At 28.8% G+C, this 144179-nt stretch overlaps 5 protein-coding genes and 2 long non-coding RNA genes across 9 annotated transcripts; 4 read left to right on the top strand and 3 right to left on the bottom strand.

Annotated features, from left to right (window-relative positions):
- Positions 1-2128: 2128 nt before the first annotated feature.
- LOC129912479 (uncharacterized) lies at positions 2129-10967 on the bottom strand. 3 transcript variants are annotated; one of them, XM_055990740.1, is made up of 3 exons: positions 10836-10967; positions 9289-9468; positions 2129-2855 (listed from the first exon to the last, which is right to left on the bottom strand). In XM_055990740.1, the coding sequence occupies exons 2-3, from the start codon at positions 9352-9354 to the stop codon at positions 2352-2354; spliced, it is 570 nt and encodes a 189-aa protein (XP_055846715.1). In that variant the 5' UTR covers positions 9355-9468; positions 10836-10967; the 3' UTR covers positions 2129-2351. The 3 variants fall into 3 exon arrangements, with proteins under 3 accessions (XP_055846715.1, XP_055846716.1, XP_055846714.1); XM_055990741.1 differs by lacking the exon at positions 10836-10967 and adding an exon at positions 10070-10161; XM_055990739.1 differs by having other exon boundaries at positions 2130-2855; positions 10659-10951.
- An 11313-nt stretch (positions 10968-22280) lies between these two features.
- On the top strand, positions 22281-22939 carry LOC129912482 (uncharacterized). Its single transcript, XR_008771830.1, has 3 exons — positions 22281-22379; positions 22650-22802; positions 22870-22939. It is a non-coding gene; the product is annotated as an uncharacterized LOC129912482 (long non-coding RNA).
- A 2116-nt stretch (positions 22940-25055) lies between these two features.
- Positions 25056-25448, top strand: LOC129912483 (uncharacterized). Its single transcript, XR_008771831.1, has 3 exons — positions 25056-25125; positions 25191-25334; positions 25405-25448. It is a non-coding gene; the product is annotated as an uncharacterized LOC129912483 (long non-coding RNA).
- A 26496-nt stretch (positions 25449-51944) lies between these two features.
- LOC129908279 (U-scoloptoxin(01)-Er1a) lies at positions 51945-52877 on the top strand. The gene is made up of 2 exons (XM_055984678.1): positions 51945-52133; positions 52209-52877. Exons 1-2 carry the CDS (start codon positions 51945-51947, stop codon positions 52389-52391), a joined length of 372 nt encoding a protein of 123 aa, XP_055840653.1. The 3' UTR covers positions 52392-52877.
- Positions 52878-75033: 22156 nt separating this feature from the next.
- Positions 75034-139750, top strand: LOC129909081 (uncharacterized). The gene is made up of 9 exons (XM_055986033.1): positions 75034-75149; positions 75853-75959; positions 98039-98097; positions 100961-101109; positions 134294-134385; positions 134452-134566; positions 137110-137243; positions 137638-137916; positions 137972-139750. The coding sequence occupies exons 3-9, from the start codon at positions 98061-98063 to the stop codon at positions 139701-139703; spliced, it is 2538 nt and encodes an 845-aa protein (XP_055842008.1). The 5' UTR covers positions 75034-75149; positions 75853-75959; positions 98039-98060; the 3' UTR covers positions 139704-139750.
- Positions 110952-111727, bottom strand: LOC129909082 (pickpocket protein 28-like). Its single transcript, XM_055986034.1, has 2 exons — positions 111455-111727; positions 110952-111400 (listed from the first exon to the last, which is right to left on the bottom strand). Exons 1-2 carry the CDS (start codon positions 111703-111705, stop codon positions 111076-111078), a joined length of 576 nt encoding a protein of 191 aa, XP_055842009.1. The 5' UTR covers positions 111706-111727; the 3' UTR covers positions 110952-111075.
- Positions 128484-129277, bottom strand: LOC129909083 (pickpocket protein 28-like). The gene is made up of 3 exons (XM_055986035.1): positions 129154-129277; positions 128834-129089; positions 128484-128773 (listed from the first exon to the last, which is right to left on the bottom strand). The coding sequence occupies exons 1-3, from the start codon at positions 129158-129160 to the stop codon at positions 128485-128487; spliced, it is 552 nt and encodes a 183-aa protein (XP_055842010.1). The 5' UTR covers positions 129161-129277; the 3' UTR covers position 128484.
- Positions 139751-144179: the final 4429 nt, after the last annotated feature.

The raw sequence follows: 144179 nt of genomic DNA, 5'->3' as shown, positions 1-144179 counted from the left end.
TTTTTTTTTCTCAAAAGTGTAATATATAACACCTTTACTGCTTAGGAATTTAACTGATTATATCCCTTTGAGACACACCTCTTTTTTTGTGACATGATAGGCACACGGGTGCGAATTTGGTTTATACTTTTTCATGTCGCTAGAACTTTTTTCGGTCATAATATTTTATAGAGAATCAAGTATGAAATTGGTGTACAATATTCCGAGAAATTCGAAAATTCCGTAAAAATATTTTTTCACCCTTATAAAGAGATTTTTTTGTGACCACTTTTTTGAAAAATCGTAATTTTTTAATTTTTGTCCTGCCAAATATTTATGGCCAAAAATTTTTTTAAAATAAATTCATATTTTATTAGAAAAAGTTTGGAAAAAAGTCATTTTAAATTTTTTAATAACATTTTTTTTTTTTTTAATTCTGAGGACTAAATTTTCAAAAACTCTTAATTAAATTTATTAAATTAAGATAAGAATGAGCTTTTGGCTTTTTAAAAATGTATTTTAAAATATTGTAGGTGTTGCCGTTGTTTTCAAAATATTTTTTTTTTTGTGTTTGAAGTCAGATTATGAGAAAATTGCATTTATCGCTTAAACAAGGGAAGATTGTCCCTTACTCCCTTATATTTTTTTCTTTTAAATTACCTAGAGAATCATTTGCTTTCATTTGTTTTATGAAATTTAAGCAAAAAAAATGGTTTTGTTAAAAAAATTTAATTTTAATTTAAAAAAAACACGGCAACATCGGCAATTAAAAAAAAAAACGTCAAAATCAGAGCTGTTCGGCCGGGTTCCCTAATAATTTGCTTTAGTTAATCTACTAAAAAACATCTAAGTGCTTTGGTTAATACATAATATCATTCCTTTGAAACGAAAAGAAATTTTTGTTTGAACATTAACTAACCACAGCTGTCATAGAACCATTTAATTGATTTTTTTAAGACAACAATTTATTTACAATTTAAAAAATTGTAAATGTTTTTAAAGTATTTTTTAAAAACATTTTTTATTCACATTTTGTGCATATCAAACCTAGTTTATACTTATTAATTTCATATTGCTAGTATTTACTAAATTTTATGCATATTTTATTTTTAAATTCAGATGTTAAAAAAAACTGCTAAAATAATTTAAATTTAACACAACAAACTGCGCTCATTTACAGAAAATATAAAATTCTTTTAAATTAAAATTTCAAAATCAGCTTTTGAAAGCTTTGAAAAAAATCGTATAAAAGGAAGAGCCAGATTCAAAAGAAATATTACTCTTTTTTAATATTTCGTTGAGCCAAGATTAATTTCCTATTACACAAGAGGTTTTGAAAAACTTTTAAGGCAACTTCAGAGGTTTACCTTATTTACTTAATTAACTGCGATTCTTCCGAATCACTTCGACGCTGTTTATGGTTACAATAATTGTTTCTTTTATCTACTTTGAAAATATAACAAACCTTTCTTTTTTCAATGCAAAAACCTTTAAAACACAAGTTTTTTTTTAATACATTTTGAATTTTTTTCCTACATTTTTAATATTTTGAAAATTCAATTATAGAGTTTTGTTTGAACATAAGAGTATTGAAAAACTAAAGTTCAAACAAAAATTATGGATCTGTTTTCAAAATTTTGATTTTTAAATTGAAATTATTTAAATAAATTTAAATATGTAATTTTTTGTAGAGAAACGCGTTTTTTCTAAAAAAAAAACTATATTTTTGAATTTTACTCAACATTAACCTTCCCTAGGAACCGATAATTTTGTTCCTAAAATCATGCACCTAAAATCATGTTGAAAATGCAAAAACTAAACTAAAAAAAAATACCCAAATTCTTCAGTGTTTGCTGAAATTTTGACAAAAACGATTTAAACCTAATAGATTTTTTTAAATTAATTTTTTTTATAAATTTTAATTACAACTTAATAAGTACTACTTTAATTTTTCGATTTAAAGAAAAAAAATTAGAACCAATTAATAAAACTGTTATTTTTTATTGTCATACAAAATTGAAAACATTTTTTTTGTAAAATATAATTCTTAGTACCATTCAAAAAAAAAAAACTAAAATTTACGACTAGTTAAACAACACACAAAAAATATTTTTTTTTGTTTTAGAATACAAAAAAATAGAACACAAATGCAAAAGTTTTTTTTTTTTAACTAAGTTAACATAAATAAATACAAATTATGTGATACCTACTAATACTCTAACATTAAGGTTTTTTTGGAACTTTCTGCTGTATGTCAAATGAAATATACAAAATTTTTCTTACATTTTTTTTTCTTTAAATAAAAATAAAAAAAAGTTAAATATTTACAGTTAATATTAACAACCATAGTTTCCCCCTTAAGCTTCCCCCCTTTAAGCTTCAGTTTCTTCATCTAAATTTTCCTGTAATTCTTCAGGTGATCGCAAATCAATTGCAAACTTTTGTCTCGTCGGAGTAATATTATCTGTGTGTCCTTCACCAGTCTCCTTAACACGTCTCGAATAGTCTTGAAATGCTGCAGCAAGAGCAAATGTTAATTTCCTTGCTGTCGCTCGATTATCACAAACAAAAGCATGCACCTCAAATGGATGTGGTGAATTACTATCTTTTACAACAATCATAGCAAAAATTCTTGTGTAGACGAGATCTTGAACACCATAAGAGATTGTATCTATGGGATAGTTCCAATTATTTATGCTGGCCTTTGGTGCAATGATGTCCACATTAACACCGGATGTAGATACTTTTAAATTACAATGTGGAAGTACTTTGTTTGGGGGCAGATTCTTGGCTACTCCGACCATGATATCGACCGGTCGTCGGGTGTATTTGATGCCCCATAGACCTCGAGATACTTCACAGCCGACATATTTCACCTGGTGGGTAGAAAATAAATAATAGATTAATAATTGAAAGCTATTTTAAAAGTTAAAGATAATAATAAACTTTATTTGAAAATATTAAATTGTGTTCTATGGAAAAAAAAAAAACAGTTTATTTTCAAATTAAACTAGCAATTCTTTTGGTAAATAACTTCCGCTTATTGACCAGAGCTCTTTGTTGTTCCGGTAATGACCATGAAATTCATGTAGGTATGGGCACTGGGCACCTACCTATAATAACTTTTATCTGGCCAATACCGATATGCTTGAGTGCACAATAATTTTAACATCAAAATGTGAACATATAAAAAGACAGTCCAACTCAACATTCAACTTCTACTAAATACATTTGCATCCGCTTACAATTAATAATAAAAAAAAAAATGAGATGAACAAATAAAGAGTAAAGGCCCATACAGCCATTACAATTGCCGAGCCGCCACCGGATGTAAATAACGGCAGTCAAGTTAATAGCATCAAATATTATTCTTTCTTTTGTCACATTACAACTGAATAATACCAACAGAACAATATAGTTTTTGAAATATTATTTGACGACGCGTGACGATTCAATTCCTATGTAGGATAGAATCTTCAACCATCCACTTCTACTTGCCTTATATAAAAATGCAGATTCGATTTATGATTCTTTTGTACATTTATTTATGTTTTTTTTTTTTAATGTTTCCACTATGTACCACAAGTAGATTAAATAAACTTAATGGATTCAAAAATACTTTTGTACAAAACTTTCGAAAGAGTTTTGCGTAGGTTTGGATTTACGCAAAAAAAATTTGTCGAGGTTTTCTAACTTACTTTGAATTTTAATATGATTTTTCAATTGATGTAAATAAAAAAATAATCTTTGAAATTAACTGATGCATTATCTTCAAAAGTTTTAAACAATGACTCAACTGATTTTTTAAAATTTTTCCAACTTTAATGAAAAAAAAAAAAAAAATTTTTTCGCAAATAATTTTTTTTTAAACCTACTTTTTCAAGTGTAACGGGTCATGAAAATTTGAGTACCACTTACTTTTTCCGTAGACGGAGTGTACATAGGGAAATTAAATTGAAAAATTGTCAGGATAAGTCATATTTAAAGTAAAAAATTTGTTTCTTCGTTTACTTTGGTGACACTTTGAGTCTTAGAAATTGAGCTAATTTAAATGCTATATTAATTAATAATACCTATTATTTGAAGTAAGAATGGTTATTGAGTTATTGAATTTTACCACAAAATAAAGCTTTAATAAGCGGTCGAAATCTAAATGAAAATAATATTCCGCATAAATAAAACTGAATTTAAATAATTAAAATAAGAAAATTAGTATTATTTTATTGTACAAAGTTGTTTTCCAAAAATTAATTTTATTTCCACTTTCGCTTCGTTCAAACAAATGCAAAAAAAAATCAAACAAAATTGTTTTGAAGTGCCTCAAATTTAGGACTAAACTCAATTTTTTTTGAAGTGAAAACTTCTTTAGTATCGTAGTGATTTGAAACAAGATGAAACGAAAACGCGACACGACTTCAACTTGTTATAACTTTTTTGTTTTAATAAATAGATGAATGAGATTTGTACTGTAGATAGGTAATTAAATAAATTATAATTGTACAAAATTTGAATTAATTTCATTTTCAAAATTCGGATATAACGGTAAAAAGATATTCTTTTCCAACACACGTTATATCTTTTGATCTAGTGCACATATAAATTTGATTTAACTTTAATACGCATGCTGATAACATAACCTTTCATTTGATATATCACACATAACGTTACGTGCTCTACAAGTTACACAATCTTAAATTGAAAAAAATTTAAAAATACCTGTGTTTTTTTTTTGCTTTTTGGATGAAATTTCATCGAGTTTAAAAAATTCTAGCTCTTTTTGTAGATGTCTCATACACCTGATCGATATACATATATATTTTGAGCTAAGACAATAAGCTTTCAGATGGTGTAAAAATTTGTACAGGTTTTTGGGGGAAAAAATGGATTTAATAGTGTGAGAAGATAAAAATACGTGTTTTTTCGCTTTTTTTTTATGGAAATTGATCGAGTTCAAAAAATTTTAGCTCTTTTTGTAGATGTCTCATAGACCTGATCGATATATATATTTTGAGCTAAGACAACAAGCTTTCAGATGATATCAAATTTATCTAGGTTGTCACATAAAAAACATGGATTTGAAGGTGATAGAATAAAAATAGGTAGATTTTTTCTATTTTATTTTTTTTTTTTTTTTTGCAAGAAAAATGATTTTTTAAGGTTTCACTTCTACCACGTGTGAATTGCACACATGATTTTTTTTTAAATATTTTGTGTTTCGTAATAAAAAAGTAGCTAATATAGCTATAGAATTGATGTTTGCGCACTTCATACACTTCTAAATAATATCAAATTACAACAATTTTTATTTTGATTTTAGCATTTTTTTGGATTTTGATTTATTTTATTTAGAGCCAATTTTTCAATCTTCTAATAAACACTCAGTTAACTGTTTGACGAATAAAGTTATTAGGCTCAAAAACAATCAGATAAAAACATTGAATTTTTCAATCAAGAATATTTTATTCTACAGAATAACAAAAAAAATTGTCAAATTCAAAAATATTTAAAATTAAACGTCATTTTTATTCATGATTGTTTTTGTTTTCTTGTGTTCCACTGTATTTTTTTCAAAATTCTTTCAAAACAGCTTTGACAACTGACACAATATTTTTGTTGAGATTATTCCCTAGAATAATTTTTATTCGTCTCTGAAAGAAGTAGATAGTTTTATTCTTAGGAATAAGCTATATATCTGCTTGTTGAAAAATTGATTTTTTCTCTATCCTTAGGAATAAGTACTAACTGACTGTTTAACTGACTATTGAAAAATTGGCCCTTAGGATTTCTCATCTAATTCTTTTACTTGCTTAAAAGCTCAGTTTTTATTAAATTTATATAAATATTATTCTCTTTGGTAATTAATTTATGTTTTGAAAAATACTTCTTGCCATTTTTGGACTAATCTGTATATGCCCATATTCAGAAAAAGTCGATGCATGCAAGGGCGTATACAGGTTTACTTCTTGGGGGGGGTCACGCTGAAATTTTTTTTTACAAAAGTATAGACTTGAAAATGTGCTACTTAAATTACAAATATTTAAATTTGTTCGTTTCGCATTTTGAACCGAACAGTATCGGAGAATTACTAAACAAAGAAAGGTATGTGATTCGTTTTGCTTTAGTTTAGCCTTAGCCTTGAGCCCAATTGCTTAGACCATCCTGTTCTAAAAATTAAACTGTATAGGTAGGGTAGAAGGGGGAGGATTTGCCAGGATTTAGGAAAATTGACTTAACGCAAAGTTTTTACGTTTCTTTTAATTTTTTTATATCTGATATTATTATTGACTTTATTATCTTCACTTAAATATTTTTTTCATCTTGATATATTAATTATTTCTATTTTTAATAATTTATTCAAAAAAACTAAAAGTGATGTGGCAAAGCCTCCCCAGGTGGGAGGCTTTGCCACGGGGGTGGGGAGGGATTGCCAGTTATCTAAATATCAAAGTTAATACAAATAAAACCAATAATCATAAACAAAACTTCTTTTTAGCTGAAAATACGAAGAAGGGCCATATTTTTAAGGATTCTGCCATCCTCTTTTGAGGAAGCACGCTTCTGGCAAATGTACCCCATGGGGTGCATTTGCCAGAGCAAAACCTACCCAAAAACAAATGGCAAATGTACCCCACAAACTAATCTTTCAAAAACTTACTTATAACTTTTTTATAAGTTAAACAATAAAAAAATCACTTGTACACAGCATAGTACACATAATTTTCAAAAGATATTTGTATAAAAAAGTAATTTAACAAGACAAATATTAAAAATTTACGACGATTATGTGCCTTCATATTTTGGTTTTCAACATTAAAAAACTAACAAAAAAAACACAAGCGTCTAATTTATTTCGTGTCCAGCCAAAAGCTGTCAAACTTTGTGGAAAGTTTTCAATCATAAATGTGCAACAGAAAATGATTTTTCGGTATTTAATATTCTGTTGGTTTGGAAAAAAACCTGGACTGGCAAAGGCACCCCACTGGCAAATGCTCCCCCTTCTACCCTACTTCGATTTTCCGCTAGCCCAAAATCATTTTTAAAAATACATACTATGAAAATCTTCTTTATATTAAATAAATGTGGTAACTTTTTAGTTGAAAGTCTTCCTAAGGCAAACGAATCACAAAGTTAAAAAAATAGCATTTCCAAAAAAAAAATTTTTTAAATCTTATGCAAATTTTATTAGACTAGGGCGATAACATTTTTTATAATATATTAAAATTCAATGTAGTTTGCATAACACCCAACTACGACCGACCCATGTTTAGGATAATTTCCGATTTAAAAAAACTATCTTTGGCGTAAAACATAATGCTAGTTTAAAGGTACCTATAGAAATTTTGGTAATTTTAAACGGTAATATTATTTTGAACAAAATGCTTTATATTACCTACTTATTAAGAATTTTACAAAATATGGGTCTAATTTCGTCAGCCTTCGGGTTACAAAATAACACATATTCAGTTATATTTATTAGATTTTCTTAAATTGGTTCTTAAAGGTTAATTTTAATATTCTAAGCTTGCTGGAAATATGTATTTAATTTGGCTGTAGAGAAGGTTACTTAAATTCTTACCTTTAATCGGTTTAGCATTGATGATTGACAAGTCGATAGTTGTTTCAAAAGATAAAGTAAAAAATACTATTATATTTTATAAGCAAACAAAATTCACAAATTCTTGGCTTTTTAGATAATTAAATAAGGGAGCGATTTCTTTTTGTGACTGTATTATTTGTGTCTAAGTGACCGATGAAAAACAAAAAACTATACAAAACTTCATAGTAGGAACAAAACAACGTAACATTTGTTTGTTTTGTTCACTAATATTTCACAAAAAAACAAAAATTGGCTCTGGTTCTTCATTTCTTTACAAAATTTTATTTTGGTTTGACGTTTTGTATTTGACAAAATTGTAGTGTTTGTGTCTCGATTTAAAAGGATCGATTCTTCGGGAAAAAGTAGCGAATTTTTTTTTTCATTGGAATTCATTTAAGGAAAAAGTAGCGACTGCAAGTCGACTGCAGATCGAATTTTTGGTTATTGAGAATTCGACATATAATATTTTTTCTTTTGCACTATCAAGAACGTATTTTTTCTAGGTGCCAAAGAAGAAAAACATTAATCGCCACATGAAAAAACATCCATTTAAAAATGAACTGACTGTGACCTAATGGGAAAATTTTGCGTGACCCACCGGCACCAAAATAAAAAACGGTTCTAACGATTTTGATTTTAAATAATATAGTAATATGGCAAATAAGTTCATACTTTTGAAATGAAAGAAATACTTTTTTGATTTTAGCGGTTGTTCAATTCTTCTAATTATTATGTATCATAAGAATATGATAGTTGGAAGATTTTCATCTTAAATTAAGTGGATTTCCATAAATAAAGACGCATTTCCAAAAAAAAACTTGGATTTGTTTTATTTAAATCACAGCAGCAGCCTTTTGGAATACATCTTATAATAAGTTAGCAATTTAAGAACAGAGAACAAATAAAAAAGAAGAATTCTTGGTAGAATTTGCAACAGACTCCACGGATACTTAGGTAAGTTTTAAATGATGTCAAAAACATTAGCCCAAAAAATTTAAAGTATCTTTGTGAAAAATGATCGTATTAGAATATTTACTATATTTATTTCAGAAAGATAGATGATGAAATTAATTATGTTCATAAGCTTAATATACCCGCAACTAATCTAAAAAAATTACAGATTCATTCATCGAAAAGTTTATCTGTTCTGAGGGCTCACACTTTTGATACTTCTTCTTGTCACTATAAAATGAGCAAAATCAAATTCTTTTGAGTTTATTTAAGCATTTTATTAATAAATATCGTTAAAATTTTAGATAAACTACAGAAACATTAAAAGTTTTCAAAAAAAGTTAAATTTTGAAAAAAAAAAATGTATCATTTTTGGATACTTTTCCTCATTTTGAAAAGTTTTAACTTTTCTTTTGTTTATCTAATTTTTTTTTCGCCCAACAAAATAAATAACAATTTTTTAGAAGCTTTCATTGTTAGCGAAACGAAACTTTGTTTGAGTCTACATAGTCAACAGTAAAAGTGTTAAGGAAACGAAATTTTTCTGTTTGTGATTTCGTGGCGCCATTTTTGTATCAGATTTTTATTTCATTTATATATTATGTACCTACCTACAGAAAAGCGATATTTTTGTCTTTTAACCTGGAATAATATTTTTAAAGTTGTGGGGTGAACCGTACATGTAGACTGTAGACTTTAGTTCTTATAATAATATGCTTTGCAGTGCTGCCTACTACATAAAAAAAATTATCAATTCTCACCTTGAATTCCATTGGCAGGTCTTCGACATTAACTTGAGCATCATCAATACCAGTTGCTGTTGACATCGTTATACAATATAAAATTCTCTTTTGTTTTGTATTTTTATGTCTTTATCAGATAACTCATTTAAACAGCTGTTTTTCTGTTTTATCAATTAACGAATAATTGTAGGTAGATATCTGTAAAACCAGTAAAAAAAAATTCTTTAAAAATTTAAAAAAAAAAAATCATTTATAAGAAAAAAAAAATTTTTATTATAAAAATTTACTTAGAATTTAAAAGTGTTCAAAAAACCACATGACTTCGTTTCAATTTATTGATGATAATATTTAATGATTATTTCAATTAACTGGTTTTATTTTCGTTTCACAAAAAATTCTATCTAGTGTCACCTTTTTTTTTCTACAAAAAAAAAACCTTACAACTTCAATCAAGAAATTAAACACAAACCAAACAAAATCACATCTATCTCTTATGTCATTACTTCATTACAAATCATTAAACAAAACAATATAAAAAAAATCACTCTAACGTTAAATTTATTAAAAATATACTATTATTAGTAACTTTAACTAATTGCCACCTAGGTACCAACGTTTTTTTTTTTTTTTACACAGAAAATTATCTATCTTTCTCTATTTTTTTACTTCAGTTTGTTTCGTTAAAGAACGATAAGATAAACGTTTTTTTTTTAATTTTTATTTTTAAATTGTTGTTTATCACACTCTCATTGAAGTGCATTTGTTTGATAATAATTTTGTAACCTTCAACAAATAGCACCTTTTTTAAATTGGAAAGAAACTTTAAGGTTGATTAGTTCTACTCTAACACCAGGAAAAAAATATAAAGACCTCCACTTAGCACTCGATCAAACTTCATATGAAAGCAAGAAACAAAAATCCAAGAAACTTAGCAGCAAAAGAGAATTGAAATTCACCGTCACTTTAATGTGAATGAAAAACAGTAAAAAAAAAATAACAAAAAAAAAAAAAAAAACAATTGCAATTAGTCACGTACAAAACCGGGACGAACGGAACCAACTCCGCATCATCAAAAACGGCTATAATACATCTCTCTGACGATCTAGATTTCAATTTCAATTCAACAAAAAAAAAAAAAGAGAAATAAAACAAAAGAATTAAATTAAATTGAAATTTATCTGCACTTTCTTTCATTAATCCACAACACACAAAATCGTATAGCAGGCAGCGTAACTGACTCTGAACTGACGTCAAAAAATGATCTCGTACTCGTACAAAAAAGATACACAGAAATTAGACAATTTTTTTAATCAGTGTTTTTATCAAAAGATACTCAGATACATAATCTAGATACTTTTTTTTTGCAGTTGATTTGCATTATGACTCACCACAATCGTGTTCTTTCACTTATAACTATTTCAAAATATGACATTTTTTCCGATCAAAAAATACTTGTTGATTCAAAAAATAGAAAAAAAAATTAGCGATCACTTTTATGCAAGATCACTTTAAAAAGTATCTCATAGATACTTTTTGTCATATCCACACACTTGTTCTATAACTACCTTCCGGATGGTTGAAAAGTCACCAACTAACTGTGTCCACTTTAACCAGTCTTCTCTCTGCCGGTGTATCCAGTTCTAGTTGCGTCGTCGTCGATCGTCCGTTGTTGTTTATCGCTGCTGGTATTACAAATACAATGCATATGTAGAATGTTATAATGTTAAGATACAATTAGTTTTTTTTTAGATTTTGTTTTTTTAGATTTTTATTCTGTGGGAAACTTCAGAATGAACCACAAAAAAAAAGCAAAGTTAATGGTCTCTCTCTCTTCACAAAATACAGCACGTGAATGAAAACATTGAATTTACCCTCCGAACGGGTATGACACGATCAGTGATCTCTATCTGTCTGTGCGTATCTATTGTTTAGTTAGAGAGATAGAATGCGCATTTCATAGATAGTCCAGTGCATTTATGATGTTCATATATGGACGACCCAGCAGTTTGTACCACCCCCAAATTTTTTTTGCTCATTCGATAGAGCATTGGCTGAATATTATTACCCTGATTTTTCGCACTCGTGAAATTCACCTTTCGGCCGCCATCTTGGATTTTAGTTTTTGTTCAATATCTCGATTTCTATTTATCCTACATAAAAGTTGTGTATACAAGAAACGTAGGCAATTAAATTTCGCGTCTTTTATGTTAAGAACACTTTTTCGATATTCTGACTATTAAAAAAGTTACAAGCCAAAAAAGTAAAAAAAACCGAAAAAAATGACAATTTTAAAGTTTTGAGGACTTTTTATCAAAATTATGAAAAAACGTTCCGAGAAAAGATTATTCACCTTAAAATTCTCTACAACTCTGCTATACAACTTATTTTTCTATCTCTATAAATACAAAAGTTATTAATACTTTTTTGTTAAAAAATACCCCTTTTTTACGAAATGAAGAGACTTAAATATAAAAAAATTGCAGGTCCTGAATTTTCTCTTGTAACATAAAGCTTTAAAATACTCACTAATCATTTAAAATTCAAGATTTGGTAAAAAAAAATTTAAGAAAAAAGTAAAGATAAAAAACACAAACAAAAAAGAGCATTTTTAACAGAAAAAAATATTAATAACTTTTGTATTTATAGAGATAGAAAAAAAAGTTGTATAGCAGAGTTGTAGAGAATTTTAAGGTGAATAATCTTTTCTCGGAACGTTTTTTCATAATTTTGATAAAAAGTCCTCAAAACTTTAAAATTGTCATTTTTTTCGGTTTTTTTTACTTTTTTGGCTTGTAACTTTTTTAATAGTCAGAATATCGAAAAAGTGTTCTTAACATAAAAGACGCGAAATTTAATTGCCTACGTTTCTTGTATACACAACTTTTATGTAGGATAAATAGAAATCGAGATATTGAACAAAAACTAAAATCCAAGATGGCGGCCGAAAGGTGAATTTCACGAGTGCGAAAAATCAGGGTAATAATATTCAGCCAATGCTCTATCGAATGAGCAAAAAAAATTTGGGGGTGGTACAAACTGCTGGGTCAAATTATAAATGCACTGGACTAAGATAGTTTTGTGTGTCTCTGGAATTTGTTGACCGAATTAGGTGAGGATAAGACCGCTATTTGATGGATAGTGTTAATACCTCTTCAAATGGAAAGCCACAAGAAAAATTTAAAAAAAAATTAAATTTAATAAAAAAACCGAACGGAATATAATTAAACTTCAACTGATCGAATCGGTTAGATCGTCACCCAACTAATCGCACTTCTGAGCTTTAACCATCGACCGGTAGTAAAAGTATCTTTCTATATAATATGACAATAGACAGGCAGTCTTTACGAACTCATCATTTTTTTTTTTTTTCAAATTTCCATCAGAAAGATGAATATAAACAGCAAAAAGCAATTCCATTTTGTTGTTAATAAAAATGTATACAGCTTGTGTGTACATTCAACCGGAATTCAGACAAAAAAAAAAAAAAAAACTACAATACGTTTACCTTGTTTTTGTTGGAACAAATATATACAAAAAAAAAAAAAAAGTAGATAGATACTCACAAAAATCAAAAAAACATGCAGGCAAACAATTATTTCAAACACCGGCATATTAGTTGGGTTTTGTTAGGTGAATTTCACAGTGAGTCTAGTTTGGAATTGTTAGAAAAACTATTTATCGTTTTTATAGGTATTGTGTTTGAGGGAGGTATATCACATATAAATAAAAGGTACAAAATGGGACCTAGAATACTACCTTATGGTAATCCAACGACTTTCTGTAAAGTCTGAATAATCATTTTTGTGCCTAATGCGAAAAAAATCTGTTCTCTAGATATTCTCTAAGAATTGTATAAAACTCTTCAGACAGAACTTGTCTTAATTTGAATTTGAGACCTTCGTATCATGTTTAGTCAAAAATTTGGGACACAAATTAAAAGACCGCAAACACTTTTTTGTATCCTAAAGTTTTTTTTAATGATGTAGGTGATTCTGTGCAATTGATTAACCGTCGAATTCTTGTTTCTTTAACCGAACTGGTGTTCAGATTTCAGATATCAGGTATTTTTCTTCTATTACACGGTGTAACACTCATAATATACGCGGGCGGAGACCTATCAGGTTTTGTAGAGCTAGTCGCACTGATTACGAAACGGTATTTGAAAATCCCCTAACACCCCCAAAATCTGGAGTTACGGGCAAAAAACAGTTTTTTGGACCTTCACCCATTGAAAAAATTCTAGCTTCGTCAATTTTTTACCTATTTTCAATTTTTACAGTTTCTGATAGAAAATAAATATACCTTTTCAACAATGTATAAAACATGTAACTCGGTTAAACCACTTATCATTTGCCCAACTTCGGCATCAATTTAAGGTATATGTTTTCAAAACAACATGCTATTTAAAAAATATATTCTAAAACTATATTTATTTCCCAATCAATCGAGGTATTTTTTATGAAAATCAGTTTGAAATTGGCTTAGAAAAAAAAAATTTTCGATTTTAACCCAGATACAGAAATTTGAACTTTTAGGTATGGAGCAAAAATGTTGTTTCGGCACGTAGCAGGATAACTTGGGCGCCAGGATTTGATTTTTGTAGAGGAGCTCAATACAAACATTTTTTTATTTGGGAGGGGGGTCTATCTCCCCCCGTTTAGGTGGGAGGGGCAGTTTTCCAAAAAAAAATTATCAAAATAAAAAAAAATTATTAAAAAACAACGGCAACACTTACAGTAATAAATGATACCATTTCCGAAAGGCAAAATTGTACATTTGATTCCAATTTTTAAATCAATATATTATAGCAAATAGTTTTTGAAATAATCGATTTCAAAGTTAAAAATAATCGAAACATTTTTTTTAAAAACTCATTTTATACTATTTTTGTCCAGACTGTGAATTTTAATACAAAAATTACTCACACAGAAAACTGCCTCAATTGATTCCTTATCGAACAGTGAAAACTATATGTTTCTATGTCTTCTAGTTTTTGAGAAAATAATTACTGGCTGAAGAAAAAAGCGAAATGGTACTGAGTGATTTCTTTTTCCTCGGAAATTAAAGTTTTTGTATGATGAATAAACCAAACAATACTTTTCCAAAGGTTTTTGGTGTGCTGAGCTCGAATCCGAACTCAAAAATGTTCTATCAGCTCCCGTTTTTTCAATATTACCGTTAGAAAATGCAAAAACACCTGATTCTGAAGTTATGCTGCAATGTGAGGGAATTTTTTTTCAACACTCTTTTTGAAGGTTTGTATAAAGAATTGCTTTTCTTCTTTAAAAATCTGTTTAAATCTTTGCGATATATTTTTTACAATCCGAGATATTTTAATATGAAGTTACTATGCAGTTTGAAATAACTTTATTGATAAAATAAGCCAAAACATACGTACTTAAACTTAAGATATCTCGGATAATAAAACAGATATCGGAAAGATTTATACAAATTTTCAAAGAAGAAAAACAGTTCTTATAGAAACCGTTAAAAATTGTGTTGAAATAAGGTACCTCACATCATAGACTAACCTCAAAAACAGTCAAAACACGCTTTTTTCGCAAATTATAACGGCAATATTTCAAGAACTAAGATTGATAGAATATTTCTGACTTTATATTCGAGTTAAGCATACCAAAAACTATTGGAAAAGTATATTTCGGTTTATTCATATTAAAAATAGTCAAATTTTGTTGACCAGAGCTATCAGCCAAAAAACGTGTTTTTGCATTTTCTAAAATCAATATTTTAAAAACCAGAGCTGATAGAATATTTCTGAAACCGGATTCGAGTTCAGCACACCTTGGAAAAGTACTGTATAGTTTATTCATCCAAAACCTTGTTGTGCAGTGTTTTCTATTGGTTTGAAAAAATGTATTCTAACCCATGATGAATGATGTCCATTATAAAGGGTGTCTCATTAGCAGATAAGAAAAATTTAAATGGTGATTCTTGGGAATATTCTAAGAAAAACAATCTTTTAGAGTAAGGCTTTAACTGCAAAGTTTTAAATATTTCTGGTAGAAATCTTGTTAAGGTCTTTAATATAGCAGAAATATCCTTTATAAATGCCTTTAAATAATGTTGATATCTTTTTGATGGCTCCAAAAGCTTATTAATTTATACTTGAACGTGATAATTTTTGACTTTGAGATCAACATTTTTTAGATAACTTGCCACCAGCATAGTGTCTTATAATCAAAAAAACAACGGGGCTCTATCATGCATACAATTTAAAAGAGAATAATTTAAATAATTGTTACAAATGCAATATATTTTTGAAGCTTTAGCATACCTACACACATATTTTTTGAGTTTACAATGAACTAGACCCATCTATTGCTAAGTATATTAATGAACTTAGTCCCAATCCGACGTCCGTTTTACCCGCAAAAGTAAAGATTTCGAGTAAAGTAAACTATCAAAATATTGATTTTTATTGGTTTTTTACAAAGCCAGTAACTCTTCGGTAGAGGAAGGCGTTTTTGTACTTTTCATTTCAATCATCCATGGGGAAAACGATATCGAGAACTTCCGAACAAAAATTCCTGTCTAAGGCTTTCCGGTATCGTTTTTTCAATTCAAATGAATTCATAAATATCACAAAATGTCGATTTTCGTGAAAAATTTACACAAATGTACCTACATGTTTAGATCTTACTCGAAAACTTAACAGCTACATTGGTTCGAGCTCAAGTTTAAAGCGTATCGAGTGTGTGATGAATTTTTTTTACATAATAATATTGCTTTGTCACTTTGCTTTTGTTGACAAATTATTTGCTTGGTAATCTAGAAAACCGTTGATATTAGAATCTGATTCATTTTAAAGCAAATTTACAGTAGCGTTGAACGTTTTTCTAAGAGCTCAGAAAAGCCATATCCCAGTATTTGTGCAGCATAATAACAAATAAGATAAGGCAGTGGCTAGTATAATTATTTGCACATAGAGCTATGGGTTATAAAATAAAATAATAAAATAAGCTTCTAATAGTCAGAAAACAGAAAAAAGGGTTTAAAAAAAAAATGTTCCACATACGCCAGAGTGACCTTTTGAAGTTTAAAATTTGAAAAATGTTAAAAATGTACATATAAAAATATTTCAATTGTTATTAACAATAATTTAAACGAGACCACAAGCAAATCGTCTAAGATCATGTATGTATCTATTTTTTTTTAAGTTGCCACTATGATTTTGGTGAAATTCTTTTTCATGCCACATTCACCGATCTTCACACATGAACTATACTTGAATTTGGAAGCAATGGCTACTTTACTGCATTCTATGTTGTAGTTTTGTTTAACACTTTTTTTTCAGAAAAAGGGGGAGGTGTTAGTGCTGATAGAATTGAACAGACTGGAAGTGGAAGTAACCATGTAATTTATAAGCCTTTAAACAAAATAATATATGGGTACTTGGAGTGTAACAATTAGAATATCACGTTTTGCATTTCCTCTCTGGAAGTCAATGCGTAAATGAGCTCTGTATTTTTACTAGTACTAGCTTGATTTATACATTTTGTATTATAAAAACAAAATTAAAATAACAAAACATCAAGAAGTTGCGACAGTATGATGGAAATGTTTTTTTTGTTATTAGATCCAGCTGGTAATCGAGGCTCTATTTTAAAAATTGATTACTAATTTATTATTTTTTATCTTATCATTAAAAATACATTGTGTCTATGTACATATGTTGACCTATTTTTGGAAACATGAAAGGTATTTTTGTTCTTCTGATATGAATTTATGTTTTTTCTTTTTAAATTCTCAATTTACCAACAAAGGTGGGGTGAAAAAAAGGTTTCTTTTTAATAGCTTTGAATAAAAAAGCTTAATTTTTAGATCTAAAGTCAAAGGCCAAAATAAAGTAAAGAAAGATGTTAGTAAGAACAAATAAATTAAAAAGAATTTTTACTTAAAGTTAGAACTTAAGTTCACAATGTTAAATTGTCACATCACATTTTTATGAGCTATTTAACATAGTGTACAGGGTGATTCTAGTAAGATGAAAATAATTTTCTGAAAAAAATTAGAAAAAGAAAAATCATAATGAAAATTAAAATTTAAATAAAAAATGAAAATGCAGTTGAAAATGAAAATGCAAGTGCAAATGACATGAAAATTAAATTAAAAATGAAATTAAAAAGTAGATTGAAAATTAAATTACAAATAAAAATGAAAACGAATATGTTAATGAAAAATTAGAATAAAAATGTAAATGTAAATAAAAATGAATTTGAAAATGAGAATGAAAAATAGAACGAAAGTGAAAATGAAAATGAAAAGAAAGTGAAAATAAAAGTGAAAATGAAAGTGAAAATGAAAGCAAAAATGAAAATGGAAAAGAAAATTAAATTAAAATGAAAGTGAAAATGAATATGAAAATAAAAACGATGGGGAAAATGAAATTAAAAATGAACATAAAAATGATAGTGAAAAAAAAATATAAGTGAACGTAAATATGGAAATAAAAGTGAAAATGAAAATAAAATACAAATTAAGACAAAAAAATACAAAATAAAAATAAAATTGAAAATGAAAATGAAAGTGAGTATGAAAATGGGAATGGAAATGAAAATGAAATTAAAATTATGGGGAATATGAAAGTGAAAGTGAAAATAAATATGAATTAATACATAGTAAAAATAAAAATAAAAGTGAAAATGAAAATAAAAATGAATATGAAAATAAAAATAGGACGAGCTTGCTCTTAGAATTCAAGTTGCTTAAATTTTTAAGACTTTTTATATATAAATTTGGGAAATGTAGGTATTTATAAAAAAATAAAAAAAACAAAACATAAAATTCAAAATCAATCTGCCTCCAAAACAAGTATGCAGTTTTATTTGATAATATTATGATTCATTTTTAGAAAAAAATTCAAAATCGTTAGAGCCGTTTTTTTTAAAAAACTAGGTAATTTTTTATAAATAATTTTTTGAAAAAAAGTCTTAAAATTAAATTGGTATGGCATTTTGTAGGAATAACCTATCAATATCTTCAATCAAAACTTTATAAATGTCCTGTTTCCAAAAATTTGTTTTTTCAAAAAAAAAAAAAAATTGTAGTTTGGCAGAAAATTAGATTTGAAAAAAAATTCTATGACAGGTAGGTACCGTTAATAATAATTTTTGAAAAAAAAAACGTACCACTAAAAGATAGGCCTTGCATAAAAACTAATGCATATTTTAATTCTTTCCTGAAATTAGTATCTATATATGACAGGTACAGCTATTTTTGTCCCAAAAAAACTAATTCCAAAAACCCCTCTGGAGAGTCTCCAAAAATTGCTACATACCAAGTTTGAAGTCAATCGATCCATCCTTTTACCATCCTTTTAGGCTGTCTCTCCTTACACAGACAGACAGACAGTGTAGTTCAATTTTTTTCAGTAAAAACCATTAATATTAAAAGTTCATATAAAATTTTTTAACTCATTATATTCATCATTTAAATCTTCAAACATCAAAGTTCCCTAGTACCTACAATTTTTCATTGTTATAAAAAATCCGTTGAATCAGGCATAACAATCAAATTCTATTCATTAAAAATGTTCGAGGAGGAGGAACATCGAGCAATGCCCCCAAAATCTTTGTTTTTTTTTTTACCTGAATGTTAATCTCCAAAAATTACATCTATAAAGTGTGAATGAATTAATTATGAGCAAGTAGGTGATACAAAAAAAAAGCGAAAATGTTCGTTTAAAATAGTTAAATTTAATCTTTTGTGTTATTTTCAATTCAATTTTAAATAGAAATGTAGTTGAGTAATTCTTCTACGAGAAGTGAAATAAAAAAAATCTCACACACAAAATTAACTGACATGATATTGTTGCATAAATTGAAAGCGTCAAGCTTTGTTACGACACCAACAAAACCTTTCCATTTCTTTGCAAAAAAAAAAAAATAGTAATTAATCTATTATAGAAATTCAATTTCTATTAATAATTTCTCACACAATTTTGTGGGAATTTATAGAAAGCTATAATCTTGTACCATAAAAAGATTATCTTATAAATATGTCATGAAACAATTAAATTCTGAAGATAAAAAATATACTTTTGGTCTAAATGGGTTGACCTTTTAGGCCAAAACTTTTCCCACCACTTTTTTTGACCATATTCTCAGTAAAATCTAACAAATAATGATGCAATTCAATAACAAGGTACTAAACTGACTCATCTTCCTATTCTTATAAGTTAAAAAGCTGTCGTGTCATAATCTTTGTGTCGGATGCATTTCCTAATTGAATAGTGCAAGAGCCAGAATTCTTATACAGTGTTATTGCGCGCATCCGAAACCAAAACGAGGAAGGTCAAACGAATTCAGTCGAGACCGATTCTTACCTGATAAACTTGCAACCAGTAAAAACTATTCTATTATATTCTTCCTCGCAACCGAGAACAACGCACACGTCTGAAGACTGACATCTCCAATGGCTTAGCTTCATAAAGATGGAGGCCCTCCATCTTCTAATTGAAGAACAAACTTTAGCAATAAAGTGCAATGGTATAAGAGTGTGGTTACGAATTGCTTACACTTTGACTGTTGGAACGCTCATAAATATTCTTCACTTTGCATCCGTAGTATTTGAACATCCGTTTGCCATCATCACAACAGTGTTTTTGTTGTAACAAACGTTATAGAGTTACTTGAAAGCGTAACCATAAGATTTCGACTGATTTTGTCGAAATATAGCATTCTTTGGCAGAGTTCATGTGGAAACGTGGGAATCCTCTTCGGCATCCAACCAAAAAAAAAACAAAAAAATGCCTGCTAGCTATATGATTTTAATGTTGATGTTAATGTTCTCATCCCATGCACAATTAGCGATAAAATCAGTTCACTATTGTCTACACTGGATGGCGGTGTTGTTGAGTGAAAATAAAATAAAACACATGGACTTGTGATGGCAAAGTGATGGAATCTAGCAGCGAAATTAACCCGATACAATTGCAGGCAAATTATTTTGGCCTAATGCAAGCTAACAAGATACTATAAAAATTAGTGACTCTCAAAGTCTTGATGTTTGTTTTTTTTTTGTTAGTGAGTGCAAATTCATTCAATGAAATTAAAAGAAGAGACCTTTAAGACACCTCTGGATTCACCTACTTTCCATGAGACGAAAGTGTGCTCTTTTTTGACTTGGTTGTTGTTTTGTGAATGTTTCTGAAGAATGTTGCAATGCAAACGACTCGACGATTAACTTCAAATGTTACATGAAAGTATCTACATTTTTTGTGCATTTTGCTTTTTTCCCGAATTGATGTGACCGCATTTGTTTGATTGAGATAATTAACAGATAGATAGTTGATTTAAAATTGTTTGTTTGGTATGGAAAGGGCAACATGTTGTAAACAATATCGAAGAATTGTTTAAATGAGGTCATTCAGGTGACATCGTTTCCACAGGTTTTGATATTTTAATTGATATTTTAATTGAAGAACATATTTAACAATTTTTAACCGAAGATCATAAATTTTAAAATTAATAATGTCAATTGACCTGCCTTTAGCTATAGTAAAACACGTGTTCTTTTTTTAAATTCAATATCTTCATTATTTACTTATATAAATTATTTCAAAATTTACGGAGTGAAAAAATAAGTTTAAATAATTTATTATTTGTATACATATAAATGCAAAAATTCAAACAAAAGACTATCTAATATTTATTTTTAGGCACTTTCCTAAATTTCAAAAATAAAACCCTGTTAGTTTATCCAGAAAAACTATTTTTTCTAAATTTCGTAGTTTTTACACAAATTTGCTTATTTTCAAAAAAAAAACCAAACTTTCAACACTATGTGAAAATTAAAAAAAAAAAAAGAAAAGAAGCTTCCACTGTTGAAAACAACGATTTGAAGAGTTGCTTATGTTATATTAGAACTTTTTGCTTTTCTTCCGGAATTTTGTCATATATTGGAAATTCTGTATATTGAATTTTTGTGGTTTTTCAAATGGGTACGCGAATTGGGATAAAAGGCCATTTTATATTATTTTTTTTTACTTGTCAATTTGGCAAAGCTTAGACCAAGCTTTTAAAAAGAATTTGACTAAAATTAAAAATATAAATTGGCGTATGCTCAGTCCCCCTTTTTGGAAATTAGTTATTACTTTTAAGGTAATATTACTTTTAAGACAATATAAGAAATCCTTGAAAATTAAACGGGTTGGAGTCGTAATACTGTATGGGTCATAATACTGTATTCAAAATACTGTAAGTCAAAATACTGTACTTCAAAATTCTGTATGCACAAAATACTACATGATCAAAATACCTACTGTAATTCAAAATTCTGTGTTTCAAAATTCTGGTTGGGCAAAACTCTGCATTTTAAATTTTCTCTATTTAAAAATTCTGTTTTCTGGTAGCGTAAAAAAGTGCGGTTTCAAAAAAAAAAAAAACAGAATTTTAAAATACAGATTTTTGTAATACAGCATTTTAATATACCTACAGTATTTTACTCATACAGAATTTTCAGTTGCAGGATTCTGAATGTACAGTATTTTTTGGGATTTGATCCTAGTATATACACTTCAATTTCATAGATTAAAAATGTTTTGCATAGGAGATTAAAATATTCGAAATAAAAAACAAATCAAGAAAAGAAAACATTTATTAGATGCAGCAACAATTTTAATAGTATACTTTTTTTAATAATAGGTACCAAAAAAATAAACGCAATTACTCAAAAAACTAAAATACCTAAAGTCGTTCGTTTTCTATTTTTTTTTTATAGATGATATTTTTTGCATTTAGTCTTCGTACTTCTTAAAAAAATATATTGTTTCTTATTTAGAAAAAAAAAAAAAATACACAGTTTCAAAATTGCGAATATAAACTGTCTATTTTGTCGTAAAACCTACAAGTTGAAAAAATCACCAATGTAATTTTTTTGTTTGTTGTATTTTTATTTTTCTTCCAAAATAAAAATCAATATGTAATTATTTAATAAAATTGTAAATCCCCAAATCATCTGTTTAAATATAAAAGCAACTGATGAATATTGCAAAGCAGTCCTATTTTAAATCTTCATTTATATTGTGCAGAAGGTTTAGTTTTCAGAGAAAATGAGGTCTGTGAATTTTGCATTGATTTTTGTTCTCGGTAAGTGCGTGAATTGTTATTGAAATTTAGGTAGTTACAATAGTAAATATTGGTTTAGGTATAAGTTAACCCTAAAAAGCTAACCTTATTTTGTAGTACGTATAAGATAACCATTCGTCGAAACGACGAAATGATTTTTAACTGCGCTGTTAAGAAAAAAATATTAACTAATTTGATTTTCGTCAAACCTACGAAGGTTAGCTATCTAGGGTTAATTAGTTAGTAATTATAAAAAAAATGATGCTATAAAAAATATATGTTTATCCATAGCATGTATGGTAATTGCTTCCAATGGTCAAAATCAAAAATGTCCAAGATATTGTCCTCAAGTAATTGATCGCGTTTGTGCTTTTAATGGAGCATCTTATCAAAAAGTCGACAACCACTGCATATTATCGATTTTAAAATGTCAAAACAATAAAGGTAGTTTAGTATTTTTGTTTTTCTTTGCAAAATAAATTTATTATTATTATTATTTTCGTCATTACAGATTGGACACGAGTAAATATGGAACTTTGTAAAAATTAAGCTATTTTATCTTATTTACATAGGAATAATAAAATTAAATAAAATAATAATAAATAAAAATTTAAAATCAAAAATTTAAAATAATAAAAAAAAATTTAAAAACAAAATTTGTTTTTATTCAATGGTTTCAATATCGTTGGTTCAATTAGCGACATGACTAAAGGTGAGTGACATTATTAAAAGCTAAGATTATGGGTGATATGCATAAAAAATAGTAAATGCTTTTACTAGAGAATTTTCAAGTATATACTATTTTTCATATGCATAAAAATCAAGTAAATGCTGAAAATTAAGTATTTACTATCATACATAGTAACTACTTTTTTGGATGAACTTTTTCAGTAAATACTTTATTCCATATGCATAAAAACTAGTAAGTACTTTTTTTTCTTTAGGAATTACTAGATTTTTTCAAGGTTACAAAATACCAACTTGTAAAATTGATAGTATGTATATACTTTTTTGTTTTAAAACCGCAATTATGAAGCCATGAAACTTATGAATAGCAGTCTTGAGTCATATTTTGACGCAATCTTTTCATGGTATTTCTTAAAAAATGATGGTTGTTAATATTTGTCGAAATGGCAGAATTTTTATGTATCAATTACCAAAAAGTTTAGAATGATCGATTATCGGGCTCAGAGTTAAATTTAAAAAAACTTTATCAAAGTCATTATTGTAAATGAATAGTAATTTTTTTTCAATAAGTTTTTATTTGAAGTAATGTCAAGTTTCAAAACTGTTGAGATAATTTCAACTCTGAATCGTATTTGAATTCCCAACAGTATATTAACTTTACTAGCCATGAATAATATATTTTAACGAATTCGCAATGAAAAAAAGAATGCAAAACTGTGTCGCACGTACTTGCTGTTATGTCAAAAGTTGCTTGAAATATTAAAGCTTTTTACAAATTCATAAAAGATTATTTTTAAAAAATATAAAATAAAACTTTAAAATAATATAAAATTTGGTTTAAAGTTAAATAACGTTTTTTTTTTTAATGCATCACAAAGAATTGGAAATCTAGAGCCGCTTTTTTAAAAAGAAGAAGAAGATATATTAATTGATAAATAAAAATAAAGTTTCAATAAAATCATTGAGTCGTTTTCAAAATAGATTTTTCATACAAAATTTCGATCTTTTTTTATTTTAATATTAAGGCCACTAAAAAGTTTTTGTTCATATTTTTTTATTGAAATTGGTGGTGTCGTTTACTAGAAAACGGTTCTATGGGAAATACCGTTAATTACGGTCCATATTTTCAATATTAATTTTTTTAAAGAAAATCGTTAGAGCCATCATGTAATATCTGATTGTTATCTCAAGTTCAATTTTTGTATGCTGCTGTTAAGTTCACTTTTGACTCACAAAAAAAGCACGAACAGATGTTCACATCGCAAACTCAAATTTAAGAAACAGTAAAAATTTGTATTGGATTACACGGTAAAACTTTCAGAACAATTTATTTGTAAGCCCTGCTAAAGCTAAACGAAAATTTGTCTATGTCTCCAAAGTCAAAAAAAACTCTTTTTTAGCAAGTAAAATGACCTGGACAATTAAATGCTAGTGACAAATGATTTTAATTTTTTCCAAAATAGCTAAGAATTTCGTTGGCTAAGCTGAAAATAATTTTTCGTTCAATCTAGTTGTGCTTTTTTTTGTAAGAAAATTTTCGTATCGCTTCAGCAGCATACGTACCAGGCTTAAATTCGAAAGGAATACCAATCATCTAAAAAAACGTATTTACTATTATTTTTGGGTGAATTCTAGTATTTATTTGGATGAATTTAGTATCTACTTAAAGTATTTGCCTGCTAGAAGGTACTTTTTGTATGCATACGAAATTAAGTAAATACTATGAATTTTACCTTTTACTAGAATTTATAGTATTTACTTTCACCTTTTACTTTAAGTAAGTACTACTTTTTTATGCATATCACCCTATATGTAGGTATTTTACGTTAAATTGGCTACCTTGGTCATGATTTAAATAATTAATTTTATTTATATTAATTTAATTTCAAATAATTAAATTGATTGTTTATAATATTATATATAGTATAAATAATTAAATGTGATTGTAAATCCCCCAAAAGAAGGGTATAAAAGCAATTTACAAAATAAACTTTATTTATTCAGTCAGTAACTGTCTTGATTTGTATTTCAAAAAAAAAAAAAAAAATGAAAAATTTTTTGCCTGTTCTTTTTGCTCTTGGTAAGTGAATTTTTAGACTCAAATTCGCTTCATTGCAATTAAATAAAATAAAATTTTATTTTAAGCCTGCATGTTAGCTATTTCCAATGGTCAATGTGGTGAAAATTGTCCTCTAGTTTATGCTCCAGTTTGTGCAACAAATGGTCAATTTTATCAAAGCTTCTCCAACAATTGTTTCTTGTCAATCGAAAATTGTAAAACCAATAATGGTAACAAATTTTTTAAATTTTTTTTATATTTTTTCTTTAATATTTTTTTTTTAATTATTTTTCATTACAGCTTATCGACAAGTAGATAATCGATATTGTCAATCAATGCTGGATTAAATTTTGTGTATATAAAAAATTAATAAAATATTTAACTTTATACACAACCTTTTTTTTTTAATTATATCAACTACAAAAAAATTCAATACAGACCAAAATAAACAAAAATTTGGTACCGAAAAGTTCAAAGAACCTCAGTTACATTTGTTATTCTTTTATATCTCGACATCTGTGATCATAAACAAAACTACTGAATCATGACTTTTGCACATATAAACTTTACTTCTCGACATCGTGATCTAGTTTAAACTTCATAAAGTCTATGTCCATCTTATTTTCAAACGAATACCTGTTGCAATTTCGATTGTCACTCTAAAAATAAACTCACAAGCTCAAGTCCAAAGCATCCGTTAATCTGGAGCAATAATTCTTTAAGACTCATTCATATGCATTTTATTGAACCAAAAAGCACTATCCTCATCTTCTCGGCCACTGAATTGAACCGATGGCATTTTAATGACCCAAGCTTTCGAACGTCATCAAAAACCGGTGTCATGTCACTTTGCTCTGGTTGCAATTTTTATTTGCAACTTTGAAATTACAGATTGTTTTGATGATGATCGCGTTGATTCATTTCGCAGTGTTTCGCTTCGGTTATTTTTCATTGTGTATCTGCGTCAAGGCCTGCAGTTTATTACCAATAAATGCAAATTTAACTATTCTGCACTTATTTATCTCTCGATGACAGAGAAGCTTTAGGGGTTAATATCCTACTTTTGATTTTGTGGTCTGTTTGACAATGAGACTCAATGAAGTCATTATTTCCTTTGAAAAAAACTGATTTTTTCGCAAAAAAAAAAACACCCTTTACAGAAAATTTTTTGATGCAAGCATTTTAATCATATTTTCTACCAAATTTTTACAAGGTTCCATTTTTTTTTCCAAAGAGAAGGTAAAATTTAATATTTTTTTTTATTTTGCACAAAATCAATAATGTTGTACTAATTTAGTAGCACATTTGAAGATCGACTTGTTTTTTACCTGTAAAATTAAAAATTTATCAAAATTAATATAAAAACATTAAAAAAAAAAATCACTTTTATCTCTGGGCATCAGAGACAGTAAATAAGCAAGCTATAAAATTATAATATAATTTAAAAATTTTTAATTTAATTTCTTAAATGACTTTAAGAAATAAAAATAAAAAAAATATATATAAACTAACCAAGTGCAAACAGAATAAAAATCAATGTTCTCATTTTATTGTAAAATTAATTATGTAGAACTTCTTACTTTGCAACAGATTGAGTAAATAAGATTTTTTTCTGTAAGATGCAGTTGCTTTTATATGATCAATATTATGAACAATGGATTTCTTATTTCGGGAAAATACAATCGGGATTGAATCGAAGAATAATAAAGACACTTTTCAAGGTTATCGGGTGGGGGAAAGGCTTTGATAAAAACTTCAGTAACGAATTTATTTATTGTTTTAATTTTGATTTTTTTAAGAGTGACCATCATTATGATTAAGTATATTAATGGAAAAAAATGTTTGGATTCTTTTATGAAACTGCTTTTCAGGATTTTAATAAGGTGAGGTAATGTGAATGCTAGGAATACAACATTTGGGACCCAATTTTGAGCAATCAAGGTATCGCTCGCCATGTCACCTTGTCGCCACTTCACCTTGTCACCTTTTTGCCATGTCGCCTTGTCGCCATGTAGCCTTGTCGCCATGTCGCCTTGTCCTTTAGGCGTTATCGGTGTCACTTCTGTTCTATGTATTTTATTATTCAATGCTTATACTATCTATACAATAAAACAACCAATGCAACGGCGTATACAAGGGGGGGGTCACGGGGTCATGACCCCCCCCCCCCAAGAACTCAAAACTTAAACAAGAAATTGTTATGTTATACTCAATTCCTTTAAGAAAGACCGTTTTCAATATATTGAAGTTTTAGAACATGAACGAAAATGAAAAGTGAAAAAAATTTTTGGTATTCAAACAACCTATTTTACCATTTTTTGGGGATGCGATCATATTTTTAGCGAATGCTATGCTGGATTAGGATTATTTTCATTAGTTCGATAATATTACAAATTGACAGACACTAAGTTGAGTTCTGCTGTAGAGTTTTGTGTAGATTTAAAATCCGAACAAGAATACATATTTAGAGCTTTAAAAAAAAATTGAATTGGGTATGTAAAAAAAAAATCATCATTAGAGCAACTTTCCCTATAAAAATAAACGGATAAATCCTCAAGAACTCATCGATTTTCATACATTATTCAATCTTCAATCGCGTTTTAAGGCAAACTATAATTTTAGTCCATTGAATAGAGACATTTTACTATGAAGCAAATGGAAAAAATAGGGACAGGCTGAAATCTTGCAGAACTGAAGTTTTTTGAGGTTTGTTCAATTTTTGGCAAAAATCTCAGTTTTTACTATAACTACATAATTGAATCATCTGAGAATATTCGGAAAGCATTGATATTTCATAAATAAGTACATTTTTACAAAAAAATTTTTGGCCGCCATTTTGAAAAATGCCTTTTTGTGATTTTCTCGGCTTCCGTTTGTTGTAGAAAAGATTGTTTTGTCTTGTTTTGTAGAAAAACTCATTCTCTATTTTTTTTTAATTAAAAAACTTTTTTTTTTGTAATGTTTCCGTATAAAAAGTTTTCAACGAAAAAATGTAGGTAAAATTTTCGGAGATAGTCCTCAATATTACATTTTTTTCTCGATTAATTTTTAATTTTGTCTGTCCTGAGGTAATTTATTCAAAAACTATCTTTAAGGTGTAATAGCACCGTGTAGACACGAAACCGAGTGTCATTTTCATCAGTATATAAAACAAAGAAGAAACTTTATTTTCTTTTAAGTTTTTTCTTAGTTCGATTTGGTGTATCAAACTCCAAACTAAATTTTTTCATTCAATTTTAAAACAAAATTAAAAAACAAAATTATTTTCAAATGCGATTCGTTTGCCTGAGGTTAAGAAGACTTTTAATTCAAAAGTTACCACTGTTTATTACATAAAAAAAGATTTTATTTTTTATTGTAACTTTTAAAATTACTTTAGGCTAGCGGAAAAAATATATACATAGTTGCTTTTAGGCAAATTATTCAATCGAAGCAAACGAATCACATTCCGTTTTTGTTCGATTCAACTATCACATTTTCCACCTATCAAAATTGTTGTGCCAAAAATTTTGGCATGACCCCCCCCCCCAAGAAGTAAACCTGTATACGCCCCTGAACCAATGCACTCTTCTGTTTTGATAATGTTTAATGTAATAGTAAATAACGAATAATTCGATATGTAATTTTATTTAATTCGAAGCAAAACAATAATAATTATCACTTGAAATTAGCTACGACACAATTCAAGATCTACTTCTTTATCATCTGGAAAACAAAAAAATATAAAACAAAATTAATTTCGATTGTTAAAAAAAATATACCAGTATATCCGCTACAACCAGAAAGGCATGCATTGAAAAACTCTTGATAAGTATTTCCATTAAAAACACAAACTGGAGCATGATATTGAGGACAACCGCATGATGTTGCTTGGCCATAAGAAACACTCAATATGCAAGCTAAAATGAATATTTTATCATTTTTTATTATTTTTAAATAAATAAATAATTTAGGTTATTAATAAATACTGACCAAGTACAATTAAAACAATCACAGTTCTCATTTTGCTTAAAAAAATTAATTAAGAACCTAGTAGCTACTTTAAATCTGGCAACAGAGTGAATTGTTCTGGAATTTTAGTTGCTTTTATATGGCTTTTTACTTTACAATTATGTACAATGGATTATTTATTTTGACATATTAATTAAATCAGGTTGTATATTTTAAAAATAAAAAAAAATTTAACTGTCATCATTAATCGAGTATACATTGAAAAATAAAATGCATGAATGGGTCACACGAACTTGCTCTTGTAGTTACAATTTTAAAATGTTTTTTAAAGGGTTTTATCTTAATTGAGTGCGGTAACAAAAAATAATTAGCAAGTTGTGACAATTTTCCGCCATTTTGCTTTTCCAAGAAAATTATAATCGGTGAAAATGTTTGTTAATAAAAAAATTACCATCTTAATGCTTATTAAAAGAAGATAACACTAAATAAAACCTTTTTGTAAACGGTCACTGTGGCGTATGTGGAGCAATTTAAGTTTTTTAATAATTTTGTTTCAAAAAATTTTAAGAAAAACATCTTTTTTGGATTTTTGAAAACGAAATAATGAATTTTCTTAAAACTTTGTTTTAATGTGTCAATTAATATTTCGTTTAAAATAGCATATGAGTTTTTGAGAATCATTATTTATATTATTCATATACAGGGTGTCCCAAAAGTAATGGATCAAACGAAATATGCTGATGGGCCAACCTTAGGGCTCTCAGAATTTGGTAACTTGTTAATCCAAAATCCTAACGGTTTTCGATATAATGCAGTTTTTGTGAAATCTCGAAAAATCCCGACTTTGCAACAGTATTTTGCTTCCTCCGCTCATAATTGATTTTTGATTTTTACAACTCTTTCACTAACACATTGCCTAATAATAAGAAATAATTAATTAATCAAAATATTTTTTATTTCATACGCCATTTTGCTGCAAATTAATTAACAGTTCCATATTTTATAAAAACTCAATTTCTTATTTTTATTTCAGAGCAACACCCTGAAAAAAATTTGTATGGTGTGACACTGGTTTATTATTTTGAAAACATGCCGTGTTATTGCAGTTTTCAAAAACGTATAAAAGTTTCCAAAGTTGAAATTAGAACGAAAGATATTACAATTTGAATACAAAAAAACAGAGGTTTTCAGAGCAAAATAACAAACAAAAATCGAGGCTTTTATTCAAAAAGAAATAAACAAACAACAGTCGAAAAAATGTGTTTATTTTTCTTTGTTATTTTTCTCTAAAAAGCCCTGTTTTGTTGCTTTTAAATTGTAATATCTTTAGTTCTAACTTCAACTTTGGAAAGTTTTATACATTTTTGAAAACTGCAATAACACGGCAAGTTTTCAAAATAATAAACCAGAGTCACACTATACAAATTTTTTTCAGGGTTTTGCTTTGAAATAAAAATAAGAAATTGAGTTTTTATAAAACATGGAACTGTTAATTAATTTGCAGCAAAATGGCGTATGAAATAAAAAATATTTTGATTAATTAATTATTTCTTATTATTAGGCAATGTGTTAGTGAAAGAGTTGTAAAAATCAAAAATCAATTATGAGCGGAGGAAGCAAAATACTGTTGCAAAGTCGGGATTTTTCGAGATTTCACAAAAACTGCATTATATCGAAAACCGTTAGGATTTTGGATTAACAAGTTACCAAATTCTGAGAGCCCTAAGGTTGGCCTATCAGCATATTCTGTTTGATCCATTACTTTTGGGACACCCTGTATAAACAAAAATGTTAGAACGGCTCCAACAATTAAAAATTTCTTTTTTTCTAAAAATTCTTTAATATGCAAAAAATTAAATTGAATTCTTGGTTTGGAGATTAAAGCCCTTTGAAAAAATGTTTTGTCATTTTTAAACAATTTTCTTTGATATTTTCTTAAGTTTTTATTTAATTTCTTGTAAAATTAAATCAACAATTTTAAGCCCAAAAAATTAAAGGAACAAAAAAAATTTGTAATTTTTTTAGTGATTTTCGATAGGCTGTATCTCAGTAAAAAAATGATCATTTTTTACATTTTTAAAAGCTAGTTTTAGGATTTTAGTACTAAATATTTTATTTCCAATTGTAAAATATCTAAATCATTGGAACTGTTCAGAAACCAAACATTTTTCATTTTTTTTTATTTTTCTCTTAAGAAGGTGGGAAATTTTTTTTTTAAAAACTTCAAGATTATTTTCGTTTTAAACTTCAACGATTTTTTAGACTACAAAATCAGTCATCAAACCAAAAACCGTATTCTTGATTTTGACTATCAATAACGGATCACTTTACAGAAAATTCCAGGATACATTTTAAAACTTCATTTAATTCTCTACAAAGAAATTAAGTTTACTTTGTAGTGGAGTAACTAATACTCAAAAAATGGCAATATTAGGGAACCTGGCCCAGTTCTGATTTTTATGATCTTTTTTTTCAAACATCGGTAATTAAAAATACTTTAAAGTCTATAGATTAAAAATTGTCGCTGTTGCCATTTTGATATTTTAAATTTAATTGAAGATTTTTGTGAACAAAAATTTTTTTAAAAAATTTTGCTTAAATTGCATAAATTTACTAATGCCAAAAGATTGTCTAGGCAATTAAAGGAAAACAACTATTTAGGAGTGAATGACAATCTTCCATCGTTTAGGCAATAAATGCAATGCAATGATAGGAAAGGACAACATTTATTATGATTTTAAATTATAAAAGAAAATGTCAATAGGTATTACAGTTTATGAAAAAATTTAAAAAGTATTGCATTTTCGAAGAACTTTTTTTAATAGAAATCTTGAAAAAAATTAACTTATTTTTTTTTTAAGTTCAACATTTAAATATAAACTTATTTTTTTCTTCATTCAATAGCCCTTATTGTTGAAAAATAAATAGCAAAATTTTAAAGTTTTTTATTTGCCAAATACTTTGAGAAAATCAATTATTTCATCAACAAAAATCCAATGAAATTGAAGTAATTTTTAATTTTTTTTTTTCAAAACTGTAAGAAATATTACCTTTTCCTCTTCGGAATTCATCTGATAATATTAATGGCCAAATAAATTGATTTTTTTTTTTTTGAAAAAAAGTCATTTAAATATTTTTAATAACGTTTTTTTTTTCCAAAATTCTGAGTTGAGGACCATTCTTTCAAAAACCCTTGATTAAATTTAGTGGATTTAAATTTTACAGATAGAAATGAGATTCTGGCTTTTTAAAAACGGGTATGCAAATATTTTAGGTGTTGCCGTTGTGGTCAAAATATTTTTTCGGCAATTTTTAACCTATAGACTTAAATTAACCCTCTACTGCATGAATTATGATCGAAGTGATATAAAAATTTTTTTTACAATTTTTTAGCTTTATTAGGGGTTGAAAAAAGGTATTACATACAAATTTTTATTTTTTTACATATATATATAAATTTTTGGAAACATAAACCATATATGGGTTAGTATGCAGCAAGGTGATTTCCACCAAAAAATTAATACCCCATATATGGTTTAGTATGCATTCAAGGATTCAAGGTATGTTTTGTAAAGTATATTTTTACTACAATGCACTTTTCTTATTCATGGAATTTATTCAAACTCTTTCTTATATCATTGTAGCAGAAGAACACCTTCCATTTTCTACACATTGTGTACGTCTTCAGTCCGCAAATTTGACATATTGGCGTTTTTTTTTGCCATTCAGGGATATGGTCGATGTTTCCAGTTGGCACTGAATTCAACGACTTTTGCCCTTGGTTGTTGTGAGTGAATTGAAGTTACGGGATAAGATGGGGATGGACTTCCGTGACTTGTATAACCCCCTCCCCTTTGTTTTGTTCCATCTCTGCTTTGATCACCTGCCAAAGTTGAAGGTCGTCCTCTTTTTCGTGACATTGTAAGTTTTAAAGATTTGCATATAAGTGCTCGGAGATGGCTTGTTTGATGTTAAAAAGAGCCAGAATCTGAAGCTAGATCATCATCACTTCGAAAGCCATCACGAGTTATAGCATTTACACACTTATTTTTTCTATAGAAAGTCTTCGAATTCATTTTACAAAAAAAATAAAAATCATACAAAAATCAGTAATGTATGTCGCCAACGCATGATAACCCATATATGGTGTTTTGGAAAAAATACCAAAAAAGAGACAAAAATTATTATAAAAACAAAAAGCAAACTTCGTAAACAAATAAAAGTATAATGAATACATACGAAACTTATTTTTAATTGGATGCAACTTACTTGTTTATTATAAAAAAACACCGGAAAAGTACACACTTTTATTCACTGATTTGCACTTTACACATGCTCTTGAAACAATGAGTTTATTTCAGAATCACGACTCTCTTACTGATAATAAAAACCGATTTATTATAAAAAAATAGACGTAGTTTTACTATAGTTTTTTCTTTTTGACATTTGGTGCAATATAACGGAAATAAATCGATATGAAATCGATAAACCATATATGGGTTGGTATGCGGTAGAGGGTTAAAGACGTTTCAAAAAAAAAAAAAAATCATAAAAATCTTACCTGTTCGGCGGGGCTCCCTTACAATTTAATTACTCCACTATTGTTCAAAAAAATGTTTCCTTACATTTGAGATCAATTTAGAAAAGCTATCACAATAGGCATTTTTACGGTTAACTTATTAGGTATATTTAATGATGATTCCACTTTGCTTTAAGTGTTAATTGAAATATAAAAATCGAATTTACGTATAAATTGGTTTGCAAGTTCCACTTTTGTATGGAATTCTCCAGTTCATAGTGTTTTGAAAGTTGCCCTCATGCAGATTGTGACAAGGCTATCTATAATTTTTTTTAGAAAAAAAAAAAACTTTGCAGCTTTTCAAAATAATTTATTAACTCTTTGACGACTTCAAGTCTCAATGCATCTTTGATCGATTATAGAAATATTTGATCCTAAATCTATTTATAGGGTTTGTAAAAATCAAACATCATTTAAACCACTCATGACATTAACACTTAATTATTTCTTTCCAGTGTCTTTTGCTGAAATCAGTTTAAGCCTTGAAATAAAGTCATTTCATTTTTATGTTTTGATATGATAAATTTATCGGGACAGATAAATGGAATTTAAAATAAACTCATATTTTTCATATTTCATATCTATTGTGACACAATTTTTGTGTCTTGTGTCCGTTTGCTAAAAAAAATCATCATATTTGCCTTTCAATTTTTTCAATTAAGCAACACAAAAAATCCCCAAAAAGACTTTTACAAACTAATACACCATTAGTCTCTTGAATGACTTTTTTTTAACAAAATCCTCAATGAGCTTATATATTGCATAAAATGTGATCTTCAAATCCGAAAGGCAAAACGAAATTAAATGGTTTGACTTTACCATAAAGTTGTTACCACATTTTGGAGTTTAAGAGTGTTCCATCAAATTTTTTTTTCATCACATTTCAAATTGGCACTATGTGGCTGGTGTAATTGGAAGTTTTAATTTTTTTTTCTATTTTTTTATCTAAAAAATAATAATATATTCATTCACTTAGGAAGTTCCATCCCAACTCAATTTTGGGATTGAAAAAGGCTTTTTTGAGGAAGATTTATAAATCTGACGGTCATTTAACTACCTATATAGACATCATTGTAAATGTACATTGGGACATTTGGTCATAAAAAGTTGACAAAAAATAAAATTTGTTTTGTTTAAATTTTTTTTTTTTTTGAGATTATACTCTTTAAGAAAAAATATAATATTTCAAAAATGACTACTTTACAATGTTGTAAAAAAAAGTATTTTTTTAAACACTCAAATTTCTTCCCACAATTTCTTTAGAAAACAACAGACAAGTTTTGTATGAAAAATTCGACTTTGCGACTTTTTTTTTTGGAATCCAATTGAAACTTGAAAACAATTTAATCAAAGCCCCTTCAAAATTTTTACATTTAAAAAAATTAGTTTTTTCCTCAGATTTTTGTACCAAATACCCCAATGTACCGTTTAACAACTTCATGATGATACTCCTCTCTGCATTAATACTTTAATTTACATTTGATAACTTTACCTTTCCACCATATTAAATTGCAATTTAACACAACTTTAATGAGGTGATAAATTTTGAGACCTTTATTGTTTGAAGATGGCCATCGTTTTGTTTTGTCCATTTAAAAAAAAAAAAACTAACCAACAGTGCAGCCGGACTGACATAGCATGGTGATGGATTAAGGTCGTAGCTTCTGGCAGCTCATCAAAACCACTGATCTGGAACACGATTCTTTTGTCCATCTTCAAATGATGAGAATTTTTTGATTTTTTTGGTAAAAGCGATCTAGAAGATTGTTTTTTCTTTCTTATTTTATTAATTGAATTTTAAGCTTTATTGTAGTAAAAAAAAGAATGTAGGCCAAGGCAAAGGCTAAAACGTTGTGCCTTCAAAAAAAATTTTGGCTTTTCTTGTCGATCAAAATGACAGTCAAGGTCAATTTGTTTGTTCCATGATAACAGACAATAGAATGAGTTTATTTATTTGCTGGATAAACAAAATGTTAACTTAGATTTATTAACTTTTTTTTCTGATGTTTTTTTTTTTTAATAAACAAAAGCAAATTCCCACGCAGGTTTTTTTTTAAATTATCTCAATCAAGTGAAGATGTGTATTTGAAGATTCGAAGGCGTTGGCGTTGCATTGATGATATATTATTTTTTTGTAATTTGAAGATCACGATTTGAACTCTAAATAAAGATGGACCTTGATGGACAAAACAACGATAATACACTAGTTCACTGGTGTCAAATTTGACATTGTAATTGGGATGATTTAATTTGAGAAGGTCTTTTGTAAGAGTTTGGCGTACGTGCCCTTAGATTAAGATACTAAAGAATAAAGCCATTATGAATATTGTTTAATTGATTGACAGCAGATGGCGTGTGTGTGAGGTGTGTAACATAACGATTAATAAATCCAATTTGATTAGTGCATTATTCTATAACAAGCAACTAAATAGATGTTACCTATTAATTATAAAGCCATCAGTTCTAATTTAAATTACGAACTTGAAAAGTTTTGAGGTCAAATCTTTTGGAAGAAGAGGAACTTGAATGATCGAAACAAAATACATAATTCCAAAAATTGTTGTTTTGATTTTCATCCATAAGGCTGACAGGGATCAGGTTCATATACAAATTTATAATATGAATTGAAATTGATTCTTAAATTTCATTGTAATGAAAAGAATTTTGTAGAATCATTTGGTGAGTGTTGTGAAACGAGCTGACGATTATGTTTTTTTAACATGATCACAAGCTCAATTTGACAACGTTGTTTAACCAAGTATGGTGTAAATTTAATGCGGATACTGATGTCAAATTAACAGGATCATCGTGTAATTTATCGATGTTTTCAATAATATTGAACACGGACAATCTTGTTAAACATACCAGTTATCACTGTTGCTTTAACATTGAACAATGCTAATTTTAAAACTCATATATGTAGGGTTTGAACTAACATGCGGTTTCAGGTAGATGAACAAGGATTATAATGTTTATATATTTCAACTCAATTTTGGGATTGAAAAGGCTTTTTTTAAGGAAGAAATATAAATCTGATGGCTATTTAATTATAATTATAACGATAATAATGTTAATATACCAAGCTGAAAAAATAGTTTATTCATGTTATCTTAACAGAGTAAAATGTTAATGGAAAAACAAATAAAAATCTCGTAAAAATAATCTTTCATGTTAACACTTTAACCAATCTGTTTTAAAAATAATAACATGGTAAAATGTTTGTTTTTACATGAGTTTTTTTCTGAGTGTATCACAATATTGCAAAAATGTTAACACCCCAAAATAATTGATACAAAATAAAAGGTCAACAACTTAAACCCGACTTCTTTTAAATCAAGATCACAATCAAAATTTTATTGATACGAATTTGAACCCAAGCTTTAGAACTTGGTACATTTTTATATCTCAATACTTTTTGTGCCAGCATAATTTCAACATAGGATAACTTGGCTCTTTTTTTAACAGTAATGTTTTTGTTGTGATTTCACTACTTTTTGCAAGGTATGGCTGTAGAATTGAAAATCTCTATATTTGATGAAATTTCAGCGGTTGCCACGCCCCCTGGCTGAAATTCTCAAACTTTAATTTTGTTCCTTTGTATAAACTACCATCTCTACCATTCTACCAAATTTCAAGATTCTACGATAATCAGAAGTGCTCTATAATATTTGATGAAAATTCAGCGGAAATGGGCGGTGCCACGCCCCCTGGCTAAAATTCTCAAATTTAAAATTTTTTCCTTTGTATACACCACAAGTCCTATCACCATGTAAAATTTCAAGTTTCTACGATAGCGGGAAGGTCTCCATAATTTTGATGATCTGTCAGTGAGTCAGTTACGGTTTTCGCTATTTTTGAAGTCCTTTATCTCAGAAACTACTCATCGTAAGAAGCTGAAATTTTGTGAGGAATTTGGGTTGGGCGAGCTCAACAAATGTAGCGAGTTGAAATTTCTGGCATCTTTGGTGTGGAAGTTAGAGGGGGGTCGAAAATGGCCTGAGTTGTTTCCTGTAAATAAGGGTGTAGTGCCAAAGTTGCTAGAGAAGGGAAGAAGAAGATCAAGGGGTACGGTAGTGCCCAGTACCGTGCCCCTTGATCTGAAAATTAAGAAAAAAAACGAATTTTTAAGAAAAAAAACGAATTTTTTTTTTTATACTTTTTTTTGTATCCAAATAGTAGGTACCTACATTTTCCAAATTTCTGTATAAAAAGTCTAAAAAATTTAAGCAACTTTAACTCTAAGAGCAAGTTCGTGCGACCCAGTCGTGCATTTTATTTTTGCGAAGTTTTGTCTACTTGCTACTTCTGATTTTTTGACTTCTTAATTTTTTTAAATATCGTTCTTTTAACTAGTAATTCAAATTAAATAAGTGCACCTGAATCGAATATTTTATAATAAGTTCAAATCTGGTCCAACTAGCTACAATTGATTTACTTTTGCACATTATTTTATTTTTTCTTAAATTGAAATACAGGATCTGTAAGTGAATAACTTTTAAAACTTGAGTTGTAACAATATTTAATCATTAAAGACAGATGGACTTAATATAAGCGGAAACAAACTTCAATGATCAACTTTTTTTTTAAGCTTGATTTGAAATTTCTAAGTGAAGTTAAGCTCACAATTACTTGCTACTTGTGTCTTCAAATAATGCATTTAATTGTATTTCATGGCACGAACCTGATTTAAAAGAGCAATCATTATTTGATCCGTGATTTCACTTTTTTTGTTGTGTTTTTTGATTAATTTCTATAAACAATATAAACTTGTTACATGAATAAAATGTTGCAGTTCAGGATGTCAGTGTTTTTAGAGCGTATTTGTTTTTTTTTTTTTTGTAGGAAAGATGATATAAATCAAAGTTAATTAGGATTATACAATGGGAGTTGTCACATGCATTTGAAGTTGTGCAGATAACACTGGCCAACAATTTTCAACTTTTTAAAACTTTCCAGAAAGATTTACATATTACTATTTTATAGATTTGGGTTCAGTAAGCTCAAAAATCATATTGGTTTCTTTCTAGCAGCTCTATTTTTTGAAATATTTAAGTTTCCCACATTTCGGGGTGATTTCGTTCTAATCTTAAAGTTATGCTTATTTTAACAGTTTGTTAACATTTTCCAGAAAATAGTTCTAAAAATAGTCTAAAAATCATACTGGTTGCTTTCTAGGAGCTCTAGTTTTTTAGATATTTTAATTTTTCACATTTTGGGGGTGATTTCATACAATTTTTTTTTAGATTTTATTATTAGGTAGGTACAAGCGTTTTAAAGTTTTGCTGGAAAAATTTATTTCGAATGTATTGTATTTCAGTTCAGTAAATTAAATAAAAATACAAAAAAAAATTGTATATAAAAAAAAATTAACAAAAAAAAAATTGTTTGAATTTTTATGGCTGAATATTTTATGAATGTATGAATATTTTAAGAACTAGAGCTGCTAGAAGAAAACTTATGTTTTTTTTTCGGAATTAGCACCCTAAATTTCTGTTTTGGGCAGTGTAATTTAAGATAAATCTCGAATAAAAAAGATCAAACTATCGATAGTTGTAAAATATTCATTCATTCGATAGTTTTAAATCATTTATTCATTCATTCATTTAGTTACTATTTTCATTCGAATAGTTTTTTCATTCGATAATTTTTTATTCAAATAGTTTTTTTATTCGATAGTTTCTATTCGATAGTTTTTATTCGATAGTTTTTATTCGATAGTTTTGTTCGAAAGTTTTTATTCGAATGAATAAATGAATGAATGAATGAATGAACTATTCGATAGTTCAAATCTTTTAGTTACTAACTATCGATATTTCGAATCATTCGATAGTTCCCATCACTAATTAGAAACATTGTAAAACAACTTAAATTCGCCAAATCTTGAAATGATCTAAAACCAAAGTTGCAACCAAAATTATTTAATTCAATTTTAAATTCAATTTAAACATAACTTCTATGTAAAAAATGTATTGCAAAATAAATTTTATTCAATTTTAAGAGAAATTGTGTAAGAAATAAACAAAATTTTAAATTTTTTTTTTTTTAAACTATAGACTGAATGTTTTAAATGTTTTGGAGATTCAAGCCAAATAGCTATAAAATAAAAAGAAATAAGACAAGTAACTCTAATGTTAAAGTTTTTTATAAAAAAAAAAATTAGGGTAAAATTATAATTTGATTTTTTTTTACGAATTTACACACCATTTTTAATGATTATAGACATGAGACGAATTATGCCATTTGATTTTTTATTATTAACAGATATTTTGTATAAAAAAGAATTTAAAAACAAATCTGAAAATCGTTCTTAAAAAAATTGTTTCTTATTTATAAAAATTTTTTTTACATTCATATTTTCAAAGAAAGTTTTTTTCTTAAACATAAATTAACATCTTAAAATCTAAAAACGAAATTTATTAAAAAAAATTTAAAATTTTTCAAAATGTGTTTTTATTTTTTAATGCATATGACCTCCGTTATTCAGCTTTTATAATAAAGTTCCTGATCTTTTTATAAGGTTTTCGGATTTTGGTTGGATGGCTAGAATTTTCGATCTCCTGGAACTAGGACTCTGTTTTTTTTTTTTGTTTATTATTATTTTTTTCATATCTGTATTAGAAAATTTTTGGCACCATTTAAAGCATTCATCTCGATTATCATTCGTGATGGGAACTATTTCCGAAAAAATTCGCAATAACCCTCAATGTTACCGCATCATCGGTTCAAATCATTGAACAATTATGTAAGAACTTGAGCCTTAAATTGCCAAAAATTTAATTATTATAAAATTGAATCTCAAAATCACCCATGAACCTACTTCAATAATTCACAATATTCATTAATCTTGAAAATTTCAACAAAACAAAAAACCTATACCTACTTCAATTCCACTTGATTCTTCCATCCAATTCATCCATCAAACATCCAAAAACTTATGCAATCCTTCTTCAATACAATTATAAATTTGCATGAACAAAAAAAAAAAAACTTGTATAGGAACTCTCAATAATTCAAAACTCATTGACACTACAATTTCGATTCAAAAAGACTCTTCAACACAAATTAATTGCCATTCAATAATAATTTTTTTTTTTCAAAACTTACCATGAAATTATTACATCATAAATTAATTCAATTATTTCACTTAGAAGACAATGCACGAAATTCCTCAATTACCAAAGTTCCTTCAATCTTCCCTTTAACAAGTCGAACTCGCCTCTTCTTTCAGTACCAAAAAGTACTCAATCAACTCCAATCTGAACTGCCTAAACAACAATAAATCGTTATATGTGTGATCTGATCACTGATCACAAAAAGAACAAAGATCCTCTCTGAAGACTCTCACACACACGAGCCACGATCAATATCATACATCTATGAAAGATACAAAATGCATTTGCGAGAAGATAGATCACTTATTTTTAGGGTCACATTTGGCAAGCAGAGGTAATAGCGGTGTTAAGCGGGGGCAATCTTAGAAAATGGCTATCACTTTAGCAAGACTGTTGGCTTGATGGCCAAGATCCGTTCTTTTCAAAAGAGAAAGAGAGAGGTCTTCACTAAACCGCTTATGTGTTTGTATGAATGATCTTGTTATTGGTTAAGATACTTTATTTTTATTTTCAGATCTATCGCACTTTTAGCAAATTGCGGGGGATTGGGGTCTGAAAATGGCTTAAAGGCACCTCTCGACAAAAGCTTGCTACTTGTCTTCACTAAAAAAAAAAAACTAGGGAATTTCTCACACACAACGCGCGAGAAGATGAAGGTAATCCATGCCATGGTAGATACATTACGAATTCGCATAGCTTCTGCTTGTATCTTTTATAGTTGGAGAAGTATACACAACATATTACCAACAACATTGGGGGAGCTTCTCTCTTGAGGTCTTGAATTTTGGTATAAATAAAAATGTTGGTAGATTTGTTCGACTTTTGTATCCGAACTTGCTAGAGAATCGCACGTGCATTTACGTCTACCTCCCTCAGAAGTGCATTCAAGCTTGTACCAATTTTAAAGATAGTTTTGTATCTTTTTGTTGTTCTTTTTCTGTGAATCCCTTGTCCGATCTTTTTGTTTGACGTGTTGAAGAACGATAATTATTACCCAAAAGAACGAAGAAGAGGATCTTCTTTTTTTATTTTATTTTTTTTTTTTAATAAATTACAATCGTGATTTGTAACTAAAGTGTAATAAATTTCGTGAGACTTCAAACTCATCTCTGGGAACTCCTTTGGTGGCTGAAAATCTGGAAAAAAAAGAAGAAGAAGTTGTAAGCTTGTCGACTTTTTGGTTTTAGTGAATCGCGGTCGTTTTGTGTTGTTTTTGTTTGGGGATTGTTTTGAGTCTCTTGAAATTCGTTCGTTCGGTTGAATTAACTGTGTGAAGTTAACGTGATTCCTTTCTAAAATAGAAGTCACTATTCGACAATCGAAAAATCTTCATCATCATTGTCATCATCATCATCATCATGATGTTTAAAGTTGAATCTTTTTTGTTGGAAAGGAAGATGGCTTGTTTGGTATTAGCAATTGGATTACTTGTTGCCATGAACATGTGTGTCAGTGGAGTAAGTATTATTATTTCAAATGCACCTTCTATAGTACCTAACTTCTCTCGAAAGGTTGTTGAAGTTTTATTGTTGTTGTTGTTGGTTGTTGTTATTGTTCAGTATATTGTTGTGAATCACAAGGAAATTAATAACCCCCATCTTCTTCTCTTCTGGCGGTTTTTATTTTAAGTTGAGATTGTGTATAGTTTTGTTACACAATTTTTACTTGCGATATAGGTACTATAGGGCAAGTTTAGGATTCGTAAAAAAAATCGAACTCGAGATAACAATTTTACATGTCATTACGATGATGGAGAATGCCAAAAAAGTGGGTCCGGCAATTCTGTCTGTCTGTCTGTCTGTCTGTCTGTCTGTGTGTCTGTCTCTATCTGGAGCTGCAGCCTAAACGAGTGAAGTGATTTTCTTCAAACTTGGTAGTTAGCAGTTTTTGGTGATTCCCTAGAGGGGAAATTGAAATTTTTTTTTTATGACCAAAACTAACGGTACCTGCCATATAACGGAAATAGAAAAGGTAATTTTTTTCAAAAACGGCTCTAACGATTTTGATTAAAATTTTTGTGTGTAGTACTACACATAAGGGCCAACTTTTTAAATAAAAAAAATATTTTTTGTACCGTTATTAGCGGTACCTGTCATAGAACGGTTTTTTCGTTTCTGAATATCTCGTACAAAATTAACCCGATTTAAATGAAAATTTTTATACAAAAGTGTGTAAGTAAAGATAATATTAAAATTTTAGAAAATTTTCCAAAAACGCATTTTTGGTTTTTTAAAAAATATTTCAAAATTTTTTTTTGAAAAATCAATTTTTTGAAAACGGATCAATGAAAAATTTTGAAATTTAGTTTTTATGTGTAAATTAATTATTTCTTCAAAATGGCATACCAACTTTTTTTTTGAAAAATGTTAAAAAAATTTTATATACAGGGTGTCCCAAAAGTAATGGATCAAAAGAAATATGCTGATAGGCCAACTTAAGGGCTCTCAGAATTTGGTAACTTGTTCATCCCAAATCCTTACGGTTTTCGATTTAATGCAGTTTTTGTGAAATTTCGAAAAATGCCGACTTTGCATCATTATTTTGCTTCCTCCGCTCATAATTGATTTTTGTTTTTTACAATTCTTTCACTAAAACATTCTCTAATAACAAGAAATAATTAATCAATAAAAATATTTTTTATTTCATTCGCCATTTTGCTGCAAATTAATTAACAGTTCCAAGTTTTATAAAAACTCAATTTCTTACTTTTATTTCATAGTAACACCCTGAAAAAAATTTATATGGTATGACACTGGTTTATTATTTTGAAAACTTGTCGTGTTATTGCAGTTTTCAAAAATGTATAAAAGTTTCCAAAGTTGAAGTTAGAACCAAAGATATTACAATTTAAATGTAACAAAACAGGGTTTTTCAGAGAAAAATAACAAACAAAAGTCGAGACTTTTATTCAAAAAGAAATAAACAAACAACAGTCGAGAAAATGTGTTTATTTTTCTTTGTTATTTTTCTCTGAAAAACTCTGTTTTGTTACATTTAAATTGTAATATCTTTCGTTCTAATTTCAACTTTCGAAATTTTTATACATTTTTGAAAACTGGAATAACACGGCAAGTTTTTAAAATAATAAACCAGTATCACACCATACAATTTTTTTTCGGGATGCAGCTCTGATTTAAAAGTAAGAAATTGAGTTTTTATAAAACATGAAACTGTTAATTAATTTGCAGCAAAATGGTGTATGAAATAAAAAATATTTTTATTAATTAATTATTTCCTATTGTTAGGCAACGTTTTAGTGGAAGAATTGTAAAAAACAAAAATCAATTATGAGCGGAGGAAGCAAAATAATGATGCAAAGTCGGCATTTTTCGAAATTTCACAAAAACTGCATTAAATCGAAAACCGTAAGGATTTGGGATGAACAAGTTACCAAATTCTGAAAGCCCTTAAGTTGGCCTATCAGGATATTTCGTTTGATCCATTACTTTTGGGACACCCTGTATAAAAAATTATTTTTTTAAAAAACGGCTCCTACAATTTTCAAAATTTTTTTTCTAAAAATACCTTTTTATACGAGAAATAAAATGGCATATTTGTTTTTTTTTTTAAGATATTTTAAAACGGAGTTTTATTAATTATAAAAACAGATTTAATTTTTTTATACTACTTGTGAAATTTCTTCAAAATATCAAATTTTAAATTTCTTGAATAAAAAGCTTTAACATTATAGTTACTTTAAGCATAAGAGCAAGTACGTGCGACCCCAGTCGTGCAATTTATTTTTTTTCGGTTCCGAATGGGATACAGTTTTTTTTATAAGATGATGTTTGGAAGATTAATGAAGGATATTGTTGAGAGAATGTGATGTCTGAAATCTTGGAATCCCTTTAATGATAGAGCTTAGAGACTATAATCAAGGAAATCACGGCTTGTCAGAGCAGAAATGATATAAATCAGTTTACATAATTTTGATGAATGTTTTATTTTTCTAAATTGCTTGCAATTATTCCTTCAAACTATTCAAAAATATTTTTCAGGAAGTTGAATTTTTAAATTGCACAATTTAAGATTACGATCTCCGAAATTGTTCATCTTTGATCAGTTTTTTTTTTTAATGTTGTTTCTTTTTTTACAATTCTAATGTATATTTGCAATGCAAGGAAGTTAATGTTTGCAAAAGAATTTTTTGTAAACATTTGTTAAAATAAAACCAAAATTTATATTGGAATGGGAACACACTCCTTGTCTTTTATTTATTTAGTAAATAGAATCGAGAAATTAAATATAGTTTTTTCTTTTAAATTTCTTATATGTAAAACAATACCCAAACTTAAAAAATATTTTTTATTATAAAAAGTTAAACATACTCAGCAGCTATGACCAAATTAGCAATAGGTAACGCTCGACCAAACGAATTTCTTTTTTATTATTTTCTAAGGACTAAATATTTTTTTTAGGAAATTACCCTTCCGCTTAAACATTTCCGCCTCCCATTCATTTTGTTTACTGATTTGATCCGAGCTACACATTCTCTTATCATGTGCAATATACTTTTTAGTCTAGTTAAACCAAAAAATTTATTTGAATGCCAACCAAATGCTTTGATCCTAAAATGTCAAAAACACTTATTGTCCAGCCAAAATTTTTGAAATTTTGTGTTTACATTCTAAAGCACTAATCACCTTTTGCTTATACGATCTTATATCTACAGAATGTCAGGTGTTTTTTAGTCCTTGACTCTGTTGAATATCATGACTTTTGCTGAAAAATTAGTGTTTTTAGAGTTTTTTTTTAAGCACATGAGTACCTAATTGATATTAGAATTCCTTTTAGAAAGAATATTTTTTTTATGAAAAGAAGGAAAGACAGAGAAAGAATTTCTTTCAAATATTTAATCGTAGCATGCAAAATAAATGTTCACTATTGGTCAAGACATGCATTTGCATTGCCTTTAACGGTCAAATAGGGATATTTATTCATTTTTTAAACAATTTTCATGCAATAATGAATCAAATCCGTTGAGTCACGTTCAGACAGTGAGTGAAATGTGATAGTTCTAATTTTGGATCGTTTAAGGTAATGACCCAATTAATATCATAAGTTTTCGAACTCGAGTGTTGTATACAAAAGAAAAATCATATAATGTCGGAAAATACCTGAATTTTTCAGAATTTGTCGATTTTAGCCATTAAACACTAACTGTGTTGAAGTTAATAAAATTTCCTGTAATTTAAGCTTGCAACCAATGAATGAATGGTTTCTATATTATTGCTTTTCAAATATCATCAATTTTATCTAAATTCAATAATTTTTTCAATACTGTTCTTAACACAAGCCCGATCAGTAGAAAATTTCAGTCTTCAAAAGTCGAATTCGTATGAATTTTGTTACAAGTTACATTGTATTAGAATATTGACTCTCATGAAAAATACTATTTTTTTTACATTTTTTTAAATTTTTTTTATATGTATTGACATTTATTCTTCTTCTTCTGATTGTCTAACTGACGGTTAAAAAAATCCGGAACAAAACCATAATATTTATTTATTTAAAGCAACTGTACCAAAGATCATAAAAACAAAAACTTCTTTTCTGATTTTTTTTTATTCATAATGACATTGTGACAGTGTCACAACTCAAAAAGTGTCGATTTGAATTATATTGATTTTCAACTTCGCAAGGACAAGATTAACATTATTACAAAATGGCGTGAATCTATCTGCAATATTCGCCGCTAGAGAGAAAAAGTTTCATTTTCAAATTCATCTATGTATTTTATAGTAAATTTAGTTTTATGATTTTCTTGTTTTACTTCTCCTAAAAAATTGTGGTTTTTAGATGTGATATTATCTGACTCAACATGTGATATGGATCTACAACAAAAGTTGTATTTTTCAGACGTTAACGTCAGATTTCCTTTATCTAATTTCTTGAAAATAAAAAATTTAGAACGCTTTTATTTTTACTACAAACCTTAAAAAATAATATAGAATTTGCTTTTAAAATAAAAAAAATCAGCTCACGTGCACACAACTATTAAAAAAAACTATTTGCTAAATTTTCAAAAAACTTTCAAATCGAATTTTGGTGTGCCAATAAAAATAAAATATTAATTCTGTACATAAAAACATAGTTTCAATAAATTTCATTGATTCGGTTAAAAAAAAATGAATTTTCCAAAAAAAATGTTCAATATCAGATATCCAAAAATTTTGACCCCTTATTTTGTCGCCATTCCTTGAATAAATCTGATTTTCCCACAAAAACTTATACTAGCTGACACTGCGATTAGTAATAGAAAAAAAAAACACGTAATGTACAGTACCTACATCCGTATAGTAATTAAATCCATAACTGCTACTTTGTTGTAAATAGTTTTATACTGTTTGATTGGAATTCTTTACTTGTGTCACTTGATAAAATTGTATCAAGTGTTTTTCTAAACATTCTATAAATGAGTTATTTTTTTCATTTCCTTCCAGCCACACGTCTTCTTTATAAACACTGATTTATAGCCTTATAATCCCATCATTTCCTTCAACCAAGGTCATACATTTAAATGGTTGTCTAAATCAGTTAACCACCTAATTAAATCACTTCCAAAACTAAATAGATAATAACTTTGTATACGCGAGTATCTAGATACTTAATCCATCACATTAAATGGTCAAAAATCACAAGCCAGAGAGAAAGAGAGAGAGAATCCTCCCACCCCGCATATCTGTCATGTCAATCATTTGACGCTTGGCTCAACTCAACTTAGAATAAATTATAATCTCTCATGCGTTCAAAAAAAGATTTTGCAACAATTTCTTTTAAGACCCTAACCATACTCGCGAAGTCTGATGCCCTACTAACCAGGTTTGGTATAAATATATTCTTTTTTTTTCTTATTTTTGTTACTCACAACCTCCTTTCAAAGCTTTTGCTGAGCTGCTGATGATATTGCGCGATACATCATGACATGAAACAAAGTATCTTATAGAAATATCTATCTTTGCATATTAAGCATGCACAGGTTATATCTATCTTTAAGACGTACTTCAAAATTTTGTATAGTTTTTTTCTTGAAGCATTTTTGAGAGTAATTATAAAACCTCTTTTGCAAAACTGATCAAATATGCAAGGGCTTCCCCGTCTCTTCGACGTTTTTTTTGATGTTACTCAGGCAGTGCTGCAATCGGGGCAGCGCCAGCTGTAAAGTTGGTGGAGCAAGCTGTATAGTGCCACTTCTTGTCTTACTTTTGCTGCAACTTGCGAGAGATGAGAAATTATCTTGGCTAAGAATTATTGTGGGTTTTCTATCTTCTTGTGTACATAGATTCATTTTTATGAGTGGCAGCTGGCGCTGGCGTTTTTTTGTAATTGCGGAACACTTTTGGGAAAAATCTCTGATATGAGCCACCCGTAAGTCGTGGTGGAACAATCGGAGTAAACAAAAATGTTGCAAATATACGATTTTTTTTTCTAGCTTTTTAATTTTAAAATTGTAGCGTGTTTGGTTGTTGTGATGGTATTGCAAGGCTAATGCAAGATGATTAAGGAAGAGTAGGGTTTGATGCTATAAGACAAGGTATAAGAAAAAAATTGAGCACTGCTGACACATATTCCATCAAGGTACTGTAATTATTATTATAAACAATAATAAGCAAAGTGTAGGTCTATGGGAGTAGGGTTAACCGTATTGCACTTAAGCGTGTGAAGTATTTTATAGTTGGGTTAAGGAAGGCGGGAAAATAACTCATAAGGTTTTGGGAGATGGACAAAACTCAGTTTATCTTCATTGGGGGAGATTTTAATAATTTTTTATTTTAATAGTCAAGAGAAAAGTAAGAAATAGCTTAGTGTTAATGTTCTAGTTCTCAAACATGGTTCAAGGTTTTTATTTTGATAGAAACCAATTCCAAAGGGCTATATTTTGGATATACCTTACTGATCAAACAAAAATGCCAGAGATTTAGCGTTCGAAAAAACGTGACAGACAATAATGTAAAACTACAAAATTCGAAAACTTTGGAAACTCCATAAATTAAATTGGATGTACGGTACGTATCTTTTAACTCTTACACTCAAAGTCAACATTGATCATTTGATGGCTAACGGTAATTTGACTATCATTTGTTCTTTTATTTATATTTTTTTTCAAATTAGTAGATACCAAAGGCGGGAAAAATATGTACGTCAAAGTTAAGAAAGTTTTTTATCTACTTTTTAAATTGCTTTTTACTTTATTGCAGCATTATATTTTGCAGATGTATTGAAGTTTGAACACAGAAGTTTCATTTTCTTATTCAAATTCTGATAAATTTGTTAAGAAATTTTATACATACGAAATTAAAGCTGAATGTACTTTTAACCCTTTCTAAAAAGTTAATCAAATATATCATACTCTTAAATTATTTTATCGAAAAAGAGGAAATACACAAATTTTCTTTTGCTTAGCCCTGATTTTTCAATCGCCAATTAGACTATCAGAAAAATTAATGTCAATATAAAAAAAAAACTTTTATTCCTAGGAATATGCTCTATGTGAGGTTAATCTGACTATTGAAAAATAGGCCCTTAAAGTTTAAAATTTTTATATTTTCATAGATTTGAAAATAAAAACAGAAAGTAAATTGTTTTTTGTTTGGGTTTATTTTCGGTTGAGTTCGGGGCCCGAAAGACTTATGTCTTGACAATGATTAAGCTCAAACAAATTTTTCCTTCTCAGTGCACCAAAAAATAAAAAACACTTTACTTACTCAAAAAACGTAAGATTTCATGTAACATTGATTAATCTTACGTTTTTTGAGTAATTAAAGTGTAAATTTGAATAAATAGGCCAAAATTGTAAACAATGATAAAAATTTTTTTTCGAATTCAAGCTTTTTTCATTTTTTGAATTTTACTAGAACATGTTCTATAGTATACTAATGTAAAATTTTTTTTACACCATCAGAAAATAGACATTTTAACGAACGTCATGCTCACTGAGTTTTTGAAAAAAGCTGATATTTTGACACGTGAATTTTCGATTGAAAATTAGGGTGTTTTTTTGGTATTAAGTCAAAATAAGGTGAACAAATTAATATTTTCAATCAAATAAATTACAGTGTATTTGGGACATAATAAGGTAAGTTTTCACCAAATTTCGTAGAAAAATTTTTGTTTTTGAAAAAGATAAAAATAAAAAACCAAAAACTCGGTTTTTTGAATTTTTCACATAAATTTTGAGGTTATGTGAAAAAATTGTTGATACAAAAGTTGTAGATCTTTTTATTACCTACAACTTTGCAAAACAACTTTTTTCGATAGGATTTGTAGTTTTGCCGGAAATCGAGATATACCATTTTTTACCATTAAAAACTCAACCCACCCACTTCCCGAACTCGTCTCGCCCGTAATTTATTTTTCCTTTCATTCTTATCATATTTCCCTCCTTTTCCAATGGGTTTCATCCTACTATGATTTTTTTGTACTTTTTAATGTTTTTGAAGGCATCGGCACTGGTCTAATAGATTAATAATAACATAAAATGATCACAACACTTTAAATTAAGTACACACTAGATAATCAAAAGAAATTTCATTTAAATATATTTCAACTTATATTTGGATGCATTTCAACAATTTTGATATTTAAATAAATGAAATTTCTTTTACTTGTGAACTCAATTTAAGGCTTTATATTTTTATAAAAGAAATACCGTTTTCATAATGTGTTGAAGGTACATATTGTGTGGGCAAAAAATCAGTTTTACTAATTTTTTGTCTATTTCTCATGATTTTTTTATTTGTGAATTAATCATGTATTTGGTAAAAAAATCGGGATTTTCGGGATTTGACGGGATTTTAAAATGCGGGATTTCAGAAAACGGAATTTAAAAAAGCGGTATTTTAGAAAACGGGATTTTGAAACTTTTTTTCGGGATTTTCGAAAAACATGATTTTAAAAAGCGGGATTCCGATACGCTCCCATTTTTTCCACATGCGTAATGTGCGTAATTCAAATTTTTGACAATTTGATGGAACACCCTTTAATTTTGTCCTATATGGTGAAATTTCATATCTTAAAATTATCAAAATATAATGACATTCCAAGAACTGTCTCATATTATACCAGACCTCGATAAAGAATTTTCCATAATAAAAAGCAATGCCATCGATTTATTGTAAATTTTATTTTACATTAGGTTTATTAAATTATATTTACGTAATAAAAAACGATTAGAAAAAAAAATATGCCAATAGAAAAATTGTTAAAAATTAAATATTTCGAATAGCATATGAACAAGGAATGTATTGACTCTTGACATATTTCATTTTACACAACATACAGTTTTTATGGATAAGTAGAGCTGAGACAAATGAACTACTATTTTATTAAATTAAAAAAAATATGAATAAAATTATGAGATATGTAAATGATAAACTTCGTTTAAAATATCTCTTAAACTTCTTAACAGAAGACTATTTTTGAGATTTCTCAAACATAAGTTTCATACAACATACAACATACAACATTTTCTTATCTACATAGTGCACATCCTACAGTTTCAAGTATCAATCAGCACAAAGTTTTTTTTTTATGCTGAAATGAAAATATTTACATTCTTATTACAAAATACCAACATCAAAACGTTGTTGCTTTGAAAACTCCCAAGAAGCTTAAAACTTCATCAATCGTACCTACTCGATTACAACCTGAAAATCTCTAATATAATAATCCAAAAAAAGTGCACTACGGTGTATACGTACTTTTTTTTAAATATTTTTTTTTTTTAATTTTGTATTTTAAACATGAAATAACAACATGTTTGAAAGAGCGTGCAGCATATGAAATATATAATACATATATGAAATAGTGCGTCATAGCGGATATTAAAGTGTAGGCAACATTCCATAAAATATAAGATGAGGGTATATTTTCACTCTAAGTTTAAAGGGGTTAACTACGTTCAAAATCAAAAAATAAGAGGCTAGGAACCAGTATTTAATCAGTAAAAATGCGATAAATGCGATTGCGATGTGCCGTATTCTACTTTCAAATATGGGTTTACTACTCAATAAGTAATCACAAGTCTTTGTTCATATAACTGGAAATATTTTTATTTAAAGTCGCCAATATAAATTCTTACAATATTGTATGTTGTATGAGTCATTGTCATTTTTAATGGAGACGTAAAGAGTGAATGAACTGGGGATAAATTCTGCAAATTTATTATTTTTATGTTATTTTAAACTCCATTTAATTTTATGATCTCAAGAATAACAGAAAATTACATACCGATTCTTACGAAGTGTCTTTCTTATATATTCCAGCAAATTGATGGATATACAGCAGGTGAAGACTACCCAGCATACGAAGCAGTGCCTAAAGGTCTTTCATTTAACTGTCAAGGAAGACTTCCTGGATACTATGCTGACCCAGAGACACGTTGTCAGGTAATAAAATGAACACTTTTAAAATCTTTTCCACAAAAATTCATTTCAAATATCATTTTTGTCTACCCATCACAGGTTTGGCATTGGTGCTTACATTCCGGCCATCAATATTCCTTCCTCTGTCCCAATGGCACCGTTTTCAATCAAGCCGTTCGCGTATGCGATTGGTGGACAAATGTTAATTGTGAATCAGCTGAACAACTTTATCGCAACAATGAGGAATTGTACATTAGTGAAACAACAACCGCATCAACTTGATATAGGGCCAGCGATTATCGAAATTCATCCACAAGTATAAGTTCTGCCAAAATCACAACCAAAAATTCTCGTTCTGGCAAAAAAAGTCAACAATTCGTCACAACTCAACGCAATCGACTAAATAATAGTCAATCGCAATCTAAATTATCAAATAAATTTACAACAACAAAAACAACTACAACCCGCACATTAACCAAAAATAGTAGAAATAATAATTTAAGAGGTTCTGTTAAATACTCAATGCACAATAATAATAATAACAATAGGCAGCAACCACAAACACAAACAACAAAAAATAGTTTAAGCAATAACGGTAAATTACCAAAAAATCCTAACAATCTTGATGCTGAAAAGCTCAAAGATTACAAAAGTAGAATAAAGAACCGTTACAACATCGATTACGATCGATCGCTTGAGGATGAATATGAGATAATCGAGGCCATTGAATAAGAAAGAAAGAGACAAAGAAGAAGAAGCTGAGGAAGTGACAAATAAAATGGTGTTACTATTGTGTATGATATAAATATAGCTTTAGTTTAAAATTGTTAAGTTTTTAGTTTTTTTTTTTAATTTGTTTATAAATAAATTTTTTAGTAAATTTTAAGATAGACAAAGTGTGTAGATACAATATTTTCCTCTGTAAAGATTTTTTTAATAAAACAAATTTTTAAAAATTGCATGTTTCCCTTTAAGTATGCAACGACTTTTAAGTTTTGGTTTGAGTCTAAAATAGAGCTTTGAAAATTTACCAAACCAAACAATGTTGTCAAGATCAAAGTTTTTAATTCGTGTTGAAAAGCTTGAGTTGATATTTTTTTTCTAACAAAAAAATGAGTCAGTTGCTTACATATTGTTGATTTGCTTACACTCGTTTTGTTTGGTAAGTGATCTCTTTTTTATTAAATTCTATTGTTTATTTATTTTATTTCACTTTGAGAATAAAATACAAGTAATATATTTTATTTTTTAAGCATTGTTATGTTTTGAAACACTTTATACTTCAAGAAAATGACTTAAAATCAATTGTTAAAACTAGTTTTCTACTAGAGGTAATGGATGAGTTGATTCGTCGTGGTTGTTTAGCAAACAGTGGCACACAAAAGTTTTTTGCTTTCTTGGTGATTCTTTTTTATGAATTTAACAAGTTCGATGTTATATTAATATTTTTAAGTTATTTTTTTTTTTTAATTTTTTTTTTGAGTAAAGGAAGTAAATGAACAAAATAAAAATATTTAATTCTTGTGAAATAGAATACAGTTTTTTAGATCTCTAATAGTTAGCACTTAGGTCTTTGGAACTTACAAACTTAGTTTTAAATAACAGGTATTTATCCTAACAACATATTTAAAATCAGTTTGGTGCAATTTTTTGCTACATAAAGCAATTTTTTCTCTATTTTTTTTTTTTCTATTTCTAGATCTTAGGAATAATAGCTCATTCTGTATTTATAATAATTTTTCGAAACTACAGTAAACACCAATTTGTAATATTTGCACATCCCTTATGAATAAAATCAAACCCTTACACTTATTATTTCAATTATAAAAACTTAACCAAAAAAGGTGTAACATTTTTTTCTCTTGAAAAAAAAAAAATCATCAAGAATTTTTCTCTGCATCAAACATAGTTGACCAAAAATTTATTTTTACTCTAAGTCGGTAAATATAACTAATTTCTTTTTCATATTTAAAAAACGTAGTCTTTTGCAGTTTTTCAAATGATTTTTTGAAAATTGTATTATTTCATATCAGCATCGTAAATGAATGGATTGATTTACTAATTTGCTAATTATTATTATTAGCAAATCTCCGGATGGATTCTTGGAATTCATTAATTCATCAAAAAGCTTTTGTAATTTTGATTAAAAAGTCAAGTGCTATTTCTAAAAAGCATGTACCATTTTTTAACATCATTATAAACTTTATTTCCCATAGAACAGCCTTGTTTATTTCGAATTTGTTTCTGCATTTTTATCAAAAAAGTTTTAAAATAATTAAAATTTAACAAATAATTTAACTTTTTTCCAAAAATATTTAAAAAAAAGACTGGAAATATTTATTTTTTTAATTCGTCTTTATAGTATGGTATAATCAATTTGGAAATTTGAAAAACTTTTTAATTTTTGGTAGTGATTTGAAGATTAAATTTTATGTAGGGGAAGTGAGGGCAAGACTGTTTTTGTACTATGTTGTATGAAAAAAAAAAAAATTAAATTGTCAGGACTTGTAATATAAAATAAATGGCTTCTGGTAAGATCGATTATGTCTGTAAGTATTAGCAAGTTTGGTTGAAATCCCGAAAAGTTATAGTAAATTTTGTGATTTTTCATCAAATCGTCATGTTTTGTGTGAAAAGAAATTTGTACTTTTTTAAATGAAATATTTAAAAGTTTTAACTTTTTTGTTTTTTTTGTAATTAAAGTTGAGAACCTATGAAAATATAGCATATGTTTTTAATTATTGCAAAAAGAGTCCATATTTTAAGATAGAAACGGTTTTATTATCAACAGAAGTTAATAGATGTTTTTTTCAAAACGTATTATCTTCTATTCAGTATTTCTTTATTTTTTTTTTTTTAATGATAAGATTTCCTACAAAAATCATTAAAATTAATTAATAAGGACTTTATTTTAGTTGAAAGATATTTTTTATTGGTTTTTAAGACGGTTAAACACTAAAGGGGCGGTCTTGCCCTCACTTCCCCTACATAGAAATAGTTATAAACCATTTTTCTAGGACTAGGGGTTTAGTCAGGACATGCTTGTCTTTTTTGGTTTTTATTTTATTTTTCATGTTACTCATATGATTGTCTTAATAAAACATGCTTGGTTTAATAAACCCAAAAAAGACATACATGTCCTGACTAAACCCCTTGTCCTAGAAAAATGGTTTATACCTTTTTGAAAAGGGTGTTTAATATAAAATAGAACCTTATCAAAAACATTTAGGCTATATCTAAAAAAATGGCCTCATAAGTCAACATAATTATACATGTTTCAAATGAGAAAAACTTTAACCCTCTTGGGGCGCCATCTAGCGTCAAAATAAAAATCTGAACAAATTAGGGGATTTTTTTTTATTATTTAGAAACAGTTTTTCCACATAGGAACTTGATTCAAAAATAACCAACGCCCTTATATGTATAAACAACAAATTTAATGCATATATTGACCACCAAAACCCATTGTTCTGCTTTTATATTCCATTCTATAAATTCAGAATCTTTCATTTCTGAAATTGTATTTTAAAGCACTTTAAATCCATAATTTTTCTTTTTTGTAAGTGATTCTGGTTTTCAAAAAGCTGCGCTCTTATTTTACCAATTAAAATTATTTTTGATATTTTCACTTTAAATTTGGTACAAATTTGTAAAAAATTCTTTTGCTACACCGTAAAATTGAAAAGCTATTACAAAAACTACTGAAAAAGATATTAATTTTTTTGAACAAAGCCACTATAATTTGAGAGGCAATCAAAATTCGGAATCAAAACGAACATTTTAAGTTCAAGTTTTTGAATTTGCTTGACTTTTAGGCCAACAAGCATTTTAAGACATATTGTTAAAAAAAACAAAAACCATTTTTTAGAGTTTTGACAACGAAGCAAATAATAATAATTAAGCTATGTGCTAAATCGAGACTCTCAAAGTTATTAATGGTTGAGTAAAAACATAAAAGTATTTTTCTATTTGTTTTGCAATTTAATTTATTTTTATTAAATGGTTATGTCTCCGATTATTATTTTTAAAAAATATTGATATTTTATTATACAACTTGTTTCATACAACTCTCCTAAAGCCCCTTACACTGATTTCTGTAGCCTTTTGGGCTAAAGATTTTTTTAAGGTAAAAATCATTTATTTCGTAGCAATTCTTTTCCATTAATTTAGTAGTATAAAATATAATTTTTATTTTTCATAACTTGATATAGTTTCCATTTAATCTAATTGTAGTACACTACCAGAGCAATAACTTTCTAGACTAATTTTTTTTTTCTGTCTGTCCATTAAGACTAGTTTGCATCCACTTTCACTATCTTTGGTTCAATATCGAATAATATAGTGTGCATTGAAGCATTAGGATCTGATTTATCTGCAGATGTGGTTCATTAAATCAGTAAAATCAAAGATGTTCTCGCTGGTCATAAATTAGATAAACATCTAGTCTTTTTTTCGACCACTTTAAATTAAATGTTCACAGTCTTTTGAAAAATAAAAATATTGAACAAAAATGTTCTTGTTCAAAAAGAGGACTCAATTCCCAAATATCCAAGTTTTTTTTTGTATTCTGTTTCAGTTTGTTTTTACCGCTCCAATTTTATCTTCGGTTCCCCAAGAAAACAATCGCAACTTTCAAAAGAACCATAAATACAAGTACATACAAACCATTTCAATTACATCTAACCAAAGTGTAACTAAAACAAAACTCTTAACTAGACCACAATTTAAATTAGCTAATATCACACTTAAGAATGTGTGTAACCAGTAACGTCAAAGTAACAAAAAACAAAAAAGCTTTTCCACCCGCCCCTGGCTATAGGTAGTATATCTATCATTAGCCATATAGAGTAGGTAGGTGCAAAAACCAGTAATTCTTCCTGTTCGACTTTTAGTGGCAAAACTAAACCAAACAGCACCCAGCCCTGTGTCTTTAACACACATTCACAATTTTGAATTGTATATACAAAAAAAAAAAGAATCAAAAAAAAAATAACAATTCAAAGATATAAAGTTGAAGCTTAAATTAATGAAAAAAAAAACAAGACTTGTCGCACTGTCTTAAGTCGATTACCTTCAATATTGGCACACGTTGCTGGTTTGTGTTGCTTTGCGACTTCGCAAAATATTACCACTCGATATGATAACTGCTACTGACATGGTTGCCAATATCAAGCAAAAATGTTTCTCGGATCTGAAAAAAAAAATTTGAGCATCAAAATCTTTAAAACACATTTATGTAATAAAAAAAAAAGACCTCAACATTTTTAATTTAAAATTGTTTAATGAATTTTCTTGACACAAAGCGACACAATGCGACACAATGCGACACAATGCGACACAACGCGACACAATGCGACACAACGCGACACAATGCGACACAATGCGACACAACGCGACACAACGCGGCACAATGCGACACAACGCGACACAATGCGACACATTGCTACACAATGCGACACAATGCGACACAATGCGACACAATGCGACACAATGCGACACAATGCAACACAATGCGACACAATGCGACACAATGCGACACAATGCGACACAATGCGGCACAATGCGACACAACGCGACACAATGCGACATAACGTGACACAATGCGACACAATGCGACACAATGCGACACAACGCGACACAATGCGACACAACGCGACACAACGCGACACAATGCGACACAACGCGACACAATGCGACACAACGCGACACAATGCCACACAATGCGACACAATGCCACACAATGCGACACAATGCGACACAGTGCTACACAATGCGACACAATGCGACACAATGCGACACAGTGCGACACAACGCGACACAATGCTACACAATGCGACACAACGCGACACAATGCGACACAACGCGACACAACGCGACACAATGCGACACAACGCGACACAATGCAACACAATGCGACACAACGCTACACAATGCGACACAATGCGACACAATGCGGCACAATGCGACACAACGCGACACAATGCGACATAACGTGACACAATGCGACACAATGCGACACAACGCGACAACTCAGTCCAAAGTTATGAGGTAACAAACACGTTAACAAACTTGAATTAACTCAGGTGGCAGCCATAACCGCTATTGACGTTGGTTTTGAGTCTGGCTTAAATAAAGTGAAAGAAGTCATAAAAACCTGAAGCTTGGAATTTCGCGATTCGTTGTCTTAACTGCTCGTTGCACTGCTGGGCTGTGAGGAAAGTATACTCGATACGAGTGTCTAAAAAAAAAAACTAGGGTAGGGTAGTATAGGGGGTGAACTATTTCTTTGCGAGTGCGCGAACTGAAGACCGAAATAGGTACTTGTCATTCAACGTGTGTCAACCATCACAAACCAGTTTCTTTCCGATATATGGTGTCTCACAGTGGTATTGTTGATGGCAGAAAGATAAGCCTGTTGGTGACACCACCCACACTAATTTGACAGATGATTACCTTGTGTTCCAGGTTCTTTGACATTTAACAATGAACAACAATCGGCAAAACAAAATCCCAAGCCACACCCAAGAAAACTTTGATTATGTTGTTTTATAAATTTTTAGTTACAAGGGCTGTCAAACAAAAAAGAAGAAGAAGTGTCAAGTTAAGGCGGATTTTCAACTTGCACTGCGGTAAGCTTTATAAAAAAAAACCCAAAATAACAACATTTGCATGGTAATTACATTAATCCCCGGTGAGTAACCAATTTTTTTTTTTTTTTTTTAAATACATATTTAATGCGTGCAATGTGCAACGAATTCGAATTTATTGGCCGAAATTACATAAGACCAAAAGAGCGTACTTTAGAGCCGATATCGTTGAAACGTTGCTTAGGGAAGCAAAATTAATATTTTCAACAGAAAATAAATACAACGGCGCGCGGTGGCGTTGTATTGTAGACTCTAGCCGCTACCGTTTATTAATTGAAATTGTGCAAAAGTTTGAGTTGAAAATTGTTAATTAAGTAAATCGTTAATTTTTTTTTAATCAATCAGATGGGAGAGGGTTTTTAACTTCCGTATTTGATTTTGAATGAAAAGGCGGGCTTTGTATTTGTTTTATAGTTTTTTTTTTTTTTTTTGTACATAGGTATTTTTTTACTGATTTTTTTCTTGTCACTAAATATTTGGAAATAATAAATTACCGAATAAGTTTGATTGCATGATCGCGGTTGATCGGCTGATGAGCGGATCATCAGAGGAAGTATATTATTATAAAATAATAAATGAAGATTTTTGTGCGTGCAAACACTAAAAAGAAGCTTCAAATTGGATTTTAGTATTTTATAGAGGAAACGTGATAAAAAGGTGTCACGTAGTTTTGATGACTTTTGATTTATAGAATATCTATGAATAATTTTATTGCAATATATTTCTTAGAAAAAACCGTTTTATAGCGGTTGTGTATAGTTATGGTTTTTTTTTGAAGTTATACTTCTTATGGGAGGGTGGGTATGAAAATTTACTTTTTGACAAGAATGTCAAAGGGATTATGACGCGATCACCCTGGGTAGCAGGGCTGTCGTTTCACCTTTAGAGTACGCAGTACTTTAGTATTTAAAAATGCAGTACGCCGCAGTACGGCAAACATAAAACACACAACACGTAGCAAGTTACATGTTTCATGTGGCAAGTTGCATGTGGCAAGTTGTATGTGGCAAGTTGCATGTGGCAAGTTGCATGTGGCAAGTTGTATGTGGCAAGTTGCGTGTGGCAAGTTGCATGTGGCAAATTGCGTGTGGCAAGTTGCATGTGGCAAGTTACATGTGGCAAGTTGCCAGGGTTTGCAAAAAGCTAACATTTCAGCTCAGCTCACAGCTCAGCTCAAATTTGAGCTAGGTACCATAGCTTAGCTCATTTGAGCTGAGCTGAAAGTGAGCTGAGCTGAAAGTGAGCGCCCCAACTTCCAACGCCTATATTTCGGAATTTTGAAAAAAAATGAAAAAAATTTTTTTGATGCCAAAAGGTAGCGGGGACTCTAACCTACATTTGGGTACAACTTCCATCCCTGTAGGTACACGCGTTCTCAAACCAGGAGAACTTAAAGGTAAAAAAAAAGTTAAGCCCGATTCTGAAAAAATAGGCATGATGTGGCGGTTTAACATGGAAGGCGATTTTTTAAAAATCTGACAATGTGCAAAGCGTAGGCCCATGACACAAGCTATCATTTGGCATCACTCCCAAAAATTGCTCTCAAGCGGCTTAGCTTCCAGGAGCGTTCAAAGATTCGGGGATTTTTCGAAAAAAAAATTTACCCCAACTTTCAAACACGATTTTCTCGGAATTTTGAAAAAAATCGAAAAACCGGATTATACCACTTTCGGGTAGCTGAGAATATAAGCTCTCATATGGCACCACTCCCCTGTCTCTAGATCAAAGCCTTCCAACGCCTATATCGCGGAATTTTGAAGAAAATGAAAATAAAATTTTTGATGCCAAAAGGTAGCGGGGACTCTAACCTACGTTTGGGTATAACTCCCATCCCTGTAGGTCCACGCGTTCTCAAACCGGGAGAACTTAAAAGTAAAAAAACAATAGACACGATTCTGAAAAAAAAGGCATGATGTGGCGGTTTAACATGGAAGGCGATTTTTTAAAAATCTGATAATGTGCAAAGCGTAGGCCCATGACACAAGCTATCATTTGGCACCACTCCCAAAAATTGCTCTCAAGCGGTTTAGCTTCCAGGAGCGTTCAAAGATTCGGGGATTTTTCGAAAAAAAAAATTTACCCCAACTTTCAAACGCGATTTTCTCGGAATTTTGAAAAAAGTCGTAAAACCGGATTATACCTGATTTTTTTTTATGATTAAAAAAGAAATATTTTACTAAAAAAATAGAAATATATTTACTATTAACCCTAGAAAGATAATCTACGTCTGTAAGACTTATGGCGTGTAAAGAACTGTTTTATCTTATTCAATTCAAATTTCTGGGTTTTTGTTAAATTGATTTGATTTATTATATCATTTCTTTAAAATAATCTAAGTAATGAGTTAAATAAATATGACAAAAAGTGTTAACATAAGACCAAAAATCTTTTTTAGAATCATACGTCTCTGAGACGTATATTATGATTATCTTTCTAGGGTTAAAAAAACCAAGAGAAAGATCACGAAAAATTATCTGTTTTATTTATAAAAATATCCATGTGTTAAAATAATTCCATTAATAACTAGAACCAAACATCTTGAGCTATGGTGTTTTATAAAAGTTTAAAATATCTTCATATTTCATTATACTTTCCAAATAAAAATCAATGTATCCTCTCACCCATCACAGCTCAGCTCAGCTCACTTTACTTTAGCTCACCCAACAGCTCAGCTCAACCATCAGCTCAGCTGACTTTGATAGAAAAACTCCATAATATTGAAAATAAGTATGTTTTACGTTTTATTTTCGGTATCGTAATATAAAATAACTTAGTTATGAAAATAAACAATTTATGTTTTATGTAGCACATGAAGCCCTGAAATGGGTTATTTACAATTTTTCGGGATATTTCAAAAAGATCTAAGATTTTTGGAGTCAAAGATTTGCAATCGGTTTTTGAAAACGTCTAGATTCTTATAATATATCCCTTGAAAGTACTTTCAAGAAAAAAAATTACTTGCAATGAATCGTGGCAAGAAAGTTGAGTTTTCAATAAGATGTTTTCTGAGGAAGTTAAGGGGTAATAACACCTTGTAAACCACGAAATCGAGCGTCATTTTCATCACCGTATAAAACAAAGAAGAAATATTATTTTCTTTTGGTGTTTGTTTAATTTAATTAAGTATATTAATAGGTAACAGAATAGGATAATGTTAAATTTTTTAATGATGTGAAATTTTTTAAATGGCGGTGTAGTTCAGGATGATAGTAAAATCTTGTGCTCCCATCGGGCGACCAACTAACTGCTACAGTTTTTAACCGATTGGGCTGAAATTTTGTGTGGAGCTTGTGCTCTTCTCCGCTCTGCGAAGTTGATAAGAAATGCATTAATTTCTTTGAATTTTGTGTCTATTAAAAATCTTATAAATAAAGTGCTGTCCATTTAACCCTCATACCCATAGATATCAAAAATGCCTGACAAGCATATGAAAATATTCTTGTCTGGCAAGAGAGAAATACCAGTAGTGATTAAAACCTAAAGCAATTAATCCCTATAACGTAAATGTCGTTTGAAATAAAACAACACAAAAACGACTTTTTCTGTAAGCCAAAATTACCAATTACCAAACGTTGGTATTATGAAATTGATTGAACACATTTTCACCACCCTATTTTTCCATATTCATGCATGTTTTATTCATTTTTAATTGTTAACTGACACTGAAACTTTGTTTAATAAAATAATAAATGAAATGATATTTGACGCTACTAATGGATAGTTAATAAATAGAAATCCTGATTAAAACCTCCATTTGCTCTAAAAATCCCTCTTAAAAGGTCGAATTTGGTGTTTTAACTAAAACGCCTTTTAAATTCAAAGCTCAATTAGTAAATGATGCCAAACTACAAAAAAAAATCCTTAAAAGAGACCGAATTAAACGAATTTGATTTTTAATTTTAAAGTTCCCTTTTTTAATGGCGATTTAAGTTTAATGGAGAGACAATAAATTGGGCCTAAGTAATATGATTAAATTTTCGAAATTTTAAGTATTCGCCTTTTTTAAACATTTTTTTGAAAAATCAATTTTTTGAAAACGAGCTTAACAAAGGGTCTTATTTCAGTTTATGTTTTCTGTCCATAATCCATAAGTATAATGATCATAATCACACCAAGAATAATATCCTTAACAAAAATTTTATGAAAAAATAGTACCCAAATTATATTTTGTCAATAATTTAAGACGCGCTACTTCGAATACCCCGCTTCTATCGTCCAAACTTTAAAACCTTCAATTATTATTAAAGCAAGTATAGGTATAAGTGAATTAAAATTCTTTTTATTTTAATCTTTCCAGATCGCAATGAAAATCTACTACTGAAACTTCTGTTAAAATTCATTGAAGAAAAATGATTAAATATTACACAACACCTTTTGCGCGTTCCAACAAAATAATAATTCACGGCTGAATAAAATTGAAAAACAGGAGAATAAACAAATATTTTATTTTACATTTTGACACGAATTTATATGTATTTTCAATCAATGTTCAATTATCATCATCATCTCCATATAAAGAAATACCTTCACCAAATAATTCGTTCGTAAGCACAGAAACGCTCCGCTCATAGTTAAAGTCAATCAGGTTAACAAAAGCACAAAAACCTCAACTCAACCTCGTGATGTCAACTCCTGGCCATAAACCTGCATCAAATCCATTCGCTTCGTATGCTTATCAATATCAACATGATGATGAAGAAATCGAGGACGAAGAGGAACCAGAGTGGTCTGATGAAGAAGACGAAGAAGATCTCTATAACGACGATGAATTCGACGATGACTTCGACGATGACTACGACTCTGATACCGAAGAAGGTGACCATGAGTACCTTGAAGATGAGGAGGACGTCCACGTCAGCCATGATTATAGAAGCAACAACTATGCGGCTGGCCCTGATAGCTGCTACTTCTACCCAGAGCAACCATATATTGGACTTCCAACCGTACCCAAACCATCTTCCAAAGATTCAAGGTCCAAACTGCGTTACTACGTTTTCTCGCCAATCTGTGATATAGCCATGATTTACATAAAGTTTGCCATTCTAGCGATCCTCATTTATGCATGTGCTTTATGGTATACTGTTTACTATGGCGATATGAATTCTATTTTAACAGACATGGACGAAGACGACGACGTTGATACCTGCCCTGCCAACTTGTCAACATGATGATGAAGACTCTGATGATAACTCTGTGGCCTCCATTTATATTTAATTTTTTAAGAAAATACTTAATCCTATATGTATGTTATTTCTAGGGTGAATAAATAAAGTAGATCCAAAGCTATAAGATTCCATTTTACTACCGGAGATACACGTTTTTTGTTTTTATTTTCTTTTTGTGTTTTTTTTTTTTTTTTTTCAACAGTAACAATATTTTCACATATCTATCAATGCAAGTTTAGATCTTAACCAATTCGAATGCGTTATTAAGTCCAAGATGTAAGGTTGCTTTTTTGTTTGTAAGTGAAAATTTACTCTAAACTCTTTATATTAATTCAATATAAATAATTAGGGTCAAAATTATTTTTTTCAATATTCTGCTTTAAACAAATTCTGGTTTCTGTTTAAAAGCGCACGCTTTTCAACATTTTCCAAACCCTTTTATAATTTTTGGCAGGATTTTGTAAAACAGAATTATGAAACGCAGAATTTTGAAAGCAAAATTTTAATAAATAATTTTGACCCCGGCAGAATTTTGACCCTAACCTTAATTTTTGTTTGTTTGATAAATCAAGTAATTAAAAATATAAAGACATTTTTTTTAATGTCAAATATTTTCGAAAAATTAAATTAGAAATGTATTAATTTATCAAAAAATTGAATAAGAAAAGGAATATTTTGTATCACACAACATAGTTTCTTTTGTTTTCCACGGTTTATAGATATCAATTATAAAAAATTCAGTGAATGCATTATAAATAAAATGCACGACTCGGTCGCACGAACTTGCTCTTAGAGTTAAAGTTGCTTAAATTTTTAACACTTTTTATATAGAAATTTGGAAAAACTAAATAAAATTCGTTTAAAAAAAAAAATTAAATAAAATCTGAAATCAAATTGCCCTCCAAAACAAGTATGCAGTTTTAATTGATATACTAATACGCATTTTTAGAAAAAAAATTTTCAAAATCGTTGGAGCCGTTTTTTAAAAAAACTAATTTTTTATAAATAATTTTTTGGAAAAAAAGTTTTAAAATAAAATTGGTATGCCATTTTGTAGAAATCAGTAATCAACATCTAAAAACAAAATTTCAAAAAAATTCAATGTCCCGTTTTCGAAAATTTGATTTTTCAAAAAAAAAATTTCAAAATTTTTTAAAAATCCAAAAATTATTTTTTTGAAAATTTTATTTTTGGCTTATATTAAAATTATATAAATGCTTCTCCACAAAAAGTTTCGTTGAAATCGAATAAGCAGTTTCGGAGATAATCGGATTTGAAAAAAAACGGTTCTATGGCAGGTACCGTTAATAATGATTTTCAAAAAAAATTTTTTTCATTGAAAGATAGACCTTAGCTTAAAACTAACATTTGAATTTTTTAAACAAAATCGTTAGAGCCGTTTTCGAGATATTTCAATTTTACTAAAATCGGTATATGACAAGTACCGTTATTTTTGGTCCAAAAAAATTAATTCCAAAAACTCCTCTGGAGAGTCGCAGAATAACGCTACATACCAAGTTTGACATTAATCGGTCCATCCGTTTAGGCTGTAGCTCCTTATACAGACAGACAGACAGACAGACAGACAGACAGACTGACAGACTGACAGACTGACAGACTGACAGACTGACAGACTGACAGACTGACAGACTGACAGACTGACAGACTGACAGACTGACAGACTGACAGACTGACAGACTGACAGACTGACAGACTGACAGACTGACAGACTGACAGACTGACAGACTGACAGACTGACAGACTGACAGACTGACAGACTGACAGACTGACAGACTGACAGACTGACAGACTGACAGACTGACAGACTGACAGACTGACAGACTGACAGACTGACAGACTGACAGACTGACAGACTGACAGACTGACAGACTGACAGACTGACAGACTGACAGACTGACAGACTGACAGACTGACAGACTGACAGACTGACAGACTGACAGACTGACAGACTGACAGACTGACAGACTGACAGACTGACAGACTGACAGACTGACAGACTGACAGACTGACAGACTGACAGACTGACAGACTGACAGACAGACGGAATTCCGGGACCCACTTTTTTGGCATTGTCTACCATCGTAATGTCATGGAAAAATGTTATCTCAATTTTTTTTTTTTGTACGAATGCATAACTTGATATATAGTACCTATATCGCAAGTAAAAATATTAGCGACAATTACGAAAGTACTAAACAGTTAGGAAAATACTAAAATTGAATTACATTAATGAACTGTAATCGCATATTATATGAAAAAAAAAAAACATAATTAGCAGAATTTGTTTGATTAAAAATATGCTGGCAAAATTTTGAAAACCAGAATTTTTTAAAGACAAAAATGATAACAAGCAGCATTTTGAAAAACCGAATTTTCGATAAAAAAGCAGAATTTTGAACCCAGAATTGTGATCAGCTCCCAAATAATTACTATCGATTTCTAAATACAATAACTTAAATTAAAATACTTCTTACTTTATTCTACGGTTTTACGATGACGAAAATTCATATTGTTAACACACAAACATTGTCAAATATTCTTAAGTGTTTTAAAATCGAATTGAAACAAAAGCACAGAAACTTTGTGGCAGAATAAAAAAAAAAAATAATATAAAAAATTTACTAAAATTTTTGAACCCTCCACTAAAATAAGTCTTAAGTTAGACAACACAATTAAAAACAATAGGAGTTTGGCTGGCATCTAAAAATATTCAAGGTTTTGTTTAAAAAAAATTAGCTCAAGATTAAGATTTCGAAATAAAAATCTGCGGAGGTTCCATTTTTAAATTTTAAATTTAAATAAAATGGTAGCTACAAAATTAACTTTAGCACAGTAAATTTTGTTTTGCAAACTATGAACTTATTTTTCTAGAAAGGAGACAAAATTTAAAATTATACTTTCTTGAACATTTTGACAAATGGATTTCGAGGGTTTCATCTGAGACTAGGTTATCTTAAATTTCTGCAGAAAAAATTTAATTTAACATCTTTTTGGATTTTGAAAGATCAAATTTTAGCTTACTTTTTTAAACAAAATGAATGTTTTTAAAAGAGTTTGAACTACAAAAATTGGGGTTTGCAATAAAAATTTTGTTTTCAAAAGTTCAAATAAAAAACAAAAAATAATTAAAAATGTTGTTTTTTTTCATAATTTCTTCACTGGTATGAGCAAGCAAGCAAGAAATATAAATTTACCAATAGGAGTTATAAAAAAGATTACCATTTAATTAAATAAGTTTATAATTTCTGAAATTAATTTTTATTCCGCCACAAAGTGTCCGTTTAAGTAAAGGACGTACCAAAAACAGCATTGAACGGCAATTTCGAGTATTATTCGTGGTCGTTATGTAAAAAAAATTACAAATTTATTTTTTTCGGATTTTCGAGAAAAAATCAAGGTAAACCCCTTGCTTAAAAAAGGACGTTTTCAAAATCCATCGAGCGGGACATCAAAAGAAAAATCTCTTGAAGCTCTATTCATAGCTGAAAACCAAAAGTTTGTTGAAGTTCTGGTTGTTGAATAATTTGCAATCGAAATATTTTATTTTTCATTCGAAAGCAGAGATATTTTTGGATTAAAGTTTCGAAACAAGTTACAATTACAAAGCATATAAAAGTTTGTCTATTATAGAGAAAAAATTGCTACGCATACACCATAGGGACCCATGTTTTCACAAAAGCATTTTACTGAAAATGTTCCTTCTGTAATTAACCCGCTGTAGGCACACCTCTTTTTTGCAAATTTGGTGTATACTTTTTCATGTCGCTAGAACTTTTTTCTATCTCACTAATTTATAGAGAATCATATATGAAATTGATATAGAATTTTCCGAGGAATTCAAATATTGTATTCACAATTTCAAAAAGGGTATTTTCACCCTTATAAAGACACTTTTTTGTGAACACCTTTTATTTTTGTCCTGCCAAATTCGCAGCTGTGTGCCGACAGAGGGTTAATTATAAGGTATCAAATTTCTATTGCAATTTTGCTTTGGGTTTTTTTAAGCAGAAACTTTCCTATAAATTTTCATAAAAAAAAATACTACTTTGGTGTTATATCCTTGCCAACGATGTTTTGCAATTTTTAATTATATTCTAATGTAAGATTTCGGTTTTTTATATATTTATTTATATTTGCATCATTGTGAAAATCCTTAATTAAACGTCGTGTCGTTTTGATTCATTTAGTATCTCTACTGTTTGGACTATTCTCTTAGTGCATCAATAAGCCGCTAAAATGCAATGTATAACAGAAATATAAAAAAAAAAACATAAAAAAATATAAAACAAAATAAAAGAAACAAATAAATATGGAGTACGAGTTATAAATAAATAAAAAATAAAAATAAAAACTGCTTATTGCGTCACACTAATGTGAAAGTTGAATTTTTATCATTTTTTTTTTTTTGTTGTTTCATTTATTTGTATCTTTGAAGTTGTATATCTGTAACTCTGAAAAATCATATGAATTCAGAGCATACTGTCTGAATGGCAGCGCGGCAATGCTTGTCTGTGGTTAGTTTTTTTGTCTATTTCTATAAAATCAGTTAAGATTTGTAGTGTTGGCTATCACATGGCTATTTCCATGGTTGTTACTTTGTTTTGAATGTACCAACCACAATATACTGGAAATATTGCTATTTTTTCTATGTTTTGTTCGGTGATTTGATCCAGTAGCCCAAGAAACTAAATTTGAAGTTGAGGTCTTCTCTTCACTCTCTAACCATATCGCGCACTTTGCAACTCTATATAAGTTAGTAAAATGTAGACCAATGATGGATTTGAATTTGGATGCTGAAGATGAAAACGACGACGAAGAAATATACATAGGTAAAATTGTGTGACCCATTCATATTGTGATCTACTATATGGTACTCTGTCAAATATGGGGAAGCTTTATTTTCTTGTTTTTTTGTTTTAATTTTTTTTTTTTTTAATTGAAAAAATGTGAAACAATAATATTCAAAGAGTAATGTAACTCAAGGTATTGGAGCGGAATATGTACATTTTTTTCTTTAAAGCTGTTAAAGTTGGATTTACCTATGAATTTATGGATTTATCATGCAGAGTTAATGGAAATTTATTTTCGAATACTGGTTTATAGATCAGAAATTATGCTGTCGAAGGCTGTTATTGTATCGGAAATTGGTATACTTTGCAAGATGGAAAATGTCAATGATATGTATATAGCGATTTTAAATGGAATTGATTTAAAATTAGTATAAATTTTGAAAAAACAAAAAAATGGCCGTTAAATTGTTGTTTTGAAGCAAACATGAAATAATATTAACCCTTTGTAGCCCCATGTTCTTTTAAAGCTTATAACATAATTTGAATATGTTTTGTCATATAAAAAAAAAACTTCCAAGTTTGTTTAAAATCTCTTCAAAATTCTAAACCATCTCCGAGATAGATATGTACCTATGTTGTAGCCTTGAATTTGTAAATCCACCACAGTAAGACAAATATCGGAAATATGTTTACAACTACTCAATAGATTATAAGGTTTCGTAAAGTTCAAAAATTATATATGTAAGAGAAAAATTAGATTTTTTAAATATGTATCTTGAGGCAATTTGCGCAAACAAATTTTTCCGCGTTGAAAAAACAAACTAAATAAAACTTAACTATTTTTTGCAGCTGGTTTTTTAAACTTCTTGAAGAAAATAAGAGAAAAAACTTTTTGGGTTCTGGGACTATTATCTACATTACATCAAAATGGAATTTAACTTAAAAAAAAGTCATGTGTGCAATTCACACGTGGTAGAAGTGAAACCTTAAAAAAAAAAATTTCTTGCAAATAAAAAAGAAAAATCTACCTATTTTGTATTCTATCTCCTTTAAATACATGTTTTTTATATGACAACCTATATTAATTTTATGTCATCTGAAAGCTTATTGTTTCAGCTGAAAATATATATATCGTCCATGTGTATACAACATCTACAAAAAGAGCTTATTTTTTTCAAACCAAATCACTTTTCATCAAAAAAGCAAAAAAAAAATCAATCTTTTTTTTCTTATAACAGCATTAAATATATTTTTTTAAATGACAACCTATAGTAAATTTTATATCATCTTAAAGGTTATTTCACCTTTTATATGACGTATGAATCATAATTCTACCATGCGTAGAAAAAAATAAGAATTTTTTAAAGCCAACTATGTCGAAATTTCAAGCTGTGATTACGGTACTTCCTACACTGGTCATCGTCAACAGATTGTGTAACTTGTAGAGCTCGTACAGTTAATTGTGATATATTAAATGAAAGGTTATGTTATCATGCGTATTAAAGTTAAATCAAATTTGTATGTGCACTAGATCAAATGATATAACGTGTGTAGAAAAAGAACATCTTTTTACCGTTATCTCAGAATTTTGAATATGAAATTAATTGAAATTTTGTACATTTATAGTTTATTTAATTACCTATTTACAATACAAATTTCATTTATCTATCTATTAAAACAAAAAAGTTATAACAAGTTGAATGTTCGTGTCGCGTTTTCGTTTCATCTTGTTTCAAATCACTACGTTACTAAAGAAGTTTTCACTTCAAAATTAATCAAAAAATTAATTTTATTATGAAAAATGAGGCTATGAGAGCAAAAGTGGCGTAAGTCATAAAATTCAGTTTTGATCTACGAAAGATTTAGGAAACAGGGTTTTTTAAAACAACACTTTTTTGAATGCCATCTAGTTTTGAGTGTAGCTAGATGCATTAACCTATTTTTGTATTAAATTAGATACCCATTTTTATGAAAAACTCCTTTTTGAAAAAAGTGGGTTACGCCAGTACTGTTCTCATAGCCTCAAATACATATATAATTAATATTTTGTTTTGTGTTGTACTGTTGTTCTGAAGAATGAAAGAAATACTTCTTAATCTCGAAGCAAAAACCATTTTTTCACTCTTGTTTGAATGTGTAAAACCTAAAAACAATCATAAGGCAGACAAATTTTAAATACCTACATTTTTTTTTCTTAGTGGTTTCGTTTTTCGTGTTTTGGTCGATGTAGTTTTTGTTGAACCAAAATATATACTTTGGTGAAAATTTTAATTTAATATTATTGCATGTTTTTATAATCCATCGATTGAGACATTACAAAAGGTAGCAAAGTAGCTATTTTCAAATCAAAATATTTTGTTTTACATTCGTAAGTAGTTATCTTTATAAAAATATATGAGCTCATACTGAACAGACCTTTACATTTGATTACAAAAATTACAAATCTATTTTTTGGCTTTTCGAAAAAAAAATCCAAGCTTAACCCCTTCTCAGAAAAAATCCATTTAAAATTTTTTTTCCCAAATCCATCGACTGAGATATCAAGAGAAAGGTCTTTTTAAGTTCTATAAATGAAACTCAAAAGATCCTAAAGGCATGGTTTCGAATTTATTTGCAATTGAATCATTTTTTTTTTTTTCTTTTTTATTGGGAAGCAAATATCTTGGGATCAAGGACGCGAAACAAGTATTGGTGTAAGGAAACCTAAGGTCTTTTTTTTTTCATGCATATTGCAGGGCAATAGTTACAAGGAATAGAAAGATAATATATGTTTTTCAATCTTAACTTCAAAACACTTTTTTTGATATAAAAATAAATCAATTTAACATATGCCACGAAATCAGTATCTACAGTATTTTAAAAGAAAAAAAAGTGCAAGATTTCTATTTAATTCAATAATTTCATCTTTCCTTTCACGTTTTCTTTGCTGTCGGTTCTATATTAAAGTTGTTGCTCCCAAAGCATGAAATTACAAAAATTCAAGTAAAAATGCCAACACTAATTTTAAAGTAGTCTTTTTGAAAAGAAAATGTCCCTTCGAAAAATGCTTCACATAATTTATAGACTTTTAAAACTATTTGGAGCATTTAGATAAATATTTTATTATATTTTTATTATAAATAGCGAAAGTTTTTTTTAACTTTTTTCAACTAAAATTTGGAATTAGTTTTTGAAACATGATTAAAATAACATGGAGTAAAAGATTGCAAATAATTTTTAGCAACAGCTTTAGCATCTCTTGAATGAAATTAATAAATTCGAACATACACTAAACTGCTTTAATTGAAACTTCTCATTATATCTGTATTTGTGAAGCAAGGAAAAATAAACTTATAACAACATTTATCTGCCCTTAAAAAATTACCCAACATCACAATAACTTCTTGAACGAATTGACTTTCTGTTAAAAGGCTTAGAACTACTTTAATAGTTATTACTTTAGTTTTAAGAAGATAAGGTAGTGAGTACTTTAAAAATTTAAAGTTTCAAGTTTTCAATATTAAGCTCTTAAATGCAACTAATAACAATTTTATTTTATAAATAAAAAGCGATTATTTAAATTTAAAAGTTAATATTGAGTGCTTAAACTAATAGTTAAGAACAAAAAAAAAAAACTCAAGGTCTTTTTCTATTCGTCTCAGTCTTGCACTGATTTCTTGTTAGAAAAAAATAAAATACACTTCAAAATTAATTTAAAATAAATGATGCTTTTTATTTGGTTAATAAATGTGAATAAAAAACATCGTTGACATTTAAAAAGAATAATAGCAATAACTTCACCTAACGTCTAAAATAGCATAAACTGAATAAATCATAAAGTCGTTTTTTGATCAAATATTTTCCAAAAAATGTTTTTCAAACATATTTTCCAATTTAAATTTGAATTTATAAAAAAAACATGATTATGTTCGACTTAAACAAAAGAGTTGATGTTCGAACTCTTTTATGACAATTTCCTTTAAATATAGTTTTGTAATAATACAGTCAAATAAGGAGAAAAAAGGGGTAAATCTCGGAATGAATGTTAGTAGAAATTGTTTTTGCTCAATATCTTCCTTTTGCCATTCTATAGCAAATCTCAAAAGTCTAAAAAAATCTCATGTCCGCTTGTCGCGATTTCAAGGTCAAATCGCAAAATGGAGATTTTCAAAATTAGCAAAAATAGGCTATGATATTATATACACATATGATACATGATTTCAAGGTATTTTTTAATGCTGATTCCAAGAAATCTAAAATCAAGACAATCTGACGTCTCTGGAAAAAGTTATACCTGTTTTTCATCTGTCAACTCATATTATTATAACAGTTGCAAACTTACAGCCGAAAAACCCTTAAAAGTTATGGTAGATGAACCAAATTTTGCATGAAGGTTTTCATATCCATTATTATAAGGAATCAAAAAAATGCAATGAAAAAAACATTCATATATATGAAAAATTGGTATTTTTTGAAAAAAAGGGGAAATTTTGGGATATGCACTAAAAAACATCCTGGTACAATCATGGAATAGTGCTAATAGGCTAATTTTTTTGTTTCTAACTTTGTTTGGATATTCTATATCTTATGTCAAAAATCTAAAAACATCTCATGTCCGCAAGTGCTAATTTTCTTGATTTGAAGATAAGGTGCAGATTTTAAAAAATTGAAAAACAACACTTCAGATATTTGTGTCAGATCAACATGAATAAGGTGCATTACTTTTCAGGGATGGTCAGGTTGGCTAATTGTGAGTTTTTTTGAAATAAGTGTTAAAAAATACCCTTAAATCATGTCACTTATGTCGGTATACATATACAAATTTAAACTTTTCTTGCTAATTTTTTTAAGTCTGCACCTAACCTCCAAAATTAGAACTTTCGGACATGAGATTTTTTTAGATTTTTGAGGGTAGTTAAAGAATATCCAAACAAAGATTAAAATGAAAAAATTAACCTATTTGCACTTATTCCTAAGATGAACAAGAATCTTCTTTAGTGCATATCCTAAAATTTGCCCCTCCATCAAAAAATACCAATATTTCGTAGGTATATATATTTTTTGTAATGGATTGTTTTGATTTTTAATAATGATGGATTCTTAAATCTTTATGCAAAATTTGGTTCATCTACCATAACTTTTAAGGGTTTTTGGCAGTAAGTTTGCAACTGTTATAATAATATGAGTTGACAGATGAAAAACAGGTATAACTTTTTCCAGAGACGTCAGATTGTCTTGATTTTAGATTTTTTGGAATCAGCATTAAAAAATACCTTGAAATCATGTATCATATGTGTATATAATACCATAGCCTATTTTTGCTAATTTTGAAAATCTCCATTTCGCGATTTGACCTTGAAATCGCGACAAGCGGACATGAGATTTTTCTAGACTTTTGAGATATGTTATAGAATGGCAAAAGGAAGATATTGAGCAAAAAAAATTTCTGCTAACATTCATTCCGAGGTTAAACCCTTATTTCACTGGATTATAAGTTTATAATCCGAACTTATTAAGACAATTCTGTGAGAAAATAATATTTTGCTTCAATTACAGTTATATTTGTATACCTAACTCTAAAGTCCTGCAAAAAATGTAGGTTAGCAATTCTATAGATTTTTTCAATAGGTAATATAATTTTTTTTCTTTCCATAACAACACCATCAATGAGCTTTTTTTCGGCAAAATGCAACAATAGAAACAATAATAAAATAAAATGAAATAAAAAAAAATATATATATTTCAACCACATTATCATTTGTAACCAGTTTTTTAAGCTCAATCAGAGACAAAATATCTTACACCACATGCGAGAGTGTGGTTTACGTGCGTCTAGCAACTATATACCATTTATCACCAACAAAATATCAGGAGAGTCATCGTGGTATATTACCTGTTAGCTGTTTTTTTTCTGCTGCTACTGCTAACTTTGAAAACTCTACATGCATTCGGATCATGATCATTTCGTCGTCGTCGAGTTAAATCAAGTTGGTCTTATACTTCTCCTTATACCTTTATAACTTTACCTACATACAAAAAAAAAACATCGGCCATGCCATTTCCATGAGACGACTTATGTTTAGCATTTAACAGTAAAGCGCCAATGCCGCCACAACACCACCACCACCCCCTATATTACCATCACCATGATCCCCATCATAGCTTTTTTGTATTTTTACTTGAATTCGCGATCAAAATGTGTAGAGTATACACACACACTAACTCAATTACAAATACTAATAAACAGACAGACAACCAGACAAGCCTAAGAAAAGAAAAAAAAATAATAATATCTTTTATCCAAGACAACGGCAACAGCAGCAGCAGTTACCTGTGCCTGACTTTTATATCTCCCACTGCCCATAAGTCTGCAGCTCAACTTCAGTCTGCAAATAGGCAGCAAAGTGATCGGCGTTTGGTTTAAAAAAGCACTTCTTGGTAAATCGATCGGAATATATAGATAAAATAATTATTATATTTTTTTTTTTTTTTTTTGGCTTTTTCTTGTAAATTTATTTTCCATTTCATTGATCCATACCCTCGGGATTTATTTTTTGTAATAAAATTTGACAAAAATCGGTTCAACCTTGGATTTTCTTTTATTTTTTTGTTGGTGAAAATTGTTTTTTCTTTCGCGAAAATCTGACGAAATACAAAAAAAAAAAAAAACTACTTTTTCCTCGCGATCGTTATAATTTTTTTTTCTTCTGTTTTCCTTTTGTACTCTTTTTAAAAATTGTTCATAGTTGAGTGGCTGAGTTTTTCATTTACTTAAATTTTCTATTTCATTTTTTTTTACTATACTTCTTCTTTTTGCTGCAAATTTTCTTTTATTTTCTTCTTTGTTTTTCCTGATTTTTTTTTTCTTTTTCTGATTTTCCTCTTTATTTTCATCATCTCTCTGGCTTTTTATCATCGTCATATTGTTTAAAAAAAAATTAAAGAAAAAAAAAAGAAAAACAACCATCTTTGTCCATTCCTGCATTTTATTAAAGTGATTGTTTGTGTTAAAGTGTAGATTTTTTCCTTCCATTTTCTTCCATAATAGTGAATAAAAAATAAATAAATAAATTACTTTTAAATTTAAATTAAAACACAACAAAAATAAATTAAAAATATTTATACAAAATTTAAAATACAGTTTCGTGGCAAATTCAAATTACTGGAAACTAGCGTCATCGCCGAGTGTGGAAAAACTTCGCACAAATTTGGATAAATTTTTTCAAACTTTTCATTTTTCGTTTGAAGGTAAGATTTTCTTGAACTTTTCCATATTTTTTATTTTTTAATTAATTATGTGCTTAATTTTAAATAACATGAATACTCAATTATATTCAAGTTGAAGTTGAGAGAATGTAATGGAAATTCGCCTGAGGCATGATTTATGATTGATTGGAGTTATGTCAACGTAACGCTATAACGTACAATTTTTTCTTACTTAACCTTAACATTTTATATTTTTTAAAAAACCCAAAGACAGGTGTTGAGATCATTAAAATGTAGAAAAAAAAGAAGTAATGGTGTTTCGCCCATAAAATACGCGTTGAAAACATAACTAAAATGTATTATTTAATTCAGTAACGTTCCACTCAGTTAAAAATTATCTTTGCGGCAACACACAAAAAAAAAACAACAACAAAAAAACACAGGCAACTAAAAATGATAAGGTTTCGTAAATTTAGTTATTTGATTTATTTTAATTTTTTTTTCTTCATCCACTGGTTGGAAATACCTGTTGTTGTTTTTGTGTTAAGTTTTTAGTTGAGATTGTGATAGTGTGTGGAATGGCATGGCAAATGTTGCAAGGCTTTGAAACAGCAGGTTTTTTTTTTTACTTTCAGTTTTATGTTTTTATGTGTTTTATATTTTTTTGAATGAATTTAGCGCATATCTTATAATAAGATTGACATTTTGTTGAGATATTAATTTTATAATACACAAAATAAATGATGGAAGCTTTTATAGTTGTTGATTTTTAAGGTGTGATAATATTTGCAGACAGTTTTGAATAAGATATTTCGCAAAATTTTGTAAACAAAAATTTTTATTTGATTTTGTAATTTTAGTGCAATCGATATACTAACTGGATGTAATAATAGATGAGGCAAATGAATTGATTTGAAAATGCAAATATTTGACATATTTAAACGGGCGTGGTATTATGTGACAGAAGTTGAAAGATGATGTTTAATAGAAATTTAAACTTGTCGGGTATTTGAATGGGTGAATGTTATATGAACTTTATCGACAATTAAGCTAGTATACCAGTTTTGGTTTTCAAAAGAATTTCAATAAAAATATTTGTACTCGGTATCTTTTTTTTTAATAATCATTTTGTAATGATATAAATTCTCAAAAGTCAAATAAAATTAGAGCAAATCTTTTATGCTACTTTTAGAAAGAAATTCTTCTCTACTTTAACTAAAAAGAAGTTTAAATTATAATAGTGTTTTTAAGGTGAAAAGAGAACCGCTACGTTTTGAAAACATTCGCATTTCTTTTTCAAGATAGGAAATTAAAATTTTTAACAGTATCAAAAAACCCATACATTTTTGTTTTAATGGACTGTTCTAGTATAATTTTTCTGTATTTTTACTTATTTCATGTTTTTTGAAATGCAGATTACGAATTTAAAGTAATCAAGAAAAATCCGAAAACAAGTGTTCATTTCTGGTTTTTGGCTCATACTTGGAAAATTAAGTTCTTTTTTCAAAAGCAATTTGTGTTAAATTAAATATTTTACTTGCTGTTTAAAGCTAAAACTAAATCAAAACTCAAATCGGAAAAAAATACAAAAAAAATATTCAAATAATTTTAATTTTTAACAATCAATATATGTAATTTTTTTTAGCCATTTTGTACTTTTGCTTTTGTGTTTCAGTGTAGTTCTAGCTAAAGTCTTAATATTTTTTGTGCTACAAATTGGCTTCGGCTCAAAAATCGTTGAAAAATCCATTTAAATCAGAAGTTGTTGAAAACAAAATATACTTTTTTTCAAAGATTTTTAGGACCAAAAAGTGAATCAAATAAATTACATATTTAGGTATTTTGAAAACAAAAATTGCAATGCATAAAATATTTTTTCTTCAAAGTCTCATGGTCTCATTTTAAAGCTTTTCTTTGAATTATTGGTAAAAAGATAAAAATGCACTATCTGTCAACAAATTCCACTTCATTTTTTACTTGCTCTATAAGGCAAGTATTGGTTTCGTGTCAAAAAAAAAATTTCGAGGTTTTAATCAAAACTAACATTACGATGATGGAGAAGTCCAAAAAAGTGGGTTTCGTCATGACGTCCGTCGGTCTGTGCGTCGGTGCGTCCGTGCGTCCATCTGTACAAGTAGATACAGCCTAAACGGGTGGACGGATTTTCTTGAAATTTGGTATGGATGGTTTTTTTAATATCTCTCTTAGAACGTATACCTCCCATACAAAATTTTCGAGTTATTGCAATTTTCTCGAAAACGGCTCTAACGATTTTGATTAAATTTAACACACGTAATACTGTACATAGTTTTAACATAACTGCGTTTTTAGTTTTTCTCAAAAAATACGGATAGTGGAAATATGGTCTTTACATTTTTTTAAATCGCGGATGTCGGCTCTTCCCGTACATCATTATGGAGTTACCTATCCCAATTTTGTCAAAAATGGCTCTAATGATTTTGATAAAATTTTGCATACGTAATATTCAAAGTAAAACTGCATTTTTAGTTTTCCTCAAAAAAGTCAAATCAAATAAAAAAAAAATTATTTAACTAACATTTGGCCACCCTTTGGCGCTTCCCTTACATTAACCAAATTTCTTAAAAATTTATATAGAGGCAGCTCTTATAATCTACAAGTAAGCTAACATAAAAGTGCTTTGAACTGCAAGAGCAAGTACGTGCGGCCCCAGTCGTGCATTTTATTTTTTTTTTAATGTTGAATTTTCCAGATACTCTCTGTTTTAATTTCTTTATTTTTAACGACTTCCAAAATTTTTTTTTATATGTTTGTTACCTCATAGCTTTAGACTAAGTGAACCTATTTTGATAATTTTTTTTTGTATTGGAAAGCTGGTGCCTACAGTGTGGTCCCGTTTCAATTTCGTTAAGAGAAGAACCAAAAAACCCATGGAAGTAAGTTTTGTTGTTGATAAAAATGATTATTTTCCTAACATACTTCATATATGTGATTGGGACTTTATAAAGTGAACGTATTTTTTAAGTTCTTAGTTTTTGTTTCAAGCTTTTTAATGTTACTATTAACATTCATGTATGTCAATTACATCCTGATCAATTATCGTTTTTAGAGAACGCAAAGTTTGATTCCATTTTTTTTTTGCTTTGTATTGTTGTGTTGTGTTGTGTTTTTTTTACTGCTTAAGCAGTTTGACAACATCAGAAAAAAAGCCCTTGATTGTTCGTTGTCCGAAGAACATGACGGAAATCTTTTTTATCACCATGATTTAACGTGGAATATACACAGTTGAAAGGGTTTGTTTGTATTTAAAAACATTAACCCAAGTATGCATACTTTTTCATAAAAAATGGGAAGACAGTAACCTATCATTTTCACATAAATTTTTGGATGCTAAAATCAGCTATTAAAAGGAAATTATAATTTCATTTTGACTTTAGTAATAACTGCTTTTGAAATTTTAGTCAATTGATTAAAAATCTAAAAAACAAGGCAATTAACAACTAATTTATTCTTTTTCCTCAAAGTTTTCAAAAAAAAAAGAATTTTTAAGAATTAATAGATGAAGCCGGAAAAAAAACGGAGGAACTTTAAGAAAATTGGTTTTTCAAATCTCCCATAACTATTATGATGTGCTTGTGTAGTGTGCTGTTATAAGCGGCATTTGACTCGTCCTTTTCGTCATTACAAAATAAAAAATAATAAAATTGCTACGTGGCCTACTGTGATCATAACCCTTGTTTTGATGATACTTACTCCCTTTCCGTAAAAAAGTAGATTAGTTGTTAGAATTTTATGAGAAGCGGACTTTCATATATACCCGAACCTATAATGTTCAATAAAACTTCTTTTTCAAAACAATAAATCTGTCACTGCGAAGAAGCTTCCTTACATTTCAGAAACTAATCTTTGTCCAAAAGTGTTAATTCTTTGATCAATTCTAAAATAAGTCGATGTTTTATTCTCTTTTTAACTTTAAACAATGAAAAATCGCATTACACAATAATTAGATGAAAAGGATACAAAACACGCACACTTTTGAAACTCATTTTTCTACAACTTTGATCTTAATATTTTTTTTTTCTTTCTAAGATCAATCAAATTTTGATGGAGCCCTAAAGCTAAAGCTTATCCATTCATTAGACATAAGTTCTCCCAAATCAAAGAAAGAAAATAAAGTAACTCCAAAGAGTATTAATGACATGTATCAGTTTAAGTAACAAAATGTGTGTGTGCGGTTTGATTTTGTAATTTTATTTTTTTTTTTTTTTACTTTGCACTTGACCAGACATTCGAATCATTTATATAGCAGATATCAATGCGGAATTCAAAATTAGATAATAAAAAAAGGAGACAGAGACAACAACAACAAAAAAGTATAACGAATCCGTATATTACCACATCAATCACAATCACAAGTCACATTCAAATCAGCAATAATATACCAAATCCATCCATAATAAATGCCGACACAAAATCATTGTGTGATCTACAAAAGTATCTAATTACGTTTTGAAGTATATAGGTATTTTGTTATTGTTGTTGTTGTTATTTCCTCAACGTGCGTTGCTTGAATATATCGATCAGTGATCGGTTACACTCGAACGGATGGATGAACTTTCGTTTTCACGGGCTCTCGATTTATGAGCTTGATGGATTTGGGCTTTGCATCGAGTCACTCAGCCAAGTCGATTTAGGTTTAAAATTGCAAAACTCATCACATATTTCTTATGGTTGACTAATAAAACACTTAGCGAGCTATGATATCTCACTTCAAGAAATAAACGTGCGATGTGCACTTCAATTTTTTTGTTGTCGAATTTTTTTTTTTTTTTTTTTTCAAAAATGTTTTGTTTTGGCAAAACGCTTACCGGAAAATTTTTAACAATTTTGTGTGTGGTTTGAAATTAATTTAGAATTCGGAACAGGTGTTAGATGGAAAATAGATTTTGCCAAGTTTTTTTTTTCTAAGAAATTGAAATGAATGTTTTGTGGTGATTTTAGCTTAAAAGATGTATTTTATTTGCACTTTTCGACGAGGATTGAATTTTATTTTCTAAAAACTGTCATTTGAATTTATATGAAAAAGATTGTAATCTATTACAGATTTCACTTGAAAAAGTGATATATTATTTAAATTAGATTTTGTTAAAAAAAAAAATAAAGAAATAAAGTCTTAAATATTGGCACCTCTTTTGTTTTCAAAATTATTAACCAGAAAGTTTTTTTTGGTTATTTTAATTTTTTTTATGCATCCAATTATCAAATTTTTTTTTACAACTGTACACAAAAAAAATGGAATTTTCACAAAACATTTATTACCTATTGTCTGACCTTTTATGATTCGTTGATTTTCCTGTCTGAAAAATAAAATCTAAAAAAAAAAAAAAAATCAAGTTTTATGCAAATTTTTCCATTGTTATAAAGATGAGATACAAAAATAAACTTTCCGTGAAGAAGAGATTGTTATTTGTTTTTTATTTTTTTTTTCATCATCTTCTTCTCTTTTAATTTGAATATTGAATACCAAAATGCAACAACCGAATCTGCATTTATGTACTATTTTGAATACTAAGTGCACAAAATTGTTAATAGTACCAAAGCCACCTCCACAATAGCAGAAAATGCCAACAAAGTCATTGATTGATGGTTTAACTTTTGCAAAACACGTTCGAATAATATGTTTTTTTTTTTGTTGCTATATAAATATAGACTAGTATTTGTACCTGGTACACATCTACTCATCAGCCATCACCTTTAAAATTGAATAACTTAACATTTAATAAAGTGGCAATATTATAAATGTGAATGTTAGGGGTAGAAGTTTTAATTTAGAATATTAAAGTAATTAGAAAAATAATAATTATTTGTAATGTTACTAGCTATGTATAACCGTTTATAATTATTTAGTAAACAAATTCTGTTGAAATGAATCGATGTTAAATTTATAAAACTTTCAACATTTTTTTTACAACTTCCGTCCTAAAAAAAAATTATCTATCTATCGAGGTTTTTGCATTTTACAATCAAGCTATTTGAAGAATTTTAGTCCAGGTAAAATAGTACATAAAATCAAGAAATTAAAAAAAAATTGTTACACTCATGAAACTTGGCAAAAAATTTGCTTTTGGCTTTTTGGGACCAATTACAGATTTTACTGTCTCTTTGAAAAAAAAAACACCCTTTCACCAAATTTTTTTTATGAAAACTCTTTATTCTTGCTTTCTATCCCAAAATCAATGTTTTTACCAAATTTCATTAGGGTGACCCATAATTTTTGTTTTCACTCAAAAAAAAAAACACCCTTTTAACCATGATATTTTTATAGACACTTTAGATTATTGTTTCTTATCTTAAAAGTAACATAATTGCTAAATTTCAATAGGGTACCACTAATATTACTCTAGTAATACACATTTTTTTCAAATATACCCATATTTTCTCTACTTAAAAAAAAAAACACCCTTTCACATAAAAAAAATTTATAGACTTACATTATTCCTAATTACCATGGGAAAGAGAACATATATTTAATGAATTTCTTATACCAACCAAAACATTTAGACCAAGTTTTAAAAATTAATAAAATTTAAGTCAGCTGTTACGATACCTTCCTTAAGTTGTGTGTGAACAACTTAACCCATTAAAAAAACACTCTTTGCGTGTTACAATTTTTTTTTAATGCCTATTTTACCTGTACTATTTTGTTTTATTTTTTGTTTGATATTTTTGTTTTACACGGAAAAATAGGCCACCTAAATTGAGCGGAATTCTGTATGGTTTTTTGGATGACTTTCGTCTTAAATTAAGCCGAAATCCTCTAAATTTAAGATGAAAATTTTTTTAATATCGTAAAAAAAAGAAAATTAAATTAAGAAGATTTCCGCTTAATTTGAGACGAAAAAATGCAGATATCCGCTTAATTTTAGGTGGTTTTAGCTGCATTTTTTAATTTCAGATCTCTGGGGAATTTTCGGCTTTAAAAATTGTTTCTTAGACAATGTCATTACAAAATCAAAACATATAAGGAAGCTAACCTATACGCAAGATTATAAGTGAATCGGGCCCATTTATACCTATCACAATATACACGACGTTGACACTCTGAACTTATATTGTGTTTATTTATAACTCACGATCCAAATTATTATACCTTAAAATGTTTATTGTAAAACCAAGTTGCCTGACAAATTATTTCCATTCACCTTCTTAAAACTCATAACACAAATTCAAAGTCTTGCCAAAAGCTTTTCCATTGTTTAAGTTCATTTTAATGTGAATTTATCTACTAGGTATTTCCTGGTTGTGAAAGGTGGCCTGTAGTGTCTTCTCTACAACAAGATGTCAAATCAAATCACTATATCTAATCTAAATTGCCCTTCAATTGTTACCCGGTTTGTGGTTTCCTATGGAGCAACTAAAAATAAACAAGTTGAAAAACCATCACATTAACGGTACCAGGTTTATATAGAAAGTGAAATGACTTTTAATACAAAAAATAATTATATAAACTGTGCTAATTAATTCGAACATTTTGGATTCCAAAAATTAAAAAAAAAAATAATAATAATAAACAAACAAATATTATTCAATCGACCTTGGGTTAGTTGATGCTTCTTTTAGACTCTATAGCTTAGCAACTTGTTCGACATTTCTTTCACATATCTAGTTCTGTGTTGGAGTTTTTAATTTTATTGAAATTTTGTATGCTGATGTGATTGCCATCATAATTATTTAACCGTCATTCGGCGTGGAGTTTTGTGATTATGAATGACCTTTAAAAAAAAAAATATACAAAACCTGTATTATGATAATTAGTTTTGAAAAAATAAAATCAGGTTTTGTTTTGAATAAGTTGTTTTAATATTTTTCAGGCCCACTAATTATATTTGTAATTATAACAAAAATTATAAACTACATTATAAGTTTTTTTTTTAATGAAATTTTTAATGTTGGTAGATAAATAATAATCTGAATAAGAAATTGTACAAAAAAATAATTAAAAACAAATCTTATTTAATGTGAAGTAAATAATGTTCTTAAGCTAAAATAAGAAAAAAACACATACCAATGGTTAATTTACAATAATCACGAATTCATAACTGAGCTGCGACTGGTTTCTTCAATACAAAATTAAATTTTTAAAAACAATATCAAGGTTGAATTCATAAATGCCGTTTATACACTTTGCATAACTAATAAATGCAATGCAAAGAACTAATTGCCTTGGGAAAAATGGGAGTTCTTTTGAGTGAAGCTCTTAATAAGTGTTAATATTTGTAAATGCAATGGATTAACACAAAAAACTACAAATAATTCATACACGAAGAAAAAAGACCACCTAAAAACAAACGGATTCCATATTATTTTAAGCGGAATTCTGCATGGTTTTTTGCCAAGATGACATCCGTGTTCAATTAAGTGGAAAAATCTACTTTCTTGAATGTGCAAATTTAAAAGAAATCCACTTAATTTAAGCTGAAAATTATCTTATTTTTATGTGGAAATATTTTAATTAAAAAAATGGCATCCGTACAACTGATGGGTTACAATTACAAGTGCATTACCATCAGCTTATCAAACTGTTGGAAAAAAGTATGATAAACTGCAACTAAAGCTGAAATCTTTTGTCGTTTTTTTTTTTAAGATGAAGATTTATATTAAAATGAAAATGAAGTTCACCTTTAATTTAAGCGGATTCCACTTACTTTAAGATGAAATCGTATTGTTTTAAGGGAGGGAACCCCTCTGGACGACAGTTTTTTTAATAATTTTGTTTGGAAAACCGCAAGCATTTATTGAAATTTGGAAAAGAATATGATATTATTGACATTATGAAGTATTGATACAATTTGTTTTTAAGTAAAAAAAAAAACAAAATGGAGGCTTTTTAGCTATTTAAAGTTGACGCCTCGAGTTTGCGCCGTGCAATGCCCTGGTCCAGAAAATTATTTATAATCAAAAAAGTAATTTTTTTCCAATAAAATATATTTATACGCATAGCATGAACCTAAATTTACTAAAAACAAGTGTAAAATAAAAATTAGAGACCAAAAACACGAAAAAGCACAATGTTTCTTTATAAAAAAATTGTTAAAAAAAATATTTATTGTAAAAATTTTGTTGAACTTTTAGGTTCATGCAATGGCCAGTTAGGTAACGAGTAATTTGCACTTTATTTCAAGTCGAAAGCTTCATTAGTTTTTGAGTTACGTAGCACGGCGCGGAAAAAAACGCGTTCCCAGAAAAATGCTTTTAAAGTTTTCGTTTTCGTACTATGGTGGGCTCGGAGCGCACGGATTTTGGGACTACTTAGGAACTTATGATTCTTTATTTAAGGCTAAGACCACTGAAAATAGTTTCTTCGGTTGATAAATGAATTTATTAGGGAATAAAAAAGTAATGCAAAAATAAAAAATTCCAGAGAGATTTCCCCCCTTAAGAGGATAGAATTTAAGGAGGTCATCAGCTCATTTGAAGGTCCCCTTTTTATCTTCGTGGAAAACAGATGAAAAAACAAATCTATACACAAATTCTAAACATATTTCCACTGGAGATTACTTTCTATAATAAATTTATGACAGCGTAAAAATAATAATTTTCGAATTTTGATTCTAGTCTCGTCTTACGTCTTTGTAAATTACTCGAAAATTGTATTGTTGCGAAAAGAAGGACGATTTCAAGCATGGAATTTTGTCAAAACTTATTTCACAAACACTTACTCATTATTTTATTATGTGAATTTTCATTTGATCATTGGATTCCACTCTCATAGATAACATTTTCTACAAATTAGTTGAGAATATTTTATTTCACAGTCATCTTTGTTGTTAAAATAAGTTCTTAGTCAGAGGTATTTGAAAATGAAATCAATTAGGGTCAATGTGGGTAAATGTAAACAATTTAATGCTTTTTTTTTCTTCTGACTTCAGATTTTAATATGTTTTCACGGAACAACTTCACAGGTATCTTCAAATGCAAATATGAAATGATGGCAATTCTTCTTTATAAATATAAACAAATATTTCCCAAATTGTTGAAATTACAGTCAAATATGGCATGTTTACAAATACCCCACCATGTTTGTGTTTTTTTACAAATTCGGGGTAAATGTGAACACTGATTTAAAATTTAGAATTTCCTCTTTATCATATGGATAACGACTTGAAAAACGTTCAAGAAGGTATTTGACAAAAACTTTTTCAAATTCCAATAAAAGTTTTTGTTTTCTTCCTTTGATTCTTTATATAGGCACCCAATATGCATCCTGAGCACCTCTGAACATCATATTTTTTTTTATTTTTACGTCAAAGACCGATTTTGCAACATCATCCACTGAAAATGATGGATTTGGCAACTTTAAAATATGACTCCACGGCACTTTAGCAATAGTAATTGACTAAAAATACTTTATTTTTATTAAAACAAATAATTTCAGCAAAAATATATGTTTATATTTACCCCCAGAATACGTTGTTTACATTTACCCATTATGAAAAATATTCTGGGGTAAATTTAAACACATGCAAATCGACATAAATGTCCTGTATTTTAAAATTTGTTTGTTTCACATAGAATCTACATCAAAATTCAAAACTAAAAAGTATTTGCAAATTATACTGACTTAATTGAATCTGCAAAAATATTTAATATTTCTGAAAGACTAACGACTTGTTTGGCACTTTAAAAAATTATCTTTCACGGAAAATACGCTCGTCGAATGAATACTCACTTGACAACATTGAGTTTGACGTATAAGTTAAAAGATACATGCGTCCGCGATTTGTACTTATGTATACGTCACAGAGACTTAACTGAAGCTTGTTATGAGCCATGTTCTCATTTACCCCTGTTTACATTTACCCACATTGACCCTATTTGTGACTGCGTTACTTAAAAGCTTTGATGTACTATGACATGATTAATTCGACATTTGTCAAACTTCCAACCTTTAAAAAAAAAACTAAAGTGATATAATTGCCATTCTATTGTTTGAAAAATGTCATCTCACAAAATGCAATTTGACAGATTCGTGTGCTTTACCAAAATGCAATATGATCTCAATAAAAACTACTTTCAAATTTATTTAACTACAAACAATCCAAGTATAATGAACCTGTCAATAATTGCAAAATTCTTCATTCTCCATTGCACTCACTTATAAACCAAAATCACACTATCTACGTCATTCAATAATACAATTTATTTAACACATTAAAGAAGTGTCTTCAAGTTCGATTACAAACACAAAATGTATGTTTGTAGTTAAAAATCGTGCTTCTGCCAAAAAATTAAATTTCAAATTCCGGTATAACAACGATGAGAGTTGCAACTTGCAATTCATATATGAACCAAACGATTAAATGAATATCCGCTTGTTCGAGTGAATCATTATAACTTGCATTCAATTATAATTGAATTTCCAAACAAACATGGTAGCACACTTGTCTTGTGCTTGAAATAATGTCCGTTCGTTGTTTTTGTGTTGAACGAAAAAGTGACACACACCAAAGAGTGAAAACTTTTACTTTGCAGCCATTATGGCATAAAGTATTTAAAATCAAATTTATAAAAATGGCTAACAACTGGAAGTTATTATCATAAATAATAATAAAAAAAAATTGAAGTTGTTTTTTTTATCGAAATCGGAACATAACAATTTTTCTACTAAACGGTTCAAAATAATCAAGACAATTTGAATACCTACAGCAGTGGCGTACGTTGAGTCGCCGCCGGGGCCTTGGGGCAAGACTAAATTTTCGGGCTCCTTTGATATTTGGGGACCCCTTAGATACAAAAAAAAAGTACGTATACGCCATACATTTTTTTTGTATGGCTTATTTTTTTTTAGGTTTATTTTAAAGTTTTAATATGTTCGTAATGCACTTTGTTATACTTACTTAAAATGTCTATCATAAAAGTAGTAAATACTTGTACTAGGGGCCCCCAAAATTAAATATTTAGAGGCCCCTAAAATAAATTTTTTTTTAGCTTAGAATTGATAGTTCTGAGGGCCTCTGTTCTGAAGTAATATTCGGAATCCCACCAATAACGTAATGTTTTTATTTTGGGCCCTGATTTGTTTATGTTGGGGCCCCTGAAATGATATTTAATTTTCCATTTGATTGTTTTGAAACACTGAAGTAATAGCTTTTAAGGATCCTCAAATAATATTTGTCATGCCCTCAGAAAATTTGATAAATATTTTTGGGCTCCTGAGTAATAAATTTCGGGGCCCCCAAATTAATATTTGATTATCCCTCAACTAACGGGGTTCCTGAAAAATTATTTTTTGGGACCCTTCATATAATATTTTTGGAGCCCCGAAGTCATATTTTTACTAAGCAAATCAATTAACAAATAATGTAATTTAATTTAAGAAACAATTTTTTTTTTATTTAATTTTTTTTTTACGACCTGAACTAAAGGCTTTTGGGGCCCCTGGCCTGAAACTGTTTGCTTTTTTGGGGCCCCTAATGTATTATTTGTGGTTGCAAAGATTTTTCAAGTAATATAAAGATAAACTAAGATAAAATTATAATTTTTCTTTTAAAAAAGCAGTTTATTTTTTTGGGGCCCCTGGGGTAACCTTTTTTTTTAAATCAATATATATTGTGTGGTTACCAATGCATTATACATTACACTGAATGACATAATTTATCTACCTTGTATCCGAAGTGATTCAAATACATTTTAATTTACTTCGTAACTTAATTTATGCTCACAGTTTCCTTCTTTGCATTGTCTCCAGTGGAGGCCCTGGGGTCGGTCGGGGGCCCCGGGGCGCCGCCCCGCTTGCCCCAAGGGAGTGTACGCCCCTGATCCTACAGTATGCATCAATTAATTTAAATCGCCCTAATGTATGAAAATCAGCATTATTATGTTAAAAAAGAAGAATATTGTTCAAGATGATATCTTACCCAAAATGTTCACTGAATATGAAGTGTGAATCTCAATTAGTTGAGTTTTTTTTTTTTTTTGTCTAAAAAGGTTATGAAGCTAATCACTATACTCATCGTGCAATTTACACACGCAATTAACAGTTATTCACTTAGTTTTTTGAAGCCTAATTTCATTTTTGTTTAAGATAGTAAATCACTGTTGATATTTTCTACTTTTTTTTTCTTTTTTTTGGAGTAAAGTATCTCATTAGTGATGGTATTTTGAACAATTAAGCGCCATTGTGTTGTTTGTTTCATGATACTTATGTCAATAGATCACGATGTCTCTTCTCTGCTGTGCTCAAAATGAAAATGTAAGTGAGAGCAAAATATAGATTGCAGACACAAATGTAGGACGTTGGCTTTCACGACTTTTAGTTTGAGCATACAAACTTGTAGTGTATATTGTTTTTAATGTTGATAAAATATAAAATGCGGAACCATGGGTTTTTTAAGGTAGAGGAAAGTGGTTTTTAATGACCTACTAAGGTAAAATGGCCTCCTTGCTAGAATCAGAAGGTTTTTCTAAATACAATTTCTTAATTTGGCTGCACCCAAATATGCAAAATTTAGCAACTTCAAGCCAAGTCTCTAAACATCTCAAAAAGTATAATAATAATACCTATTTTGTGAAGAATTTTTTTTGACAAAAAACTCTATAAAAAAAATTTGGGGGTGGTACAAACTGATGATGGTTCAAATTATAAATACACTGGACTATTGTGGGATATCGTTAGCCGACACCAGCCATCAGTGAAGGAAGTAGGTACCGTAATCTCAGTTTTATTTTTATTAAAAAATTGTTCTATTGTACTATTTTTACACGGTACTTTTTTTATAGAAAAAAGAGGTTGTCTGAAAAGCCGGTTTACGGACGATGATTTTACGTGATAACGTCGTAAGAAAACAGGTTGTGTGCTTTTGTTTAAAATGAGTCAATTGCAGAGTTTATTTATTTCAAACAATCACAATTTACAAGAAAAAGCTAAAAAAATTACCTTTTTTTCTTTTTTCATTACATTAATTTTTTTATTTTCAAAGATTACAAAAAAATTATACTATTAAAAATCCAAATATTTCTTCTAAATAATAAAACCATTTTTTAACAATACGCAAAAATTATTAAAATAATTTATTAAAAACAATCATTTTTTATGAAAAAAGTGAAAAAATCATTTCCATCACCCAAAAATTCATTTTTTTGATATAACAACCTATAACAAATTTTATATCACCTGAAAGCTTATTGCTTCAGCTCAAAATATATATATATCGATCATGTCTATTAGGCATCTACAAAAAAAGCTAGAATTTTTTGAACTCGATCACGCTATTGAATCAATTTTTTTTTTTAACCTATAAAATATATATGTAAAAGCTTATAATTTCACCTTTCATATGACGTTTCAATCTTATTTCTGCGATGCCTATAAAAAAAGTTAGAATTTTTTAAAGCCAACCATGTCGAAATTCCAAACTGAGATTACGGTACTTCCCACACTGCTGGTGGCTGATCTCCACAGGTGTTTTGAGGTATTTCGCAAGTTTTTTAATTTAACATTGTGTAGCTTGTAGTGAATGTACAGTTATGTGTGATATACCAAATGAAAGGTTACATCACCAGAACGCTCAATAAAGTTCAATCAAATTCGTATTTGCTTTAGATCAAAAGATATAACCTGTTGAATAATAAAACATTATTTTACCGTTATCTGGTGACTACAAAATTGTTTGACATTTTGCACAGATATAGTACTTTCTATTATCTATCTAGAATATAAATTTTATTTATTTATCTGTTGAAGTAAAAGAGATAAAAATAAAAAACGGTTAAAAAAAGGTCAAAAAACTTGGGACAAAAAAACTTGTTTTTTTCCGTTATTCGGTCAAAAACCATTTTGAAATGCCAATTTTTTGCACATGTATGCGCAAAGTCATAGAATACATGCTCTATAAACTTGAAATTTTTTGAAAGCTACAAAAAAATTTAAAAAAATAAAAACTCACCCAAAAATACCCCAAAATAAGTCAGTGTTTTTCAAAAATTATATGTATAACATTTCATTTTAAATTATTTTCGAGATCTGGGACATATTTCTTAGGAGGGTCATTTTAGACCACCCTCCGCTAATTTTCCTTCTTTCTCAATTTTAACTTGTTTCAAAACTTTTCCCTGTTCTTCTAAAGTTTTTCACGGAATTTTAATTTAAAATGTATCTATCCGAGAATACAGTGTGTAGGTCAAAAGCAAAATATTTTTGTAAAAAAATATTAAAATTGTTCTTAAAATTTCTAAAATACACTTTTAAACTTGTAGTTTTGGCCATCAAGTATTGTCATTTTACTTCTTGTACAAAAAAGTGTGGTTACTCCTGACACTAACTTATTAGAATTTATACTTCTTTTAGCTTTAACTACATTGGCTCAAAAAAGAGAAAGAAATTCAAAAATTACCCTTAACAAACTTAATCTTATTTTTGAGTTATGAAAACTTAAAGAAATTGTACAGAGAGCTTAGAATTAAGTTGGGAAACAATTTGTACACTCTTTTTCATAAATAAAAAACTATTGTTTTTTTTTAGATTTCAATGTAGGTAGTTATACGACTTTATCAATGAAATCAATTGAAAATACAATAAAAAATTGAAAATCTGAACGAATTTTTCAAAATTATGCTAAGCTTTAATATTTCGACAGCTTGGATCCTTTTGTTCTTTTTCAAACCAATTATTTTTTGCAAAGAAATTTTTTGCATTCTTACATTTTCCAAATAATTTGTTCAATTTTTGTAAATGCTTTTGCTAATGTTTTATTAGTTTAGCATTTTTACAAACCAAATATTTTACACTAAAAAATTTCATTTAAAAAAAAAATCTTCGAATCGCAAAGCAACACTTGGATTAAAAGTTGATTAATTAACATTTGTATTTAAAGATTAAAATGTGCTTTTCTTTTTATTTTAAACAAAATTGATCAGTGTTTTTCAAAATTAATTGAAATCTTTGTTTAAAATAATAAATATAAAATTAAATTTAAAAAAAAACTTAAAAAAGAGCATGATTATCTTTCATAATCCAAAGGCCAACAAAAAATACATTTAAATGCAAACAATTAAAGTCATGATTTACAAATTAGTATCACTATCCAAATTTTGCAATCTTCCTGAAAAAAAAAAAACATTTTAAAAAAATTAGTACATTATAATACTAATTTTAGCAAAAGATTATTTTAACTCATTGACAACTATTAAAACCCACAATTTAAATCCAAACCAGTGGCATTTGAAAATATAATAATAAAAACTTTAAAAAATTAACATACTGTATGATCATACATAAACCCATACAAGATTGGCACTCACATTGAGATTTTTTTTTTGCAAAATGTTAAATGTGTGTTACCATCGTCTTCTTAGCTTCATTTAACGCGTTGGTGGATTTTTTTACGAATAGAAAAATTATAATAATTGAGAGATAAAATAAATGATGAATTCGAGATGACATAAAAAAGTATTTAACCAATTTGTTATGAGAACTTGTTTATATTTTTTTTTTAACATACCCACATAAAAACTTATCTCAGTCAATAGTTGGATAAGAGGTCTAAGAAAAAAAACAACCTTGAACTTTTAACATTTTCTGATACTTAAAGCGAATCATTGGTTTTTTTTTTTAATGTCACAGAAAAGTAATAAATTCATTCAACTTTGGAAGTTAGAAGGTATTTTTTTTTTTTTTTTAATTTTCGAAACAAATGTAAGACAAGAATAGAAGATAATAAATTATTATGAAGAGAATTAAAAAGTATCTTTCTGTCGATAAGGTAGAAGAATTCTATTTTTTATAGTTTTTTTTAAATTTTTTAAAACCATCGAATATCAAAAGATTAACCGAAATAAATTCTGCGATGCATTTTAATGGTTCTTCGTCAAAATTATTTTTCAATCCACACGTAGGTAGGTTGTCTTCAGTAAAGTACTTACATACTTTAAGTCATTGCCTGTCCAAATGTACATGACCGTTCTTGATGTATTTATTATTCCACTCTTAACTTGTTCTTATTTGAGTCAACGCAGTTATTATAAAAATGTGATGTGAATTTTAAATGAAATTCTTATTTTCAAAAAAAGAGACAAAAAAAAACCGCTAAAGCAAATAACATCATCTACAAAAAGAATTACCTACTTCACCTCGAGAAAATATTCATTCAATGTTTCAATGTTAAGTTTTTAGTTTTTGTTATTTTTTTCTAAAGCAACAAAAGAAATATCTTCTCATTCCGAAGCTATAAGAATATTGAATTCTTTATTGTCTGGGCCACTTGATCGTTCATCACAATAAGTCGAGTTCAAAATTACATACATATAACCCACGTCTTTTTGTAAGTCTTGTCTGAAGTAACCACAGAATTAATGTGGGATGAACTTTGCGTAGGAATGAAAATAGTGCTCTTCACAATTTATCATTAAAAAAATCGTAATTCTTATCCTTAACAACTTTGTTTGACCCTTATAAACTCTCGAAATCGAAAGCTAGGATAAAATTAATTAATGTTTTTTTTCTGACAGACACCTCCTTGATGCAGTTAAGTGTCAGAATAAACTCCGATAACTCTACTGAAAGATCAATGACTTCATGATCATTTTGTACTGGCTGACTAGCTTGTGGCATGGCATTCTGTGTGTCCTCACCGAATATTAATGATAACACATTACCTACAGAAAATTCACGTAGAATTTTTAAGTAAGCAAAATTTATTCTGACCATAATTTTGGCACAGGTCTTAATGAAAGACTGCCTTATAACAATAATTTGTTCAGGAATCAGGAGGAACATTATTCATTTTGTTGGGCTTATTTGTTTGTTGTAAGCTGCGGATAACACAGCTGTTTATTTTAATAAATAAAATAAACATGGCGTTGGTGTTAAAAAAATAAAGATAAAACAAACAACAAATTCAAATGTCAATGCACTTTGTTCTAAGCAGTGAAAAACATGAATTTACTGTGTTTACTTCTTTGGACACATAAAAGTTTGTCAAAAAAAAAAGTCAACTTTAAGCGAAATGATAAATTAATGTTCAGTTGTGAGGTATAAGTAGTTTTCGAAAAAAATTCATCTCCAATTTGTTCGAAATCGGAGAATTTTCAATCATTTTGGCTCCACCTGGGGAGACAAACCCGGACTTTGACTATAAAATAGAGTTTACTCCACTTACGGAATTTGTTTTTATATCATTTTTTAAATACACACATAATTTTATTTTGAATAAATTTGTCCTTAGTCATTTTGGGTTAAAATGAGTAAAATTGAAGCTATTATATAAAAACGGTACCAACCTTTTGACGTGATAACGTCTTATAAATCGATGATCCACAAAAAAGTGACGCCATTTTCTCCCGTTCCACTCTCGCACTTTCGCAGTGCGGCAAAAATTTCAATTAAAAATTAAAAATAAACTATTAGAGATACAACAATCTTCTAAAGCTTATTTGAAAGATAATAACCTAAAGTGATAGGGTAAATAGGGGTAAAACAAAATTTCAAAAAATTGGCTATTTTCTAAACGCGACAATGTAAAGAGTTGAATTTTTTAATCAGTAGATAAATTTATTGCGAGTGTCACAACGGTATTGAAAAAATTTAAAAAATTTCAAAACCAAGCTATTAATGGTTTTCTAAAACTAAAACATGAGGTAGACCTTTGACAAAGTATTTTGGGGTACTTTTGGGTGAGTTTTTATTTTTTTAAGTTTTTTGTAGCATTCAAAAAAACTCAAGCTTATAAAACATGTAGTCTATGACTGTCTATGACGCATACATGTGCAAAAAATTGGTATTTCAAAATTTTTTTTTGACCGAATAACTTGAAAAACAAGTTTTTTTGTCCCAAGTTTTTTTTTACCTTTTTTAACCCCTTTTTATTTTTATCTATTTTTCTTCAACAGATAAATAAATGAAATTTATATTGTAGATAGATAATAGACAGGATTATATCTGTGCAAAATGTAAAACAATTTTGTAGTCACAATTTTCATATAACGGTAAAACAAAGTTTTATTATTCAACAGGTTCTATCTTTTGATCTTAAGCAAATAAAAATTTTATTTAACTTTATTGAGCATCCTGATGATGTCACCTTTCATTTGGTATATCACACATAACTGTACATTCACTACAAGTTACACAATGTTAAATTAAAAAACTGGTGAAATACTTCAAAACACCTGTGGAGATCTGTAGATCTGTTGATCATGAACAGCCACCAGCAGTGTGGGAAGTACCGTAATCTCAGTTTGGAATTTCGACATGGTTGGCTTTAAAAAATTCTAACTTTATTTCTAGGCATCGCAGAAATAAGATTGAAACGTCATATGAAAGGTGAAATTATAAGCTTTTACATGATATACAATTTTTTATAGGTTGTCTAAAAAAAATTGATTCAATAGCGTGAGAACATAAAATTATATGTTTTTTTTTTTTGCTTTTTTTGATGAAAATTGATCGAGTTCAAAAAATTCTAGCTCTTTTTGTAGATGCCTAATAGACATGATCGATATATATATTTTGAGCTGAAGCGATAAGCTTTCAGGTGGTATAAAATTTATTATAGGTTGTTATATCAAAAAAATGAATTTTTGGGTGATAAGTGATTTTTTCACTTTTTTTCATAAGAAATGATTGTTTTTAATAAATTATTTTAATAATTTTTGCGCATTGTAAAAATTTAAAAATGGTTTTATTCTTTGGAAGAAATACTTGCCTTTTAAATGGCATAATTTTTTTTGTAAGATTTTAAAATAAAAAAAATAATATAATGAGAAAATAAAAAATGTAAACATTTAGCTTTTTCTTGTAAATTATGATTGTTTGAAATAAATAAACGCTGCAATTGACTCATTTTAAACAAAAGCACACAACCTGTTTTCTTACGACGTTATCACGTAAAATCATCGTCGGAAAACCGGCTTTGCAGACAACCTCTTTTTAATAAAAATAAAGAATTGTACTGTTAAACAAATAAGTTTTATTTTTATTACTTAACGTGATGTTTCTAAGCTTAAACTTTAAATTAAACATCTGAAATCAATACAAATTTTAGGTGCACTGATCTAACAACATTATCATTTTAAAAATCTTTCCTTATTATTGGATACCGCTTATTATTACCTTCAGCTAAAACAATCTTCATGTCAAAAAAAAAAATAGTAAGAAATATAACAAAATTTAAATAGATTCTGTTTATTTTAATAAGAAATCTTACTGCCTTAAAGTGAGCACCATTTTAATTTAAAATTCCTCATTTTTCTCTGTGTAAACTATTGAAAATTTTTCATTTTACACTTGAAAACTTGAGTCATTTATTTAAAAAACATCGTTTTAAAGGCTGCTTAGCAAAATTATGTTGTTTTTATTGACCAAAAAAATCACTAAAAAAAATCTATAATCTACGAACTTGCTCTGAAACTTTTTTTTCCATTCTTGTATATGTTTTCATTTGTTATCAAAAGACATTTAAATTTATTTATCTTATACATTTTTTTTTCGCTGTGTACTTTAACATGTAATAAAACTATGAAACTATGAACCCAAACGAAAAAGTCACAACCTGTTGTCCTTCAGACGAAACAAATTGATGTGGGTAACAAGTTTATTGTTGGGTTGCTCAATGTTAAATTGAAAACTGACAGTAACATCTCTTATTCAGATAACTACAATCCTAAGAAAAAAAAAACCACATGCATTCATGTTAAATCACATTGTAAATAGTAATTATTTTATTAATTTATAGTTGTTGAAAGCATTTTATGATGATGATTGTTTAAAATTGGTTAATGTTCAATTTGACCCAAAAATTTCTAGGTCTCATTTAATATTTCACATATTTCGCCCTAAAATCAATTTCAATAAATTAATCTGAGACACTCTCGTTTTTTATTTAAAATTAATTTTCTGTTAAGATACACACAACACAAGTGTACTTGTCTTTCTGGTTTTGTAAGTAGGTTTTTTATTTATAACTAAATCATAACAAGGATCGGCGTAAAACAACTTTGTCTCTTTTAGCAGTTTTCTGGTTTTTTAAATTTATAATTCGATGATTGGGCGAGAGTTTCGATTTCATTATGGATCGATAAGTAAGGTGGGTACAAAATTACGCAAGTAAAATTTTCTGTATGGTTTATATTTATATTTGTATGCGATGTCTGGTGTGTTTATATGTATTATTAACCTGAATAAGCATCTTGATTTTTTAAGTGTCTTAATCCATCAAAAAAAAAAAAAAAAAAAAAAAAAACCGGCCGGTTTACATTGGGTCAACTAGTATATTGAAATTACCTATATACGTATAAGATATGCACGAACTTTCTGTTTCGAAATAGTTTAGTTTTCTAATAAGATTGGAAGGAGCAGACATTAAAATATCAAAGGTTAAATCTTCCCTTAAGACTTATTCGTGAGATTTCTCGATTTTCTCATAATCTTTGTTTATAGGTGCATGTGCATTGTGCATACTTAAAAAAAAAAGTACGTATACACCCGAGTGTACGATTCATTTTTGTTAATATAAAATATTCCAACCAAATAAAACTGTCAATTTAAAATAATAAATAACGATCAGTTTACATTTTTAATAAGAAAAAAATAAAAATTACATTTAATAAAAGACTTCAAGGCATAATTGAATAATATTATTCTTTTGGTTTTTTTTTTTTTACTTAAAAAACCTGTGCAATACAATGAAGGTACCTGATAGTATAAATGTTTGCATGTATGCACATTATCTAAACTCTGCATACTCCACAAGAACGAGTACTTTACCTTGCTTTTGTCTGTTTCAGGAAATTCCACAAAATGAAGAATGTTAAGTTGGGACAAAACACGAATTGCGTGTTTTCATATTAATTAAATCTTTCAAGCGAAAAATAAAAAAAAAAAAAACATTTAATTTACAAAAAAAAACGAAAGCGTGAAAATAAAATTGCATTGAAAACACATTTCTGAAAAGAGTAAGCGACATGCTTGCAGCAACAGTTTTGAATTTATTAGTTTTTTTTTTAAACAAATCGGTATATTTTTTGTCTTAAATTTATTTGTTTGGTCCACTAAAAAAAAAAAATTATTGTTTCATAGATTTTATTTTATTTTTCTTATTATATACATTTTTATATGTTTTTAATTAAGAGTATTCTTTTACTTACAGGTTGTCTTACTTTTCCTAAACAATGAGAAGAGCCAAAAGATGGCTTCTGATATTTGCAGGTGAGTTTGATGCGATAAATATTCATGCGATTTTTGTCATGTTTTTATTCTGGTAGTAGCTCGTGGTTTGAACTGTTTTATTTTTTTTTCCTAACTGTTACATCAGGAAAGCCTCACCCCATTTATTTTAGCTAAACCAAAATTTGTTTGATAACTTTTCTATCGAAAACAGTTTTTATTATTTTACGAAGTTAAACAAATAGGTAATTTTAAAGCTTCTAGCGCCCCCTATTTGTCAGAAATGCGACTATTTACAGAATAATCAAGAAATTTCAACAGATCTGATGAAACGGTTATCCCAGGGGGCTTGGATGCCATCATTTGACGTCTTTTTCCTTCAGACACAGCTTTTTATATTAATAAACGGTCCATTTTATTGCACATTTACGGTTACATTTGAAGCTGTTGAAACAAGATTGTCAACTTAGTTTTTTTTTAACTTTGGTTTTTTTCGGTGTTTTTATCCATAATTTGTGAGAAAAGGGGCAGTGTCCTTCTTAAAACTGATTTGAAGGACTTTAATATTATCCTGACGTTAATATTAAGTCGATTTAAGTTTGATTTTCGAAGTGGGGCCATTTAAAAAAGTTTATCTGTTTGTTTATCAATATTAGAACAATTTCAATAAAAAATACTTTTTAAAACCTTTATAAATTGTTTTCATAGCATTAAAAGAGGTTTTTTAAGTGACTGTATTTTCCGTAAAAATGTACGCACTGAAATTTTAAATTTGTATTGTTTTTTAAAATTAACATTAAAATTTTTTTGAACAAAACCATTTTTTTTGCTTAAATTTCAAAAAACAAATGATAGCAAAAGATTCTGTAGGTAATTTAAGGAAACAAAATATAAGGGAGTAGAGAACAATCTTCCATCGCTTAAGCGATAAATGCAATTTTCTCACAATCTGACTTCAAACACAAAAAAAATATTTTAAAAACAACGGCAACACCTACAATATTTTAAAATACATTTTTAAAAAGCCAGAAGCTCATACTTATCTCTAATTTTCTCAAAGACTTTGGTAAATAAGAACTTTAAATTTTTGCTTTTTGACTTTCAACAGTAAGGGTTATTAAAATAATAAAAAATAATTTGTTTAGATGTTGAACTTTGAAAAAAAAATAAAGATAAAGTTTTTTTCAAAACTTGTATTAAAAAAAGTTCTTCGAAAATGAAATGCTTTTTAATTTTTTTCATAAACCCTAATACATATTGACATTTCATTTTATAATTTCAAATCATAATAAATGCGGCCAAAAAAATTTGAAAATAAATGCATTTTATATTACGAAAAAGTTTAAAAAACGACATCTTAAAATTTTTTCAATATATTTTTTTTTTTTTTTTTCAAAAATCTGAGTTCAGATACCATTCTTTCAAAAGCCCTTAATTCAATTAACTTAATTTAAATTTTACAAATATGACTAGGCTTCTAGCTTTTTAAAAATGTATATTTAAATATTGTAGGTGTTGCCGTTGTGTTCAAATATTTTTTTTGTGTTTGAAGTCAATTAATAAGAAAATTGCATCTATCGCTTGAACGATAGAAGACTGTCCCTCACTCCTATATATTTTTTATCCTTGAATTACCTAGACAATCTTTTGCCATCAATTAATTTATGAAATTTAAGAAAAATTAAAAAAAAAAATTTATTTTGTTCACAAATCTAATCTATAGACTTTAAAGTATTTTTAATTACCGACGTTTGAAAAAAAGATCATCAAAATCTAAGCTGTTCGGCCGGGTTCCCTAATATTGCCAATTTTTGAGCTTTAGTTACTCCACTAATAATGATTTTTTCAAAAGATGGTTTTATAACTCGAACATTCTGGTTTTGAGAAATTACAATAATGAGCACAATGATTTTGTTCATGCTACGTGATTTTTGTTGGTCTAAAAACTTGGAAAAAATTTTCCAACTTAACTACTATATGAATCGGCTTAAATTTTTTTAAAAGTTCGATACCAACATTTTGACGCTGAAATATTGAATTTTGGAATATTTTTTTTTTAATCTCTTAATTTTTTCTGCTTGTTTATGTAAAAGCTACAAATGTTTTGTGTAGAAAAACTAAGGATTTAAATTTAAAAAAAAATTAAATATAGTCGCAGAAATCACTTTTGTTTTTTGTAATAATTCATTTACTGTTTGGTATAATAAAAGTCATTTACAATTTTGGGAATGATTTTTAAAGAGAATTTATTTGTAAATATCATGCTTTGATGTCATATTTTAAAAAAGTTGCACTGCAATCCAAATTAGCGAACAGGCGGTGACTTCATATACCTACCTATCTATCATTACACATAATGTAAGTCAAGTATATTACCTAATGAAAAATATATACAATGTATGCAACACTATACCAAACTATTTAAAAATCAATTTGTTCACACATAAAACATAAAAAAAACAATCAAGTTTATTGAAGATCATTCACATTAACATCATCATCATAATCTTCTTAGTATTCATTAATAATAAATTAATTTTCGAAAAAAAATTAAACATCCACTAATTGACATTTCATTCAACCTATTAACGCCCATCAACCTTTTTATTTATTTTTTCTTCTTCAAAATGTCAAAGATGAAAATATCAATATAAGATATTGTATGTTTAACAAACGATATAAATAAAAACGAGTAGATATATGAATTTATTAAAAAAAAAAACCTGTTAAGCTTTGCAAATTTAAGCTTTTACCAAAAATAAATTTACAAATTCAAGCTTGATTAGTTTGTAACACTTCAAAAGGTTTAAATTTATTGTGTCAACATTTTTAATCTTAATCTTAATTTTATCTCTTTTGACTCAATTACTTAAACTAATGTTTGTGTGTTTTTTTTTTTGTTCAGCTCTTTTGGGATTTATGTCACACACCGGGGCTTTAAGACCAGGTTTTCCTAAGCCCGCATATACAACATCAACAACAACCACCACCACAACGACAACAACAGAAGTTCCGGAAACGACTGTAGCCGTTGTTGAAGAGACTGAAGCAAAAGTGAGTTTAATTTTTTTTTTTTTTTATAAATATTTATAATTTTTTTTAAATGAATATTTAATATTTCTCAGTAAAAATACAAAAATTTATTTAATTATCATAAATTTTCCATTTAAAATAGTTTAAATAAAGTTTAAGTTCTGCTTTCATAAAATCGAAACTAGACAAAAAAAATTAATAAATTTGGTATTGAACTTTCGTATTATATTGACTTGACCTAGGCAAACCATAATATATACCTAATGGCTTACAAAGTTGTCCCAATTACACAGTTACCTCTTTGAGACAATTTACAGTTACCTAATGCAATTTAACTATAATTTCAAATTGTTGTTGTTGTTGCTATTGCAAATTATCATATACTTTGTGACCAAGTTCGTGTGGGTGCAGAAAGAGGCAATTATATTGGTAAGTGCTGCGCTAGTGCATGCCTTACCTAGTGTTGGTACTTGTTGGTGACTTGGGAAAGCAAAATGGACAATGGAGTATCCAAACAATAACAAACAATAAGAAGGTCATTCTACTATCTATGTACATAGCTTTTGGAGCTAAGAGAAAAATGGAAATGTTTTGTTTTTAATTCCAAGTCAGTAAGTTAGTAAAAGTGATTTTGTTGAAGTAATTGAAGTTGTTATCGATATACATAAATCATTTAGTTGGGAAAGTAATTTTTTAGATTCATTGTTGACAGTAAGATAATCATATTTTTTTTTGCTATTTTAGCATCTTTTTGATTTAAAAAAAAAGCTATCGTTTTTGACTTAAAAGAGAAAACAATCTTTTATCACGAATACAAATTTTTTTTAATTTGTTAATATGTTGTCTTATAAAGGCAAAAATAATGCTAAACTGCTCTCGTTCCACTTTGATTTAAAATTTGTAAAACACTCTTAAGCCAATTTTAGGCTTTATTACAAAAACTTCGTTTTTTGTTTAATTTTTATAAAAGCAAGCCGAATCAGACACTCTTTTCCGGTCATACGAAAAACTGAAATGAAAAATTTATCACCATTTAAAATAAATTCAATTTGTCAATTATTTTGTCGAATATTTATAATTAAAACAAATTAAATCAAAATTTTAAAACAATCAAAAATAACGCTTATTTGCATTTAATTCTTAAATTCCAAAGATGCTCACTTTATAGAATTTAATAAATACTTACCTTTATTTTTACATATTCGTCAAATGTCGAAAAAGTCGTTTGTTGCTCTTAGTTCTTGGTATGAATATTACAAGAAGTTCCAAAGCAATTTTTTTTCGATAAAAGCGATCGGTTAAAAATGTTTGCTATCTTAAAAATTGTCATAATTCAAAAACACGGTTTTTAATTCCCATTTTGGAAATGGCAATAACTTTTAACTCATTGCTTGTATCGAAAAAGATGCCATGAAACTTTTAGCAGGGAATTCTTTTGTCTGTTAAATGAGTGTAATTTGTTTTCCAACAACAAATTGAAATTTTGAGTATGAATTAATATTATCAGTTTTTTTAGTCATTTTTTTTTAAATGGGTCTATGAAATTTTTTGAAACTTTGTTTTTATGATCTTTTGAATGGCACTCTTTCTTTTTTTTTAACATTTGAAAATTTGTATGAAATTAATAAAAAAAAAAAACAACTTTAACGATTTTTTTCTAAAATTTCTTTTAAGTACACGAAATTAATCGAAAAGCTACCTTTAGATATAAAAACCATTTATACTAAGATATTTTTGTAATTTAAAAAATTATTTTTTTTACATTTCTTATAAAATTAAACTATAAAAGCTAAATATGATGATGACTTACACTTTTTTGTGAAAGCAGAGTGTTCATCGATTTATAATACAATATCACGTCACTCGTTTTAATCTTGACTCTAATAATCTAAAATCCTTACTTAATGTCATAAAGGAATTTCAATTAGAATACAATTTAATTTTTTTAAATAAGTTTTTACATTTGTTTTTAATCGTTTTAATCGCAATATTTAAGCCTAGTACGCAGCTGAAGCGAAACGAAATTTTCCATACAAAAATTCGATGACGAAATCTTGAACGTAATTAAATATGTTTTGTTATTGCTTTAAAACTTATTTCTGATGTTTTTTCTTGATTTTTTTTTTTATTTGTGTTTTTATTATTTTTACTTTGCTATAATACCCGATGGTATTATTTCGTTAACATGTTCGCTGTTGACTTTGGAGATTGGAGACTTCAAATTTTCGCTTCAGCTGCGTACTAGGCTCAAAAGAAAAAAAAATATTTTTCTACAATCTATTTTATAACCTTTTCGAAAAAAAAACAAATAACACTAATTTTTTATTATTAATCTACTCACCTAAAATCAAAATTTCAAAAATCAATGTTTTTTAAATTAGAGATTTTTTTAATGTCGTTTTCGATTGGAATCACTCAAGGATTCACTCATTCTGAAATCCAATAAAACAGTTTGAATTGCTTCCACTCAATTCTATTTTTTTTTGTGTTTGTGTTTGTTTTTCTGTGAAATTTAAAATGTCAAATATGGCATAAGACTTGAAAAATAATTAATATGTGAAGAAAATAGTAGGTACCTTATATTCAACAAATTAATCCGGAATTCGTTTTGCAAAATATTTTAAAAGCTTAATTTATTTGTTTGAAAATAAATAAACAAATTAATTTCAGAAAACGAAAAAAATTTGAATGAATAATAATAATAAACAATGATTGAGTGTATCTTTGACATGTGAGTATTCATGTATTAGTGCTTCTTGATTTGATTCTGATTTGAAATCAAGCAGAGAATTTCTCTTCTGAGAAGCGTTCTGGCTGTCATTTTCATGCCAATAAAACGGTTTCAGAAGTCTTCTGAATGATTCCGGACGCTTCCAACAACCTATAAGATTGAAATTTTAGTCATATGTTTTTATTTCAAATAAAAAGAGGTCACACAAAAATTTGTTAATTTTTCTTCTGATTTGTTTTTTCATGGAACGATTTAAAAAATTTATTTCTTTTTACACATTATACATTCTTTTCCAAAATTTATTATGTATTTCTCATACTATACTCATACAATTATGTTTTTAACAAAAAAAAAAAAAGAGTCATTTTAGCACAATATTTTAACTGGAAAATGCTCAAAAGAATAAGCTTTTTTAAATATGCTTTTCAGCCAACTCGAATTTTTCATCAAAATTTTCCCCACGTTGTTTCATCTCAAGGTGTTTCTTTCTTCGCATTCTCAAATTTATACACAATCTAACTGTACAAAAATAAATTAACTCAACAATACTCAATGTCGAAACACCCATAAATAAACCAAATAAACCACCACAATTGGCAAGAAAATCCGTTGTCCCATATAATTCTGAACGTTTTGAAGCTAAAAATTGAGCTTCTTTAAATGAAATCGACAGCAGTGCCCCCTGGAGTCTGAAAACAGATACAAATTTATAAATGTCTTTTTAAGATAAACAAATCTTATATTACCCAGGATTTTCTTCCATATATTCGGTATATTTGCTAGCTTCCAAAAGTCCAACAAAATCATAGTCTGACAATGAAGTTTCAACTTCATATACAATAGAAGTACATGATGGTAGACAATTGCAAAACGAATCGACTCGGTGGGTTTCGGAAGAACTATGAAAGCTTAGTTGAAATTGTTCAAGTAGAAGGGCGTCTTCGGCATCGTTAATACAAAGGAAACTGCCAGCTCCACAAACTGGCATTTCAGCAGTTCCTGAAAATATCAAGCCAACATTTGTCAAAGTGTATTCAATTTTTATCTATTCACTCATACTTGGCATAGAAAACTTAACACAACCACATTTTGCCATTGTGAAATTTGATAAACATTCCAATTCACAATTTCTTTGAGTGTAAAGCTTGAAAAACTTCAAATACCTTTCTTTTTGAGTATAACATTGTCGCCTGAAAATATTCAAAGCTTAAAAAAACTGCACCAAAATGCGCATTAAAAAGTTATACAAAGTAGTGAGAATCTTTGGTTTGAGTGATATTGAAATTTCATGATCAAAAGAAGCGTGAAGAAAACGCTGTGACGCTTGTGGAATCTCCCCCGGAGTATGCAACAAAATCTTGAAACCCTGATTAGGTCCACGGCACAATAGATCTTGATCGGATTTTTTACCTTGAAGGCTCAAAAACAAACCAGCCCTCGAACCTGAACCTAGTGCTCGAAACGGAAATGTTTCTGGTCCAGCTTTTTTATCATAACCATCGTCAAGATTCCATTCTAACTTTCCCCTTTCCTTTTCATCAATGCCTAAGCCATCAACGAGACTGAAATTCATAGTTATTTTATATTAGTATTAATTTTTGTATAGTATTTGAACATTTTCACTTACGCCTCTTCCCGATAGATGTCTCTCGCATCCAATGAATTAAAACTATGACAAATTCCTTCTTCTGTAATTATTTTGTGAAACATCATTTCACATTCGTTATCATAATGCGGATAAGTACAATAGTTAAATGTTTCAGTGAAATCCACATTGGTTTCTTCTAAAGCATTTATTAGATCAGATCCATTAGCAAGTATATTGCCATAGCCATAGGTAGTGACAACTGGCCGAGCATTGTGGGAACAAACTTGAGCAAGTGCTTCCATATAAAAATTACTGTAAATTAAGACTCATGAATTTGTAGTCTTTAAGGATATTTCACTTACTCCTTATCTGTTAAATTATCTAAATTTCCTTCTTCTAATTTCCAATACATATCAGTGAAATTGAAAACGTTACGATTTGTTTTAGTTATTGGACATATTGTTACAGTTGGAAATGGTATTTGCCAGATAGGTGTTGATTCTTCAGCAAAACTCATAATTACTGGATCATTATTCCATTTGTCCCATACATTTTTTGTCAAATTAAAACAAATGAAGATTGATACACAGAAGAAGAAGATCCAAAAAAGTCTGTGAATATAAAAAAAGAAAACGTAATTGTAATTGAAAAAATTTGAAGAAAAAAAAACTTACAAATTTATAAGTTATACACTTTTTTAAATAAAGAAATTCATACTTTATTTCTACTAATAAAAAAAGTTGTTTGAATGAATAGCTTCTGAAAAATTAGATTTCAAACGCAAAAATTGCAAAAAAAAATTAAAAATTTTTCATAGTACCTACCTAATTTATTCCAAAATTTTGCGTTTTTTATATCTCCTTTTTGTCTTATTAATTTTTTTTTAATCAAAAACACAAATGTTTTTTAATTTTCCAGAAAATCAAAACTTGTTTTTTTTTTGAAAAAGTATCTTTTGTACAAAATTATGTATATAAATTATGTATACAGCACGAAGGTACAAATAAAATGCATAAAGCTTCTAATTCTTCGAAATAAATCTAATTCTTCTTCTTGAAAGTTTTTAGAATTCTCAATATGATATTTGTTTTTAGCCCAGTCATTTTAGTCATTTTTAAGCCCAATCTGCGGAAAAATTCCTACTGGGCTGAATTTTGGTATGCAGCTTTCAATTTTCATTATTAAGAACACACTTTTTAAACATGGTTCAATTTTAGTTTTGAGCTTGTTATCAATTTTCCAAACATGAATTCCATAGAAAATGTCGTTTGGAGCTTCTCAAGAGAAAAGTTGCAGAATACCTTATAACAGTACAAAATTAGCTGCTGAAAAAGCTTAATGGTAATTTAAGGTTTATACCAAGCTCAAAACTAAAATTGAACCATGTTTAAAAAGTGTGTCCTTAATAATGAAGGCACTTATTGTACAAAAAAGGGAAACATATAACATTTCCAAAAAACGTGGTTCCCCCTTTTGCATAATATTTTTTATCCCAATGTGTACATTTTTATTTTTTTTTAGTTAATTCGTATTAACGTAATAAGATAAGTTAATAAAACTGAAAAAATGTAAGCTACTTCCATAAAAACCTAAAAAATCGAGCAAAATAAACCAAAAATATGTATTTTTTCGTATGTGAGTGCAATTTAGTCACCTTCTCTGCGCTCTACTCGCGAAACGGTTCATCTTACAGACAAATGTCATATGTTGTAGATAATTTCAAGACCATCAATTTTTATATAACCTCTGATGACCTCCGATCAATAAGTCGCGAGATATTTGCGAAAAACTTTTCGTGACCTTTTGACCCCTATAACTCTTAACGCGGACACGATATCAATGTCGATTTTTCACATCTTCATAACAAAGCCGTCATTAAGCTCTATACCAAAATTCAGCCCAGTAGGAATTTTTCTGCAGATAAAATCTAAAATTACTGGACTATTTGTGCAAGAGAAAATTGATTTTCAAAAAAAAAAATTCAAATTTCTTATAAAAATGCAAAACTTAATTTTTTTAACATTTTATTTTCGGTTTGTATTAAAATTAAATAAATACTTTTTTCGGATTTAAAAAAAAACGATTCTTTTTTATATTAAAAGATAGACCTTGTCATAAAACTTACATTTGAATTTTTTAACAAAATCCTTGGAGCCGTTTTCGAAAAATTTCAACTTTACTAAAATCGGTACATGACAAGTACCTATCGTTATTTTTGGTCCTATCCAAAAACCCCTCTGGAGAGTCGCCAAATAACGCTAACGCTTCGACATTAATCGGTCCATCCGTTTAGGCTCTAGCTTCGCATACTCTATCATCGTAATATTACATCTGATTGTTTTCTCAATTAAGATATTTTTGCGAATCCTTATCTTGCCCTATGTGTAGTTATATCGCTGGTAAAAAAGTTGAGATAACATTCAGATGATAGACTTTGGAGACTCTCAAATAATGTTTTATTCAAAAAACAATTTTCTTTTTATGTTTTGAATTTTTTTAATCAAAAATTTTTTTTTTTTGTTATTTGGGTTTTAGATATTAATTAATTATAAATTGTTAAAAAATAGCATTATTTAATACAAAAAAAGTAGATTTTTTAAAAACAACTCATTTAATTAAAATTTCTTTAAAAATGGATCTTAATAAAATAAGTCATATCAAGTGAAAAAATTTTCCCAAGTTTCATGTTGGAAAGAATTTTTTTGAAATTCCTGTCCTTGGTTTAAGAAATAAATATGCAATTATCTTTCAATCACTCCACTTAAAATAAAAATAACACGGTGTAACACTCAAAATATACGCGGGCGGAGACCTATCAGGTTTTGTAGAGCTAGTCGCACTGAATACGAAACGGCATTTGAAAATCCCCTAACACCCCCAAAATCTGGAGTTACGGGCAAAAAACGGTTTTTTGGACCTTCACCCATTGAAAAAATTCTAGCTTCGACAATTTTTTACCCATTTTCGATTTTTTTACAGTTTCTGATAGAAGATAAATATACCTTTTTAACAATGTATAAAACATGTAACTCGGTTAAACCACTTAGAATTTATAAGATGTCAAAGTTCAAAAATTCAATTTTTTTTGTCATTTGCCCAACTTCGGCATCAATTTAAAGTATATGTTTTCAAAACAACATGCTATTTAAAAAATATATTCTAAAACTATATCTATTTCCCAATTGATCGATGTATTTTTTATGAAAATCACTTCAAAATTGGCTTAGAAAAAAAAATTTTTCGATTTCAACCCAGATACAGAAATTCGAACTTTTAGGTATAGAACAAAAATGTTGTTTCGGCACGTAGAAGGATAAGTTGGACGCCAGGATTTGATGAAGAGTTTTTGTAGAGGAGCTCAATACAAACATTTTTTTTCTTTAAGAGGGGGGTCTATCTCCCCCCGTTTAGGTGGGAGGGGCATTTTTCTAAAAAAAAATTATCAAAATAAAAAAAAATTATTAAAAAACAACGGCAACACTTACAGTAATAAATGATACCATTTCCAAAAGGCAAAATTGTGCATTTGATTCTAATTTTTAAATCAATATAATATTACCAATAGTTTTTGAAATAATCGATTTCAAAGTTAAAAATAGGCGAAAAAAAAAAATTTTAAAACTCCTTTTATACTATTTTTGTGTAATTAATTCTCATTCTCAAAGTTTTATTTATCTATTTCTTACATACTATATTGTACCGGTAATTTATTTTTTATTTGGAAAAGCCAAAAGAGATAAAAATCGCAGAATGGCGTTGTTTTAGTAATTTTTTGTGCAAATTGTTACATACTGCATAAGGGTATCGAAGGTTTTTCTTATACAGAAAGAAAGAAATTCTCAGATTTAAAAACTTTTTTTTCTTAATTGTAAGACTTAATAAGTCCGAAAAGAAATTGAAAAATGTATGTTTTTTTTATATAGGTATGTATATAAAAATTTCTAACACAAAACAGTTTATTTTATAAATTTAAAAAAAGCTTAAGAAATAGAAGCCGACTGAACTACCAGTGTGTGTATTGTAAACTATGTTACACTTTTACATGTATAAAAATAAGTTTTTTTTCAATCTCTGATTAAATATGTTTCACTTCCACTTGAAAACACATTTTATTTATAAGCTTAAACAGAAATCTTGTACAATTATAATCCCCTTAAATTTTCACAAAACTTACCGTTCAAGTAGAGGACGTCTTATTTCGCCCATATATCTAATTCCATGAATCGTAGTATTATCACAATATTCCTTAAATATTCCCCAAGCAGCTTGATATTTTGTTCCATATTTAATATGTTTTCGTGTATCGAACTCCGATTCAGCTTCACTATTAACAGTTATTGTATCCTGAAGAGCATGGACAGTTTTTGTGAGTATTTCTGACTTTATCCTGTCAAAATATATGAATTACTATTTTTTAACGTAATAATTTAAAAAAAATTAACAATAAAACAGACCTAGTTGGATCTAATTTACCCATTCTAAGAATACACGTTTAATCAGCACGGTGGGTAAAATATATCTGAAGGATTTTTTTATATTTTAAAGTTGTTAGAAAAAGAGGTGATACAATAGTTAAACATATGCTTCACGAATAAAAAGGGTGTGATTCTTAATGTTTAGTTTTGTATTATTACTTATTCCATAGAGTCCTAAACTGACATCACTGGTTGTTATGAGTAACAGCCTTATAAGGATAAAATCGATGAAACGAAAAATTGGTCTATTTTAAATTTTATTCTTATTAAAGATTCTTAAGAAAAAACTAATAAAATTAATATTTCTTTTTTTATTTAAATGCAATTTTGTATATAAAAATTCAGTTCGTTTCAAGCTTGTTTCCCTGTCAAATCAAATTTAGTATGAAATCCTTCCTCGGCAGCTTCATCAAGTCTTCTCATCTCAAGTCGTTTCTTTCTTCTCATTCTTAAATTTATACACAATCTGACTGTACAAAAGTAAATTAACTCTACAATACTTAATGTTGAAACACCCATAAATAAACCAAATAAACCACCACAATTGGCAAGAAAATCCGTTGTACCATATAATTCGGAACGTTTTGAAGCTAAAAATTGACCTTCTTTAAAGAAAATCGACACCGTAGCCATTTGAATTCTAAAAAAATTATATAAAGATTTATAAAGTTATTTTAAAGTACAGAAAATGGAATTCTTACCCAGGACTATCCATCAAAAAGTCGTACATTTTGAGCGAGGTAAATTGTGAAGCATAATCATATTCAGCCATTGACATTTCAGTCTCGTAAACAATCGAAGAACATGATGGTAAGCAGTTACAATCGGAGGAAATTGGGTTGGTTTCATCAGATTTTTTCAAAGCCATTTCAAATTCTTGAAGAAGAAGTGCATCTTCGGCTTGGTTAACACATAATATGTTAGAAGCTCCGCAAACAGGCATTTCAGCGGTTCCTAAAAAATTGTAAGAAAATCATTCAAATTGAATCTAATATTTCTTGTTAAGCCTTTACTTGGCATAGAAAACTTAACACAACCACAAAGTTTCATTGTAAAATTCGATAGGCACTCCAATTGGCAGTTTTTCTGTGTATAAAGCTTAAAATACCTCAAATGTCTTTCCTTTTGGGTATAACATTTTCTCCTGAAAGATTTTAGAAAATCAATTTATGATAAAAACTAAAAAATTTCAATTACAATGTTGTAATGATTTTCGGTTTGATTGATATTGAAACCTCCTGATTAAATGGAATCTGTAAGAACTGCTGTGAAACCTGTGGGACTTCTCCTGGAGTATTCAATAATATCTTGAAACCCTGAACAGGACCACGGCACAACAAATCTTGATTAGCTTGATTGCCTTTGAGAGACATAAACAATCCACCCCTTGAACCAGCTCCAAGTACCCGATACGGAAATGTTTCAGGACCAGCTTGTTTATCATAACCATCTTCAAGATTCCATTCCAAGGTTTGATTTTCTTGGTCGAACTCATCAACAAGATAATCATAAAGGAAACTAAAAATTATTATTCCTTAATAAACGAATAAAATATGACTCCTTTGTACTTACACCTCTTCCCGATAAATATCCTTTGGATGGAATGCATTAAAACTATAACACAATCCTTCTTCGGTAACTAATTTTTTAAATTCATTACAATAACTAGCAGAATTCCGCCATTTGCAATAGAAAAACATCTCATCAAAAGCCATATTAATATCTTCCAAAGCAGCTATTAAATTTGATGCATTAGCAAACTTATTGCCATATTCTAAACTCTCTAGCCAGTGGGAAAGACAAACTTGGGAAACAGCTTCCATATAATAATTTCTGCAAATTTAAACAAATTTGTAAAGACACATAAGGTTAATTGATCTAAATTACTCTTTATCAGTTATAGTTTCATTTTTTCCTTCAATTAATTTCCAGAATACATCAGTAAAATTAAAAATTTTAGGATTTGATTTGGTAACAGGACATATTGTTATCGAAGGAAATGGTATCTCCCAGATAGGTGTTGATTCTTCAGCAAAACTCATAATCACTGGATTATTGTTCCATTTATCCCAAACATTTTTTGTCAAATTGAAACAATAGAAGATTGATAAGCAGAAGAAAAATAGCCAAAACACACTGTGAATTATAAATTGTGTGAAAAAAAATTAGATTTTTAACTTTTTGATTTATTAGTAGATTTTTAAGCGAATTTGGGTTGAGCTTTTCAAAGACTTACCGTTCCAATAATGGACGTTTTATTTCACCCATATATCTGATGCCATGAATTGTAGTATTGTCACAATATTCCTTAAATATTCCCCAAGCAGCTTGATATTTTGTTCCATATTTAATATGATTTCGTGTATCAAATTCCGATTCAGCTCCGCTATTAACAGTTATTGTATCCTGTAGAGCATGGACAGTTTTTGTGTATATTTCTGACTTTATCCTATCAAGATATAAATTCGTTGAAATTTTAAACATTTTTTTATTATTCGAAATGAATTTAAGTAAACAAACTTTATTTTATCCCTCTTGCCCATAATGAGTATATGGAAGCACACGTTTTACCAGGTTGATGTGTAAAGGATATCTAAAGGATTATTTTGTAGTTTAAAGGCAGAGACGGCCAGTCAGTGACACAGTAATTAAACATTTAAGTAGGGTGTGCTCTTTAATGTGTTATTATTAATTCCATAGAGATTTCTCCTGCATGGTTGATACTTTTTTTATTATTTCAATCTACGAGTATAAGGTTTATATGGTGTTTCTAGCACAGACAGATGTTTCCATAAAGAAAAAAAAACGCAAAATTGATAGTGCTATTTCCTTCTATTCTCAACAATTTATTGAATACCTTATCAAGTTGATTCCACAAAGATAGAGAATCTCCTACATTTATGTAAGATTTGTTTTCAAAGGTGTATAGCGGGCTTTTAAGTATATGAAAAAAAATTTAAAGGACACCATTTCTACATTTTAATACAGTATACATTACTAGAACATAAATCGAATGCAGCTGAAGAGAAGAAAACTTAATTTTTTAGGGCTAACAACTATTGCCATACTTTTCTATTTTGACAATACCTCAAGTTTCAGCTCAACCATTGTGTTCAAGCAGTTGGTATTACTTCGATTTATTCAATAACATTGTTTTGTGTTTTGTTTTTGCATTTTTAGAAAAAAAAAATTTCAAAATCGTTAGAGCCGTTTTTTAAAAAACTTAATTTTTTATAAATAATTTTTTGGAAAAAAGTTTAAAAATAAAATTGTAATGCCATTTTGTAGAAATCACTAATCAACATCTAAAAACAAAATTTCAAAAAAATTCAATGTCCCGTTTTCGAAAATTTGATTTTTCAAACAAAAATTTTCAATTTTTTTTTTAAATCCAAAAATTTTTTTTTTCAAAATTTTATTTTTGGCTTATATTAAAATTATTTAAATGCTTTTTCACAAAAAGGTTTGTTGAATGAGCAGTTTCGGAGCAAATCGGATTTAAGAAAAAAAAAAAACGGTTCTATGGCAAGTAGGGTAGAAGGGGGAGGATTTGCCAGGATTTAGGAAAATTGACTTAACGCAAAGTTTTTACGTTTGTTTTAATTTTTTTATATCTGATATTATTATTGACTTTATTATCTTCACTTAAATATTTTTTTCATCTTGATATATTAATTATTTCTATTTTTAATAATTTATTCAAAAAAACGAAAAGTGATGTGGCAAAGCCTCCCCAGGTGGGAGGCTTTGCCACGGGGGTGGGGAGGGATTGCCAGTTACCTAAATATCAAAGTTAATACAAATAAAACCAATAATCATAAACAAAACTTCTTTTTAGCTGAAAATACGAAGAAGGGATTGATTTTTTAGGATTCTACCATCCTCTTTTGAGGTAGCTCGCTTCTGGCAAATGTACCCCATGGGCTGCATTTGCCAGATCAAAACCTACCCAAAAATAAATGGCAAATGTACCCCACATGCTAATCTTTCCAAAATTTACTTATAACTTTTTTATAAGTTAAACAGTAAAAAAACCAGTTCTACACAGCATAGTAAACATAATTTTCAAAAGATATTTGTATGAAATAGTAATTTAACCAGACAAATATTTAAAATTTACGACGGTTATGTGCCTTTCATATTTTGGTTCTCAACATTAAAAAACTATCACAAGCGTCTAATTTATTTCGTGTCTAGCCAAAAGCTGTCAAACTTTGTAGAAAGTTTTCAATCGTAAATGTGCAACAGAAAATGATTTTTCAGTATTTAATATTCTGTTGGTTTGGAAAAAAACCTGGACTGGCAAAGGTACCCCATTGGCAAATGCTCCCCCTTCTACCCTACCGTTAATAATGATTTTCAAAAATAATATTTTTAATTAGAAGATAGACCTTGTCTTAAAACTTCCAATTGAATTTTTTAAACAAAATCGTTGGATCCGTTTTTGAACAATTTCAACTTTACTAAAATCGGTATATGAAAAGTACCGTTATTTTTGGTCCAAAAAAATTAATTTCAAAAACCCCTCTGAAGAGTCGCCAAATAACGCTACATACCAAGTTTGACATCAATCTAGTTCATCCGTACATCTGACATACAGACGGACCACTTTTTTGGCATTCTCTATCATCGTAATGTCATGGAAAAATGTTATCTCAACTTTTTTTTTGTACGAATGCATATTATGCATTTATATTGATGGTTTTGAATGAACAAAAGTGACTTGTGTGCTCATAACCTTCAATACAAATTTAAAATGGACCTAAATAAAATATGCATTTGGGACTTAGCAAAGCAAACTACCTCGGAGTCGATGGATATTATTTTAACGTTAGTAGTTTAACACTCTTTAATATTTATTTAGTAAAAATTTGATCCATTTAAATGTTATTAGGTCAAAAAGCAACTTTGATTGACTGCACAATCAAAACATTAGGACAAATATGTATTTAAAATTTATCATTAAAAAAAAAACACAACAGATATAAGTTTTATTTAAATTTGTTTTAAGCCTCTTTTTAAGTTTTTTTTTAAGCCTCTTTTCCGGCCAAATCCAACTCTGCGTGAATATTTTCAGTAGCCTCTAAAGCTTGATCAAGTTGCCTCATCTCAAGTCGTTTCTTTCTGCGCATTCTTAGATTAATAAACAATCTGACTGTACAAAAGTACAATAACTCTACAATACTTAATGTTGAAACACCCATAAATAAACCAAATAAACCACCACAATTGGCAAGAAAATCCGTTGTACCATATAATTCGGAACGTTTTGAAGCCATGAATTGATCCTCTTTGAAAGACACCAATACCCTAGTTATTTGAGTTCTGCAAAAAGTGAACATTTATAAAGTTTGTTCATATGTTGATTTATTTATTTCATCGTACCCAGGATTTTCTTTTACATAATCGTCCGCCTTGAAAGCCCTAAATTGTGAAGCAAAATCGTATTCAGCCATTGACACTTCAGTCTCATATACAATAGAAGAACATGATGGTAAGCAGTTACAATCCCCAACAATGAGGATATTTTCAATATCAGAGCTTTTTAAAGCCAATTCAAATCGCTGAAGAAGAAGTGAGTCTTCCGCATCGTTTACACAAAATATATTACCAGCTCCACATACAGGCATTTCAGCGGTTCCTATTAAAAAAGTTACAAACAAAATTTGTATTGTGTCCATTATTTGTATCAATAAGACTTATACTTGGCATGGAGAACTTAACGCAACCGCATTTATGAAATGTAAAATTCGATAGGCACTCCAATTGACAGTTTTTCTGGGTATAGCGCTTGAAATACCTCAAATATCTCTCCTTTAGGGAATAACAATTTCTCCTGTAAAATTTCAAGGCTTACAAGAATCGACTAAATAGATTTCAATAACAATACAATGCTGTGATGATCTTCGGTTTGATTGATATTAAGACCTCCTGATTAAATGGAATGTGAAGGAACTGCTGCGAAACCTGTGGAACCTCTCCCGGAGTATGAAACAAAATCTTGAAACCCTGTATAGGGCCACGACACACTTGATCATTATCAGCTTCTTTACCTTTAAGATTAATAAACAATCCACCCCTCGAACCAGCACCCAGTACCCGATACGGAAACGTTTTGGGACCAGCTTTTTCATCATAACCATCTTCAACATTCCATTCCAACGTTTGGTTTTCCTGATTGTACTCGTCAACAAGATAATCATACCAGAAACTGAAAATAATTATAATTATTCTTTAGCAACCAAATATTTTATTTTAGTTTTTAACTTCTTTTCACTTACACCTCCTTGCGATAGATATCCTTCGGATGGAATGCATTAAAACTATAACACAGACCTTCTTCAGTTACAACCTTGTGAAACTCATCACAATCACCGAAAAAATTCCGAAATTTGCAGAAGAGAAACGTTTCATTAAAAGCTATATTTACTTCTTCCAAAGTAGCTATTAAATCAGATCCATTTGCAAACATATTTCCATAATTAAAACCCTCTAATAAGTGATAAAAACAAACTTGGGAAACAGCTTCCATATAATTATGCCTGCAATTTCAAATCCATTTATCTAGACTCATAAGAATTATTGATGAATTGATGTTAATTACTCTTTATCGGTTATAGTTTCATATTTTTCTTCAAAAATTTTCCAGAACATATCAGTAAAATTAAAAACTTGAGGATTCGATTTGGTAACAGGACATATTGTTATCGAAGGAAATGGTATCTCCCAAATAGGTGTTGATTCTTTAGCAAAACTCATAATCACTGGATTATTGTTCCATTTATCCCAAACATTTTTTGTCAAATTGAAACAAATGAAAATTGATAAGCAAAAGAAAAAGATCCAAAACACACTGTGAATTATAAATTGTGTGAAAAAAAAAATTAAATATTTGACTTTTTTATTATTAATATTATTATTAATAAACCCAAATTAAGGTTGTAATTTTAACAAGACTTACCGTTCCAATAATGGACGTTTTATTTCACCCATATATCGAATGCCATGAATCGTAGTATTATCACAATATTCCTTAAATATTCCAAAAGCAGCTTGATATTTTGTTCCATATTTAATATGATTTCGTGTATTAAATTCCGATTCAGCTCCGCTATTAACAGTTATTGTATCCTGTAGAGCATGGACAGTTTTTGTGTATATTTCTGACTTTATCCTATCAATATATAAATTCGTTGAAATTTTAAACATTTTTTTATTATTCGAAATGAATTTAAGTAAACAAACTTTATTTTATCCCTCTTGCCCATGATGAATGTATGGAAACACACGTTTTACCAGGTTGATGTGTAAAGGATATCTAAAGGATTATTTTGTCGTTTAAAGGCAAAGACGATAGTCAGTGACGCAGTAATTAGACATTTAAGTAAGGTGTGCTCGTTAATGTGTTATTATTAATTCCATTGAGATTTCTGCTACATCGTTGATACTTTTGTATTATTTCAGTCTATAAGGTTTGTATGGTTTTCTTGTAGTAAGGTAGTACAGACAGATATTTAGACTTTGTTTCATAAAGGATAGACAAGAAAATGATATTTCAAAGACTTTTTTGTTTTGTTGCCGTCAAAATGAATCAGTCTACTTTGGCTCTAAAACATTAATAACACGAGTCCAATTTCTAGAACAATTTCTTTTAATAGTTAAAAAATGGCCTTAAATGTTAGAAATAACTCGAAAATATTACGAGTCAGTATATGTTAAATCGCAAAATTAAAGATGTATTTCCATCTTATCTCAACACATTATTTTAATAGTTGCAGAAAGTTTGGGAATCTCCTACCTTAAATTGAAATTTGTTTTCAAGAGTGTATAAACAACCGTATTCTGCTATTCGATTCACGTGAATCGAAAGATTTCCTTCCTTTACCACGTCAACATGGCTTTGAAAAAAAGCTTAATTTCGAAAGCAAAACGTTGTTTGCGTCTGTTTTAGAAATTTTAAAGAAATAAAATTGTTTAAGTTTAATTTTAACCCCTATTTAAACGCTTCTTATTTTAGACTTTCACGTGAATCGAATATCAGAATACGGCCGAAAGTGTGTTGAATTTTTGAAACATGAAAGGAAGTTTTGCTCTTTTATTCTAATAAGAATTCAAGCTTCAAGAAGTTACATTCCACATCTCTGAAACGGATACCACAATTTTTACATTTTGAGGAAAAGCTTGATTATTCTTATCATATTATTCTGATTTGAGTTGAACTATTTTTTGAGCTACTTTAAAAACTTGTTTTCTTTATACCTACACATATATGAGAAAAAATAAATAAATAAAACAAAAATTCTTACTTCATAGACAAAAAACAACATCTTTATTGAATTTGTGATGTTTATGCAATGTGATTTCTTTTACTAAATTACACTGGTTAACAAAATTAAACTTTTTTTTTGTTGTCGAAACAAAAATATACTTTTCTGAAGGTTTTCGGTGTGCTGAACTCGAATCCGAATTCAAAAAAAATTAATCAGCTCCCGTTTTTGAAATATTACCGTTAGAGTATGCAGAACTTCGGACCTTATTCTTTTATATAAGGAAAATTTTTTGAGCATATTTAGTAACGGTTTTTATAAATAAATATTATCACCTTTTTAAATCTGTTTAAATCTTTCCAATATCTTTTTTATTGCCCGAGATATCCTCAGTTGTTTGGTATTTTTAAAAATTTTATAACGTCATTATCTCCTTTATGATATATGAAGAAAAACCCACTTACTTAATTTTAAGATATCTCGGGCAATACAAAAGATATTGAAAAGATTTAAACAGGTATCGAAAGATGGAAAACAGTTCTTATAAAAACCGTTACTAAATATTCTCAAACAATTTTCCTTATACAAAAGAATAAGGTCCGAAAAAATCAAAAAAACGTTTTTTTTGCATTTTCTAACGGTAATATCTCAAAAACTGGAGCTGATTAGTTGTTTCTGACTCCGGATTCGAGTTCAACACACTGAAAACCTTCAGAAAAGTATATTTTTGTTTCGGCAACAAAACCCTTGTAAACCAGTGTTATCTTTGAAATTACACTCCTGCTCAAATTTAATGCTCATCATATTTATTTAAAAGAAAAGGCCTATTATTGTTTTATGTCACAGTATCATGGTTATTTTTTCAAATGAGACAGGAGTGGTCTTAAATTTAAGGTATGGAATAAAATGTGTGTGGGGAAGACTTGGAGAGATTTGCTGAAGTCTGTCTGTCAACCCGCGAACCTTTTAAAGGTGAGTCATAAATTTTCATGGAGTACAATCGGCTTTACAACACGTACGGAGCTAGTGAGCTCTCCTAGACCCACGTTAAGTACCCAAAGATACTTGACTGATATCCTAGAACAGCATGCTGTTTCAATCACTCCTAGATTTGGTCCACAGTTTAGTCTGGTGCACGATTATGCATGCTAGAGTTGTTTGAGAATATCTTCAAATGTTTAATATGCCAGCTTTGGATTGACAAGACAGAAATCCGGATTTAAATTCAATAGAACATGTCTTAGAAATGTGGAAGAGATGCATTCGCGACCGAAATCTACCTCCAAGCAGTCTTGATCAACTGAAAACTGCACTGAAGCAAGAGTTACAACAAAACCTTTAAAAGCTAATTCGTGGAATGAGCAGACTACTCCAAATTGTCACATGCACTAGAGGGGACAGTATCAAGTACTGAATAAAATTATTGAAAAGAACTGTCGCTTGCTTCCATTAAAAAAAAATTTTTTCTTAAATAGTGGAGTAACTAAAGCTCAAAAATTGGCAATATTAGGGAACCCGGCCGAACAGCTTAGATTTTGATGATCTTTTTTTTCAAACGTCGGTAATTAAAAATACTTTAAAGTCTATAGATTAAAAATTGCCGGTGTTGCCGTTTTGATTTTTTAAATTTAATTGAAGATTTTTGTGAACAAAAACAAATTTTTTTCAAAAATTTTTCTTAAATTTCATAAATTAATTGATGCCAAAAGATTGTCTAAGAAATTCAAGGAAAAAAAATATATGGGAGTGAGGGACAATCTTCCATAGTTCAAGAGATAGATGCAATTTTCTTATTAATTGACTTCAAACACAAAAAAAAAATATTTGAACACAACGGCAACACCTACAATATTCAAAAATACATTTTTTAAAAGCTAGAAGCTTAGTCATATGTGTAAAATTAAAATTAAGTTAATTGAATAAACGGCTTTTGAAAGAATGGTAATTGAACTCAGATTTTTGAAAAAAAAAATTATTGAAAAAATTTTAACATGTCGTTTTTTAAACTTGGTCGTAATATAAAATGCATTTATTTTCAAATTGTTTTGGCCGCATTTATTATGATTTCATATTATAAAAGGAAATGTCAATATGTATTACGGTTTATGAAAAAAATTAAAAAGTATTTCATTTTCGAAGAACTTTTTTTAATAAAAGTTTTGAAAAAAAATGTAACTTATTTTTTTTTTAAAGTTCAACATCTAAACATAAAATAATTTTTTATTCATTTAATAACCCTTACTGTTGAAAGTTAAATAGCAAAAAATTAAAGTTCCTATTTACCACAGTCTTTGAGAAAATTAATTATTTCAATGCAAAAATTCAGTTTTAATAAAAAAAACCATTGAAATTGAAGTAATTTTTCATTTTTTTTTTCAAAAGTGTGATATATTTTACCTTTTTTGCTTCGAAATTCAACTGATAATATTTATGGCCAAAAATTTTTTTTAAATAAATTCATATTTTATTAGAAAAAGTTTGGAAAAAAGTCATTTTAAATTGTTCTAATAACATTTTTTTTTTTTAATTCTGAGTTTGAGGACCATTTTTTCAAAAAGTCTTGATTAAATTTAGTGGATTTAAATTTAAGAGATAAGAATGAGTTTTGGCTTTTTAAAAATGTATTTTAAAATATTGTAGGTGTTGCCGTTGTTTTCAAAATATTTTTTTTGTGTTTGAAGTCAGAATGTTAGAAAATTGCATTTATCGCTTAAACGATGGAAGATTGTCCCTTACTGCCTTTTATATATTTTCCTTAAATTACCTAGAGAATCTTTTGCTATCATTTGTTTTATGAAATTTAAGCAAAAAAAATGGTTTTGTTAATAAAAAATTTAATTTTAATTTTAAAAAACAATACGGCAACACCGGCAATTTTTAATCTATAGACTTTAAAGTATTTTTAATTACCTACGTTAAAAAAAAAAATCGTCAAAATCAGAGCTGTTCGGCCGGGTTCCCTAATAATTTGCTTTAGTTACTCTACTAAAAAACCAAAAATTGTTTAATATCAGTTTTCAGACGATGAGTTGTTAAATTTGCTTTATTTGTTTTTTGGTTTGTACTACTGTTGCAGTTTAGCATTTTTTTGACTTGGTAAACAATAAGCAAACACAAAAAAAAAATAGACCATAGAATTTTATAGCGTTTTTTTTAAAAATTTTCAAAAACAATAGTAAAATAGAGTCATTTTATTGTAATGAATACCCAAAACAAAAATTGAAGTTTTTTAATCCCAAAAAATATACTTGTTGAAATTGTTATTTAAGCCTTTTTTCACGAATGTATAACTTGATATGTATTTTTACAGTATCTATCTACATTCGCCGAAGGCTTATCGATTCATCCTCTGAAGAAGAAAATTTATACCGCTAATAAAGTTTAGTAGGTACATTTTCTCCACCTTTTTATTTTTTGAAAAAAAAAAAAACTTTGAGATTTATTTACTCAAATGATTTATTTATAAGCTGACCGATTTTTCTGCAAGCATTCTAAAAATTTAATTAGCAAATTTTCATGTCTATTTCATTATTTATTTTTGTGAAATTGTTGGCCTAGTTGAATTTGCTATGCTGAATAACTGAATGTATGTTCTTCTACCTATACATTACAAAATTCTCATAATTTAAGTTAATACTTACTTGAAAGGATTGAAATCTTAAATCTCTTCTTTGAAAACTTAATCGTCTCATAATAGAGGCGTTCAGAATTACAGTGGGATAATTCCCTTTCTCTTAACGTTTAAAGTATTAGGATCTTATATTATATAAATGTTTGTGGTTGTTTAAAAAATGCATTAGTCTTTTCAAAGTTGTGTACAATGCACAATTATTAAATGGACTTGACATTTAGTGAAATGTGCATTTTGAGGATTTTTTAATCTTTAGTAATTTTACATATTTTAACCCTTATGTATTTGTAATTACTTTCATTGCCATGTAATTAAGTCAACTAGCTGCTTTGAATAATTGACTGCATAGTCAAAGCATTAGAACGTATCGCAACAGTTTATCATAGAAAAGAAAAAAGAAAACAACAACAAATAAATTTTTTTAAAGTTTTATGAAAATCTTTTTTTAATGATTTTTTCTTTTATTTTAATTTGAGAATCATGTTTGTTTAAGCCTCTTTCCCGGGCAAATCCAATATATCATGAATACCTTTCTCAGTAGCTTGCTCAAACTGTCTCATCTCAAGACGTTTCTTTTTTCGCATTTTTAAATTAATAAACAATCTGACTGTGCAAAAGTATAATAACTCTACAATACTTAATGTTGAAACACCCATAAATAAACCTAACAAACCACCACAATTGGCAAGAAAATCCGTTGTACCATATAATTCGGAACGTTTTGAAGCCATGAATTGATCCTCCTTGAAAGACACCACTACTCTAGTCATTTGAGCTCTGCAAAAAGTGAACATTTATAAAGTTTGTTTATTTGTTGAACTAACTGATTTATTTATTTACTCGTACCCAGAATTTTCTTTTATATAATTGTACTCCTTGTAAGCCATATATTGTGAAGCAAAATCATAATCAGCCATTGACAGTTCAGTCTCATATACAATGGAAGAACATGACGGTAAGCAGTTACAATCCCCAGAAATGGGTATATTTTCGATATCAGAGCTTTTTAAAGCCAGTTCAAATCGCTGAAGAAGGAGTGAGTCTTCCGCATCGTTTACACAAAATATTTTAGCAGCTCCACATACAGGAATATCAGCGGTTCCTTTTAAAAAAAAAGTTACAAACAAAATTCTTTAGTTATGTTCAATTAGACTTAATACTTGGCATGGAGAACTTAACACAACCACATTTATGCAATGTAAAATTCGATAGGCACTCCAATTGACAGTTTTTCTGGGTATAGCGCTTGAAATACCTCAAATATCTTTCCTTTTGAGAATAACAATTTCTCCTGCAAGATTTCAAGGTTTAAAAGAATCTGCTATACAAATAAATAGATTTGAATAACAATACAATGCTGTAATGATCTTCGGTTTGATTGATATTAAGACCTCCTGATGAAATGGAATCTGAAGGAACTGCTGGGAAACATGTGGAACCTCTCCCGGAGTATGAAACAAAATCTTGAAACCCTGGACAGGGCCACGGCACAATAGATCTTGATCAGTTTCTATACCTTTGAGAACCAAAAACAATCCACCCCTTGAACCAGCTCCAAGTACGCGATACGGAAATGTTTCTGGACCAGCTTTTTTATCATAACCATCTTCAATATTCCATTCCAACGTTACGTTTTCCTGGTCGAACTCGTCAACAAGATAATCATACCAGAAACTGAAAATAATTATTCATTAACAAATATTTTATTTTATTTTTTGACTTCTTTTCACTTACACCTCTTTGCGATAGATATCCTTTGGATGGAATACATTAAAACTATAACACAATCCTTCTTCCGTTACTACCTTGTGGAACCTATCACAAAAAGTGTCAATATTTCGAAATTTGCAGTAGAAAATCGTCTCATTAAAAGCTATATTTACTTCTTCCAAAGAAGCTATTAAATCAGATCCATTTGCAAACATATTTCCGTAATTAAAACCCTCTAATAAGTGATAAAGACAAACTTGGGTAACAGCTTCCATATAATAATGCCTGCAAATACAAATCCATTTTTCTAGACTTATTAGATTAATTGATAAATTGATGTTAATTACTCTTTATCGGTTATATTATCAATTTTTTCTTCAGCTAATTTATGGAACATATCAGTAAAATTGAAAACTTGAGGTTTAGATTTCGTTATAGGACATATAGTCTATTGAATAGACCCTTTTGGATGGAACAAATTCGTTCAAGAGTTTTTATTGCTGATTATGATTCCTTGGCATACAAGAATACTCCAGCCAAAAGTGCTACTAAATCCATTGGTGCATTTCTGAGAAAACGGCAACACTGGTCGGTTTTCAGTTTTTTTGATTTAACTCGAAAACCAAGCCTGACTTTGAAATTGTTCAAAGACACTTTTCATAGCAAATTAAATTTTCTGTCAAGTTAAGATGGTTAAAAAATTTTAAAAATTATTTTTGACTAAAATTCTAACCTAAAATCAAAGAAAAAAAAGTTAAAAAATTGACAATTTTATTTTTTTTTACTAAATCAAGGGGCATTTTGTGTATGTAGCCGAGACGTCCAAACTTTGTACTAATGAAATAAAGTAGAGGTAAAATCCTTTGATAATATGCAATTTTTAATTTTTTTTGTCAAGAAACAACTTAAATGTACCTATTCAAAAACTAGCACTTTTTCTAAATTTTTGACTTTTTTAGTGAAAAGCAAGTTTTTAAAACTCGATAAAATCCTATTAATTGGTAACTTTTAGACTTTTAAAGTAAACATACTTCGAGGGATTGATTTAATATAAACTAAATATGACAAACAAAAAAATTTATTTGCATCCTTATGGCCTTTTGTGCAATTTTGTGTATGTGCATTTTTATAAATTCGGGTCGAATGGATGGACGGAGAGCCATTAGCTTTGGTCTATTGCATAGAAGAACATTTAATACCAACTCTTTTACTGTTTTCAATGGCCTGAAAAACAATTCTTGTAAAATCCGCGACCAACGAAAAGTTTCTCTTGAAAAACGAAAAAAATACTGTAATGAGTTTGAAACAAAATAGCTCAGGCAAATTAGTAAATCAAATTGCACTTTTCGCGGGACAAATTTTTTTCATGGAACGTGTTTAGGTGAATGTCCTGAATGAATTTTTTGGGATGATAAGATATCGGGAACAGCCGCCATCTTGGAAAAGAGGTCGGTGCCGTTTTTATTTTATAACTCCATTTTTACTCATTTAAACCAAAAATGTCCGAGGATAAACTTATTATCAATTAAATTATCTAAAAAATGATATACAAATGAATTCCGTGAGTTAGTTAAATTCAATTTTATAGTCGGTCAAAGTCCGGGTTCTTCTCGCTCGGTTAAGACAATATGACATTTTTTCAAATATCTGAAGAACTTTTGATTTGTTTGGGATTTTCTTCAAGAATGAATTATAGCACTTTTAATTATCTATGAAATGAACCCTTTATTGTTTTTGTAACCATCACATTGTAGAAGCAACCAAACGTCGAGGTCATGATATACGATTTTTTAACTGAACTTATTTGGGATTTCAATAGTTCAAATAAACAATCAAAAATTAAACACAATAGTCTCGAAAAGGTAACGGCTTACACACCTCATATCTTGAGTTATACTTATCGTAATGCTGAGATTGAGGTGTTCATGTTTTGGAAAAATGACAGGGCATCAGTTCTTATATTTAGAATCTTAAATAGTGTCACTTTAGCTTATTCACGTTAATTGGAAAATTCACTTCATTTAAAACCTCGAAAACCATATAAAGGTTAACATTAAAGATTTCAAACTTTGAATTCAATATTTAGACGAATATAGTTAAAAAACTGTTTACTTATATTTTGGTTATACCTCCACTTCAAAAATTTGCTCGGTCTAATAGAAGAAAACTTGTTATTTTCTCACTTTTGACTAGTAGAATGTGAACTTCGACGTTAGATGGCTTATACATTATGTTGGTTACAGTTTAGATAAAGGGCTCATTTTATAGATAATCAAAAGTGCTATAATTCATTCTTGAAGAAAATCCCAAACAAATCAAAAGTTCTTCAGATATTTGAAAAAATATCATATTGTCTTAACCTTGCGAGAAGAATTTGGACTTTGACCGACTATAAAATTGAATTTAACTAACTCACGGAATTCATTTGTATATCATTTTTTAGATAATTTAATTGTGAATAAGTCTATCCTCGGACATTTTTGGTTTAAATGAGTAAAAATGGAGTTATAAAATAAAAACGGCACCAACCTCTTTTCCAAGATGGCGGCTGTTCCCGATATCTTATCATCCCAAAAAATTCACTTTTACGATAAGGACATTCACCTAAACACGTTCCATGAAAAAAATTTGTCCCGCGAAAAGTGCAATTTGATTTACTAATTTGCCTGAGCTATTTTGTTTCAAACTCATTACAGTATTTTTTTCGTTTTTCAAGAGAAACTTTTCGTTGGTCGCGGATTTTACAAGAATTGTTTTTCAGGCCATTGAAAACAGTAAATGAGTTGGTATTAAATGTTCTTCTATGCAATAGACCAAAGCTAATGGCTCTCCGTCCATCCATTCGACCCGTATTTATAAAAATGCACATACACAAAATTGCACAAAAGGCCATAAGGATGCAAATAAATTTTTTTGTTTGTCATATTTAGTTTATATTAAATCAATCCCTCGAAGTATGTTTACTTTAAAAGTCTAAAAGTTACCAATTAATAGGATTTTATCGAGTTTTAAAAACTTGCTTTTCACTAAAAAAGTCAAAAATTTAGAAAAAGTGCTAGTTTTTGAATAGGTACATTTAAGTTGTTTCTTGACAAAAAAAATTAAAAATTACGTATTATCAAAGGATTTTACCTCTACTTTATTTCATTAGTACAAAGTTTGGACGTCCCGGCTACAGACACAAAATGCCCCTTGATTTAGTAAAAAAAAATAAAATTGTCAATTTTTTAACTTTTTTTTCTTTGATTTTAGGTTAGAATTTTAGTCAAAAATAATTTTTAAAATTTTTTAACCATCTTAACTTGACAGAAAATTTAATTTGCTATGAAAAGTGTCTTTGAACAATTTCAAAGTCAGGCTTGGTTTTCGAGTTAAATCAAAAAAACTGAAAACCGACCAGTGTTGCCGTTTTCTCAGAAATGCACCAATGGATTTAGTAGCACTTTTGGCTGGAGTATTCTTGTATGCCAAGGAACCATAATCGCCAATAAAAAGTCTTGAACGAATTTGTTCTATTTTTGCTCTGGAGCTCGGGTCTATTAAATAGACTAATATTGTCACCGAAGGAAATGGTATTTCCCAAATTGGTGTTGATTCTTCAGCAAAACTCATAATCACTGGATTATTGTTCCATTTGTCCCAAACATTTTTTGACAAATTGAAACAAATGAAGATTGATAGACAAAAGAAAAATATCCAAAAGACACTGTGAATTATAAATTGAGTGGAAAAATAAGGTTTTCGACTTTTTGATTAGGGATAAATCAACGAATTGAATTTAACTTTTTCACAAGACTTACCGTTCCAATAATGGGCGTTTCAATTCACCCATATATCTGATGCCATGAATCGTAGTGTTATCACAATATTCCTTAAATGTTCCCCAAGCTGCTTGATATTTTGTTCCATATTTAATATGTTTTCGTGTATCGAATTCTGATTCAGCTTCACTTTCAATAATTATAGTATCATGAAGAACATTGACAGCTCTCTTGCATATTTCGGATTTTTTTCTATCAAAACATTAGATGAAAGATTTAATATGGAAAACTAAGAATTAAAAAAAAAATTTACTCAAGTATTAATTCTTTGCCCATGGTGGATATGAGTGCACGTTTGTTTAGGTTGAAATATAAAAGATAACTGAAAACTTATTTTTTAGCTAAATGTATATTTTATAGGTGCATTTGGTGACCTAATTATATGATAGGTGTAATAGGGTGGAGTGATTTTATTTTTGTTTTTTATTTTCGGATTGACATAGTAATAAAAAGTTGCGCTATTTATAAACGAACAAAATTTTGAGGTGCCCAAGCCCTCTGAATGCTTTTTGACCTTAAAATTAAATGGGGAAAAATAAAGTTCAATATAAATTTTCTTTTAAATTCATATTTAACTGAGTGTTTGAATCATCTAAAAAATATGTTCACTTCGCTTTTTAATTGAGATTTCAATCAAAAATCTTAACAAAGGTGCGGTTAGTTGAAAATCTAGAATTCTGTATAACCTGTATAACCCTTTGAAAGATTATTTCTACTGAACATTGTCTTGATACTATTGCGGTCTCAATCAATAATAATAGAACTTCATAGTCTAAGTCACTGGTTATAGACCTGCAAACATAGTTCCTTATTGTTGGCAGAATGAATGACAAAGAAATTAAATGTTGATGGGACCTCTTAGGAAGGATGGCTTCGATTGTGATATGATAAACAAAGAATGCTTAAATTGATCTTAAGGGAATTACACATGGCTATTTTAGATAAATAGGAGCCAAAAATACTATGGAATTCAGTACCTATATAATTTTTTTCTGGGCAACAGCTCTGTTAGTTAACCAAATCGCTAAAACTAACTCTGTAGCTGCTGAATTCTGTGCTTAAATGTATTAAACAAAAAACAAAAACTCATAAGATTTTAATAGGAGTAAGTTTTATTTAAATCTCAATTATTTATTTTTTTTTTTAAATTTTAATTTAACAATCATGACTGTATTAAGCTTGTTTTCCAGGCAATTCTAATCTAGCATGAAATCCTTCTTCTATAGTTTCATCTAAATGCCTCATCTCTCGATTTTTCTTTCTTCGCATTCTTAGATTAATAAATAATCTGACTGTGCAAAAGTACAATAACTCAACAATACTAAGCGTTGAAACTCCCATAAATAAACCTAACAAACCACCACAATTGGCAAGAAAATCTGTTGTACCATATAATTCGGAACGTTTTGAAGCCATGAATTGATCCTCCTTGAAAGACACCAATACCTTAGTTATTTGAGTTCTGCAAAAAGTGAACATTTATAAAGTTTGTTCATATGTTGATTTATTTATTTCATCGTACCCAGGATTTTCTTTTACATAATCGTCCGCCTTGAAAGCCCTAAATTGTGAAGCAAAATCGTATTCAGCCATTGACACTTCAGTCTCATATACAATAGAAGAACATGATGGTAAGCAGTTACAATCCCCAGTAATGGGTATATTTTCAACATCAGAGCTTTTTAAAGCCAATTCAAATCGCTGAAGAAGAAGTGAGTCTTCCGCATCATTTACACAAAATATTTTAGCAGCTCCACATACAGGCATTTCAGCGGTTCCTATAAAAAAATTACAAACAAAATTCTGGAATTGTGTAAAATATTTGTGTCAGTAAGTTTTAACTTGGCATGGAGAACTTAACGCAACCACATTTATGCAATGTAAAATTCGATAGGCACTCCAATTGACAGTTTTTCTGGGTATAGCGCTGGAAATACCTTTAATATCGTTCCTTTTGAGAATAACAATTTCTCCTGCAAGATTTCAAGGTTTAAAAGAATCTGCTATACAAATAAATAGATTTGAATAACAATACAATGCTGTGATGATCTTCGGTTTTATTGATATTAAGACCTCCTGATTAAATGGAATCTGAAGGAACTGCTGGGAAACATGTGGAACCTCTCCCGGAGTATGAAATAAAATCTTGAAACCCTGAACAGGACCACGGCACAATAGATCTTGATTAGCTTCATTGCCTTGGATAGCAATAAACAATCCACCCCTAAAACCAGCACCCAGTACCCGATACGGAAACGTTATGGGACCAGCTTTTTTACTATAGCCATCTTCAATATTCCATTCCAACGTTTGATTTTCCTGATTGTACTCGTCAACAAGATAATCATACCAGAAACTGAAAAATATTCTTTTTTTAATAAACAAATACATATTTTATTATGTTCTTCTTTTCACTTACACATCTTTGCGATAGATATCCTTCGGATGGAATGCATTAAAACTATAACACAGTCCTTCTTCAGTCACAACTTTGTGAAACTTATCACAAATATTGTCAAAATTTAGCCATGTGCAGTAGAAAAACGTCTCATTAAAAGCTATATTTACTTCTTCCAAAGTAGCTATTAAATCAGATCCATTTGCAAACATATTTCCGTAATTAAAACCCTCTAATAAGTGATAAAGACAAACTTGGGAAACAGCTTCCATATAATTATGCCTGCAAATTCAAATCCATTTTTCTAGACTCATTAGATTAATTAAAAAATTGATGTTAATTACTCTTTATCGGTTATAGTATCATTTTTTCCTTCATCTAATTTCCAAAACATATCAGTAAAATTAAAAATTTGAGGATTTGATTTGGTAACAGGACAAATTGTCACCGAAGGAAATGGTATTTCCCAAATTGGTGTTGATTCTTCAGCAAAACTCATAATCACTGGATTGTTGTTCCATTTGTCCCAAACATTTTTTGTCAAATTGAAACAAATGAAAATTGATAAGCAGAAGAAAAATATCCAAAACACACTGTGAATTATAAATTGTGTAGCAAAAATAAGATTTTTGAGTTTTTGATAAGTTGACTTGTTAACTTGTTAACTTAATACTTTTTTAGTTTCAAAATCTAATTGGGGGTGTTCTTATCACAAGACTTACCGTTCCAATAATGGACGTTTCAATTCACCCATATATCTGATGCCATGAATCGTAGTATTATCACAATATTCCTTTAATATTCCCCAAGCAGCTTGATATTTTGTTCCATATTTAATATTTTTTCGTGTATCGAATTCTGATTCAGCTTCACTTTCGATAGTTATAGTATCATGAAGAACATTAACAGCTCTCTTGTATATTTCGGATTTTTTTCTTTTTAAAAATAAGATGCAAAATTTAATAATGGAAAATTAGAAAAATAAAAAAAAAAACAACTTAAGTGTTAATCCTTTGCCCATGATGATAAATATGAATGCACGTTTGGTTAGTTTGAAATATAAAGGATAACTGAAAAATTATTTTTTAGCTAAAGGTATCTTTTATAGGCGCATTTGGTGACACAATTATATGATAGGTATAAGCTCTATGAATAAGCAGGGCGTGATTGTTAACATTTAATTTTTTTTTGTATAACCAGAATTCCCAAATTATTAAATTGGGAATCCTATGCTGACATCACTTAATAAGTCATGAAATTATCGTCACTAATTGTTGAATATTGCCTAACATATTCTCTTTTATCATCATCCATTACTGCAGTTACTTAGAATTGAAATGAAATTTTTCATCGATGGTGGTATCTACTTTATAAACTAATTATGTATTTTGAGTAACATTGGACCACTTTTAATTCGATATCGAAGAGTAGATACGAAAGTTTGTCTATATTTGACTTATCTACCGACATTTATCTATAGACATTTATCTATCGACATTTATCTATCCACATTTATCTAGAGACATTTATCTAGAGACATTTATCTATCGACATTTATCTATCGACATTTATCTAGCGACATTTATCTAGCGACATATATCTAGCGACATTTATCTATCGACATTTATCTATCCACATTTCTCTATCCACATTTACCTATCCACATTTATCTATCCACATTTATCTATCCACATTTATCTATCGACATTTATCTATCGACATTTATCTATCCACATTTATCTATCCACATTTCTCTATCCACATTTATCTATCCACATTTATCTATCCACATTTATCTATCGACATTTATCTATCGACATTTATCTATCGACATTTATCTATCCACATTTATCTATCCACATTTCTCTATCCACATTTATCTATCCACATTTCTCTATCCACATTTATCTTTCGACATTTATCTATCGACATTTATCTATCCACATTTATCTATCCACATTTCTCTATCCACATTTATCTATCCACATTTCTCTATCCACATTTATCTTTCGACATTTATCTATCGACATTTATCTATCCACATTTATCTATCTCTAGATAAATGTCTCTAGATAAATGTGGATAGAGAAATGTGGATAGATAAATGTCGATAGATAAATGTGGATAGATAAATGTGGATAGATAAATGTGGATAGATAAATGTCGATAGATAAATGTGGATAGATAAATGTGGATAGATAAATGTCGATAGATAAATGTCGATAGATAAATGTGGATAGAGAAATGTGGATAGATAAATGTCGCTAGATAAATGTCGATAGATAAATGTCGCTAGATAAATGTGGATAGAGAAATGTGGATAGATAAATGTGGATAGAGAAATGTGGATAGATAAATGTGGATAGAGAAATGTGGATAGATAAATGTGGATAGATAAATGTCGATAGATAAATGTCGAAAGATAAATGTGGATAGAGAAATGTGGATAGATAAATGTGGATAGAGAAATGTGGATAGATAAATGTGGATAGATAAATGTCGATAGATAAATGTCGATAGATAAATTTCGCTAGATAAATGTCGCTAGATAAATGTCGATAGATAAATGTGGATAGATAAATGTCGATAGATAAATGTCTATAGATAAATGTGGATAGATAAATGTTTTGTTGCATTTGGTAAATGGGGTTTAAAAACGAGATATTTTTAAACATTGTTTTTAAAAGATTGCTTCTGTGATACTTTTGGTCTAATGGTTTCAATATTTAACTTTTAAAAATGAGCGCACCTTCATAGGTGGCTGTTATTGTTAAGTACAATATTTACCTACTTTTAAACGCTCTGGTTATTATGTTTTCTTATTACCATTACTTTACAAAATTACAAAATTTTACCACACAATAAAAAAAAATACGTATACGTCACAGTGAACGTTCTTCTTTTCCTTGTACTGTATTATTATATAACTTACCGAAGTTGAATTGACTGTTTTAAAAATACTTATACAGATTTCAACGTATCTCAAAACAAATTCTGCTATTTACCATCAGATATAATTAAATCTCGAAAAAATCTACTTTCGATATTTTTTTAAAAGAAAAACTCTTGATTCCAATGTTAAATGAAATTTTGTCATTTATAATATTACACTGGTTTACAAGGGTTTTGTTGCCGAAACAAAAATATACTTTTCTGAAGGTTTTCAGTGTGTTGAACTCGAATCCGAAGTCAGAAACAACTAATCAGCTCCCGTTTTTTGAGATATTACCGTTAGAAAATGCAACAAAAACGTTTTTTTGATTTCTTCTGACCTTATTATTTTGTATAAGGAAAATTGTTTGAGAATATTTAGTAACGGTTTCTACAAGAACTGTTTTCCATCTTTCGATACCTGTTTAAATCTTTTCAATATCTTTTGTATTGCCCGAGGTATCTTAAAATTAATTAATTGGGTTTTTCTTCATATATCATAAAGGAGATAATGACGTTATAAAATTTATAAAAATACCAAACAACTGAGGAAATCTCGGGCAGTAAAAAAGATATCGGAAAAATTAAACAGATTTAAAAAGGTTATAAATAGTTCTTATAAAAACCGTTACTATTGTATGCTCAAACAATTTTCCTTATATAAAAGAATAAGGTCCGAAGTACTGCATACTCTAACGGTAATATTTCAAAAACGGGATCTGATTATTTTGTTTGACTTCGGATTCGCACTCAACACACCGAAAACCTTCAGACAAGTATATTTTTGTTTCGGCAACAAAAAAAAAGTTAAATTTTGTTAACCAGTGTTATATTAATGCAACCTAAATTATGAAAGTGATCTAAGTCACTTTTGGCGTTGTTTGAAGAAAAACAAACCGAATAATTTTATTACAACAATTTAATGGTGTTTCTTCTTTGAAACAATTGGATGAGTATAATTAAGTAATTATACTTTTAAGTGATGTATAAATTATATCTATTCATTCTAGTTTTAATCGTTTTTTTAGCGGTGACTTAGTCCAGCTTTCATTAAGGGTACATATACATTTTCAATTTATGTATTAATATATTCACAGGGTGTTTCGGCACTTGTTTGATAAGTGTTTCCTCTTCATTAAAAAATTTCCTTCCATCCAAAATATATTTTTTACTCTTTTAATTCTTGAGTCTTATTAAAAATAAAACGTTCCTGCAGATTATTATCCCAAAATACCGTCATTTGAAGAACGCTGTTACACTGAAGTATACAAATAAGGTACCTACAAAAAAAAAAAAAAACATGTCATCCCATTGTTTAGATTTTCTTTTTTAATTTTATCTCTTACACTAAAACTTTTCAAAATGTAGCCAGCAAACATCAAAATAGTATTTTCTTTAGAATTGTGCCATTTTTCATTGTTTTTTTTTTTAATTTTCCTGAATTGAGTAAAAAAAAAAACAATACCACTATTTAAATTAGCTTGATTTAAAATCTTAAATTTAACTAAAGTTCTCAAAATAAGACAAAAATTGTGAAAATGATAAAAAAACATAATGTTAAACTATCAATATTCATTTTATAATATGTATCTTGTTTTTATTCTTTATATTGTTTTATTAATTTATCTAATAAACTAATTTTTTTTATTTTAGGGTAATATAACAGCAAAGCCATCGAAAAAATTAACTGGAATTCCTCAGATCGATTGGGTTTGGGATCCAAACTTGCCACGAGAATTAAATGGGTAAGTAACTATTTTACTAGTTTATTTCACAATCTTACTTTACTTTATTTTTTTTTTTTTTTTCAGATACAATCTATCAAGTTATCCATTCTTCAGTACTGTTCCACCTCACAATGAGATTGCATTTAAATGTGATGGTCTTCATGATGGATTTTATGCATCTATTGAATACAAATGTCAGGTAAAACATTTATTTGAATTTAAGAGAGAAAAGAAAATATAAAAAATTTCAAGCCCAAGGAAACTATAGCCCTTTAGACAATAGACAATGACTTTTTTTTTGCTTCCCATATGTATATTTTTCATCTACAAAAAAATGTTTAAGACAAGACGTCTGTCATTCAAGTGTAGGAAAACACCATCTTCTTCTAAATTTGTTCACAATTAATTAAAATAAATTGTTTTTTTTTTTTTTTTTTTTTGTTAGAAATGAAATTTTATTGTTTCTTCTATTTTTTTGAATGAATAAAACCTTGACCGATATGACTCTTTATAGTAAATGATATACCTACGTCATACACTATTGTAATTAATTTGCATGAAAAATGCTAGACAATCTTATTATGTTAATTAAATGTTTGGTGTGGTTTAGGTGAGAAATACCAAATTAAGTTTTTTCATGGCAACAAAAGTTGAGATTTGTTTGAAATTTCTATCTAACCTTTTTTTGCAATTAGTTGATTTTTTATCAAGCGAAAAAATGAAGCGAAATATTTTCACAAAAACCCTTTTCAAGCGGAACTGATTATTGAGATTTTTTAATGGAAGTTTCATTATAGTGATGGGAACTATCGAATAAAAACTATCAAACTATCGATAGTTGTAAAATATTCATTCATTTGATAGATTTAAATCATTCATTCATTAAGTTACTATTTTCATTCGAATAGTTTTTTCATTCGAATAGTTTAGTTACTATTTTCATTCGAATAGTTTTTTCATTCGATAGTTTAGTTACTATTTTCATTCGAATAGTTTTTTTCATTCGATAGTTTAGTTACTATTTTCATTCGAATAGTTTTTTTTATACGATAGTTTAGTTACTATTTTCATTCGAATAGTTTTTTCATTCGATAGTTTAGTTACTATTTTCATTCGAATAGTTTTTTCATTCGATAGTTTAGTTACTATTTTCATTCGAATAGTTTTTTTTATACGATAGTTTAGTAACTATTTCTATTCGAATAGTTTTTACTTGCTCTATAGGGCAAGTATTGGTTTCGTGTCGAAAAAAAAAATTGAGGTTTTAATCAAAACCAACATTACGATGATGGAGAATTCCGAAAAAGTGGGTCTCGCAATTCCGTCCGTGCGTCTGTGCGTCTGTGCGTCTGTGCGTCTGTGCGTCTGTGCGTCCATCTGTACACATTTCCACAGCCTAAACGGGTGGACGGATTTTCTTCAAATTTGGTACAGATGATTTTTATGGAATTCTGAAAGTTGGTTTTTTTTTGTTTTTTTCTATCTCGTTTAGAACGTATACCTCCCATACAAAAAAATACGATATTGCAAATTTCTCGAAAACGGCTCTAACGATTTTGATTAAACTTTGTATACGTTATATTTAAAGCAGTGGCAATAAAACTGCATTTTTATTTTTTCTCAAAAAAGTCAAATAACAAAAAAAAAATTTTTTCATTTCACAAAATTTTGCCCTAAATGTCGGCTCTTCCCCAATATCATTTTTTTTTTTTAATTTAGAGGCAGCTTTTAAAATCTACAAGTAGACTAAGATAAAAGTGCTTTGAACTACAAGAGCAAGTACGTGCGACCCCAGTCGTGCATTTTATTTTTTATACGATAGTTTTGTCATTAAAATAGTTTTTTTTTTATTTGATAGTATTTTCTTTTGAACATTATTCTTATTCGATAGTTTTTTCATTCGTATAGATTTTTTGTACGATAGTTTTTTCATTCAAATAGTTTTCTTAAACGATAGTTTTTTCATTTGAATAGTTTTTTATACGATAGTTTTTATTCGATAGTTTTTATTCGATAGTTTCATTCGATAGTTTTTATTCGAATGAATAAATGAATGAATGAATGAACTATTCGATAGTTTAAATCATTTAGTTACTAACTATCGATAGTTCAATACATTCGATAGTTCCCATCACTTGTTTCAAGGTATTGAATTTATAAAAAAAAGGCTAAAGCCTAGAACTCTGCTGAAACGAAGTTGTTCCCTAAATAAAAACATTTAGAAATTCAATTCAGTTTTCTGCAATCTAAACTGAGTAGAAATTAATACTTTGGAACAATTTGAAATTATGGAACACGACAAAAGGAGAGATTTTTGTAAGAATTATGAAAATTAAAGTAAAACCTATTTACACAAACCATTCAAATCAAATCCGTGCCTACGTTACGTAATTCTTACATCATGAAAAGTGGTCGAGAAACACTTTAAATCGGATCGAATTTCATACAAAAAAAAAAAAAACGATTTTGTTCCAATTCAAAAAGTTTCTCGACTATTTTCAACTATGTGAAAGTTAAAAAAAATATAGCCGTTGGTAATAAAGATTTTTTTTTGTGTGTTCCACGGAAAATACAAAAACATAGAAAATATAGAACTTGGAAGTCCATCGAAAACTCGTCTAAAAATAGTGATCGCGCGTATTTTTTTCACGACACACTTCAAACGGGTACTTTGTTAGGGCTGTTGTGTATAAAAGTTAATTTTATCAATAAATTTTAAAAATATTTTTTATGAATTTTCAGGTCTATCATCACTGCATTTATGGCATTCGGCATGATTTCTTGTGCGCCAATTTCACAGCCTTCGACCAGAGGACATTTATTTGCCACTTTGTTTCCGAAGTAGACTGTGAGCATTCTGAAAAATTCTGGAACAGGTAATATAAACTAAATTCTTTCACCCTATGAAGTAAATCATGACAATTTATATCAATTATAACAGTTTACCCACAGTTAAAATTATGAAATATTCATTTTTATAAAATATTTTCTCGAGACATGTCAATTTATAACAGTTTTTTGAAATTAAAAACATTTAATTTTCAACACGGTCGGAAAATAAAAAGTTTGTGTACAAAATTAGTGAAGTATTCTAACTACAAACTGTTATACAACTGTTATCAAACTGTTATACTATTCACATGTCTTGCTGGCAATAAAGAGCACAAGCTCCTACTGATCATATAAGCCATATGAAAAAAACTGTTATACACTTAAAACTGTTATAAAAAGTTCGACTTGCAATAAAAATATGTAATTTCCTTATTCAAGAAATGACAACTTGTACATGGCCACCACAACAACATCAACAACAACAACATCCACACCAGCTCCGCTAACTCCAGAACCAGAATTCAGACCCCGTCCTAATCGCAGACCCTTGAGGCGTCGTCGTCCGTCAGATTACTACTACGACGAAGACTATGAAGACGATTACTATGAGGAAGACCGTAGAGCTAACAGACGTCGCAAGCAGCGACCACGTAATCGTCGTCCTGAATACGATGATGATTATGAAGAAAAGAGGGCATACAGTGATGAAGATTCTCGGTAAGTTTTGAATCTAACCTTAAAAATCACCAACCTTAATAAAACCTTTTTTTAGATTCGATAACAAACGCTCGAAGAACAAAGATCCAATAAGAGACGATGAACAAGATGAAGATTACGTTGAAGATCGCCGTACAAAGCCTAAAGCACGTCCAAAAGGTGCTCCAGTTGGTAGACAAGGTGACTTATCGGAACGTCGAAAGACTCCAATTGTTCGAAAAACTGCAGCCGATCGCCAAACAATTTTAGACGAAAGACGTAGTTTAAGTGATGACAGGGAAAAACCTAGAAATCGACTTGACGAAGAACCTGAAGTGATCGTGCCAGAACGACGTCCATTAGCTGGTGGAAGAAGACGTAAAAACGGTCAAAAACGTCCAGCTCCAATTGACGATGATTTAGATAGACCAATTCGTCGTGATGAAATAGAGGAGGAAAACGAAAGTCCTGCTGATAGCAAACCAGCTGGCAAGGAAGAAATTGTAGTTCGTCCACAGACATCAGCTGCTGCACAAAGTCCTATAGCGTCAATCTTCGATCGACCACGTGTTGCACCAAGAATTCCTAGACCCGTTCCGATACATGAAAGAAACAAGTTCGGTTATCAGGGACAAAAGGCAACAACATCAACAACAACAGTTTCTCCATTGAGTGATGAGTACTATGATGACCAAGAATATGAGGATGTGATTCCAGTTAAGGAACCAGCTGAAAAACGGGACACACCTCGTCGAAGAGTTCAAGATGAACTAAGTCTACGACGAACTGATGACAGTCCTCCTCGGCGTTCTCACAGTCAATCAAGACGTGGCACCGAGAATCCTAAGAGGATTAGCAAGCCTTTACCTAGGAAGCCTGTAGCTTCAATTGACGATGAATATGATTCAATTCCATCGAATGAAGAACCAGAACGTAGACCGAATCTCCGAAAACGTCCACATACCACTCGCGATGAAGATTCCGATCCAATTGAAGAACCAGTCCGGGAACATAGACCACGTTCCCGTGAGCCAATACGTCGACCTTTGAAGAAGGAAGAACCAATCGTAGAAGATACTGTCAGAGATCATAGACGGGATCACCGTCGGAGACCTGCAGAAACAATTGACAAAGCTCCTCTTCCGGTGCCAGCAGAAGAAACCGAAGAAGTCTATGATGAACATGTTGAAGAAGATGCTGAAGATCTGCCAGCTGAAAAACCCTCTGCAAATCTCGAAAGCGAGAAACCAGCACGTGATGGTCGTCCAGTTGTGAGAGTAGTGAAACGTCCATTCCTGCCATCTCGCGGTGGAAGTCCGTACTTGCCGAGAGGACTTCAGCCGGTAGGTGGCGCTCTTAAACAGACCTCCACAGAAAGCACTCCCGTCGATATGGGATCGACAATTTCGGGAGTCCGTCTGCTAGAGCACGGGGCTCCAATACTCCGAGAAACCGGTCCCAGTGGGTCAGACTCCGACTATACGGTGTCGCCACGGAAAGGTCCCCGAACTACCTTGCCACCACAAATTGAGCATCCAAAAGCAATTCTTGATGAATTGTATGAAAATGATTATGACGTCACTTTAAACGATGCTCTCAATCCCACTTTAAAGCCCCTTTCATCTAGCAATCGAAACTTTTTAGGTCCGTTCAATAAACACGAGAGGGCTGGATATTCACCAGCTGACTCGTATTTCTCATCGACAGATGTCAGGAGACGGACAGTCTCAGCACCACGTAATACAAGGCAAGAATTTCGAGGAGCGACGAGAGTAGCACAACATTTTTATGAAGATTTCGAATATTAACCCGGGGTTTGTGCTTTCTACCTGCCTCTTGTCCTTAAAAAAAAATTTTAAATAAAATTCTTAGCCAACGATTTTTTTTTTATAATTTGAGAATTTTATTATAACGTTAGGATCAAAACTTATAAGATTTTGCAATAAATTTTAGGAACAACAAAATAAATAAAAAATAAAACAAAACCAAAATAATTGGAAAAAAGTTGTGTAAATATAAAATGAAAAAAAAAAGTATACAAGTTTTAAAGATTTTTTTGTTTTGTTTTTTTTTTTTTTCTTAGAAAATACTCATGAGTCGTGATAGTTCAGAACAGAATTTTCTGTTTTTGTTTTTTATGTTTTTTTTATTATTTTTTTTTTTAATAAAATTGTAAATTATTTAATTTTTTTTATTTTTTCTTTAAACTCCTTTTATAATTTTTTTTAACAAACAAAAAAATGAGAAAAAAGTAGAAATTTTGCAAAATCTATTTGTACGTTTAAGGATATACAATAATTTAATAGAACATGTACGTTTATATTACAATGAAAAAACAAAAAAAATGTATGGTTATCTATTTATGTCGCCAATAAGACTTGATAAATAGTTTTAAATCGAATGAAATAATAAAAAAAGGAATAATTAAAGACAAATAAAAAATATAAATAAGAATAAATTGAAATGTGGATTTAATTTTTTTAAGTATTGGCTCCTATAGTAGCGTTTTTGTGAGTCTTGAAGTTCAGTAAGTAAAAATTTAACACAAAGTCCAACAACAAAAACTTACTGGGAATGACTTAAATTTAGTTCTTCCAGTCAATAAAAAAGAGAAGGGATGCTTTGGAACAGTTTGAAACTATGGAATATATAACAAAATAATATTTAAAATCGTATGTTCCTAAGCGATGCTCATTTTCCATGCTTCAGCATTTTCAGGTAAGCTTTAAGACCCTGTTTGTTTCCTTGTTAAAAATAAGTCACACTGTTTATGAACTGGTGATTTCAAATTTTATCGAAATCTTTGGAGCCGTTTTCGAGAAAATTGCAATATCTCAAAATCTTCATATAGATTCATGAAGATATAGCTTAAACGAGTTAGCATATTGTTTTGAAATTGATTACAGTTGAGTTTTCTGTACGGTAAGATCAACCAATGCACGGAACTAGAACCTAAACTATTGAAGCGATTCAAACTTGGTAGTTATGATATGAGTTTTCTGAGATTCCTTAGAGAGACAAAATTGGAATTTACTTTTAGAATAAAAATTAACGGTACCTGCCATATAACCAAAATTAAATAAATTGGATCACTGGGTCACACGTATGTACATACGTACTTGCTCTTATGTTGAAATTTGCTTCGAATATTAAGGCTTTTTAACAATTAAAATATGATTTTTTCAAGATACATAGATATTTATAAAAAAAAAACTTAAAAATCAATATAAAATTTGGTTTAAAGTTACAAAAACATCCCTTTAAAGCCTTAAAAGGCTTTTATCCTTCAAACGTAGTATTTAATTTCTTATATAACAACAAATTTTTGCAAAAACAAATTTAAAAATCGTAAGAGCCGTTTTAAACGTCTTTTTTCAAAAATCCAAAAATTATTGAAAGTTTTTCTTGAGTTTAAAATTTAATTGACTTAGGGCCAATTTTTCAATAGTCAGATAAACCTCAGATAGAGCTTATTCCTAGAAATAAAAGTTTTTTTATTTTGACATTTATTCTTCTAATAGTCTTACTGACGATTGAAAAATCAGGGCTAAAACCTTTTTATACAAAATTCATTGAAATCGTCATTGGCAAGTACCGTTTATAAAGGTCCAAAAAATATTTTCTTTTTTTTTATTTCAACAGCACCTAAAGATAAAGATAAAAGGAACTGCGAGACCCACTTTCTTGGAGCCATTGTAAAGTCATCTTCATTTTAATGATAGTTTCTCTGTTATATCGCTAATGGTAGAAACTTTTATAAGGTCTATATTTTTAGGAAAAATTTTATTCTTTGTAGCTGCGTTTAAGAAATAATGACATCTTTTTTACTGCTTATTAAATTTTGCTGTTCCATTTTTCTTGCCCATGATGATAATTTTTTACTTCGAGGTCAATTCTCTTCGAGAAATATGCATTAAAAATACGTAGGTAGTATTTAATTTGTTTATAAATCGAATAATTATATGAAACTTGGAAAAACCTGCACCAGGAAAGATCTTAAAATAAAGTGTTGTTTTTACAAAAGCATTTACCTATATACATTGCTTTAATATAAAACAAAATTAAAATTCTGAAAAACTAAATTTTTGGATTTTTTTAAAAGTAATTTTTTTTGAAAATAGAGCATTCATTAATATTTTATTTTACTTTGGTTTTGGGTTTGATGATTAATAACTACTTCCAAACGACATAGCAACATTATTTTTAGGAAAATTAAAAAAAAAAATTATTTACGAAAAAATGATTTTTTCTAAAAATGCTTCTTAACTGGTCGGCAAAAACTAAATGAAAGTCGGGAGTAAGAGCTTTGGTGTGATTCTAATTTACTTTAGTGTGCTGATAACAGATGTATTATATACGTGTTGTAGTTTTTGGGCTATACTCATCATTATTTTCCCTATAAAGTCTCAAAAACTAATTTTCAATGCAGTTCTTTTTAATGTTTAATCAAAAATATTAATATTTTCGTAAAATGTCCTTTTTTTAAATCCAAATCAGAAGCCGTAATCAGGAATTTGATTCGAAAAACCATTCATTATTTTGAAAAAGAAGATTTTGACATATAGGTATTTTATTTTGGACATAGGTCAGTGGCGTAGATAGCTTTTTGCTAAGGGGGGGATAGATCTAGTTCGCAATTTTTTTTTAAGTTTTAATAATGCTTCTTTGTATTGTTTTTATTCTCTTTAAATTGGAGAAAGTTCTTTCGGTAATTGACGTAGAAACCAGCAGTGTAGCTAATATCTTTAATAAAATATAAATACCAGGACAACTTTTTTCGGTGCAGCTTTCGAGCGCTTTCAATGAGTTCATAGAGGAAGTATTTTTCCTTCTGATCAAATATCTTTTCTGAGTTTTTAATTCTTCACACAGAGAAAAATATGACCAGGACCACCTAAATACCAACAGATTTCCTTATTGAACTGTTTTATGAAGAAACCTTATTAATATCAACAATTAATAAGGTTTTTCCATAGAGATTTCTTATTATTTTCATGTAAAAATTCTTTCAAAATTTTTTGTAAAAATTTCATATTTTTTCCAACTTGGTACTAGAACAAAAATTGTGACCAATATTTCTATAGTAAGTTGGAATAGGTGATCCCGTACATGATCGTATTTTTTTATTAAAAAAACAAAACCAACTTCCATGTATCAAAACTGGGTTTTATGGTTTTTATAATGGTACTGAACAGGCACCAGCTTTTCAATACCTACAAAAAGAATTATCAAAATTGGTTCACTCGGTCCAAAGTTATGAGGTGACAAACACAAAAAAAAAAGTACAGACGAATTGAATAATTCCTCCTTTTTGGAAGTCGGTAAAACAATTAGAAAATCCCGATTGTTTAAATAATATTTCCTTCTTGGATGAAAACTATAAGGAAATCTTATTGTTTTTGTTCTATTTTATGTGGTCTAGTTTTTGGTAAAACTCAACAGTTTCATTAAATTTTTTAGCTGCTTTGTCTATTTCAGACGAAGAATCCTTAGAAAGAACCGGAAACCCTTCTAGTGTGTTTTCATGGTTTGTACATTTATCTCCAAGGCCCATTACATAGAAATCGAGAAAAAGATTGAAAACAGTAACACGAAAATATTCTTTACTGTACTTTGAACAGAAGGGTTCGAACGATTCTTTTGTCGCTTCACTATTCTCTTATGTTTAACGCCTATGTCAAGGATTTCAGCTTATTTTTCCCATATACAAAAAACTTTCGAAAATGAGTCGTCTTCTGCCCGTTTAATTTTTAGTTGATCCCTTAAATCTTTAGCGAGCTCCATTGCTTATACCAAGTCTAAATTCACTCTTTGAAACACCGACTTAATTTCAACGAAAGTTGGTAAACCATATTTATAACCTTTAAGCTAATCAAGAACTCGAAATCCATAGCGTTTTTTTCAAAGTGCGCTTCTTCAACTTATTTATTCATGACTGTTTATACTGCACAATTATCGATCCCAAAGGGGGGGGGATATATCCCCCTGATCCCCCGATGGGGAACACAAAAAGCCTTAAAAATTATCACTATGATAAATAAGCGCATCTAACCTTAACCCTTCCGATATAGAAAACAATTGTAGGTTTTTCCATTTTCACAGAAATGGTAAGAGTAATATGACACTAAAACACTAGACCTCCCTACAAGCAATTGCTTCTGAAGCAACGGTAGCATCTATAAAGCTTTATATAAGCAAAATTGTTAGTTGGGCTTGGCCGTTCATAGAATGTTCGCGCCACATATTTATTTTGTATTCTTATTCTATTTGTTCTTGACCATTAA

Source organism: Episyrphus balteatus, chromosome 2 (genome assembly GCF_945859705.1).
Source record: "Episyrphus balteatus chromosome 2, idEpiBalt1.1, whole genome shotgun sequence".
NCBI classification, from domain to species: Eukaryota; Metazoa; Arthropoda; class Insecta; order Diptera; family Syrphidae; genus Episyrphus; species Episyrphus balteatus.
The sequence above is the reverse complement of the archived record's forward strand: the minus strand, read 5'-3'. Positions and strand labels throughout refer to the sequence as shown.

What these genes read in the sequence shown, in the direction of transcription:
- LOC129909082 (XM_055986034.1), bottom strand. Translation starts at nt 111,705, where the DNA reads ATGGAAGCTGTTTCCCAAGTTTGTCTTTCCCACTGGCTAGAGAGTTTA. An exon ending in GATATTTATCGGGAAGAGGT is followed by an intron (nt 111,401 to 111,454) that starts GTAAGTACAAAG and finishes AATAATTTTTAG; the next exon opens with TTTCCTTTATGATTATCTTG.
- LOC129909083 (XM_055986035.1), bottom strand. An exon ending in TATGTAAAAGAAAATCCTGG is followed by an intron (nt 128,774 to 128,833) that starts GTACGATGAAAT and finishes CACTTTTTGCAG; the next exon opens with AACTCAAATAACTAAGGTAT.
- LOC129912479 (XM_055990740.1), bottom strand. Translation starts at nt 9,354, where the DNA reads ATGTCAACAGCAACTGGTATTGATGATGCTCAAGTTAATGTCGAAGAC. An exon ending in ACCTGCCAATGGAATTCAAG is followed by an intron (nt 2,856 to 9,288) that starts GTGAGAATTGAT and finishes TCTACCCACCAG; the next exon opens with GTGAAATATGTCGGCTGTGA.
- LOC129909081 (XM_055986033.1), top strand. Translation starts at nt 98,061, where the DNA reads ATGAGAAGAGCCAAAAGATGGCTTCTGATATTTGCAG. An exon ending in TTGAAGAGACTGAAGCAAAA is followed by an intron (nt 101,110 to 134,293) that starts GTGAGTTTAATT and finishes TTTTTATTTTAG; the next exon opens with GGTAATATAACAGCAAAGCC. An exon ending in TCTGAAAAATTCTGGAACAG is followed by an intron (nt 137,244 to 137,637) that starts GTAATATAAACT and finishes TCCTTATTCAAG; the next exon opens with AAATGACAACTTGTACATGG.
- LOC129908279 (XM_055984678.1), top strand. Translation starts at nt 51,945, where the DNA reads ATGATCTCAAGAATAACAGAAAATTACATACCGATTCTTACGAAGTGT. An exon ending in ACCCAGAGACACGTTGTCAG is followed by an intron (nt 52,134 to 52,208) that starts GTAATAAAATGA and finishes TACCCATCACAG; the next exon opens with GTTTGGCATTGGTGCTTACA.